The 131,863-nt window shown below is 40.3% G+C and overlaps 1 protein-coding gene across 1 annotated transcript; it reads right to left on the bottom strand.

The window, feature by feature from the left end:
* Positions 1-21,756: 21,756 nt before the first annotated feature.
* On the bottom strand, positions 21,757-69,834 carry ADAMTS5 (ADAM metallopeptidase with thrombospondin type 1 motif 5). Its single transcript, XM_061453746.1, has 8 exons — positions 68,305-69,834; positions 56,167-56,299; positions 41,909-42,076; positions 35,586-35,869; positions 34,199-34,382; positions 33,573-33,748; positions 32,551-32,726; positions 21,757-28,648 (listed from the first exon to the last, which is right to left on the bottom strand). The coding sequence occupies exons 1-8, from the start codon at positions 69,235-69,237 to the stop codon at positions 28,078-28,080; spliced, it is 2,625 nt and encodes an 874-aa protein (XP_061309730.1). The 5' UTR covers positions 69,238-69,834; the 3' UTR covers positions 21,757-28,077.
* Between the last annotated feature and the right edge of the window lie 62,029 nt (positions 69,835-131,863).

Raw genomic sequence — 131,863 nt, 5'->3', positions numbered from 1 at the left:
GACGTAAATCCAAATTTTCATGGTGAAAACAACTGCCAGTGTCAGATATACAAGAAAAAATTTCCCTGGAAAGAAGGGATCAAATAAAAGCAATCAGGCAAAACGAAATGTTGAATTATAGTATGTCTGCGAAAGTCTGTCAGAAGTTAAATATAACTGTAATGTTGGCTGCAAAGTCCCTCAGCAACTGGCAAGGAACACATTCATGCATACCCTGAACTCCACTGGCATTTTGATATTTTTATCACACTGCAATTTCAACAGATACCATGCTTTCTTCGTGTACTTTGGACAAAGGATTTCACAAGTACTGCAAGAAGTGCTACAGTTTCCGTGAACGTCCTCATAATGAAAACTCATTGCTGTACGTTTTAATAAGATTTTACCTTCGAGACATCTTTGTGATTGATGCAGGAGACAATTACCATCACTTACCAGATGTGGGGCACGCTGATTCCAAAGAGGTTTCCATCTTGCTGTATAATACTCTGCTTGTTGCTCTTCTGCTCTACGCAGAGGTGCTGGTCATTCTTTGTGATCATAACCTATGGTTATAACGCAGGTACTACTTATAAAAAGTGTGAAGAATTTTGAACATAAACAAACATTTTTGTTGGAATTAAATTCCAAGCTGGGCTGTTCCTTCACCCTGGTTTTAGCACAGCCATGAAAACAATTGTGTTGGCTTAGCAGAGGCTGTGATGCATCGCAGCAAGTAGTGGAAATGGGCAGCTCAGCCTGGCAGTCAGGGAAAGGGCAGGAAACCCTCTGAGCTGGTGATGTTGTCCTGCCATTACTGGGTCTATTAGCTCATTGCAGTAACGCTTCCAGACATAAACTGCCACGTACACATCATATTGTATTGAGCTTAACATGCTTGAGGGTGTACTAATATGAGGATCCATTTTACTAACCTTTTTTTCTTCTCACATTCTCCCTATATGACTTTAATAGCCTCATTTACATGTTTCACCTTATCCATGTTTTTGTTTCATCCCCTTGTACCCCACCCTTCCTCCCTGTTAAGCTGAATAATCACTAGTTGGCAGTAAGTGTGTTTAATAAGGGGCAAAAACCATTAAGGAACGTGATTAACCACTCTCCGCTCCCCAAACAATTTATACACATGTTTAGACTCATCTGATCCATGGTTTGCTAAAAACTGGATTAGATGGGTTTCCTCTTGGTTTGCAGGGGTGAGGCTGGCCCTCTTGAACTGAAGTTCTTGGGGCTTCTCTGTGTCTCAGTTTGCATACTTGTTCTGAGAGGGTTCCTCTTTTCCTCCCTCTCCCTTTCCAAAAAGCCTCATATTTCCTATGTGTGTCTGAAGATGACTGCTGCTGGATAATTGATGTTTGTTGTAGTATTCATGTGAAAACTTTCTTTTTGCTTCTTGAGTAACCATGACATCTAGGGAAGAAAGTTAGACACTTTCTAAATGTGGTTATGAATTCACGTAAGAGGGGTTAGCGTATTGTCTGCTGTCTGTTATAGTTGAACATGCTGCTTGAGGTTACCTAAAAACACAGTTTGAAGTACAGACTTGTATTCATTATCAGGTTCTTCATCACCTATGACAGAGATATACTAATTGCAATAATCAAGGTAGTGTTCAAAACGCTAGACTGCCGTTTTTCCAATTTTTCTTTCAACACGTGAAATGTTTTCACCTTGTGAAATGTTTGTCTGCACTTAACTATAATGAAAGGGAATTCCCCAGATACCAGTCCTGGGCGTATTTGGTATCCTTTATAAAAGTTAGAGAGTTCGCATTTTAACATCTAAATGATTTAGATCACTCTGTCACCTTTGCTGATACTAAATAATCCCCAACTTGTGACACATTGGTGTGTGACACATAGTTAAAGCGCCGCTCAGTACAGCCAAAGGTAGATTTTGCTATATGAGCAGGCCAGAAGCCCTCCACTACCTCTAGAAAGGATGAAAAAGAAGGATTTCTGTTGTTTCAAATACATGAGCCACCTCTGTGGTCCTCAATATGCTGAGGCACTGACCTTGCTACGTTTGCCTTCTGATGAAATGACGTCTTTCTGTCTCTCTGGTCTGATATCTGGATTGCTAAAACCAGAATATTTTTAGACTGTGTGGGACCAGAATACGCTACCCTTTCTGTCAGCACTGACACAAAGGTGAATATTATCAGCAGTCTTAACCTTTTTAACATATATTTTAGTACCTACTCTTATGCACCAGGTCATGGTTGGCGTTTGCCATCTTAAATCCTGCTTTGATTTTAAATAAGAGCTTATATTGGCTGGGCAGCCACTGACTTCCATGAAGCTTGCATCACAAACGGGAAACAGCATTTCTAGTCTCCTCAGCCTACTGCTGGGGTTCTTCCTCTGAAGTCTGAGGCTTCAAACCAACATGATACAGTAACTGCTTGAGAAATAAATGGGGAAACTCCTTTATTACTCAAAAAGCCCAATGAAACTTCAGGGGGAAAAAGGGCACAGAACTGAGCAGCAGTTACACATTTCTGCACAGAGTGGTTGAATATTAAGCCTCAGCAGCTCTGAGCTTTCCTCTTGTAAAGAGAGGGGATTTGATCTGTCAGTGCAACTTTTTTAAATCCAAGAGAGCTGCTAGTCCCAGTGTTTTCACAAATCTCGCACTACCTGCCAGCAGTTGTAATGGAGATCATCTGTTAGATTTTATCTTTCTGCCTAGCTGGACCTGTATCACAAGTGGAGAAAGTGCTAGCCAGCCAAGCGTGAAATACTCTTGCCTGTATATCTTTTATCCAGAACTGATGGAAATAACATGTAAGCAAGTAAACCCCTCAGCAATACATACCTTAAGAGAGAGAACCTTAAAAGGCAGCTTTACTTAACAGCAAATTTGTGGATTTGCATCAGGATCTTTATTTAGATGCTTTAATCTGGGCATTCATCAATTTGTTCTGTGACCTTAGCATACATTTCAGAAACACTACAGGTGATTATAATGCAAAGTCATGGTTTTAAGTACAGCTCATGTTTCTTTCTTCAACATTTGCCGTATACCAGAACAGGGTCAGATGTCTCTGTAGCTTTTGGGAGACCTAGCTGTGCTGCCGGCTCCTTTTGAGATGAGGAGTTTATCACCGAAGCTTAGATCCAACAACAGCCATAAATATGTAAAAATCGGTTACTGAATCCAGTAGCTGGGTCAGCTCTGTGTTTTAATATATTGTTGGCTTTCAGGAGCCCTAATCAAGTGCCTCCTTCTAAGCATTGTATTTTTTACTCCCTCACTGTGTTTATATGCTCTCAAATGAGCAGCTCACCGTCATTAAGGACTATCTCCTTGAAAGCCCCTAGCAAGGATTATCCTTATTTAAGAGGTAGAAAGTTGAAGTACAAAGAGATTCAGCAATTTATTAGAGAGAAGACAAAATACCTTTGTTACCTCAGTGCAATTCATAGGCAGTTGCAGAACCTCTAGCTCTGCCATAACTTGTTTCAGCTATTTCAGGACAGGGCTCATGATGTTGCTAAATCTGTTCTTGCTTCTTGACAGTTTTATCCACATTTTGAACAGGACCTCTTATTTTTTTCAGCTTTCAAAATCCCCTTGTTTTCTAATGTTAGGCTGAAAATTCAGGTTGCTTCTTTCCTCTTCTTTAATGGGGAGTGAAGGGTTGTGGTAAGTCTATGGCAGTTCCTCTTTTTTCCTCCTCAGATATTGTCTCTGCTCCAGCGTGGGACCTATCCGTGGACTGCTGTCCTCCAAAGCACACCTGCCTCAGCCTGGGTCCTTCCCATAGGCTGCAGAGGACTGCTGCTCAGGTGTCTGGAGCACCTCCTCCCCTCCTTCCCTTCTCCCCTGGGTGCTCTCAGGGCTGTTTCTGACTCTCGTCTCCTCACATCCAGGCAGGGTTTTTCCCTTCCTCCCCCAGGCTTTCCCCAGGCGCCGCTGTCACCATCATGTCTGCAGGGCTCAGCCGTGCCCTGAGGTGGGTCCGTTGGATCCGGCTGAAACTGGCTGTGTCTGGTACAGGGCAGCCCCGGTCGCTCCCCACAGAGGCCTATGCAGCCCCCTGGCAGAGCCTGGGCACTTGTGCCCTGTACAGGCACTCTGATTGAAAACGCTGCAGAAGGCGATGCAGAACGATATAATGTAGTTGTCACTTTCTAACCCATTGTCTTTTGCCCACCTCACAGTGTTACTATCACCATTCCTCTTTGCCTTTTCCCTCTGACAAGTCCCCTTCTAGCCCAGGGCACCAGGGGGCAGAGGGAGCAGGGAGGCAGACCACCGCAGTGGTGTCATGTTTGCTGCTGTCATGGAAATTAATATCCTCGGCTTTTCTCATCTGCCTAATCACACTGTGAGATTCTCCCAAGCCATGCAAAAAACCTTCCTGATTGGGAATTAAATGCTTGACAAAATAGATCAAACATTTTTTACTAGGCTTGGACTGAAGATACCCCAGTTTTGGCTGTCCCCTGCTGATAGTTCCTCTGCTGCTCTCTGGGGCGGGCAGGTGAGGTGAGGTGGCCTCTGGCTGCCCTCTGCTTCCCTCCGTGCATATTCACTTGCTGCTGTTAACGGGAAGAGTGTTAGCACGGGGACACAGTGAGCCCCCATTTCTTTCCTGCTCCCTCCAGGTTTTGGAAGTTTTTAAATTGCTGTCATAGTTCCCTGCAGAGTCACACTTGCTATCTCCCTAGCTGATCCGGAGCAGCTCATGTGAGCCACTTCTCTGGCACATAACCCTGCTTGCACAACCACATATTAAGTCTATTAATACACTTTGCAATCCTTGCTGCAGCGATGCAACACGTAGCTCAATCACATAATGTTAACAAAGAGAACTGAGCAGACACGTAGGCCCCAATTCTGGAAATATTTATATTAAGTTAGGCTTAACTTGCAGCATTTTGCTAACCCCCCTAGTGCTTGCAGGACTGAAAACTTAATGAAATGTTGGCTAAAATTTTCTGTTTACAAATGATATCAAGAGGAAGCATGTGCAATGTCTTGTACAAGAGACAAAGCTTTTAAAATAATACACCCTTCCATCCATCCTCTGTGTCAGTTTATTCCATAGACACTATAAGAGAGCGCAGCAAGAAATGAACAGACGCTAATAAACTAAAATCTGGATTTGTATTTTTACTTGTTACTGATAGGTCTGCTGGAAAAACATCATCCCTGCTGAAGTGCAAACACCAAAAAGCCAGTCAATAAAACTCTTAACTTCCATTTAGCATCACTAAATTTCTCCTCTTGGCTTTCCTACACGAACCCTTGTGGAAACCCTGTCATGCTGTAGACAGGCTCTTTGATTTCCAGTGGGTATATACCTAAGCATATGAACACGTTTGCAAAAGATGCTCGTGACCCCTGTTGATGTGCCGCCTTCGCTATGCCACCACCTCTTTTTTTCACTTGATAACATTATATGTTATTGTTTTGGGTGACAAAGAACTAAAGTCAGGGAGCATGGAATGTTCATGGTACCTTTTTGTTCAGTCTTATTTCCCCATGAGTGCCATTGGGAAGTCACAGAATATTTGACTGAATGGTTGAGATTGCCAGATGCATACTTTGAAGTTAAAAGCTATACTTAAGGCAAAAGTAGAGGTTTGGGTATATTATTAAGATTGACCAAGCTGAAAAATCACAGGTTTTGAAATGTTTCAATTCTTCTAGGAATATGTGGGCCTAAGAAGAGAGGGAAGGGGTAAAGTAGGCATGGTGAAGCTTTTCCCGATATTATTATATCTACCAATTAATCTCAGTATGTTGACTCATTTGCTTATTGTTGAGTTCTACCTTCTATTGATTTAGAAGATTATAAGTTTAAATTAAAAAATTCAAAGTATATTTAAATATGTGGTTAAAATATTGCAGGCAGAAAGGTGCCTCATAGTTTCACATGGATTTTTTTTTTTTTTTTTTAGCAGAATAATTAATTCTATTGCTTGCACAAACTCAGTGGTCATTTCTGATCATTAGCTGGGCCTAACGGGAAGGCAGGCATCATATACCCTTACCCATTGGCAATGCTCTCTCTTGTTGTGAAAGAGGCCTGGGTGTGATGCCTAGTTTGGCTACCCAGTTCCTAGGATCCATGGGGAGTACAGCTGAGGCAACCCCAAATTGTTTGCGTTGCAGTCGTGTCTGCATGCCTCAGCTGCACACTGAAGCCTGGGCAGAGGAACATCTGTGTGCCCTTTGCGAAATTCAAGTGGGTGAAGAGGTCCAAGAGTGTCCTCCAGCTTCTCATGGCCACTCCATGCTATTTTGGGCTCAGTAGAGCTGCTGACTGATGTGATACGGCTGCTGATGGACTGCTCTTCAGCAGTGAGTTGGCAGGAACAGGGTGGTGCTGGGCTGGTCCAGGGGCAGCCCGGGATGATCCCATGGGAGTTAATGAGGATCATGGACTGGAGGAGACTTTTGGAGCTTCTGAGGTTGACATCCTAAGGGGAAGCATAGCCTGGTTACTTATTATGTGGCTTCAAAGGCATTAGTGAAAGCAGATAGGGAAATCTCTTTGCCCAAGACCTCCAAAGTCCCATAGAAGGGCTCCCTCTGAGCTTGGACTTGTTCTGACACTTAGAAAGTAGAACAGCATGACTCCTAATTATCTGGAAGGAAGAAAATCAGTGTTATTCTGTGCTGCTTCTCTCACCAACTCTTTCTTTCATGATTGAAAATCTCACATAAATAACATTTATGTACTGGGTGTAGTATAAAAATCCTAGCTACAGTGCAAATATGCACAGCTGTCACATATAGCACACCTTTTAAAACCAAGGCATCATCAGGTATTTTAGCAAACAGAGAGGTAAAAACCCTCCACCCTATGAAACCATACATTTATATAATTCCAGTGAGGCAAACTGCACTGTCATTGCTTTATATGGTAAATACATATGCTAAAATAGGCTGTGTAAACAAAATTGCTAATAAGACAAAAAAGTGAACCCAAATTTAACTGAAAGGGCCCTGCCAGCTTAATTAATTAGGATTTCAAAGTTTTCCAAGAAAAATGTTCTTTTCTTACCTTTTCAAAAGAATTCAAATTGAAACATAGTATTGGAAACAAGCTGAAAAACTATAAACACTCAAGCTATGACATAAGACTAAAAGCTCAGAAACTGTAAGAAGTGACAACACTAACTCACACTGTTTGCTTCAGGAAGGGCAGAAGCAAAAGTCATTTACAGTGAGGATGTCCGCTGCTAAAACTGCCAGCGTTTTGTTGCTTTATGTTAATCTTTGTGGCCCCAATCCCACAGTATTTTTCACATATCGTCGGACAGCTGCGCTTGAACAGAAGCCCATTGAGTTCATGTCATTTGAGCAACTCTTTTGCATTTGAGGGCTTTGATCTGTGTGGCTGGAAGTCTCTTCTTAGCTTCTGTCTACAGCAGTGTTCCGGCACACTTCCGGCACTTTCTTAGCACAAAGCTATTCCTTTTGACTAGTGCAACTCTGCAAAGAACTATGGAAATACATTGTGCATTATTTTAACTCCCTTTAGGTCACTTGATTGTATAGTTATGATGTGGGAAGTACCGAAAGTTCTAGCTGTGAGCAGTGTAAGTGGTGATTGTTCCCAAGCCAGACATCTAACTACTAGTGTCAGTGAAAGAGACCAGATTATTGATGTAGGAGACTGCTTCGTCCATAGCCTATGTGACCTCTTATGGGTGCAGTAGGTGCACATGGGTAGACCTGCTTTCCAGGATGAGGGGTGGAGACAAAGGGCACAATGGCGATAAAATTGAACTTGATGAATTTCTAAACTTAATTACACATATTTATTTCCTACTACAGCACAGGATGGAATATACCAATGAAGGAAGTACCTTCCATACTCATAGAATCATAGAATGGTTTGGGTTGGAAGGCACCTTAAAGATCATCTTGTTCCAAACCCCTTGCCACGGGCAAGGGAAAATGTCTCTAAAATGCTACAGACCATACATGCATAAACACCCTGCTTGGGCTTATTTCAACATCCAAACAAGCTTGTGACTGGTGTTTGATTATCCAAGAGCAGAATGCAAACCTTCTGACACCTCCAAAAAGCCTCCAAAAAGCACTTGGGCTAGGAAGCAGTGCCTGGGGAACATTTCCTCACAGAGATAAGTTTACTTGCAGACATCAGCATTTTGTTGGGAAGGCTGCCTTGTCCAAAATTTTGCTGTCTGTGCATATTTCATTTCAACCCTAACAGCTAGCAAAAAAGGATCAGCTGGTGCTCTAGACTCCAAGGCCAAATGCTGTAAATATATACAATAAATGCTGTTTTACACAAGAATAATTACTTTGGCTCTGTCTATGCTGTCTCTGGGATCATAAGTCGGGGACCACAGTGTGAACCTTGACTTGCTCTTTGTGGGCCTACACTGCTGGCAAGGGAATATCCAAAGCCCAGCTACCTCCAAGCCCTGTACTCACCCACTCACATGTGAAATTAGGCTTTGCTATGGGGAGTAGCTCGTTGTCCCAGGGTAGAATGGGATAAGGGGTAGAAGAGCCTCTCATCCCATTAAGGGAAAAAGAAACCCTGCTGAAAGCATTACCTGCTTCTCCACACAGAATTTGTTCTTGCCTAAGATAAAACCAGTTGACCACCAGTTGACCTTTTCAAAGGGACATCGACATCTAATCCTATTTTAGACCATCAGTGAAAATGGCAGGTGTTTATGGCTAGATTTGGTTATTAGTTATCATGTACCAGGTACCATGGGCATAATGTTTCATGTACACTTTTAATTCTATGGCATCAGTTTAGGTGTTAAATTGGATTTTTGGATGCTTAGGGTTTTTTTTATCTTTTCTTAATTTTTAGGGCTTTGACATGTGATATGTTTTGAGAACTAGCAAGGTATATGGAATAAAGACAGAATATAAACAATTAATTATTTTACTGCTGCTCTTACTCTCTTACTTTAGGAGTCAGAAGAAAGAAATGTGGTGATACGGGGTGTGACCAGGATACACAGATAATTATCTTATAAAATATCATGAACAGTGGCCAAAGTTAGAAAAAAAGTCAGTGTTTCTAAATAGAAAAATATTTTGCTGCTGGGGATTTGGGGATTTGTGTGCTAAGAAAGTGCCAGGGGATTTCTTTATGCAGCATGGAAACACTTCCAGCAATTCATCCTTACATTGAGTTTCTTTGTCATCTGACTGCTGCCACTCAGCGTTCACTTAACTGTGGCTGTGGGGAGGGCTGGAAGCATTTTGATGCTGGGAGAAGAAAGAAATCTCACAATTAAAGGTACATACCTTTTTAAACAATTTCCCCTGAAAATTAGAATAAATAATAAAAAAAGAATATATGCAGGACAGTTGAGCTGTTCCATAGGTGTCTGCTGCCTACCAAGGGAATTTGCAGTTGTCATGAACTGAACAGGGTAAGCAAAGTGTGAAATCTGAATGATTTTATGAGGGTGCAAATATGCTCCTACACTGTAGGAGTGCCCTAAAGGAGCTTGTAGAAACTTCACTCTCTGTCCTGTGTCAAAGAGCTACTTTGGGGTGAGACTCCTCTGACCCATTTTCCCTTCAATTCTCAAAGTAGGTACAAATGAGGGTGGTACAATACTGGCACAGGCTGGCCAGAGAGGTGGTAGATGCACCATCCCTGGAGCCATTCACAGCCAGGCTAGATGTGGTTCTGGGCAAGATCTAGTTGAAGATGTCCCTGCTCATTGCAGGGGGTTTGATTAGATGAGCTTCGAAGGTCCCTTCCAACACAAACTATTCCATGTTTCTATAAAGATTGCTACAGGCACTTCCCATCCCCAGCAGCAAGCAAGTGGCCTAAGCATCTATTTTCTTAAACAGCTGTTGGGCATCAGTGTGTCTATATTGTGTAATTACAGCTGCTGTCGCCAGTTGTACCTTCTTACCTTCGATTTACTGATTCTTCCAGGTTGGTCCCATTGTGGAAAATAGTGCCCCTGCTCTTGCACCCCTGACTAGCACAACCTGAATCCAGTGCAGCCACAAACCACCACAGCCTCTTTCATCGCTGCCCATTTGTTCTTTAGAGAGCTCATGCACGATAGAAAGCAAAACCTTACAGAGAGATGAAATCAAGGATAAACCCCCCACAAACTCTCTAGAAACAAGTTTTGGGAACTAATCACATGTGGCTTCTTAGCCATGTGAATGATGGCAATTGTTTAATTGATTTGATTAAGCTGTTCTGTAGTATTAGGACAACCCAAAAGATGGCACTAAACAACCTTCAGTCGCACACATACACAACATGAAATTTGCTAATAATACTCAGAGAAATGATTCACTAGCTGAATTCTGTAATTTAGTGTGCAAAAGGAGAAGTCAACTTAGATAATTCTATGTTAGACCAACAGGAAAATTGAGGATACTTTTATATAAGCCGATAAATTTTGTACTGTAAATATTGCTTTTCTAGACCCACATGAAAGCATTCATATTTTTGTAAACATGACTGTGACATTTGGTGAGCAGTGCAAATGTGTTAAAATTATTCAGGGGTTAGGCACTGCACTTAAAATATTTGTTTCTCTAGAAGCTACTGGTGTCTTTGCTCTACATTGACCTTTGTAAATCTGTGGTGGTTATTTGGCCAAAAGTGTTTTTATATGGGTGCAATGTGGAGTGATTCCACCAGTGCCCACAGAGCTACATGGAATGACAAGCATTAGCAAAAGAAAGCTCTGGCCTGTTGTCAATTGCCTTCTTAAAAGTTAGGGCAGATTATTCTGATTTTTAGGTTAGCTTACTTGTCTGGAATGGGAAGAACAAGACATGTTTCTACTAGTCACCTTCCATTTTATGGTGGGATATTTGAAGGAGGAAAAAAAAATCCCTTTCATATTTATAAACCCTGAAAACTCAGTAAAGCATTTAAATCAACTGCATAATGTCAGAAAAGGGAGCCAAGGTTTTACATTTGGGGAGCATTTTTTTTTTCCTTTTTTTTTTTTGATAGCTCAGGTAAGGCTTTTGGCTCATATAATTATTTGGTTATAATATGGTTAAATTAGAACTGCTGTTTGATTACAATGAAAAAAATAAATTTAGATGCTGGGGTTTTCTTCAGAGAATGAGCTGGGGCATATTCAAGAGAATTTAGTGGCACCTGTGGAAAAACTGTGCACAGACATGAAAGCAGCAGCTGGCTTGATTACGTTTATTTACTATGGGGTAAAGAAGCCAAAAAAGAAATGGTAGTGGAAGTATACACACAGTGAATGGGTGAGGAGCTGGGTTCTCTTTGTGCTTGTAGCACAGCAATGAGATCTACTCACTGAGAGATTCTGCACAAGGAATATAATTCAAAGCCACCATTTATTTCAGGTTACATTTTGGATCTCATTGTCACAGCTTGTTGAACCTGAAGGCTTACCAATATACCATGTGTATAGCATGTGTAATAGAGATGCTGACTTGTCATAACTGGTAGTAATATATAATTCAATAATTTACTATAAAAGCTTGGTAGTAACCTACAATTTTAATAGTATATATCAAGGCTAAGTGAAACAAATACTTTTTCATCTCTCCAAGGCCTTCGTAATTTAACTTTAAACAACTTCGTATTAGTAAAAAAAGCTGCAAATAAGTCTTAGCATAAAAAATAGATCACTCCACAAGGATATGTTTTGGGAGGGAAGCAAAACATTTTTCTGACAGTTATTGCAGTATGTATAGCTTTCACATTCTGAGGGGTTTTGAATTCACTGCAGATATTTTCTGTACCAAAGAGAATGTACAGTTTCTTGCACACGCTTAAAGATAACTTTGCAATGAAGTAAGAGCTGGAGAATGTAAGGGGGAAGAATGGAAGGGAGGGAGAGAATCTGAACTGGAACATTGCTAATTCTCACAATGGTAGCTCAGTGAAAAAAAAATGCTACAGAACAAACCTGCCTTCATCCAGTCAATTTTTGGAAAGGATTATAGCCATTTGGAAATGAGTTTTCACTTGAAAACTCTTTGGAAACAGGATACTGCTCCCAAGCACTTTCAGCCCTTACGAGACCTGGAATGAGATTTCATCTCACTCAGCTTCAGACATCTGCACTGTAGCTGTCTACAGCTGAACCCTGTGTCCCTTTGTCACTGGAAAGAAATACACATTTGCAGTGTGCAATTCATCGAAACTATTATGGATGTCTACTGTAGGGTGACAGGAATAGTATGTGTGAAGTGCACATTTTCTCTCTTTTGAATCTAAAAGGCACCTATAAAGACTGTTTCAGATGCAGCTTGGAAAGTCCATGAGAGGAAACCCCTCCCCAGTGTCAAAATATTTCTTTTTACATTTTTGAAAGACTATGAAACAGTTGCTACAACTTTATGTATTTAGACTTAAAAAAAAAATAAGAAGAACAGCATAATATACTATTGGCAGACAACATGTCACTGGAATAATTTATGACAGCGGTTTGTCTTCATTGACCAACTCACATAGATGTCAATCTGTAAAGCAGTCTGAGGCTGGGGATGGATTTGTCTGGTCGAGAGTGGAAGCCTTCTCCATATCCAACAATGTAGACCAGCGGAGAGAAACAGGAGCCTGTGGGGCATCTCCTGACCTCATCTTGTCCTGAGATCAATGGCAAAAGCCACAAGTCTTGTACCTTTCAGGTGCCTACTTTCCTCTGTCAATTAGCAAAGGTGTCTGGGTTGTCTAATTAAAGGTGCCTGAAGTGCTCCTGAAGGCAGGACCTGTGCTCCTGTCTGCAGTGCGGAACTGCTTCTGTGGATGCAGCTGCAAGAGGGGACTTGAATGAAAAAAATTACTGAGTACATCAACCTGATGCTGAAAGCAGATGTAAAAAATCCTGGTATAAAAGAAACAGTTGTTTTATATTGCTGTTTTGGAGCCTATGAGCCATGGTACATTCCTGGCTGTACTTCTGCTCACTGTGTGACTTAAAACAGGATGATTATGACTTTTATATCTTCCAGTTGCTTCAGCTGGGAAACAGGGGTAAGGATATCTTCTGGTACCTCTTTGTTTGTCACCGCTTCATTTGACCTCTGTAAGCACAGGCAAATTCCAAAACCTTTCAGCTCAACTTTACCGTTAAGGGAAACTTGTGGATATTTGATTAGGATTATGCTTTGAATGGTGACACTTTCTTTTAGCTGGATTAGTCCTGGATCAATGCAGCATAATTTGTTTGGGAGAAAATCCAAGCAATGGATTAATCAGTGAATCCCTTGGAGATACAAACTTCATTTTATTTTGTGGCATATATATATGCTTTTCCTTTTCTTCTCATTCTTTTCATTCTCCTGTTGCTGCAGTGCATGCTGGCTCAAGTTTGGGAACTGAAGACTGAAGCAGGGAGCAGAAATCCCTGTTGGTGTACAGCCTTCTTTGTTTTTGGAACTATTCTGCAGCAAGGGCTTGTGTATCTCCACCATTAGCCAAACAACTCACTTGCACACTAAGAACATGCGTGTGGGGGGCACTAGATGACTCCTGACATTAGGCTAACCATTGGGAAGGGATTTTTAAATACACTGAAGACCTATTGCAATAGCTCTCTCTGTACAAAAGCTAAAAGGACTTACATAGCTGTATAATACATTACTTGCATGGAGGCAGTGAAAATGATTTTGAAGGCAAAATCTCATAAGGAGAAAAATGATTTTAACCAGTGAGAACTGCATTAACACCAAATACTGGGTGATGCAACCCATTGCTGAGCTTGAAAGCAAACCCATAGTAATACTGGCTTCATAATTTTGGACTGGACCTGTGTCTCTGCTGTTAGTTTTCCTTCCCCTCTATTTTTCGTAATTCCAGCCTTATTTACTGAATGTTCTTCTGCGTTCTTACACTTTATACACCACGTTTCTGCAACTTGTTTGCAAAATATCTTGTAAACTGAAGCTACTGTGGTGAAAATTATTAATGATCACAATGTGTGCAATGTCTAATTAGTACTGGAACTCAAGCATCATCTTCTTCTCACATGCAGCCAAAAATCGCAAAGTGACTTTGATGATGGTTGTGTTGCATTTTAATCAAACTTCCAAATTCAGTCTGGAAAAGAATTCCTGCTTTATAAGTGGCTATTCATCTCATTGTTATCATGATTCTTGATTCATTTGATTTTTTTACATTCTTGCACAATTGTATTCATTCACTACACAGGGGCTTGAAAGAGCAGCACATTAAACTGTTTGCTCAAGTGGTCTGTTACAATGTTTTCTCACAATAAGAGAGCATGAAATCATCCAACTATCTGCTGGAAAGTGTACTAATTATTTTCTGAGTGGGTAAAAGGTCATAGCCAACAGGGCAAGGGAAAGACAAGTGAGTTCTGCATCACTGTGCATTGGAATTACGCTTAGGGAGGGAAAATAATTTTAAATAGAGTCCATGAAAATAACTGTAAAGCTTTCCTAAAAGCTTTTCCATGTTGTTTGACAGGAAACTTACTTAAGAATTATTTTGTGTTAAGACCAGGAAGGCCTGCTTATAGAAGTAGAGGTTTTGGTACTAGCAAAGAATAGTAACATTTTATTTTCAAATTCATAAATCAAACTTTGGTCATCGTGCAGGAGATACACTAGACTTAAGAAATCCTGACACTGACCTCTATGCTAGAATAAAACTAAAAGAAAAGGGGAAAAAAACTCACAAATTTTTTAATTACTATTATGCCATGACTTTTAAGAGAGCTTGAATCCCAAATGTGCATTCTAACCAAGGAAAGCATTTTCTTTCACTGAGCAGCCCTGGGGGGTGGCTGGCTTTTTCTTCCCTCCTGCCCCAACCTGAGATTTTATATTTTTCTTTTTTCTTGCACATACGTGTAAAAATACAAAGTCATTTGTAAGAAGTTCGCTTAATTCCTCATTCTAAACTCACATTTGTTACAGATTTTGTTTGGCTTTCAGTTTGCCAGAAGGGAAAGGAAGAGTGTGCTCCAGCCAGGGAATGCTGCTGTCCACTGAAAAATGTGTTTGGATGGAGGAGCTCTTTTTCATGGAGGGATTGTGGCTTTTGGCAGCAGAGGTGGCAGGAAGCAGTTGCCATAACTACTATACCATTAAAAACAATAATAGAAAAATATATATAAAAAGGCTTGAAGTGAAGAGATACTTTGAAATTATGCTTTTATTAACAATCCTGGTAGAATCAATCAGTTCAATCTGGTGGGTGACAGGACACTGAAAGTGGTCTCTTGAGTGTATGCTAAGGATATGCTTTTAGGGCTATATTGAGGCATTGGCTTGTAAGGTACATAGTGGAGGAAAATATGTAGACAGCCAGAGAACTGAACATAATCTGCCTTGCGTGGGATTTCAGGGTTTGGCTAGAATCATACGACGGTGTTAAATGGCAGACTGAAAAATAATAATATATGTTTTTCAAAAACCTTGAGGATGGAATTTACAAATTCACTGAAATGATTTAGAAACATGAGTTACATTTTAAGTCAACACTAAGGACTCACCATTAACCATAGACAGAATTTAATATTTGTCTATACTCAAGTGACAGATATTATTCAGATAAAAAGCCCAGCTGGCTAACACTGAATATTACTGGAGTAGTCTCGGAGATGGTTTATACTGGGTCAAACCCAGCTGAAGATTTTTCATCCTCAACATTACACCACACATTATTGTCACTGGCAAATTGCTTTGGCGCTTTTTTGGTGTGCTGTTGAAATCAGAAAACATTTCACACTTCTAAAGCAATCTCTGTCTATTGCCATACAGAAACCAACATAGTTTTTTTTTTTGTCCTTTAGCTACTTTCCTGCAGTGCTTTGAGACATGTGCCAAATGACCAAGCTATTTATTTTTTATCATGGGACCCCTCACTGAAGTAGTCAGGTGAATTGGACTCATACCTTTGTGTAAACTCTGGCTCCCAGGTAGGCTTTATCCCTTGATTCTTACAAATTTCTGAGCTCAGCACCTATGAGACTGTCCCTTGATGATCCTTTGCAACCCATGATCATGTTGTGCCTTCAACTGGCACTCCTACTCTGGTCCCACAGAGATGAGAAGTGCTCTCATGTTCCTGTTTCATTCAGCCAGCAGCTTTCTCTTGTGCAACTGCACCATGAACCCTTTGGGGAATTTGTTAATGAAGCTGAAGTCTGAATCCCTTGTTTGTGAGGTATGTTTCCTATGGTATATCTTAGTAGCCTGAGCTAGGAATGACTGATTCTCTGGCCCCTCATTGTGAGTTTTAATGTATGTTACAGCTACAATTGTGTCCACGCAAGAGAAGAAACCTCCTGGCATATCTACTTAAATAAATCAACTAAGACTTTATTTCAAGTCTTGAAAAGGCTTAAAATGATAAACCCATCTGGGCTGTGATTTTCATTTTTTTAGTAACAAAATCCACATTTTCATCAATAATTGAGCTATGAAGCCTTCAACTACTACTTCTAATGGAAATCCATATTTATTGTTATAGAATCAAAATTTTTGTCCCTTACATTTATCTGATAAATTTAATCTCGCCTGAAATTATCCCAAACTGTCCAAACTCCCTTCTTGGTTACTTCTTATCCCTCACTGTATTTAACTGCAAATTAAAACATTTTTTTCTCTATTGCTACTCCATTCTCATATTTTAGCTGTTTGCTTTATATTTTAAAGCTTACCCCAATATATGGATTTCTATGAGATCTAAATTAACTATCCAAGTTTTCCGAAGTTTTTGGATATTGCCTTGTTATGGTTTACATCCAGATTCAAGACAGAAGAGATACTGTTCCTAGGTATTGTTTCTTCTTGAATCTTTCCCCCCTCTTTTTTCTTTTGTAGTTGTAAATGAGATCAACTATGTCTCCTCAATTTTTTGCCAGTGTTTTGGGTTCTCTCCCTGTCCCCCCCCAGTCTACTAGGTCTTTAACATCCTCCTTTACATATTTCTAGAAACCTGACTACTCTGAAAACAAACCAGGTGCTGATTTAAATAAGCATTATGAATGCAGCTAAAGGAAATGGCTCCTGGGGCAGAAGGTGCAGGCTCTGGGGAACAGCAGCCTAAGACAAGCCGTCCTGGAAAGGCCTTTAGCAGGCTGAGGCAGGCAGAAACCCTTTGCAGGCAAAGTTGTTCCACAGGAACCTCACAACTTGTCTTAGGTTCTGGCTCTGGCTCTGCCTTGCTTTAAGAAATTATTTTTGGAAAAAAAAAAAAAAAAAGAAGCCAAAAATACACAATTAACTCATCCCAAAATAACAATTATTCTAATGGAGAGGGAAACAAAATATCCTTTGGTTCGCTCTCCTCTGGAGGAAATGTTCTTCATATGTAATACTTCAGTTCCCCATTTCATTTAAACATGAAGACGGGCGAGAGTTTTAATGGTGATTTCCTGCATACATGAAGAGGCTGAGGTTTACACAGAGAAGTCCTGTAACTTCCCTTCTCCCTTTGAAGTGAAGCTGAAGCGCATTACAGCGTGCCTGTAAGGCCAAGAGTCTGACTGTGTATTTTGGCATTTGAGTGCCAGACTGGTTGGTAATTTCCCCCTAAATCCTCTCATAGCTCAAATTCCTGTTGAAAGAACCTATATCTCCATAGCTGCTGGTTTACCATGTGGAGTCTGTCTCCGCTGTCTGTGGCTGCTCCACCATTCAGTTTACCCCTCAGAAGCAATGCCATTTTATGTGCTCTTATTCAGTTGTGTGCAGCATATATTTAAAATGAAATATTGGCCGAAACCCCTCTGGATGGCTGTCAGATCTTTGCATGCCACATAAATATCAGTGTGAAAACATTCCTCCCAGCCCACACAGAATGCATCTAACACTGTTTGTTCTGGACAAAACCAGCCCTAATACAGCAAGGCCTTCAGCAAAGGACCACTTTCAGTGGGTAGGGCCCTGTCTTAAACTGACCACTTTAAAGTGCTCTGAAAGTTTCAAGTATAATTTTCATTACCCTTTAGTTACAGACCACCTTTACTAGGTAACTAAGCTTGTTTGCCAACCCATTGGGTAGCTTCCATCTAAGCAATTGCCTAGGTGGACTGCTGCCAGCTTTCAACTACTTCAAGATGTGAGTTACCTGATGCACTCAGGCTCTATGTGGCCGTAGCGATGTTCACTGTGCTGCTTACCAAGCAGATGTTTCTCTGTGGTACCTTCACATCTTTATGGCTGCACAGGGCTGGTTTCCAAAGGACCTCTCTGCTGGAATGCCAGTCGAGTGCTATTTGCACATATTTTTTGCAAGGGTATGCACTTTATACGCATTAAGACATGAGTGCAGCTCTTTTGTGGTTACCAATACGGCTAAAGAAGTGTTTATGTCTGCAAACCTCACCAGGGCATATGGCCTTCAACCATCACAGCAGATAGGTAACCAAAATTGTCAATGGCCATGGGAACACCCAGCTGCCATCAGCGGGGAGCCCAGGCACGCCACCTGCTACTACAGCAACTTAAAGCTTGAAAGGAGTATGTGCTTCAGTGCCTCCAGAGTGAAAACTGCAAAATCCATTTGGACTGCGCTCTCTCAAAATAACACCACAAATGTGGAAAGGGGAAAAAGGCAACTGGCAGAGCTAGAACTATAAAAAGAATTAATTTCTGATGCACACCTGTGCAAAGCACTCAGATGAGCTAGAGATAAGCATGTCATTACACATATGCAGGATCTGAAAGTTCAGACAGCTTCAGCCCTCAAGTGATGAGGGTGGTGAGGCACTGGAACAGGCTGCACAGAGAAGTTTTAGCTGCCCCATCCCTGTCAGTGTTCAAGGCCAGGTTGGATGGGCTTTGATCAACCTTGTCTAGTGGAAGGTGTCCCTGCCCATGGCAAGGGGGTTGGAACTGGATGAACTTTAAGTTCCCTTCCAACCCGAAACACTCCATGATTGTATGATTCTATGGCACTCTGAGAGCTGATGCCAGCATGGCTCACGTTTGGCAGTGCCGGGCTCTTCCCTCGACCCTCATCTTTTCCTGGAAGCTGCAAGGGCAAGGGATACTCCTACCACCCGTCTGGCAGAAGCTACTACTTACTGGGAAGTGTTGCTGCTCACGTGAGTCTGTTTAGCAGAACTCAGGCTTATGCAGTAAGAGATGTGCAGGAGGGTCTGGTTTTAATTCTACAGATTTAGGTCCTTTAGGTAAAGTCTCATGGAGACGGAGGAAGAGATGAAAGAAATAAAACAGCAGTGCTCCAGTGAACTCAATTATAGGTAGGCAAAAATACATGCATATGAGCTTCCTGTGGCAAAATGTATCAAAGCTAATAAAGATTATAGAATGCAACACCTCTTACCTTACACTTTCTGATGCACCCAACTCTCTCCCCCCATACCTTAATGCACATGTGATCTCCAGAATTTCATCTATCCTGTCTTACCGTATTTGTTTAGCAACACTCAGAGCAGTGAGACTATGAGTGACAATGGCTACAATGGCTGTTTTAATAAGCTCATCCATAGGTTGCACATGACTGCTACAACAAAGCTTTCTTGAGCAGCTGCTTAAGAAAACAGCCATGTGCTTTCACTTAGACATGCTTTCCCCAGAACAATCAAGGGAAAGCAATGAGATTGCCACCCTGGGTCCCCCGAGCATGGAAAGTAATAATTTTTCCTTGGATTTTGTAAAATTATTTTTCCCACGCATTTACTCCTCAATCCTATCCTTGGGTCAGCTGAGAATGCTGAGTGGTCTGAGTATGATGAAGTTTTTAGGCTTTGGAAAGCACAGCTTAAGGAGAGTGAGGTAACAGTATAAGCAATGTGGAAAGACTTGACGGTTTTGTAGTTTAATTACTGGATATATTTCGAGGTTTCCAAGACTTGTGTTTTTTTTTAAAAAAAGGATCAGTTTGGCTAGAGGACTGAAACTGGATCAAATCCTTCTTGCATCCCCACCTAAAACTGAGACTTGGGTCTCCAGGTTCAGAATCTTGGAAATAGAAGTCTCCCTCCTCACATGTAATTATGTATAGTTTCTGAAGAGGTGAAATGTCAACATTATGAAGAGATGGAAAATACATTAAGAGAGAATGAGTTCATCTTCCTGGTACAGAACAGTCCGTTCATAGTAATGGGATTATGACAGCATTGGACATTTGAGAAAATCTATACTGCTCTGTCTACTCTATTTGATTTGTATACAAATGGATTTCCGTTCCCAATAATGGCTTTCTCTGAGCTACTGCAAACTCTAAAATGGGAAATAAAACCAGAATTTTGGGAAGATAGGACCTGCTATATTCACTCTGTGAAATCACAGCTTGCTATGCAGTCAAAAATTTGGAGGAGGTATTGATATAGCTCTGAGATGGTAATACTTGTCGAGTTCTCTGAGACAAAAAAATCAGATTACCTAAACGCAGATGACCAAGTTGTGGCATTGTTTACATGTCTGCTATTTCTACCTGCAGGTGGGCAGGAGGAGACAAGGACCTGGTGTGGATTTTGCTCTGCTCCACAATCTTGGCTGTGGAAAGGTGCAGGGAGGAATGAAAACCTGCAGTCAGTTTTACTGAAGAGTATAGCTGATGACTCATCTTCCTAAATCCTTTAGACAGCATAAATGGTACTGCCTTCTAGCACAGGTTCTTCACCGTTTGCTGATGTTGACCACTGAATGCTTTCTCATGGGCAGTGACCGGTCTTATAAACATCTAGTGTAAATGTATAAGCAAGATTTTCTGAAACATCTTTATATATATACACTCTATGTGGTAGTAATATTACAAATATGTAATATTGTGCATATATATAGACATATACTGTAACAAGCACTAGCAGGATAGCTCTCTTGTAATGTGGTTCAAGCAGATTTGTATGTAGTGTAACAGATTATCAGGCATTTTTTTTCTGAAGATCTTGGGCCTCCCTGTAGGTACTGGCAGTTCTATAAAGCTTCGCTGCCTTTGTTTGAAAAATCTAGGAAGAAAAGCTACTCCTTGTCCTACTGAAATTGTTTCTGTATTGCAAGTTGTAAAACACAATAAAGCAAAAACACATTAATGAAAGGCAAAATCCACAATCCATGAAAATACCAGCAATTAACAGATTAGACACGCATGTGGGTTAAGATTTAGAAAGGATAAATTTGCTTTTGTGAAGAAAACATCATTTTTGGGAACAAAAAAAACTCCAATGTGATGTTGTGGAATGAGAAGGGATAAGCAAGAAATCAGCATGAAAACTGAATTATAATGCATAATAATATGGTTATATTAGAAAAGTAAATCTTGTTAATAATGCATCTTAAGAGCTACGCTTCAACTGGAGTGTTTATACAACTGTGTCACACCAGCCCAATCCCGTAATCACTGCTCCTACCTTTCCTTTGACACATACACTGTGCCACCACCTCTGCACGCATTGTACACCACCATTACCTGTTCCAGCAGGGTTTTGCTACTCTTAGATTGGTTTATATGGCTAATTACGAATCTGAGTATCTAACCCACTAACTGGAGTATGCTGCTTTTTTGGACAGATCCCATGGATTTCATGGGGGTTTGGGGAGGCTCAGGAGGTCATGGGTATATACCATCTTTCTGAACTGCAGCCTTTGTCAAAGGCTCTGGAAGGGCACCGAACGCCACCTTTTGCACTTTCCTGTTACATTTCCTGACTCAAAAAAGCCACTTTGACAGAATTCCACTTCACCACAACTGAAGTACAGTATTTACATATAGAAAGAATATTTATGCCATAATGTAGGGATTAGCTCAATCTCTATGCGCATCTATCTCTAGTGGGGCATGAACAGCAAAGAGTAGCCTGCAAATATACCATTATAGAACAAATATTTTGGACCTATGATACAGTTTATTACTTTTACTGAAATCACAGAATCAAATGAGTTAAGATTACAACTGGTAAATTATACATAAGTAGTAGCTTACAAACCAAAATATTGGCCTTCAATGTCTCGTAGTACAGTGTAGACCTTGTACAATTCAGTTCAAATTAATTTGTATTTTGCGTAACATTATTTATAATGTAAACGGGCTGACATAGTAGTGCTCTAAAGATGTTAACTCTTCCATTAGACACATATTAGGATTAAAAAAAGTTTTGTGACACATCTTGTTTTTTCAAAGGGTACTGGAACTTCAGCCAAATTATCTGTAATGCACAAAGTGACACTTCCCAGAATATACTGACACCAATAGATGGTATAAAGAGGCACATGAAATAATCTAAGCTAAACCAAATGCGTGCTTTCCTGTTAGTCTTCCCTATAGTACCTCTCTTGTTTTATCTTATCTGATACTAGGCAGATGATCTGGGAATATAAATCAAATGGATTTATTGCTAAACAGGAGTATACACTGTCTCCAACATACTTGAATTCAGTATATTATTTCCTCTATCTGATGGGATTTTAACAATTTATATATGCTTGACTGTCAGTGAATATGTTTTGTACAATAAATTATCTGAAAATTTCACAGTTCGCATGACAAATTGTGTAAACCAGTTCCTATAAGTTAAAAGACAAATTATGCTGTCACTTAGAGTGGTATAAGTCTGAAGCAGCTCCTGCAAAGCCAAATGATGTAATGAAGTTACTCTGAATTTAAGTAAATATACCTAAAACCAGTTTAACTATTTTGCCCTGTGAGTGGAAGTAATGGAGATCCAAATACTCATTTGTGCACATACATGTATCTATACACATGCACACACAAAACCCAGGGATTTGCATTTAGCCACAGTAAAGTTCTACATGTGCCCGTACGTATTTCAAATGAACGACACAAGGTTAATGTGTGTGGAAATGGTTTTAGTGTCCTTACAGTGACTGTGAGCCTCTGCAGACAATTTTCAGGGCAAATGACATTGTGAGTTTTGGTTTTGGACAGTATCAAAATGCTTGGTATAGTGTGTCTGAAGAGATCTTACACCACTCACCTGGCACACTAAGAGTATGTTTGGGGTGTTCCAAATTTTGTATTTGGAATACCCCACTATCACTGAAAACTTGCACTTGCAATAATGTCTTGTAAACCCCAAAGCTACGTTTTGTGGAGCCAGTGAGGACCTAATAATTTATCTTACATTTAGAGTCTTTACTGGTACACATGACAAATCAGGAATACCTGTATATACAACCTTATTCAGAACAAGTATGTTGAAGTAGCTCTACTATACAAGCTAGTGCCAGTGTACTCACAATAGAAAAACCTTTTGAAAATGATACAAACGACAAGTGTGAACGCAATGATGTGTTCTGGCAACTCTATAAAAACCAAGCACTTCATTAAAAAAAGACCAACCTCCTTCAAACCAGCAACTTTTTTTTTCGGAAAACTGCAGCCCATACTCAGAGAATCTAATTTTGGCTCTTGCTATAGGCTCGATTTTTCTCAGTGACAAAGAACAGCATGGTATGCATCAGAATGAGGAGGAACACTCACCTAAACATACTGCTGAAAACCCGCAATTATTAATGTTCCATCCTTACAAATCTCCTTTAAAGCCTGCCCTATAGATCATCAAAGTCAAGGCTTATAGTCATTCCCTGGGATTTTTGAGTGGGTCTTAAGTGAGGAAGTGTCACCCTCTGGCCATCACAGATTCATCTAAAGCCTTGTAGCTGTCTCTGGGTCTTTGGTAGTGCCTGCATGGCAGCAGACCCTGGGCAGAGGGCCTGAGCTGGAATTTAACTGGTGTGAATGTGGGCACTGATTAGCAAGATAACTTCCAACAGTTTGAAATAGATTGCAGTCTGTAGTACTGCTCTTACAGTGAAGTGGCTACAGAAATAATTTGTTTTGTTAAATAAATTGACTGTAGAAAAGCTGCAGGTTTGCCTACATTTTTTCCCTTACACTGGACGCACACAAGCTCTCTTGAGTTCAGCAGTAGTCGGACTGGATGAAAAGTGGAAGCAAACATACTGTTATTTTTAAGGAAACACTGGGAACACGTTTTGCTGGCTTTTCTGCATCTAACTGTGAGTGATGTGGTGCAAAGAGCTGGAATACAATGAAGTCAAACATTGCAAATCCTTCCAAATTGGGCTTTTGATTTTTTATAGCCATATATACATATTTATATACGCATACAAATAGTGAAAAGACCAGATAAGTAGCCTTCTTAATGGTTCAGTCCTCATAACCCAAATCATACATTGATTCAGCTATATTTTTAAACAGGCACACATGGGTTTCTCTGTTCACTTAAACATAAGAAGCATGAGATAAGACTCACTTACCACCCTGACAACTCAGATAAACTTCATTCACATACAGAGGATTACCATTTACTAGAAGCCTGAACTTGCTTCTGTTGAGCACCAGCTTTGGTGGGAAATCAGTGAGGCACACAGCATGAATTATATCTGCCTATGTGAAGCAAGTCTGTTGTCTGACTTCTTCAGGAGCTGGTATGGGTTTTTCTCTTGACTTGCTAGTTGAGTGAAATGTAACAAGGAGCTTTGAGCTTGAGGTGCACAAAATTACAAATCTGCAAGTTCTCTAAGAAAAAGATGGTAGCAGAAAAAAGAATATACATCTATACTGTGTGCACACATGTATACACATATACTCCTGTTCCATGCAGAAAACTAAATAAAAACATACAAAAGAATAACCAGTGCCATATATTATGTAAACTCACAAGGCGTACTTTCAACACAAATTTGTAGCATAAATTAAAAGAGAGCAAGAAAGAGAGACAGAGACGATAGCAAAATATTTTAAATATAGAATTTGCACAATTGGTATTTTTGTTAAATAAGAATAAATAAATTCATTACATCCATTCACATACCAGTTGTAAAAACAATAAATTATTTTATTTTTTTCAGTGCTGTGTTGCTTTTTTGTTTGTTTTTAAACATTTATGATTAATTCACAAGATTATTCCCTCTCCCCCTTGTGATAAAACTGTTTCCACAGGAGGGCAGCTAAATTTAATTTCTTGTATACATCTTGTCAAACCAAAGATGATAGGCTTTTTCCTAATGAGAATCTCTTATTTGAAAGCAGATACTCTAAAACTCACTAATGCTTAGAGGTCCAATTCCACCTAAGGGCACTGGAGACATGTTCCAAAGAGTCAGCAGTGAATTTAACACTGAGGATAATTTCTTTCTATGCAAAAAAAACCCACAGCAGTCTGGGTTTCAACACTCTAGATGCATTTTACATTTGGCAACACTTGGTAGTAACATAAACAATGACATAACAGTGTGAGTGACAAAGAATTTAGCTGAGAACAGAACCTGAAATTACAAGGTCACATACATACCTTGCACCTATTTTCCAATCATCAGTTATATGAGATAGCTATGACCGAGGAAAGCAAGGTTTGGAACAGGAGTCTGATTAAAAAGAACAGCTAAAAAGGGCTAATTAGAGCAGGCTGACCTGGCTTATCTTACACTTTTAGGCTTGCTTCCTCGGTCTGTCTCCTTTGCCCTCTCACCACAGAAAGGCAACTTGCTTTTTGCTCATGTTAATTTGCTTCATTACTAGGCTGGTGAAAAGGGAAAAGTCATTATAGTGGTTTATTCTCATACTTATCTATTTTTTTATAAATAAACTCTTTCTATGAAAAAGATATCCTTGATCTAAGGAAGCTTTAAATTTATACCCACGTCTGGTATTGCTCTTCTGGAGCCTGAATAACATCCAAAAGCTTTACTCATCCTGTTGAGTGTCAATTATTATTATGATGCAAACACAAATACTTGCACATTTTGTCTCTTGCACATTATAAAATACAGGAAAAAAAAATGCCACTTAATACTGCAGCTGTATGCCGAGACAAATGTTAAGTCTATGCCGAGACACGTGAAGTGTCCTTATTTCTCCTATAATGATGGTTTCTATTTGTTATAAGCCTTTTTGAGAGGTGCTAGAACACATGTAATACAGATATAAAAATTAGATTACTGGAAAGGAAAATAAGACACTTCAAAGGGAGCTTACATTAATAGATAGAGAAGGCATAAATTTTAATCATTCCATATCTCTGCAAATATCTCTGCAGAGCCTCAACCTCAGTTCTTAGGATGGGATCAGAGATTAAGTGGGGAATTTTCCTCAAGATCCACTGTTTTGCATAGGGCTACTCCAAAAAAGAAGGCCAAAGCACTTCTGAAAGCTGAAGATGACTAGTAGCATTCGCTGGTAATTCATTTTGACAGAGGAAGAGGCCCTGCCCCTATTATTGTTTATTTAGAACATGGTACAAAAATAAATGCTTCTCCAGGTTTCACACTTGTATATGTAGCAATGATGTTTCGAAATCATCACATGCTTTCTAAGAGTTCATAAAAACATGCCGCTGTTACAAAAACATGTTTGTGTCAGCCTGAGTCAGACCTGCCCTTCTTGCTACAGAGGCCAACGTTTTCTCTACTGATTTCATGACTGGGATTTTCAGAAGACCCTGGGGTATTTCAGTGCTCAAGTACCAGTGACTTACAGCTGTAAGGCTTGTCTGACAATCCTCCTGCAGTCTCATACTATCCTATGTGGATGGTCAAAGAAATGAAAGACGGAATTCTATTTTCATCAGTATATTCGAACCACTTTTGGTACCATTATTCTAGGGCTGAATTCAAAGCCTGCTGATAGAAAAGCAAGTTAATTTTAGCATGGTTGCTATCCGGCCTCCTCCTGCCACCTGCATACAGTGAAATGCCCATCTTCAGTCACAGAACTTCTACCTACAATAATGGGATTCAGAAGTTACTGCCAATGAAAACTACTACCTGCTACTGCCTGTACTGTGGAAACAGTTTTATTGATATTGGGCAAGTCCTCCACATCCTGATGTGGTTTGACTTCCTAGTGACCCCTTTTGCTCTCAAATGTGGTAGATATACAAAACATGAATGCCTTCTAGAGCTTTAAAAAAACTCCAAACACACACAAAACAATCAAAAAAGACAAATAGTTACAAACTTTTGCTGGTAAGATGAATACCAGAGTTAGACATGATGGACAAAACAGTGATAAAATATTAACTGCTTGCTGTGTTTTTTCTGACTTTTATAGCCTCTTAAAAAGATGTAGGTATATTACACATTGTTAGATCCAAGGTGGAAGCCATAGTGAAAATAACAGAGAAAGCAGTCGAACACAGCCTCAGAATATCTGAGTTAGAAGACACTTGATTATTTTACCTGTAATTTTTGGTTCTCTAACTAGTTTCTACAAAATACAGTATGCCTTTGTTTTATTGAAAGAAGAAACTAGCAGCTATTGTTCATTGACAAGGACCCCAAGCAGTGACACAGCCAGAACCAGTGCCAGGTGTACAAGCAAAGCGTACACAAATCCCCCCTAGAAGCCAAATCCTCCTCCTCTGTGTGTCTGACATACACATGGTGAGGAGTTGCTGATGGTGCTGGTATTGGAGCAATGCACATGTGGGGATCCCTGGTCTGCAAGCTGCTGCAGTGCTCCTTCTGAGAGTTGGTGGTGGAAACAGTATTTGTCACAGAATAATGATCTGCTACCAGGAAATTCCTAGCACGAAAATGTGTTTCCTTTTGTCAAAACCAAAAGGTGTAACTTTTTAAAACCAGTAGCAAGCTCTTCATTTTCCAGTAAAGCATCTGCAGCCCTTTTTGAAGAATGGACCAAGTCCTCAAGGGCTGCAGATATACTTTGGTCTATTACTTTGCTTATTGTCTTTTGATCTTTTAATAGAACCAAGTGATATAAAGTGACATACCAAATGAAAGATATTTACAAAACAGTATAAAATAAGCTACTGTGGTATCATGGGTACATGTGACATTTTCTAAAGATATCCTGTATTAGAGGTAGGTGAAAAAGGGGAGATGATTCTGTAACCTTCAAATATCCCAGGATCCTCCATTCACTAGTTTTTCTTCTTTTGCATCATTTTATTTTGGATTTTTGCAGACACAGAGGGCTTGTAACAAGTTTGATACTTAGTTTTTTGACATATTAAGATAACCCTACTATTATTTAAAGCAGTGCACATCTTCATTTGGTCCAAATAGGCAGATTCTGCCCATAATTTGAGACTGTATGTAAGTACATTGAAGCCTTTGCTTCTCTCTGTCTGGGCAGACCTAATACCAGTATGTCAACAATGGCTTAATCAAACCTCTTGTAAAGAAGTTCACAACCACAGGTTAACACTTTTTCAACAAGCACTGTTTAAATGCTGATGGTCTCTGGGAGAGAAGACATCCTTTAGCTAATTTTCCATGCCCGTCTTTGCACTGGACAGTCCTGGTGTGCCATCCTGTGTCACATGTTCGAGAACAAGAAAGCCACGGCCCCGTAACCCAGCGGGGTTGCATGAGCTGTGGAGGTACTTTGCTGCTGCTGCCACTGCTGGTGACAGAGTTAGTCATTTGCCCTTGCTTCTTTGGCACGAAGAAACTATAACGGACATCCATGTGTTGAGTTGGATCAGTTGCAAGTATCTGCACGATAAGAATCTCTTTTGTTGCAGAGTGTCCCATTGTGTGCAAGAAATCATCTTTGTGACTCCAGCCACTGTAGTTCATGACAGTCCCGTTGATGTCAATGATTGTTTCTGAAGTGGAGATCATGTATTTTCCATTGACAAGGTACTCACCATTTTTCTTTTTCAAGGCCAGGTAGGCAGTGAACCTGCTCTGGTCCTTAGTCTTGAACTGCCGAACTTTGATGTGGGTTGCCCCTTCCGGGATTTTCACTACATCTGTGTAGCCCTTGCTGAGTGAGGGGAAAAAAAGAGTATTCAGTAGCTATCATGAAATAAGCCTCAAGTCTTACTGCAACACCTAATTAAGTCACTGGCATGACACATCTTTCTTCATTTTAGTTCATGTCCTGAACCCATCTGGCTTGAGGCTCATCTAACATTAATTTAACCAGGTTCCACTGTTTGTCTATTGTATTGCTGTTTATGTTCTTGAAGAAATTTCTACTGCACTTATTTCAAATTGCTTAATCTTTAGCTTTAGCAACAATTTTACTTGAGTCAGATACAAGAGGAATGAAAAATAACAGATAGCTTATATATTTCAGCAAAGGGTGGGAGATATGAAATACGAGGCATGCTTTGCCTGCCAAGGAAAAGATAATGAGATATGCATTGGTTACAGCTGTTTCTTGCTGTCTTTGCTATAATGATGATTAAGGAAAGTATGAGCAGAGTAACAGCTGGGTAGAGGTACCTTGGGAACTTTTAAAAATAATCTTGATCAGCAAGAAAAAATTTGTTTACTTTGAAATACATAAAGCCAAAGACTAACTGTCACATGCCTAATATGAGGTGCACCCAAATGGTTCATTTGTACCATCACAGAGTTCTCTCTGTTGCTACTTATGGAAAATCTTAATTCAGATTTGCAAAAAGATACTTAACTCTTCTACCAAAAGTGACAAGCAACCAAAACGTTCAAATGTGCTGGAACTTAATGCTATCTCAAGTATATTATTTAACTTTACTGCTATATAGAAAAAATCTAAAGACTATACCTAGCCATAAGCTACCAGATGGACTTTGGAGACATGTATTATCACTTCTAAACCTGGGACAAAACCATTTTGCAAGTATTTCCAATTTGAAAAGTTTAGTGCTGAAACTTATAAGAAAAAAGGAATGATAAATTATACTAAAATGATATAAAAGTGAAGGGGTCTCCTTTGGGAATGGTTAAAGAACAGACTGCTAATTTTGAGAATTTTTGGCTGCACAAGTAAAGACTGCACAGATTAAACGCTTGTGCTATTCCCCCGCTATTTCCAGCAGTTATGGGTGAACGACTAAAACTCCATTGATTTAGCACCTCCATACAGCTGAAGGAATATGGTGTAAAAAAAAAAAAGGCTGGGGGTACTCTGTTCTACAGCGTTGTGCTAATATTTTTGCACAACAGTTGCCAAGATAACTGTTAAAACATATATTAAAATTACAGAATCATTTGTTCAAAACCTAAAAGCAATGATGTAGTATTCAAGTAATCTGCACAAAGAACTGTAACACTCCATGTGCACAAAGAAGCACATACAGCTTTAATTATCACTTTCCCAACTTCTGTCAATTTGGCTTTACAACCTTTTAAAAAAAGTTCTTAGGAAGCAGTTTTCCAGAAGATTATGTCTTGACTGCTTTAAAAGAAAAAAAGTACAAATGTTGTTATGACAATTGTCTGCAATGGGAAATACTAGTTTCCCCTTGTACATTTAATAGTTTCTCTGTACACTGAATGTACAGATTGCTATAGTTTGGTTTATAAAAAGCCCCATTCAGCCTGGCCTTAAATACTTCTATACTCGCATAAGGGAATTGTCTCAAAAAGTATTTGCAGCAAAAACTAAATCCTTGTCATTCCAAAATTCAATCAAAATCGAGTTAGAATATACTTGACACTTACAGGGTGACTATTACTTTCTAAGTGGGGCAACTTCTTTAATGCATTGAGGTTGAATGAATATTTCACTCTCTGACCACTCTAATTTCATTAAAGGCATGATTTGAGGAGGAAGATAACAATTTCATATGAATAATTATAATATAATTTCTCCAGGTATATCAATGCTACAAATCTGGCCTCACTGAAATTCATGGAGTCCATTTAACATTTTTGCTGGAGCTTGGATTCCAGCACAAGAATCATTACTGAATCCCATGAAGTATATTTCACACTGTCTTCTTCATTTATACATCCCAGACATTTCAATATTTACAAAATGGAAAAGAATTGGTTTACATAATTACAAATTCGGATGGAAAGTTATTCTTTTTGGCAGAGATGTTTTGGCATTCTTAGGTGAGTAATCATTGGTTTACCATGAGGAAGGTTAGGTATGTTTATTTTTAGATTAAATTGACTCCCAAAGCCATTTTTGACAGTTATTAATCAGTATGTCAAAATGTATAGAAATAAAAAGCAATTTCTGGGTCAGATTTCAACTTTTCATAGCTTTTGATATGCTGTGTAAGAATTTGGAAGATATAAACCAAAATCAAGTTTATGAACATTATACAAGACTTTAATGCAGTCACAGATGCTGAGTAGAAATTGTCAAGTACAAGTTGCTAAGAGTAGATCACTACAGCAGTCCTTTGAGACCTTGGAATCTATATAAATGATAATTAAAAATCCTTATGTTTCTATGCATCTTAAGACTTGAAGAGGGAGGGAAACAAGAGTTCAGAGAGAAAGCAGACTTCCTTGACATTGGTATCTCAGTACAAAGCTTCCTGCTGCCTTCAGTGTGGTCATGGAAAACCATGGGGGCAGTTCCTTTTCTTTTACTTGTATTAAGCTTTCTTACAGTTAAAAGCTAAACTCTGACAGGACAGTGTCTTATGGATAACTGCTATAAATATTTTGACTTGAAGTCTATCTGGAGACTGATATCCCAATGGACATGAAGGGATATAACTAATACCGTGCTTGAGCCTGTTTGCTTCTGACATTTAATCTAGTCATCTAAGCTCCATATATACTCAACAGTGTGAAAAGGTATTTTTAGGGTATAATTCCTCTCAGCTTCCCAGCAATTAAGGAACAACTGTGCCCTAATGCTGTCTGCTCCTCTCCACTAGCTATACAAGGAATCTGTGTCACTAGATCAGGTAGGATATTCTCATTGTCATTCAAAGTTAGAGGAGATAAAACACATTCTCAGCATGTAACTTGATGCCCTGGGTTCAGCAGTAGCAGTCATTTTTTCTCCTTCTTAGTAGCTGGTGCAGTGCTGTGTTTTTGACTTTCGGCCTGGGAACAGTGCTGATAACACCGATGTTTTTAGTTGCTGCTCAGTAATGTTTATTCTGACCAAGGACTTTGTGAGTCTCATGCTCTGCCAGGGAGGAGGGGAAGCCGGAAGGAAGCAGAGACAGGACACCTGACCCAAACTGACCAAAGAGGTATTCCATACCATGGCACATCATGCCCAGTGTATAAACTGGGGGCAGTTACCCAGAAGGGTTAAATCACCACCGGGGTCGGGCTGGGTATCAGTCAGCGTGTGGTGAGCTGCTGTATTCTCTTCCCTTGTTATTTCCCTTATCATTATTATCATTGGTGGTAGCAGTAGTGATTTGTGTTATACCTTAGTTACTGGACTGTTCTTATCTCAACCCTTGGGAGTTACATTCTTTTGATTCTTCTCCCCATCCCTCCAGGAGCGGGAGAGAGGAAAGGTGGGGGGAGTGAGAGAACGGCTGTGTGGTTCTGAGTTATGGATGGGCTTAAAGCCTGACACTTGATAACCCAGCATCATATGAGAAATGAAGAGTTTCAGAGATACCCAGATTATTCTGACCCCAACTTCCTGATTCACAAGCCATCTAATGCAGTGAGATTATCATGTCTTATTCCACGCAAACTTCCTATTAATGGTGTGCTCACCTCTATCATTGTCACTTTGTGTCAGAAATGAACTGGGTGCAGTGTTTTGCCAGTTGATTATTTGCCACTTTCAGGGTAATGTTAAGATGCCACCTGTAAATAACTGGAAAGTGCAATAAAGCACAGGCAAGGTACTTTTTTTGCTTAATCTTCATTTGAAAGTAAATTGCATTTAGAGGCAGAAAGAAATACATAGCAGAGTTACTATTTGCATATCAAAATACATTTACTAACACTCAAGATCAATACCTCTTTTTGGTAAAGGTTCCCATGATTTTTGTGCAGCTGGAATTGTCTCCTCCACACACACCACATTTGTCATACTGGAGCTTTGAACCGATGATGCCATCACAACCAGTTCGGATGCATTTTCCCCGAACGCAGATTGAATTACTGTACGGTCGACATTCAGTACCATCAGTTACCTAGGCAATCAAATGACAGTTAGTTAAAACTGCCATGGAAAAGATTTGCTTTTGTGAATCTGGCTGGCAAAACCCACTTACTTATTTCTGTCACCTACTCAGAGTGCCCATCCTGACAGTCCAGACTGAGTTTCTCTAACATCCCCAGCACAAAAGCAGATAAAATTTAGCAAAGGGCTGAAAGCAATGACAGATAACTCCACTGTAAGATGCTAATATGACCTTGGCTTTCATGATGATCTCACAGCTTACTAATAATAACATTACTTATAGACAGCCTTGCATTTGGGCTATCTACATCTAAATGTTAGTGTCATAATATTTAGAGGCATAGAACTGCAAGTGTGGGAGATATTTCAGTTCAAAATAACAAACTGACCACAAGTTCACATCTACATTAATTGGATAATTATTCTATATTAATTGGATAATTATTCTATATTAATTGGCTCTGTAGAGTTACTCTGAACTCTGTTAACATAATTCAGGGTAAAACTTACTGTTTTACTGTTAGTACACTTTCTCCCCCAGAAAATCCCATAATGACAGATGACTCTCCAGGCAGAAACCTCTTTATCCACTACTGAAAACAAACTACTGCAGAGCGCACAAAGAGGCCCATATTTTTCATGTATCCACATACTAAGAAGTGGAAAAACTTACCTCATTTTAGAGGCCAGTTCTAGTCCTAAAGTATAACCAGTGCATCAAACAATTACATCTAATCACACAGTTATATCTTTGAATCATATGATTAACTTCTTTTCCCTTGTTGTAGGGAAAGATTTTTAAGACACAGGATACTTCTAAACTGGAGCATGAAATCATGACTGGAGATGCCATTACCTTCTGAGAAAATACCACATAATATCCAGTTCCCTTGGCTCGGCAGGTGAGCTTGCAAACATCTCCGGGAAGTACTCCAGCGTACTTGGGGACCCATTCAACAAATGTCTTGACTCCCTTTGCATCAGACTGATAGCCATTCCTTGCTTCACACTGCTCTTGTCGAAAAGATTTAGCTGTAGAATTATTCACATCATTAGTGACTATTTCAGACCGCATTGCAAATATCATTATGCCCATCTATTATTCTAATTTCATTTTCACATGATTTTTAAGTTACATTACTTCATCTCTTTACTTAGAACTGGCCTTCAAATTCTTCAACTGTTTTAGCTTAGAAATCTTCCCATGACTTAATAAGCATTAAAGAACTAAAGTTTTCATTACAGTTCATTTTCCAGGACTGAAATTTCTTTCACTCAAGTGTTCTTTCTGTATGGCGTCAGGGTGGGGATGGGGGAAGAATTACAGCATTGTATTAATGATGAATGTGTTGCCTTGGTAAATGTATTTTGGAGAAACTACAATGGACCTTTGTTGTTGCCTTTCGCAGTAGACATTCAACGTTTACTATCTATGAGCACAGAAGCTGGGGCATGAAGACACTTTGGCACGAAGGCACTTACCATTTGCTGGGCAGGGTGTGACGTTGCAGGAGCGGTAGATGGCCCTCTTGCCAGTGCAGTACCGGCCGTTGTTTCTAGGAGCTGGATTATTGCAGTGACGATAAGCAAACTGAACTCCTCCACCACAGGTACGAGAGCACTGTCCCCAAGGTCCCCAGGACCCCCAGTTACCATGGCTTGAAGCCTGAAACATGTGGAACAGTGGGAGGTAAGGATATCATCCAAGTGTGAATAAAGGTGCTACATCTCAAAGTCACTGCTAATGTTCTGAATTGAAGGCAATCCCTTGATCATTTTAATCGGACTTGAGACATCTTAGGAGCTTTCTTTCTCCCAGCAGAGGAAATTTCTGTCTTGTAGCTGCACATTGATGACATCTCATTTGGCACTATGCATGCAAATGCAAAAGTAGGTTTTACTCTCCACAGTCACCTTCAGCCTGTTTCATAGAAGACACACATGCACCAGAAATAGCACCCAGTCTCAGGTGCTGCTCTCTTATTTTTTTCTCTTCCTACCAGCAGGGCCCCTTAAACTATCTCCAAAGGATTCTGCTTGCAGAATGTGTTCATAAGGCTAATCTATGATTAATTAAATGCAATTATTGGGATGTGTAGGTATTACTCTGAATTACTGGCAAGAGATGGGAGTTGTCAAATATTGTTTGCAACTCTGCTAAAATTGGCTACCTAGAAAGAGTATTGCAACACCAGGTAGAAGTATATAATTCGTTAAAAAAGGGTATTGTAAAGGCTATAGCTTTATATGAATGACTCTCATAGTTTGCAAATATCTTCATAAATCTCTAGAAGTCCATACCTCTTCTATGTGTATAACAGAAGGCGCAGTGTTACTGTCTACCCTGTAAATTGTGCACCTATCAGTTCTCAAGAGCCTCAGGACTCTTCAGATGTATAAAGTTAACAGAACTCTTGTCACTGGAGGTACAAACTTTTCTGCACCAGAAATTATATTCTGAATGAATGTCATCCACCTTTCTCTTCACTAGTTTAGAGCCCTGAAGCCTTTCAGCTAAGGACTGTAAATTGAATTTATAGATTTAATTTATCTTACAGCCTGTTGCCAAGAAGGCAGGAAGCTAAGAACAGGTCCTTGACAATCTTTCTGTATGTCCTGAGACTTGACTTACTGAATGGGCAAATCCTCTACTCTGAAGGGATTCACCCAGTTTTCCAGGAATGAAGGCTTTTAGACTTCACGAAGAAAACATGCAGTGTTTTTCCTATAATTCTCACCAATAACACTCCAATTACATGCAAAAAAATAAGGCAACTTTCAATCTGACTTCCATAAAGTCCTTTTCACTAACACAAAAATCGGCACCTTTGAGGATTATCCCTTCTAGGGGTCACAGCTGGTAACTTACTGAGTAGTATTTCTTCTTGGTTTTGTCAACACATTTTCCCTGTAGGCAGATCCTCCCTTTTCCACATGGTGTTCCCTCCACAGCAGGCAGCTTCTTGGTCAGACAAACCATCTGACCTTGGCGCACAACTGCACACCAGAGGCGAGAGCAGACATCCATACCGGGACACACTGTGTATTCGGGTCCAAACGCCAGTTTGCACTGACGAATGGCATCGTAGGTTTGTCCCGGCAGCTCCTCAGGGCCCACAATGTGCTTTCTTGGTTGGTCCAGCAAACAGTTACCTAAAAGAGCAAACCAACCTATCATTACTCATTTCCTAGTCATACTATTGCAACTGTGGTGTCACTCAGCAGCACACCAGGTGTCAGGCTGCCTATTTCCAGTCTGAGGGTGTAAATGAGAATTACTCATGTTCCTCTGGCTTTTCATTCTGGTTTCCTTTATTTGAGTTGACTCTGAAAACATTCCATTCTATCTACCTGTTTGTGATTTAAAGAATGATCAAGACTCAGGACAAAATAAGTAAAGTTGTAATTTGAATTTTGAGACAGAACATTAGAAATGGTAAAGCTTCTAAAGCAATGTCAGAAAAATCACAAGAAATAGACCTGTAGACAATGACCAATGAGGTACTAGACAGTTTAAAACAAAGCAAAGCAAAGCAAACTAATGAAAGGCAAAGCAAAGGAAAAAGGAAGGGAGGAAAGGGAAAGGGAAAGGGAAGGGAAGGGAAGGAAAGGAAAGGAAAGGAAAGGAAAGGAAAGGAAAGGAAAGGAAAGGAAAGGAAAGGAAAGGAAAGGAAAGGAAAGGAAAGGAAAGGAAAGGAAAGGAAAGGAAAGGACTTCAATGGATCAAAGGAAAAATATAAGCTGCTTATCAAAACTAATGGTGGTAAATCTGGACTGGGCTGTTCTTGTAAGGAAGGGTACTTGACTGCTTCTGTGAATAGGTTGAAGAAGACTATCCATTTTATACAAAAATACATAAATAAGAGAAAAAAGAAGAAAAAATAGCATAAACAAAGAATCGTATACTTGTTTTGAGGTACTGCAGAGGTCAAGATTTGTCTGGCACACTCTAAAAATGAGAATTTACATTTGTGTTCTAGAGGATCACTGATAGATTTTTATTGGTTGTTTTTTCTATTGAAAAGCTCACTTGTTGACATGCAGAACTATTTATTCAGTGTAACCTCTTTTACACTTCATGAAAGGGATATGTGGTCTGGACAAGCTTCACTTATCCTTGGCTAAAATGACTTACCACAATTTACTTCACTTTGGAACCTATACCAGTATTTTTCAGTTAGATCAAGGGTGATAAAAAGGCCATAACCCCCTCAGTATTTACAGGAAAAGGAATAGAATATCAAGCTATGTAAGTGAATTTAAACAAATCAAATGCCCCACCTCTCAGTGGCTTAGGTTTTTTCCCTCTAGAATACACTGCAATTGTTCTTTTTCAGCTCTAAAGACTAAGGCCAATTAGCCAAATCAGCCAAAAATTCTTTTTGCATCAACACTTACTACCAAAAAACTCTCTGTCCTGTTAAACCTGTTTTATTTGAGCTTTGCTGACCCTGATTTACCCTAACCTTACCTTTAATTTGGATTATGATGATTTTTTAATGCAGACAAGGTGTGCCAATGCTAACTGATAAGCTGAGTGCAATCAGATAAAGATAATTAAAAGTACCCTAGCATTCAAAGTATGTTGTAGCACAAGTATTAGAGACATAGTGAGGAGTGAGGAAACACAGATTTTCTTCCTGGAGTTTCTAAAAAGGATTTAATTGCAAAAGTTGCTGTCAAAAATACACTTTGTAAAAGTAAGTAACAGTGGAAGTCCCACTTCATATATCTTGTGATGAGGGAGGAAGTTAGTACAGTGCTACAGAAAACACTAGGATGTACCATTCAGTAGTATACACTACTATTGTATATATACTACAGTTTGTCAAGCTCCCAACTGGAACTGTTGTTCAGTATTTTGAAACATTGTAATAACACCTAATTTCACCATGACAACACTTCTGCCCATCACTGAGGTCTACCACAACTGACAGGAATAGACATATAAGTTTAGAGAAGAAAGAAAAAAAGGAATCATATCCTTACACATACTTGATCTGTCGATCGTTTTAGTTAACAGCCATTTGAATGCCTTTCACATGTGAATAACAAACAGAACACAGGGAATAAGATCCAAACTTCTCCTTAACCAACCAATACTTCTCTGAGGAAATGTGCAATTTCTACCAAGCCAGGTGCTCCAGCTGAACTCACATGATAAATTCAAAACTGAAGATAACAACAGTCCTTAAGGGTTCCCCACAGCGAAAAAAAACCCGCCAAACAGGTCTTTACATTTATAGATCATAGATAGCAGCAGTGTCTATGTTTATACGGTTTGCAATGAAGTGCAGGTGTTTTTTACCACCAACTCGTCCAACCTCCTACTTGCAATGCTAAGAAAAGACAAAGTTAAGAAGTTAGAGAATGGTTTACCCTGCCCCGCCCCGGGCTGAGAGGGCAGAAAGGGCTTCAATTCACCATGTTAAATTGCAACATACAGAACACGTATAGACTACTATTCCCATTTTTTGTCCTGAGTATGAAAGAACATCTGTGTGCCCTGCAATTGAGCAACATTGTTGGCTGATGAGTGTTAATTAAGCCATCTCATTATCTCTCCTCAATGTTATGTGTAACGTATCTTGGGGGGGGAAAAAAAGGAGCCTAAGATCTGTGCAAAGCAGATAACCAGGGTATAAATTAATTAGAATAGAAATAGTCCTTGCACAGAGGTTGCACAGAGCACTGAGCACTCTGAATAAACACAATAAATCACAGCAATCATACCACAGCACAGTGGTCGGCATGGCAATAAAGGCAATTAGTACCTTAGGAGAGGGCTGGCTAAAAGCAGATGGAAATAAATGTCACTGTCTTCTGAGCCTTTTCTCCTTAAATGTCAAACTGCTGTCTGGGATCATCTCATGAGCGTAAAACAAATGGTGATATCATGACAACAATGCTTCTAGTTCTCAAAGTGAGCCTCAAGAGACAGGGAATCAGGCACCTTGATTATCCCCAGGCCTCCTGGTTGACCTTGGAGTACACATTTATATTGGGATTTATTTAGCTGACTTTAACTGTATGTAATGCTGGTATGTGCAACTCAGCCAGCTGTCAGATGTTTAACTACTCAGGCAAACTAGTTTATGGTGTAATTCAGCACCACTAATGCAGATGATGAGACCAGTCAAACCACTGATGCCACTGATCAAGATCCCTACGGACTAAGGTGGTAACTTCTATGCCCAGTTTAGGAGTAGCTATATACACAGTAAATACATTCTAGAAGATGAGTCCACTCCCCACCATTCCAAATTTAGAAAATAGGAACATCAGTACTTGATAAAATGATGTTAAGGAATTTGAGAGTCAAAAATATTTTCTGCTACAGCAGTCCACAGTGAAAAATCTATCTGGGAAACTTCCTTACAGCTTTGATAAGACATCGACTGTTCTTTTGTAATAGAATACTGCTCACAGATCCAAACTTCTGGACTTCATCCACATTTTAGTATGCTTACCCATAAGGAGAAGCAGATAAAGCATTTTGTTTATTTCCTCACACAAATGCTGCCATGGCCTTTTTGTCAGGAAACACAATTCAAAAGATCAAGCCAATTCAGACCAAAAGCCCAGTGCAAACTGCTTACACTGCCTACCAAAGAATGGGAGTCTTCTCTTGTTCAGGATTTCCCACATAAGGTTCCTATGACTATGCAAAATTCACTCACAAACATCCTAAAAGAAAGCCCGGTATCCTTTTGTTGCAACTGCTTTTTTCTGCCTTCCTTACCTACACTGCACCTGCAGTACTGCTCAAAATTACACCTGAATGGTCAAGGTTTTTTTTCCTCTACCTACCGGCACTTGAGAGAGATAGGATTTTCTTCTTTCTATGAGAAGACTGCAGGGGAGCTCCTTCTTGAAAACAAAAAGGGAAGGAAAACACTGAACTTTATGACAGTACACCTGCCCCAGGTAAGGAAAAAGATGAGCAACCCAAAAAGCAGAGACATTGCTTATTCTGAAGGAAACATGGAAATACAACACATTTGCGCTTTTTTTCTTATCAGGCCAAAGCAGTCTAAAAGGCAGCGTCATGCTCTGCTAGGATTCTGTGGTTTCTGGTGTGCTCAGCGTACATTACAACTGGGAATTATGGAGCTATGGCTCATTCACTGTCTGGAAGAAGAAAATAAAACCAGAAATTCCCTTCCTAAAATAGCGCATGTCTTTTCAGCACAATAATTTGAAGAAACTGGAATTTAAACCACTGATTTCCATTTTTACTTCACAGATAGCGTTTGTATTCTGTTAAGACAAATCTTTGATATAAAATAATACTTGAAATATTATAAACGTTAACAGAAAAGGAAGACTATTAATTGGAAAAGGTCCCTGAAGGCTTGATTCATCAAGTGAAGAGATTCCCTGACCGTTGTATACTTGAAATCACACCAATAGCATCAGTAATAAAATTAATTCCCAGAGGACTATGGACCTCTATTTGACAAGAGGTTCTATGAATTATTTCATCTATGAATTATTTCATCATATCAATAACTCTTTCTGACTACATGCCCGAGTGAAAACTACTCGTGAGTAGAAAGGGCAATGTACCCTAACCCGTCCGTTAAGAGACTGACAGAACCTAAGCCCTTTACGTGCAGCAAAGAATATGTGAGTTTGTGAAGTGTCAGCAGCTGAGGACTGCCCAACTTCTTGTACAGGAGGAAGTCAGCACTCACGATGAACCATAATGCAGCTTTGAAGGATGTGAAGCTCCTATCTACTTTTACTGAAAAAAAATGGCAGAGACGTGTAGGACTGTTTGCTACAGCCCTCCCCCCGGCCCTTTTACACTGAGGCTGGGTCCAGCTCATGGACAAGGGTCGAAATTAAAAGCATCCACTCAGCTTTAAACAAGCCAAAGGTGAGGACGCTGGAAAAATGCTCTCTGTTTTCTTGTTTGTTGGAGAAAGTAACTATCTGGATGCATAGTAAAGAGAAGAATCAGGTCACATATAAAAGCCAAAAAAATGAGAACAACCTTTCTGCTCACCTGCAGCAGGAGAGGAACAGAAGAGGAAATACAGTTTAGAGTTCTTTGTGCTAAGAGGGCATTCATGGATGGCAAGGGAGGTCCCCATTTTTTACCCCATTGAACTGAGCTGTACCTCAGTAACTAACTTCAAAAAAGAAAGTTTTCTTCATATGTGAAAACTGACTTGGTAATATTAAGTCAATGCCAAAGCAATATGGACCATAAACCAGGACAGTACAGATTAATGGACCTAATAAAATTGTGAGAAAAAATGAAGTCATTCTCTAATAGAGGAAAATGGGAGGAAATATTTCAGAGAGCACTGAAATTAGGCGACAAAATGCTTAAAAGCAAGAAAACTTTTACATTCAACAGACATACCATACTTTTTATCCATAAGCATTTTGGTTACTATAACAACTTGATCCATTCACTCAATTATGTCATTTTTATCTCAGCATTTTGGAATTTGAATGGTTTGTTTAAGAACTGCAGTTGCTTTGGGAGCACAATGAAGACTTTAAAAATCATTAAAAAGTGAAGATTATGCTTTCTATTACTACCTTTGGAAAATGAAAATTTTGCACTTACTCTCCAAAAGGTAAATGACATATTTAACATATTAGTTACATGACTTGGAAGCTAAGCTCCTGGAGCAGAAGTAATCTTTTACCATATACAGCACAGAGGAGTCTTAATTCTTGCTTACACGCCTTCTACATAAACATAATAAATACAATGGCATTATAAACGTAATAAATGTCCTTAATAGCAACAAGAACACATATACTCTGCTCATATCTGTAGTCTAACACTAAGTAGACCATATCCCCCAATTTAACCTCTGTGAGGAAAAAGCTTGTATCCTCTGTTTAAAATACTCTCTGAGCTCATATCTGCGGCATCTGGGGGGACAAAACTAATTTCATACTTTTAAAAAAACCTCTCCATGTTCCAAACCAAATTATTGCCAATACGCATTCCATCAACTCTTTCTTTTCTCTTGCATTTGAACCATGCAAAGGGAGGGTGAGACTTTGTCAGCCTTTTAGACCTTTGCCTTGTTTTGCAAGCACTTCCAAGACAGTCCTGAGAATGAGCAAGGAATGAACAAGCTGGTATAAAATATTCTTATTAAAAAAAAAAGAAACCACAATAAAAAATAACATGTAGCTGACATATGGTGTGGTAATACATACCATGACCATCATCAAAAAACTCTGTTATAGTTGCTGAAGTGCATTTCGACCAGGGTTTTGAGGCATCGATGCTAGTCAGAATGGAGGACATCAGACGCTTATCTTCCATGGAGCCAAAGTTCTCCTCACAAAATTTGGAATCATCATGGGAAAGCCCAAGCAAGTGCCCTGCAGAAATGAAACAAATAAATACAATGATATGACTACCCATAAAAGAGTTTACCAGCTGAAGCTCACAGTCAAGGTCAAGTGAACTGTATAATTAATTCTCAAATTCTGAGCAGCAACCCAAAGCAGGTCACTTGAAACTAATAATTCACTATAAAGATGCTCTGCAACTGTACAAAAAGGTGCTACAGCATCTTTCTAAAGGGTCAAAAATGTTAATATTTATGGAGCAACTAAACAAACTGTATGTAAACTGTTGAAGTAAACTCCTTGCTGAAGTCTGAGTACCCTCTGCAATACACCAAACAGTCTGAATAATGATTTCAAATTGTCGCTTCCACGTAGAGTCTTGTTTTGTAAGAAGGTGCTTTCTAGTATTGCTTAGGTTAGGTTTTTAGTTTTGTTCAGTTTTATTTTTAAATGTATACGGTATTTGGTATTTATACTCCAGAACACAAAATAATTTGCATGCAAAGCAGCACATGATAGAACATGTAAAACCCCTTAATGCTCATGGGATCTCAAACCAGGGCTAGATCAGCTTTTCTAAGTGTGACTGCAACTTCAGTGATCTCCCCCTTCTCTAGTCTCTGGGTGACTATAGATTGCAGGCAACACATCGTTCCCTCTCTAAAAATCAGGCTTAACTTTAATTTCTATGCTCACACTGCATTATTTCACAGCCAAGTTACTCTCCAAGAGGTAGAAGACTGAATGGGAACCAAAGCTGCAGGGAGCTCAAGCCTGAACTTAACATTCACAGTCTTCAACCTAGGCCGGGAGATGATTAATAAGACATCCAGGGCTAAACTAAAAGTGCTTTAATAATAAGGACAAAGACCACTCATCAAAGCCACTACAGAGAAATAAATATGAGGCCCTTAAATAGCAGCTGAAGAGATGCATTATTCTGCAGTAACTAAAAGCCTTCTACATATTATTGGCTCCATGTTTTTTTTTAACTGTTGTAGACTAGCTGTAAGGTGACATAAGTAGAGACACTGATGGCAGGACATCATAGTCTGATATCCATAGTAACAGGCATGACAATAGTAATAACAATAATATTATCTACAATATGGGCTGAGAAAGAAAAAAAAACAGCCAATTTTACTTATTTGCCTTACATAAACTTGCTGTTTTGTTTTTTTCACATGCTTTGGGGGAGCAGCCAAGAGGAAAGAGATGAAAGCAGCACTCACTGCTGAGCAGTATTTGGGATTAGGAAAGCAGCTATCTGACCAGAAGTCTGTGAGAAAAGCCAAGGTATCATCTGGCAGCCTTACTCACATGCTGGGTTCCTGACCTAATGATGGAGTTACTGGAAAAGTGACAAGAGGACACTGATCTACCAGTGATGACAAAACAGCCAGTCTGTTCTCTGCAGCTGTTGCCTCCCCACTGGAGGTGAGGTGGGAAGGAAAATGAAGGGGACATTTATCTTTTATTCTCTCTTCCCCTAATGGGCACACATTTACCAAATCAATTCAAATAGTTACTATTTGAATAAAAAGCCCTGTAGTATTATAAATGCTAGTAAGAATTTATTCAAGGAACCTGGGTTAATAATAATGAGAGTCAGTACTCTCTTCCCTGTTACTTCTGTTGCTGATTGCTACGGCAATCAAGTACATTGCTGCAAAAACATATGAATCAAACTGTCATACTGAATGCATACCTAATTAGTGGTGGGTTTTACATGCAAGATTTGAGCTTATTTTTTCTGATGGGTAAAAAAACCTTTCCTTTGAAAATACTTATAATAATGCAGGACAGATAATGCTATTTCTATTCTGCACTGAGGCATGGCTGAGTATCAGTAGGTACACGTAAAGTTTCAATCTGATATAGCACTATATAAATACTTGCTTTGAAGAGAGGACATCTTTGTTTTATTTAAATCAAATGCTAGTGTTGAGCAAAAAAATATGATTTCAAACAGATGCATTTCTCTGACAGAGTAACCAAATAATCAGTGCATCACTGCTAAGCTATAGAGCAAATTCTTTGGAAGTGTCACAGGCTAAGCGTTTAATGAATCAACAGCTACTGTGCCAATGAGGACTACCTCTGACTTTGCCAAAGTCCCAGACACCAACAATGTGCGTTGTCAGGAAATGCAAAGATGATGTTATTTTTGGCTGCTGTTCTATATAGTGTTATCACTAGGTTTGTATTTACAGAAATGCACTAAATGGCATCAGGTCACAACTCATGTCTGACAACTATGAGCAGAGCTGACAGGTTAATGAACCACAACACATGCTTAGTAGTAATATAACTAGAACCATTTTCTGCTGACATTAAGTAACTCCTTGTAGCATATTTCACCAGTGTTCTGTTAACTTAAGCAGACATTTACTAGAGAAGGCTTTAGGCCTATCCTCTAGCTTTTGCTGACAGACCCCTAAATACAGGGCACAGCTCGTCATTTAAATCAGGACCACACACACTGTGCTTTGCAGAGCTGGTCAGGAGTTTGAGCCAGCTTCTTCTATTTTACTTGAGTCTATGCACTTGAATATGCATGCACTACCAATCAATTAAACACACAAATATTTGCAAATAAATAGACCAGCAATCAAGAAAACACTATGTTGGTTAGATGTAAGCCCTGCTACAGCAATCTTCTCTAACTTGTATGCTTAAAGGTTGCAGAGAGAATGATTTTGTATTTAATGCCCCAAGAGTGCTCATAGTTGTAGAAATTACTTCACTGCAGCATGCTTGTGAAATAAGGTAATGAGGTTCTGTCAGCTGAAAAGTAGTTTCATTCCTAAGTCATTGGACTCTGTACTAAACAGCTCTGGGTGAATAAGAAAAGCTGGAGAAGTGTTCTAAAAAGTTCTGCTGAATAACACCACATGGCACACAATGCATATTCAGTGTAGGGTATGAATAACAGTTGGGTGCAAACCACCAACTTGAGAACTTAGTTTCAGAGTGCTCAACATTTTATAACACCATTCAGAACTACCCAAAACTCTGTGATATGAAGGGCTCAGTCTGTAGAGGGAAATTCAAGTTACTTAATCTTAACAATCTCTGATAACACTCTGCAATGCTCCACCCATTTGAGACACAACTTTGCTCTCTATACAAATACTTTCTTGCGTAACTGTACTTCACCTTTCGTAACTTTTGCTCTCTTGTGACAGACATCCCCCATGAGCATACAACAAAAGACTTAATACAGTGCAGATATGCACTTTAGATATGCAGATATGCAGATAACAGCCCCATTAACGCTGATGATTTTGAATGTGCAATTCGGACATCTCTGAGTTTGTCTGCTACCCATGACATTCTTCTAACATTGTTTTGTGTGTGTTAAGTTCCTCCTTGCACCAACTTCATCAGACCTGGCTTTGGAAAGACCTCTCTCTCTTTCTTACATGAATTTTTCAGCCCTAGCTCCTTCTGCAGTGCAATTTGTAAGCAACCCCATCTTAGATTACCTACTGTCAGAGCAATGTGGTCACACTACATTAAACTATGCAAATCCTACAGCCAAGCAATGTGAATACCCCTGGAGAAGGCCAGGAACTATACTGCGCTTGCTCCTGGCTTCTGTGCCTGAAGATGGTATAGTTTCCTTCCCTGTTTGAGAGATGTGCTGACTCTGCAGAGAATAACCGCTGAACTGTGAACTGAAGTTGTTCTTCCTTTCTTTTTCCTCCTTCATACAGACCAAAAAAGTATCCTTCAGATATGAGAAACCTTGCAGCCCAATTTTAAGCTCCTTCCATGAAGTGACTGCAGATTAGTCTCTGTGGAGAAGTTCAGAGTAAATAACTAAAATGAAATGAAATGAAATGCTTCTCAGGCGACTATTCAGCACAGAACATTTCATCCCAAATATTCTGGCAAAAACACAGGAAACTGAAACAGGATCATCTTCTGGAAAGTGTTAAGCTACTGGCTTCACCTTTAATTAGAGTGCAGCATAACATATGTATTTAACAGTGATAAATGGGGTGAACTGAGGACATACCTCATTAACAGTGCCCACTGTTTTGAAGGCATTTTGAGCAGATTTAAACCAGATTAAAGCATATGACAAACTTCCAGTGACTCTTAAAATTGGTTTTGCATTTCATTAAAAAGAACCAAAATTCAAAATCTCACAGCGATCTGCAATCTCTACATACTGCTTAGCTAAGTATGCTCTCTTGAGCACAGAATTGAGAACAACATCAAGTACTTCTGCACCTGCGTCCTTCATCCTTTTGCATCCAAGAATTAAAGAAGGGACACTTCCCTTCCTCCTTGAAAAGTCTCTCCCATCCCTCCCCTTACATGCATGAATACACTGGCATTATCACACATTTCTCAGGACATTAGGGTGGTTTCTGGCATTTTCTGGTGGGAAGAACCAAAATGAAAAGGTTACAGGTGACCTTTCAAGTGACCCTGCACGTAAGCATAATTTCAGAGAAAGCTTTGGGCAAAAGTGAAGACTTAAGACAAATCATACAAAGACTTTTAAAAACAATGCCAATTTTAGCACCACACCATTCTGTACTACCATGAACTTCAAACCAGGCTATTGAAAAAAGAAAAAATAGGCTTCCAGCAGCTGTGTAAAAATGATGACTGATTGAGAATGGGTTAGTAGATCATCAGATGTTTTCTACTTAATGAAGCATCTTACTGGTGTTGACAGTTCCTGCTGAGTGAAAATGACATAATATAATTTTACCAGCAGGATGGTGTTTAGTTAAGTTATGCTGTAGGAATGCAGAAAATGGTAAAAGAAACAGATGGCGACAAGGCAGGATTTACCCTCATGCAAGTGAAGAGGAGCCAGCCTTCTTGTAAATTTGTTCCTTCCCATACAGCAAAAAGACCAGCCACCTAAATGGACTGACAGCCTTTCCACACAGCCTTCTTTCTCCCTTGAAGCGAGACAGTGTGACTACATCAGTCAACTGTTGAAAGCAGTATGAAAGCAACCTGCAGGCTTTGGACCCTAGTATATTTTGGAACATCATGGGCAAGGGGCTCTTGGCATAGCCCAGTCTGTTTACATCCTGAAGCAAGAAATGAAGGAGTCAGCAGCAGTCAGCAGCACCTGGATCCCAGTTCACCTGCACTGTCTGCATTCCTGATAGTGGACCTTGAGCTGCACAAATTTCCTTACAACTATTGAAGGCAAACACCCATTGTAGCCCAACAGGAAATAATACCCCCAGTGGATTAAAAAGAATTCCTACACCTTGTAGAAATGGGGTGTAACATAAGGTGGGAACACTCCAACACAATTATGGCAAGTCAGCTAAAACTTTCATCCTCTCTAAATATCAGGACACAAAGAGCTGTGCGGGTAAATGAGGGGTGCATCACAGCTATGTTGGATGTGTGGTGAAGCACATTACACTGCAGCTATCTTCTTCCCAAGAGTGCTGTGAAGCAAAACATAAGTCTGGACATTTCTGAATTTTCTTAAACCAGACTATCTGTAGAGATCCTCTGAGTGAACAGCACACAAAAATTACATGCAAAAATTACAGTAATCTCATTTATTTTCCATTGGTATCTCAAGCACAGAAATAAAGAGAATAAAACAGTCCCCAATGTACAGCAAGCAAAACCCAGCTTTTGCTAAAACACAAATTGCAGTGGCTCATCTGGAAAAAAAACCAATAAACTTGTTTATAGACATATAAAGATCTCTAGTGCTTGAACTGAACAGCATGGTGAAGTACAGCTCTTGCACTTCAATTCCACTTGTCTTGTGCAATTTGAAAACAGAACACATGCAAAGTGACACAGCGTGCTAAAAATGCTGCAGGCACTGTAATTTGTTTTCTTAGAGAAGCTCAGCTCTGATGAAGCATGTGTTTTTCAGTGAGGTCACACCCTTCACCTAATTTTCAGTGGGGTTGTCTGGGGTACAAAAGAAGGTCAAGTGATTTGCCCAAGGTTACCCAGTGAGTCACTGGCCTTCATGGGATCAGGATTCAGGAAGCTCCTGACTCAACATTCCTTAGTCTAATCACCAGTCCATACCTTCTGCACAAGACAGCTGCCTGCTCTCTCCTTTGGTAAACAAAGATTGTACGAGGTAACTCTTTTAAAATAAAACCATTTCTTTCAGCATGCACTGTTTTTCTAACATGTGAAAGTACTTGCCTCCTCATTAAGAACTGCGCACTGATATTAGTCAGAACTCCTCCTGAAGTAATGGGAATTTTGCATAAAAAATTACGCACATTAGCAATAACAATAAAATTGGGATTTTTTTTTCATAAAACAGAAGTATGTTGAATTACACAAGATTGCAAAAAACATGCACAGAATAGAAAACTGGCTATTCCTCTTTCCTTGAATTTGCCTTCAATTTTTCTTTTATTTGGCTGCTATCCATCATTTATGAAAGAAAAATTAAAAAAATCACTCTCCCTTTTACATCTCCAGCCCAGAGGTAGTTTCTAATATTTCCTGTTTAAAAGAGTTCTTCAGACTGAGTGAAACAATAGTCTGAAATGCAGCTTCTTTTCAGGACCAGACAAAGTGCCACAATCAGACATTCATAGACCAGGCCTGCAGACTTTACACAAAACAAACTTCTGCTGAAATGGCTTGTTATAACAGACTTCTGTTATACAGAAGATAAAGATACATCACCACCCTCAGACAGACAATTTGCAGGCAAGATTCTGTCTACGCAAGGCAGACTATGCAATCAGAAACCACTATAATCCACATAGACTCAAATAATCATTAAAAAGATGTGGTCTTGGAGGTCCATGCTACATCTACTGTGCTAATTAACAGGGCACGTGGAAGATAAATATTAATTTTAATGAAAAAGTGGGAGATGGTGACATCCATTGAACATCTGTCCAACTAGCAAATAATATAAATCATGGCAGCTCATGGTAAATGAATGAATTAATGGGAGAGCAGATAGCACAAGAATCTAAAAAATGGCATTGCTTGCTGCCTGTTTATTTGGTAAATCTGCCTTCCTTTCTGTACTGGAAGTACTTTCCACACAAAAAGTACATAATCAGTTCAAGAAGGACAGGGAGCTGCTGGAGAGTGTCCAGCGCAGGGCAACTAAGATGATTAAGGGAGTGGAGCATCTCCCTTATGAGGAAAGACTGAGGGAGCTGGGTCTCTATAGTTTGGAGGAGAGGAGACTGAGGGGTGACCTTATTAGTGTATATAAATATATAAAGGGGGAGTGTCACGAGGATGGAGCCAGGCTCTACTCAGTGGCAAACTGATAGGACAAGGGGTAATGGGTACAAACTGGAACACAAGAGGTTCCACTTAAACTTGAGAAGAAACTTCTTCTCGGTGAGGGTGACGGAACACTGGAACAGGCTGCCCAGGGAGGTTGTGGAGTCTCCTTCCCTGGAGACATTCAAAACCTGCCTGGACACATTCCTGTGTAACATTATCTAGGTGTTCCTGCTCCGGCAGGGGGACTGGACTAGATGATCTTTTGAGGTCCCTTCCAATCTCTAGCATACTGTGAAACTGTAATACTGTGATATCTATAGTACGTGTCAAGCAGGAAAGTGATCCTTACTTTCCCCTGTATTGTGGAAGACTGGGGGTGCAGGCAAACACAGGTGAAGTGGACTTCTTTTAGAATAATTTAAGTTGGAAAATATCCTTAAGATCAAGTCCAACCATAAACCTAACACTGCCAAGTCCACCACTAAGCCATGACCCTAAAATTTTTGATATTGACTGTTCTGAAACATTAGGCAAAATACAGTTTAATTTTCAATTTCCCTATGATTGCAAAAATACTGTCATTTCATTCGATGTACCTGGCTTTGAGTTATGATATTTCAGGATCCATGTCAGCTTTTAAAAGCACAGCACCCGTTTCATCTAATTCTTCATGAGGTTGTACGTACACAGAGAACAGCACAACTACAGAAAACCTCTGGAAACTTGGGCAATGCTAGTGCTGTGTCTGAGTCAGTTCCTGAAGTCTCTGGTTGAGAACTTGCCCCCCATCTCCTCACTGCTCTGACAAAATGACTTCACAGACATTAAGAAGACAAGGATCCCCAACCTACTCAGACTTAAAAGTATGTGGTAAATAAAGAAAAGCTCAAGCATATTCAGAACCCTAGAATTCATTTTTCTTACATCATACCAATTTTCCCTTTCCATCTCTCCGCTTTTCCATACAAACTCTCTCAGTTTCACTAAAAAAGGTTCGTTTTAAGCACCATGTGTGCTGCAGGTGGAACAATTATATATTCCATATAACAGCATAAGTTAATCAAAATATTGTTGAGCAAGCCAAGAAATTTTACCCCAAATATTAACTAGAAAGCTTTTATACAGCTGATGTTTGCATTTTGAAGCATCAGTTAAATTTTCTGTTCCAATCTTCACCTCTTGTGATGGCTTAGCTTTGACTGCCCATCTTTTCTCTTAACCAAAGGGGATTATGTTTGTGAGGACTTAATTCAAGAGTTTTTGCAAGTAGAATTTTAGATGGAACTTTGAAAAACTTTCAAAGAAAGAGAAGGAATCAGCAATTTTCCTGATGTATGTCATCAGAGAAGAACTGGATGAATGTACTCTCTTTTTTGTCATGTTAAGAAAGCAAGTCTGCCTAATTATGATTACCTGGATACTTGCCTAACTTCACTTCTCATGAAGGAAACATAATACAAAAGTTAGACAACCTTCACCATTTTTTCATGTGCCTGTGAGATTCTGTGCCCTTGGCAATCTATCCCCCTTGAAAGGCTACAAAAGATTTGTACCTGTCAAGTCTGAAATTTACCTTTATCAGCTCTATCTTGACAGCCCTGAAATCAAACGGCTACGTGTTCAGCAGTAGAAAAGATTACTCTGTTTAGTTACTTTTGAGTGTGTCCAAAATGAGCATGAAGTAAAATATGGAATAAGAGCATTTTTTGACTCTTCTAGGGACATCAAAATCAAGACTACCATTTAAATATCACATAGATTGTTCTTGGCTTATTTTTTTTTCTGAAGAAGGGTCAGAATCATGGAGTTTGCTATAAAGGTTATGTTGGTTAGACATGGTAGACATGGCCCTCCTTCTACAGAGGCCTACAACTCAAATACACACTAAGGCTCTGAATAAATACTTTTAATCCACTCAGAATTCAGCAAAATGGTACTTCGGTGCATTTCAGTGAACCACCTGAGTGAGGACCCCAGGAGTGATACCTCACTTCTAAAATGGCTTCTTTACATAATAATAAAGCACTACACTTTGTTGACAGAGCTTGTGATCTCCTCAGTGGTGGCAGATGCCACAGAATGACAGCGCGCTCAAAAAAATCTGGTATTAAGCACATCATTTTCTGGTTTTAGTTTCTGTACTTGATTTTAGGTGTTACACAGTACAGCTGTGGAATAAGTTGTGATAACTTCACGTAACCATATAAAATGAGGTTGAGAGGAGAACTTGAAAAGCCATCTTGTGCATCCCTCCACTGCAGGGTAGGATCGGTGTCCCCTAAGCTACAGCTGTTTTAGCCATCCGGCTCCTGTGAACCTCCAGTAATGGAGATTTCACAGCCTCCCCCAGCAATTTATTCCTGTCCTTAACTGTCTTACTGGTTAGATGATTTTGGCTAACGCTTAAAGTAAATTTCCCTTGTTGCAATTTAAGGCCATTACCCCTTGTTCTGTCCCAGGTGGACAGGGAGAATGATCTATGATGCAAATTTTCGCAATTATTTCTTCAATATATTTTAACGTTGCTTTTATGCCCCTTTTGGCCTTCCCTTCTTTAAAGTCACAAGTCAAAGAAAACTAATGAACACAGGTTTAATTAGTTCCACGCAGGAATTTCAAAGCTATATCCTAAAAATAAAATACTTGGAAAGAACATCAGTAAACCATATTACTCAGGAGAATAGAAGGAGTAATTGCATGTCAGTGTGGTTGCTTAATAGAGAAATAGGAACTCTGTAAAAGGTCAAATGAACATTACCACTGAGCAAAAAGGCAGGGGCTTTCTCTGTATCTCCTCTAAAAAACTGAAAAAAATGTTCTTCAAGATTGATGGAAAGAATAAAGATACATATAATTTAATAGACCCATGTAACTCTTCCTGAACTAAAATGGAGCTTTGACTGCTTAAAGAATGCAGGAAGGATGTTTTTGTATTTAAGGACTAGATCAAAACTCAAGAGACAACTTTAATCCTTGGCTTTTCTTGAAACTTCCTTGTGATTTTGGGAAACTACCTATTGATAAAATGAGCAGTAGCTCCACTCATTTTCTCTTGAACTCCTCTTATTCTGTTTTAGTAGATAACAAACCCATTAGGATGGTGGGCTGTCTGTACTGAAGCACAGGGGACTCCAGCATAAGAGGAGCCAAAGTCACCTGAAACTTCTGACCATGACTGTATTACAAAATGCAACACCAGACTACTAAACAAGGCATTGTCATGCACTAGATATATCCCATCACAAGAGATGTTAAACGTAACTTCAAATTGACTGCGTCTGTTGGTGATGTTGGATCCTGCTTATCTTCATGGGATGCATGGGTTGGCTTATAATTCACCAGTAAATGCAACGAATCTTCAACCCAAAATTCCAGAGCCTTAGAGTAAAAATCTAGTTATTTTTGTTTCCTGATGGTTATTTTAGCATGGGATATATGGAGAAGCAAAATACTAGTGCTGACCTATGAAAACCTTTAAATAAATGTTGAGATTATGTGCAGTCACAGGTTAACGCTTTTCTCCAGATGTCTCTATGAAGCAGGGAAGTGCATAAAATAAGGAAACATAATTTTTTTACAGACAACAACAAAGACCTGGAAAATATCTACATACTGCTCCTAAGCTAGCTCAGATATCCCTGGAAAGCTATGGAGGCATAGCTAAAGGAGATGCTTAAAGTCAAAAAAAAAAAAAAAAAAAATCGGTATGCCACATCATGGATCTCAAATTATTTCATGCACAAATCCAGAAGACTGTTTTTGTGACTGCAAAGCTGCTACTGTCCAAATTACAGCAGCATGTCCCCTGCTAGAAAATAACCATATATGGATTTACTAGTAGTGGCTGGATGTCTTGACAGGCTACGATTTAAAAGTAACATTTATGCTATTAGCACTGCTTCCTTTTATTTGGAGGAGAAACTGGATTATCGCATTCAAAGTTATAAGCTTTCCTCCTGTTTTTCTGTTGCATTATCCTCATTTTCTACATTTGACATCAAAGACAAATTATTCCTGATTTTCCTACATATAAGTAGGACAAGATTCATGTCCAGCCTTGTTAGTCTTTGTATATGGATATCCACCTCTTACTGTCAGCTAATCAGTTGTACTAAGAATTTGGTTGCACCTATTTCTTTCTGTGTTCTTGTTTATAGCTCTTTGGAGATTTTGCCTGTTACTGCTACTCATTCATACTCTTCCCCTCAAAAACCACTGGTCAAAACTCTTGGATTTTATCTGAAAGAAACAAACATCTAAGTAGTAGAAACCCTGGCAACTTTTTGCTTCCTATGCATGTATCCAACCTCAGTCCAACCTCAGCTGTGCACCTCCCTGTTCAAGCTGCAGTTCCGTTTACTTTGGTTGCCTTCCGGAGAAAGAATCTGATCCTGAAAAATGCTCCTGGATCCCTCAGAGAGAAAACAAGAGCATTCAGATCCCTGTGGAAGTTAGTGAGGACACACAGCCATTCTGCAGATCAAATCTGTGTTAATAATGATGCATCTGCTACACATGCACATGTAGCATGGTTACTTAAAATACTGCAGATGGTGACTCTGATTCACTTAGCAGCTCACCTTGCTATTCCTACTGACAGAAAGTAGCGTCTTACGCTTAGAGCCCTTAGCATCCCCTTAGTCTCGCAGGGCATCTCTTATGTAGCCAGGTGAATTCCACTGAATAACTAAGCCACTGTAAACTTAAAGCTACACCCTACCCACAGGGTAGGGGGAAGTTTAAGACGCCTGAATCACAGGAAGAAACTTGGTCTCCAAATAAAATAAAGCAAGGTTTTCCCCAAAGTGCTTAACTAAAGGGTATCCATGCCACACTTCTATTTTTCTTCATTCTTCACCTTTAATTTAATACAAGTACTCAAGCAATTTTAGCTGTGTTTTCCTCTCAACTTCTCCCACTTCAGGCCACACATACAAAGATCATTCTGCGACTTGACACCCCTCCTTTCTTAAAATCTTACATTAAGGACTAAAAAAAAGATGGTATTTTAAACAGCCTCAAAACTAGAGGTTTTTTTTTTGTCCATCAGGGTACTTATTTATTAATTTCAATTCATGCCTTTTTTACACTGAAAATTACAGCTTCTACCGATTCCTGTAAATGTCTAGGTATGAAAATGTCTTTTTTTTTTTTTTTTTTCAGAAATGTGCTTTGAGGTCACTAAAAATATTTAATTTTGTTTACATTTTCTTTGTGTGAAATTCAAGGCAGTAATATGCATATTTATGCTCACCCCTATCTTTACTGATGTATGTTCTGTCATTTTTAATCTATATCTAGTCATGTATTTATTGCTGATAAATTGGTAGTCGAGACACATTAGTCACCTCTTCACACACCAGGTATATCAACACTGGTTGACATTGAAAGAAGGTCCCTCATCTGACCTTGCCAATGCCTGCCAACCTTCACCAGTGAGCATTCTTCTGGATGCAAAAATACACAAGCACTCTCTAGCAGACTGGCCTTTGAGTGATAGGTGAAGTTTGCCAATCTACTTGTCCCAGTTCTAGACAAGGCTTGTGAAACGTCCTCGGTTTCACAGCATCCAGGTTTGATGCCACTAAATTCTTCTGATGCGAAGCTGTATTTGATGTATTGCTGCACTTACCTCCAAATACTCTGAATTAGTAATTTAAAAGGGCTTTTTCTTTCAGAATTATATTCTCATTTATTAAAACAAGATTTCTGTTTTGGGGACCAATTCTGCCACAAATATTTTATATTTTCATGCAACACATGATCACACTGCAGCCACTACTGATATCACTTCTCTGTAGCACCACAAGAGCAGTAGGGTTAGATTCCCTAAACATTGAAGGGTCAGGTCAGCGGCATGCCAGCTGCTTTTTCGTATTTGGTGACCTCTGGTTGCTGAGCCAGTTGTATATATAAGGCCCACAACTCTTGGGTTCTACCTGCTAGCTACTTGAAAACTGAACTACTGCAATGATACTCTCAAAGCAAACTTTACTTTGGTTTGGCATAAGGTACAAGGCAATTCAGCAATTGGCTCTCTCTGCAAGTTCTCCTTTCCTTGCTATTTCCTTCCAAGAATGTTAAAAAATATGTTCTCCACTTTTAAATTGTTGTTCACTCACCAAGGCGAACAGCCCTCATACTAAATGGATTTCCAGTGAACACAGCTCACAAAGCATTAGTAAATTAAAAATAACCAAAACGGCAGCAGTCTCTCTGAAGGAATATATCACAACAGATGGAATATTACAGAAGATGAACTTTCTTCTGTCACTAATTCTATCTTAAATCTTTACATTGTGTTGCTATCCAGAGGTGGAAACTGAAACAAACCTAAACAGTTTTTTTCTGACTAAATCTTTACCACCTAAATAATAATTAACTTATTTCAAGATTCACAGTAGTACCATATTTTACCATAAAGGTGGAATTTTCATACACTTAGAAAAAGATTAGAATTCTGTTTTTTCCACAGTGCAGTTAACGCACTGTCCCAGAATAATGTTTCATGACAGTAGAGCATGCATGGACTTTAAAAAGGTGAGCTATTTTCCACTGTGTGTGCACCAAATGTATATGAATTACAATAGACGGGCCAAATGCTTTCTCAGGAGACACATGTATTGACATCTTTGGACAGTAGCAGCAGACTTTGAATTTTCACTTCAACTACTGCTTAGAAATGACACTGTCAGAAAGGAAACACCTACTGTGCGCCTTCACTTGCCTTCTGATCCCTTATTAGTTAACCCTGAAGTGCATATGTATACAGCCTTAATCCCCAAGTGAGTATCTGGACCAGGGGAAATCTGGAATTAATTGCAAAGTATTTTGGTTACTAATGCAGCTGTTACAAGTGTTTGATTTGGCAGGTGAACAGAAAAGGCACTGCATACCAATTTCGTGAGCCACTGTAAAAGCTGCATGGAGGCCGTCATCTTCAATCACTGCACAGCTGCGCTCAGGAGAGCATATGGTCCCAACGTCTGCCATTCCCAGAGTATCACATGAATGATGTCCACATAAATCCTGCCCAGGAAGGAAAAAACAAAAAAAAAATCATTAAAATAAATGTTTACATCCACAGGTAACAACAGGCTAAAGTCACCAACCCTTTGCAAACAGCAGAAACTGGATAAAAACATCAATAAAAGCTTCCACCTAATACAGTTTAAAAGTATGATACAATGATCCAATCCCACCCCTGGTAAAGTCAGTGGCAATGTTTCCATTGAATTTAACAGCATTTGGATACCTTCTGTAACTAATTCTTGTTAGTTAAACTTGTATTTCTGCAATGTATAGAAGAGGCCCAGACTTGCAGGGAGGTGCTCTAAATACACACCACAGAACCATTTCTTCATTGACAATAAAAATAGAATATTCTCTTTATTTACAGAAAGTAAACCAAGGCACAGAGAGAAAGCTTCAGATTCCTCACCAGTCCTTGAATCAGAGATCGCCCTTCTTTTCCAAAAGTCTTGCATTTGCACTTAAAGAAATTAGATTGTGATATATTAAACCTCATGTCACATCTATCACGTAGTACAATGATCAATAATGTATTACCCAATATACCAAGTATTTAAGCAATTCTCAGAGGTTGCTTAAAGAGTCAGTTATATGACAGTGTAAAACCCCTCGATTACTAGTCTTACTAATGCAACAATTAGATCATGTTTCCTACTTGTAGATATGGGATGTCTCCAAAAACCACGCAGGTAGCATTAGGTTTTTAGTTTCTGTTCCAAAATGGTAATAATAATGAAGGCAGCTTTGGTCAGACAGTGTTTTAATCATCAGCAGTAACTTCTGAGTGCTGCTTCTGAAGCAAAGGGAGGAACATTAGTCTGAATGCACATATATATGCTCTTTTGGCTGAGAAAGAAAAGTAGATGTCATGGTACCACACCATTTTGTAACTTCAGCAGCTCACTGTGGTTGAATGGAATTGTCGTTTTCAAGGTATGACAGGATTATCAGATATTATCAAAATTATCAAAGAGTAGCTTTTCCCCCTTCATTTTTAAGACTTTTTCCCTTCAGATCTCCTTTTGTAATGACTTTCTTTCATGAAGCCTTTCATAATTAATCCATCTGAATAACAGATACCCTATATAAAGCTTCAGGTCAACAATGTCCACTGGTAAGTTTCAAATTTAGGCAAACTTGAGAATGCACAGGATTCAAATCCCACTGAAGTCAAAACCAAAGTTCACAGATACTGTGACAAAGCATCTCTTTACCAAAAAAAGTGTTTTTTTTTTTCTCACCAAGATGAAATAAAGAGATTTTCAAGGTAAAATTACATAGCAGTATTGCATATATGGAGCTAGAATTTTGGGATCAGTTCTGACTTCCAGGTGTCTGGGAACTCTTTTTGGGAAGTTCACTCTTGGTGCTACTTAACATCAAGATTTAAATGCCACAGCATCACAAGAAGAGAAGAAATAAAGTTCAAAAGTATTCCAATTCACAAATTTTCAGAGGTATAACCTATGGTTTAGAAAAAAACTTCCATTCTGTAGCAATGCAGATAATATGCAGGCAATTTTCTCTTGAACCCCACTGGCTCCCACCCTTGATATCCAGTCAGCTCCCCAGAGTTTGCTCCTGGCTCTGCATGGCTTACGGGAAGGCACAGAATAAGGATGCCCATTTTCAAATACTTTAAATGAAATACAATTTTTTCCAGTTTTATTTTGGCAAATAAACTTCATATGATTTTCAGCATCTCTGGACCAAAGTTGGAAGAGGCCCTAAGTGAGGTCATGTTGTTATAGCCTCAAACATCCAGGTCATATTCAACAAGGAAGACAGAGACAATCTTTAAACTCCTATTACTTTTGCTTGGGTTCATATCCATTTAGCCCTTTATGTAACACTTCTGAATCTGGCCTTTTCAATCTAAGGGTATATTTTACATAAAGTAAAGTAAGCTACATATCAAGTTTACATAGAGTAAACTCTGTGTAAACATATCTGTAAGTGGCTTACCTCCAGCAGCATGAGTAACAAGACTCAGAAAAATGCATGTGCATAGTACCAATAAAAATACCTTTTCATGGTGATATAATCAGTCTAAATAATGAGTATAAGCTGTATAGGAAGTAAGGTACCTTTATACTAGTGTAATTCAAACTGAATCTATACAAGCAGTTTAATGGAAATTCTTACACAAGTATCAAAAAGAACATAAATCAGACAGAAAGCAGCTTACTGGAGGAGGTCTAAATTACTTTTGGGTTGACAGTGCCAATAATAGTATAAAATACATTAATTCAGGCCTTGTCTCTGCATGCAGATTCTGTGTCATATGGTCTTTTCTTGTATTTGGGTGTCATTATTACGTAGATACTTACATCAGCACTGCTCCCAGTGTGGGCACAATTATATCAGCACACAGATGTCTTATGCCAGCACATGCTGTATTTCCATTTGCATACAAAAAAGAAGCTATGCCACTGATATGACTATGAAGCTATACCAGTAAATGCAACCAGACCTCTGGATTTGATGACACAAGTCTAATTGAAAGAATACAGTCTTTCTAAGCAGGCAATCTCATAAACTAATTCCTTAGAGTCACTTCTGATGGGATGTGTAAAGTATGAAAAATCACAACGGGGATGTTAACTGTAAGCAGCCCTTCTGACTCTTGGCTGGTTAGTAATCCCTCCCTCAAAATTTTGAAAGCTATTCACAGGATTGCATTACACCACCTTCATTAGATATACATAAATAGCTAAGCATATATGCAAGCACTTGCAGACCTAGCAATGTTTGGTTCTTTTTCATATGCTATGTGTTACTGACATTGCACCACCTGCCTGCCTAGGTTTTCCTTAGAAATCCAGTCACTTCATCAAACCACTGTTCCTCCACCATTTCCATCTCTTCCCAAGCATGACACATATCCACACATCTCAGCATCCCACTGATAACTTTCAAGGCATTGCATAATAGCTGTCTAGACAAAACAGAACAGGCTTTATTCATTATTTATGAAATACTTTAACTTTGGGTCAGATAAAATGAATTTCTTGAAGGGCTGTATTAGTTAAAGGCTGCTGCTAGGAAATACCACAGCAGCAAATAAATGATTCTGAGAATTGCTTGTTTAAAATTACCTAGCTCCTCCAACACCTCAGAGGCAGCTGCAATACAGCTGTCCTCAGATGGTGTGGGACCAACGATCCCCGCAAAGGAGAAGAGAAGAGAGACCACTTTGTGGTCAGAAAGCAGTGGACAGTGATATAGTAAAGCCACATTTCCTTTAGCCAGCTCCCTGATCACATCCGCTCTGCCTCCCCAGCAGTCTGAGCAAGGCTGCATGGGGAGCCCTACAGCCATCTACTGAATTCCAGCTGGGAAGTGGTAGATGAGGCCTATAAAGGATCTTGGAAACAAGGACAGGAAATATTTCCTGTTGTTAACTTCTTTGTATGAAGCTGTTATTGGATAGGGATGTCTATGGGTTGCCCTTAGAGAAGGGCATGCATTGGCTATGCTTTGAATAGGAAGCATGTCCTGAGTCTTCCAGTTTTCCTTGAAGGCTTTAGTCCTCAGTGATTGCATGAAGATGATTTTTTTTAAGCTAATGTTGATATTGTCAATTGACACTTAAGCAGACTACTGAAGACTACATTATGTTTGTAACTCATAGTCTCATTTTTCATATCTCTTGCTGCTGCACTTTTTGAACTATGTATTTCTATTCATAGCATCACATAGCATATACTATATATGTAATTGAAGCCTATTCAGTTGTGTCTCTGAGGCAAATATTCCAAAAAGTTTGATATTGGTTCAAGTCACCATTCCCTAGCTACATGGTCCTTGCCAACAGCATGATTTTGAGTGATGTTATTAAAAATCATGCCTGCTTACACTTCCACAGATTGAAACTTTACGGCAAAATTTCTTTTGACTTAAGCCTCGTGTAGCTATGCTTGCCATGCACTTTTTGTTACCAGCATCAATTGTTATACTTTTAGTTTCCCTGTGCAGCCTTAGAAAGCAGTCTCAGACTTCAATGAAGTAAAATATTTTATTTCCCTTGAAAATCTTCTTTTTTGGTGGTTGTTGTTACAACAGGCTTTGATGTAATGATGCAATCTAACAAAATCTGTGTAGGTCTCCTCAACTTGTCATATTCCAGCTAAAGCACTAAGAAAACAGGGACTCACATGATACTTAAAACCAGTTTCCAATGATTATTTCACTGTGGTGTGTGGCTTCTATTAAAAAAGTTAATCACTTACTCAGATCTGTATACTCATGTAATTGCCTCCACATAGTGGAAGAAGTTTCGAAGAATAAGTGTTTCTTGATACTTCTAAAGAAGAAATGCAGAGTCTGGCCCTTGATCTGCATTACAGATCTGCATTAGAGTAGTTTCAAAATAGAAGAATGCATTTGCTACCCAGGCAGCAATAGAAGTTAAGACTTAAGCTTTGGCAAAGAAATGACTTAGGAAAACTGAGCTGTACATCATAAGACTAATAGTTAATTAGATGGCTTATTAAAGGCCAGGTTTTCTTGGCATTCATAAGTACATCAAGAGCCACTGGCTGTTTGCCATGTATACGTGGCATTGTTCTGAATGAAGATAACTGTCACGGCACCCTGCTGGAGCAGCTTATTTATTTTACCTGAAACCCTTTGATTTGTGCAGTAGGCTTAAAACCAAGAATAAACTGGTTACTGAAACCTGATACCAGGCCAGAGCCCATGGACTTGATCCAAAATAGGATTTAAGCACCAACATGGACAGTTTGGTGGAATGTAAGAACAAAATTGACTCACATGCCCTCTGGTCTTTGAGTTACCTGCCTTTCACAGGGTGTTCATTTTGTGACCTTATGGGCCCCAAAGTGTCACAGTTTTACATCCTGAGTAGTTTAGCACCTAGCTTTTACTAAAGCTTGATTGGCGTTGAGATGATTAATGTTTCTCCATCTTTGCCCCTGGGGAAGCTAAGACTACAGATGTTCTTAGATAAGATGTATGAGAAGCCAACAGGATTAGGCCACACAGCTGCACATCACTTTCTTTTAAAGCATAGCAAACAGCTTTCATATCTCTGTGTGTTTCTTTGCTTGCTGTCTGGTTTCTTTACAATGGCTCACCAGTTAAAGCCTTTGCCCAATACGAAGGTGATACAGCTTCAAATTCCTTTCCAAGATAAGTGTACTTAGGAGCCTTCTTCTTAGGAGACTGCCCTATGGTATACACCAGACTGAGGCCTACAGTGAAGGTCTGCACATGTCAATGCATGCAGGGAGTTGTGGCTCCGTGTGCCAAAAGTTTCCCTAGCCCAAGCTGCAGTTAGTGCTTACTTTGTGAAGCGACCTGATTTTTGGTCCCTATTCCTCAGCCTGCTTCTGTATTTTTACACTGAACAGTCCTGCAGTAAATTACAGAAACAGCCTGGGAACCCAGACCGCCTTGCTTTTAGTGGTGCACTCCAGTCAGTGGCTTCAGGTCACGATTTCTCTCCTTCTCACCATATGAATCTTGAATTACTTGCTAAACAGTGACATAGCTTTGGTCAGAGGGGTGGAAAGTTTTCTTAACACCTGGAACAGCTTACAACCTATCGGTTAAAGACCTCTCCTGGGAGGTGGGCAATACAGACCTAAAATCCCTCAAGCAGAGGAAGGAATTAAATACGACTTTCCGACTTCCTGCAGCAGTGCTCTCACCACAGCCCTGTAAAGGCAGGGTGGGATCAGGCAGTATTCAAGACCCACGCATTCCCCCTCCTGCATGCCCTTCTGCAAAGTGGGTGAAAGTTTACTAATGTCATAGCAATGCTGAATGGCACATGTGGAGGAAAGTAAAGTTCACCCAAACAGAAAGGATTGTGGGCATCACCCAAGGAGTGCACGGTGCCTGGAAGGCAAAAGGAGCATGACACTGAAGTTGACAGACAGCAAAAGGTACACTGGAAATAAGAGCTAACTGTTGAAAAAAGTAGTTAGGGCATGGTCTATTTTACCCCTCAGGCAATATTATGACACTTAACAGAGAAGCTTTATAAGCCAAAATTGTGGAATGCTGCCCTGGAGGAAGCCATGAGGTGGATGGCTTCACTTTCATCCCTGGTGAAAAGCTATCCTCCTGAGACACTGGTGTGTCTTGCTTATGGGGATGTCCACGTAAGGGCACAAGACGGCCTGGCCACCACTGCGAAGAAAGGAAGGACTCCTGCCAGATTCACTGGGACAATGCTTTGTCCTTCTCCTGTGGCCGTATTTTGAGACGATGACTGAAGCCTGGTTACCTTTTGAGGAAAATGAGAATGGTGATACCTTTCGTATCTACTAAAACAAAAATCACGTATTTTCCTCGTAGTTTAACTTAAAAATTGATTGAGGCCAACTTGATGCTAGGTTTGCAGCAGGAAGATTGAAACTTACCCCAGAAGAAACTATGTGGGTATCTGTGAAGGTTTAGAAGAACTGTCTTGTTTTCGGTAGATAATGTCTGGCTGAATGAAGGCCAAGGGGCCCCAGAGGAGGAGGAGAACATCCTCAGATGAAGGACATATAACTCATTAGTGAGAAGCTGGCAATGAAACTAACTTTTAAGGTGTGCAGAAGGGAACTGCCTTCATTATAATACTAAAAATCACATCCCCCTAAGGTAAGAGACCCTTGCCCACAGAGACCCTTACTCACAGAACATTTGTAGTGAAATAAATCTATACTGTGTCTTTCAACAGAGATGAGAGAATGTAAGAGCCAATGGTTGCATATTACTGACCAATCATTGTAACTGGGAGTGCACTACCTTGGAACTTTTGTGTACAAATGTAAGGAACAATCCGCATGGGGTGTGCTTGATTTGTGGAAATGCACCACCAAGCACCGTGCAGAATAAGCAGTGTTTCCTCCCACACCACAGTGTGTTTCAAGAGCTCTCTTTCAGACAGGCAACAACCTTCCTTTCAGGTCCTTCCTTTCAGGTTAATATGATAAATACAGACCTCAGTTTGGGGCATTTGAATATCAAATGTACAGAGCACGCTTTCTGAATTCTAAGGAAGGTGACATTCAAGGAAACACAATGTATGCGTGATGCCTTGTTGGGCTCAGTTTAGCATATGCATGCTATGCTACACTTGCTGGTTTCAGAAACTATCTCCTTACCAAACTGGATGTTCTTATTCTTCCCTTATATGGTACAGGGGACCCCAGGCACTCCTCATCCAAGAACAGTGCAACAAAGTACTAGAAATAGAGCCTAAACTGGATTACTGGATTAAGTTTTTATGCTTCGAAGAGAGATTTATGAAGCTCCCCCCCCCCCCCCCCCCCCCCAAGCATAGAAAGAAAACACAGCAGCACAATGCAAACCACAGATTATTTAAAACTACAGACAAAATGCACGTAAAGCATTTGGACTCTATCAGGAGGAGAAGGGCAAACAAAGTTTCAGTAGTGAAACTGGTAGCTGGTGAACAACTTAAAATGTGCAACTTAACATGCCCAACCCATTGCTCCTCTGTGGGAAAAATCCAGAGCATCGCTGTAGGTTAATGTGAACCATGTTACTTCTGCACAAATTAGGTCCTACTTTATTTTCCCAAGGGACATTATCTAAATATTAGATTTGCAACAAAATTGGTGAAAATGCTATTAAACTGGTAAACACATCAGACTATTATTTCTTCAGAGTAATAAACATTTGTGAAATATATGATTCTATTGACGGCTCGTGCAGTGACCTGTTTTACTAATATGGGATAATAATTGTGGGAAGATGATAATATAAAAAAGACAAAAAAAAAAGGAAGAACTAGAGCCAAGGAAAGCATGTGCTCCATGCAATGACAGTATCATCTGTAGAGCTGAGATAATCAAAAGCTTGCTGTTAAATTTCAACAGCATTGTCAGATTGACAGTTAAACTAAATCATACACACAAGACCCATATAATTACTGTGTAGAAAAAAGCGGGACAGAAGCCTTTGGCTTGAGCATGAAGTTTTTGTTAGAGCCAGGCATGATGGCGCTATCACGGATGATGCTAACAAGCACTTCAGAAAGTATTTTTTTCTTGCTCTTGTTGCCTGTATCTACTGTGAGAAATATCCGTTTTAATTTTCACATGATTCAGAATTGGGGGAAAAGGAAAGCAAGAGAACTGGATTATGTCCAAATGCATTCAATAGTTCACTTGAAATTTAACTAAGGGTCACTAATGAAATAGACTGGATGAATTCTAGAGGATAATTACAGAGCAGGCTAGACCTTGGAAAAGAACAGTCTGAGTTCAAGTGCAGTTTGCAAGTCATGTCCAACATGTTTTTCTACTGTGACAAATAATCTACCAAGTATTTTGTTGCACCCATAAAAACCTGAAGACTCTAGATAACCTGTTTCCAGCTTCCAAGAACTGTTCACAAACAAAAAGCCTGAAAAGGACTAAATTCTAAATTTGCTGTTGACTTCACTGCCATTGGGAACAAAGCAGGGGAAGAAGACTTTACAAGCTCTTCCTCCTCCCCACCAAACAGATGCTTCTCCACTGCCTCACAGTGCAAAGGACTCACCTGGCCATCAGATGATCACCATATTCCATGGAAGATTCTCTGAGGATGCATGAGGCCCAAAAATTTACAGCTGCTGTCAAGGACTCAGCCAGAAAGTAGTCAAACAGCAGGCGACCTATGTATTCTCTACGGTTGCAAAGGCCAAGCCACCTTAGAGAGCTCTCTCTGGTTGTATTAGAAAATCATCACCTGTTGGTACTGACAAGTCAGACCTCTGTCAAGATTGATGCTGGCCATCATGGGTAAAAATGAGATTTTGAGACCACTGGGAAAATACACTTCTTATTAGATTTTGGGAACTTAACCAATCACTGTGGAACCTGAATAAGTTTCTGTGATACTTAGTGATAGATAATTTCTGTGCCCATTGAAGGCTTTCCCAACCTCCTACCCAGGTGATAATAACAACCAGACACATTACTGTAGATTTCCTTGCAGCTACAGAGCAAATATAGGATTTGGTGCAGCTAATGGATAGCTACATGGCCCTTGCCACTATTGATACGCAATACAGAACCTTAAAATAGCTTTAACGTGCTGTGTATATCACCCAAAACTGAACTCATGCTCATATTTATTTACTATTTACTATGCTCTGCAGCACTATTGCTTTAAAGCCCTTATCAAATTAAGTACAGATTATGACTGAAAGTGAGTGGATGTTTTAATGCAGAATCACTAAATCTCCTTCTAAAAATCTTTCAGTATAGGAAGTACTTCCTACTATGAATGATGATGTTGATTATAATTTGAACTACCAGTACTAATTTTGTAATGAGGGAAAGCTGCCAGCACACTCTTAATCTGTCAGTGGTTATTATTTTATCTTTAAACAAGCAATGACAACAGAAGAGGAGGAAGTGATGGTGCTGAATTCTGATGGAATTTTTCCTTTATAAGGACCTCAGTAAAGCTGGTATCTTTTCAGAGCCTCTTTTGGTGTCAGAAATAGCATCCAAGTAAATGTCACTCCAGAATGAAGATAATTAGTATATTAGAGACTTGTATGACAACAAGCATTTAGATTCTAACTACATGTAAACAGTTACATACAGCTGAGGACATGCGTTCAGCTGACAAATGATTTGCAAATATTATTCTGTTGACAGAGACATGAAGTTCATGGTGGCCTCAGTCAGTAAACAAAGACGGAAAATGCACCTCACACATTTACCCCATGCCTAAAAAACAAGCCATTTAGAAGAAGACATCTGGATGCTCAAAAATTAGCATGACGGTATTCAGAGCCCATCAAAACATGCAGCCATGGCTTGGCGTCTAGTAGCTAAGCAACGTACTTCATACATTCAAAACATAGTTGTAAAAGTTGGATCCTCCTGCCAATTGCTGCCACTCTCATTGAAAAGCTAGACTGGAAAAAATCTCTCTTTAGTTCAAAGTGGGGTTGTTTTCTCCGGGAAACACCTCTACTGCTTTTTCATCCTTTAACCCTTTTTGTATTTACATGCCAGGAGGAGCAAATAGATTCATGTTGACATTTCAAGTGTAAGCATATAAAAATCCTGTGGACTCATGCATACTCCTTGCAAATAACATCGTGAACACATGTAGCAAGAAACTATGCTCTTGTTCTTATTGAGTCTGGCACTGAAACATAATGCCAAACAACATGTGTGTGCACACAGAAAATCGTTAAAGTAGATTAAGTTATATTGAACTGCACTGAGGAGCTAATCCCATAGTTAAACCTGTTAAAATGTGAACCAAGAAAACAGTAGCCTGTGCTTTTTCTTTGCAAATCATTTACATCCCTAAGTAACAGTACAAGCAATATTTGCATCTTAAGAGATCACAAGAACTGTGACATTTTGTTTAGTTTAGATACTACTTACATCCAAACGAGTTAACTCTAGGCATGGAAGATGCTTTGCTCAGCCGTCTTTGCAAGTGGATTACTGATCAGCAGCACACCCTTACTCTGGCAGCAGGGCATCCATACAAAGAATTACACATAAGCATCTGTAAAGCAAGTGCTCTTTTCATTCCCATCCTATCTCAATCCAAATTAACTTGGCAATTGATGTTAAGATTCACAGTCTGCCACCCTAAAAGTTTCTGAATTGTAATAAATCCCAGAGAAATAAATGAGAATACTGTCAGAGAAAAACAGTTTGGTGAAGTGATGGATTCTGACACAGGGTTAATTAATAAGCCATTAGAAAGGATGTTTACAGCAAAAAGTGAGAGCATTCTGACCCAGCCTAGGTAGCCTGTTTTCATTCAGATTATAACGATAAAAAAATGAAAGCTTGCAAATTGGACCAATGGGACTTAAACTGCTAAAAAAGGCTCCCCCTTTACAAGTGATGCCTGACTGACACAGAACCTAATGTTTCAACTATTTACAGCTATAAAAGCAAGCCAGGCACTTTTTTTTTCCCTTCTGGAGCAACTCCTTCCACAAACCATCCAAAGCATCCTTTTTGGCAGGCTCCTCTGATGCAGAAAAGCAGGAGAACTCAAATGAACGGAAAGTCATGCAGTTATTTTTTTCACACTTGGGGAAAGGAAGAAAACACCAAACCCAAACCGCTGAAGGGATATTCTTACAGAACTTCATTGCATAAACTCAGCCACAAGTCTACTGGAGCAATGTCCCTTAACGACCTCTGGCAATGCAATTAATTAACAGCTGGGCACTGAGCAAGGTTCAACTCTGCATGGGTAATTCCAGCCAGATCCGACCCACAGTTGATCAGGACACCCATTTTTCACTTTGAGAAAAAGACTTCATCCCCTTGCTACCAGCCAACTCACTCAACTTCTGCAGCTCTGTTTACCTGTGGTTTGCGTTTACGTCCTACCCTTGAACCACAAGTGCTGCTGCCTTCCAGTGCGGTGGAGCTATTCTTGCTGGAAATAGCATCTCAATGCACTCAACAAAGAAGCTGCATGCACTTTTAAGGTGTTCTCCCCCATTTTCACTAGCAGGTTTGTTTAGGGACTAATTTAGGCTAGGGAGTGTTATCAGCCCTTTTTGCCCAGACCACCTTCCCAAGAGAGAGAGGGGCTGTGTGTGAAACATCTCACTGAGGAAGATGGAACAACATCATCTCTCAAGCAGAGATAAGTTAGGTGGCCTCAGCCAAATTTCCCACTCTGGCAAATTACCACCTCTCCACCCTGGCAGGAGTCCCTGCGCTGCACTGGCATGAATGGGTGCGTACCCACACTGGGGATGACCTTGCTGGGGAGAAGGTCACACAAATGCAGACACAGTTTACTGGCTTTTCAACCCCTCTTCCATCCCTAGCAGCTGTGCACATGGGTATCGATCCCCAAGACACATTACAACCCACTGGAAATGTTGAAGATGCAAACAGAGAAGCAACCACTGAGCAGAGCTGGTCAACATGGCTGAGTGCCACCAGGCTGGTCTTGCTGTGTCCCAGCTACCCTACAACACATGGTTCAAGGGACACCAAGTAGCTCTCAGTTGGGGTGATGCCTACCTCGCGGGTGAAGAAGATGGCTGCATCATAGTGCTCATCATGGTCATCATCGAGGCGGTTGTGCTGGTGCTGCCACTTGCAGAAGTTCTTAAGAGTGGTGGCAGCGTTCCTGTTGACCTCCAGCCCCTTCTCCTTCTCGCCGAGGGCCACCACCTTCACCACTGCCAGGCGGACGTGGTTCTCCAGGCTGGCATGAGCGTAGAGCCGAGAGGCGATGGAGGCCAAGGTGAGCAGGTAGTGCTGCAGCCCTTTCCCGTACTTGCGGACCATGGAGGCGTCGGCCACCAGCAGCAGCTCCACCTGCCGGGCCCGGGAGACGGAGCGACGCCTCCTCCGCCGCCGTCGCCCGTTCTCCGACAGCGCCGTCCCGGCCGGGTCTTGGGTCTCGCAGCTGGTGCGGGCCGGCACCGTCTCGAAGCTGAAGCGCTCCCTGCGGAAGAGATGCGGGGCTCGGGCCGGGCCCTCCCCGTAGATGTGCGGGCCGGCCGCCTCCCGGCCGCGCCGAGCCGGCTTCACGGTGTAGCGGGAGCTGCCCACGGCGAAGAAGCCGTCGAGCCCGCCGCAGAGGTTGAAGACGGCCAGGGAGCGCGGGCTGCCGTCCACCGTGCCGCGGTAGTAGCAGCGCGGAGGCGGGCCGTCCCGCGGCCCCACCGCCCCGTCGCGCTCCAGGTCGAGGAGGAAGCGCTGACCCCCCGCGTAGAGGACGTATCCCGCCTTGCCGCCCCCCGCGTAGGTCGGGTCGAGGCGCTGCACGACGCCGCTGGCCCCGTGGGGCGGCCTGGGGGGAGGGCCGGGCCGGGGCCGGGGCCGGGGCGGCGGGTGCGGGGAGGCGGCGGGGGGCGGTGGCGCTACGGCGGCGGCAGGTGCCGGCGGCTGGGCCAGAGCGCGGTGCAGCTCGGCGGCCAGCAGCAGGGAGAGCAGCCTCAGGAGCATGCTTGCCTGGCCGTCAGGAGCGGCCGCAGTGGTAATGGTAATTAATAGTAGTAATAATAACAACAGGAATTGGGGAGAGGGGTGGAAAAGAGCCGGTCCGCGGAGCGCGGGAGCGTCGTCAAGGGAGGTAGGGAAGCGGATAGGAAAGGGGGGGGGGGGGAGGAAAAAAGAAAAAAAAAGAAAAAAGTTCTCCCTCCCAAACTCGAGTCAAGTGTGAGTGAGAGAGAAAAAAATGTCAACAAAAGCCGCTCGCTTGTGAACTTTGTGTTTCTCTGCAAGGAAGAGCCGGGAGCGCATGGAAGAAGAGAGGCAAAAAAAATCCAAATCACTGCTGCTGGGGGGGCAAGGCAGGGAGAGAGAAAAAGGAGGAGAGGAGGCTCGGAGCCGGCAAGTAGAGAAGTTTGAGCATTTCCCACTCCTCTTCCACTTCTCTGCCGTAGTCACCGTATCATCGCCAGCAGCAGCAGCAGGGGCGGGGGGCAGGTCTGCTGCGACTCGGCACTTTCTCGGGCTCCGGTGGGCTCCCTTTCCTTCTTTTGCCCCCTTTTGTTTTGCAGAGGAGGAGAAGGGGAGAGAAGAAATTCAGGCTGTACAAATCGCCTCGTTCGTCTCCGGTGAGATGGTTAAAAAAAGAAAAGAAAAAAAAAAAAAAGGAAAAACCCAGAAGCGGAAACCGTCCCGGATTTTTGTAAAAACCCCCTCCCTGTATCTTTTCTGTTGTTGTTGTTGTTATCCCCAGTCTGTCGATGTGAACAAGAGGAGAAGGGAGAGAAATGTGAAGATGAGAGGAGGTGGAACAATGAATTTATAGCGGAATGCCATCCTGCAATGGCAATTTCAACAATTCGTCACTCAGGCTGCCTCTTAAAGGGAGAGCTTCAAAACCACCACTCCCACACTTCCTTCTCATTTAATCAGAGGGAGAAACTTGAGGGGAGGGAGAAAAGGGGGGGGGGGGAAGGGGGGGCGGCTGCGAGGGGAGGAGAGAGGGAGCGGGAGAGAGGGCGGCAGGAGAGGGGAAGAGCGGGAGGAAACCGGGGAGGGGAGAGAGACCGGCAGGGGAAAGAAATGTGTGTGAAAGACGCGAGGTTTCCCTCGAATCGCTTAAAGCCACAGTCACCCGGGGCTGGACGTGTTCCCGCCGGCCGCGGACGGCGGAGCTGCGCTTACCTCGCGTCCTGCCCGCTCCCCGTCTCTCCTGCCTGAGGCTGCCGTTCATTTTGCACTGCTTGGCGAAGGAGGCAGGTTTACGGCGGGATCTCGGGAGGGAAGCGGTAGAGGGCTCTTCCGAGCGTGCCGGTGATGCGGAGTCCCGTGGGGCGGCCGGGGGGAGCGGAGCGGCTGCCGCTGACCTCCTGTCTGGGCTCGGCCCCTGCCCTTGCCCGTGCCCCTTTTTGGGTCAGTGGCAGCACCGCATTTCCTCCTTTTGTCTGGGCGGCCGCGACTCGTCTGCCTCGAGCCTATCATTAAGTCGAAGCAAGCTGTCATCTAGTTTGGGCCGACTGTGATTTCCCCCGAGCCCCCGAAGAGGAGGGAGGGCGGGGAAGAGTTAATGCTTGCTTTGACCTTTCGAATGACTTCAGATACTTAGATCATCCCCCCGCTGACTGACACACACTTCAATTCACCCTGTCCCCACATCTTCCTTCCCCCGCTTCGTGATCGGACAGGGACACCACAAAGAGCAGATGCCTGCATTTACTTCCTCATCTGCACTTTCCACCTTAACATTGCCCACAGAGCGAGAGAAGACTGGCAAACGGCTCGCTCTTTGCCGGGAAGTCAGCCTGGGTTTAGGGAAGGTGAGGGGAGCAAGACACCAGAGGAGTCAGAGTCCACCGGCTTTCCTCCTGTTGAGGACCCAGCATCACCAGGTGCCTTGTTTTCCACAGAGTCACACACACATGGATGGGAAACGGAAGTGCTTATTAGCTCATGTTTCCTCTCCACATCCCAAGGTGGGTGCCAGGAGCAGGTGCTCTCTAGCTGTGGGACTCCAACGGGAATACAGCTCTCCAGTCTCGTCCTAGCCTGCAGACAGCATCTCAGCCTGAGCACTCTGGTCTGTGAGGGAATAGCATGTACATCTGTAACACTTTGCAGAATTGGGCGTGGTGTTGAGGTGGGCCGAGAATGGCAGGCCAGCACCTGCCTCTGTAGCTTGCAGAGGCTGCTTCAAGAGTCTAACACTTCTGTAAAGAACAGGTTAACTAGTGCCACAAACGTTGCAAAAAATAATATACCCACGTAAATGATTACATTAACATTACCCTGAGGTTATGCTTATGAAATATGTAACACACCAAAGTTTTGCAGGTGCTCGCTCTTCTTTTTCCGTTTTTCCAGAAATGGCGATACCTGCAAACAAAAGTTCACTTCTCAGCCTCCTGGTATTTCTTTTTCTACGTGTCAGTATTTTATCATCACCAAAAATTCTTGACTGGAGTCAGTAACTTCCAAAATTAAGAGTTATATATCAGGAAGGTCAAATGACATTTTTAGGGCATTGGTCTAGGACTATTCATCATTTTTAAATTTAAACATTTTCTCAATTACTTTAAACTACTTATAAAGTTAAGACTGTTAAAAAAAAAGTGACTGAAGGGTGGAAGCGAGAGAGAAAAAGGTGGCCTATTTTGATTTTTGAAAAAGCCTGTATTTTGTCTCCCACTTTACCTTGGATGGCTTTTACTTTTCATTTGAGCCTAGTAGGTATCCGTTCAGCACCAACAATATTTTTAGTGACTTCACTGGGACCTGGTCAAGGCCTGGATTCACATATATGTCTGGATCCAAACTCCCAGATACCTCTGGGAGAGGTACTAAAGATGAGATCCAGGATAAGGAATGTAGTTTGGGTAACAACTTCAGAAACTCTCATTAAAAAAGTGTTAGTTTGTCAATGAAAAGGCTTATGGTGCACAAGAGGCCATTGTAATGTTCTCCCATGCTACAGCATAATTCCAACTGTCCAGCTACATAGACTAAGAAAACCAAGAATGCTTAGAAGGGTTAGTGGTAATTAAATGGTCTCTCTCTCTGCTTGTCTGTTGTGTTGTCTTTGATTTCCCAAATGACAGGAAAACTTGTCTAAGATTCCATAATGCCCTGTTTCACTGAGCAAGGATGTAGGCTTTCCAGGAAGGTACAAATTAGCCTGTGCAGATTACCCCATAGGTTATAAAGTCTTTCCTGTTTACATTTCAAAACTGTAATAACTCAGCAGTGCAATAATGGAAAGACAGGTCAGTCATGCCTCATGCAACAAGAGGAACTCTCCTAGTCTGAGAGTCTTGAAGTGTGAGGATAAATCACTTGAGCGAATCATCTTTTTCCTCCCAGTTTTACCCTTGTAGCCTCTTTTTACAGTTACAGCCTTGCCTTTAAACAAGAAAGCCTGTTAGCATGTCCCACGTTGTGGATGACACTAAATCCTTGTCAAACACTTCTGACCTGGAAACCTCAAAGCTCGCCTTTCCAAACTATGAAATAGCCACAAATCCTCAGCTAGCTGTAAGGCACAACACAAATTTTGTACAGTTTGGACAATATTAAATCCTGATGTAAAAAGATGCAGTCTTTTTTGAGTGTCTCGGAGCTGCAAGCTTCTTTCATTCAGAGATTGTCCATGAAACCCTTTAGGATTCTCCAAGTGGCAGCCTCAGTAGCTGGGGATTCCTGATTCTATGGTCTTTAAGCCACATAAGAAATACTGCTCTAAACATTGTAAAAACCTGTATGAAGGAATAGCTTGAGAGACATTACATTACATACCGACAAAGCTGCCAATAATTTTATCCACATGTCCTTCAAACAGTCTTATAGAAGGGTCCCCTTTTACATCGTGTCTTTTTCAGTTTTCGGTCACATTGCCAGGGGTAGAAAACCACAAACCCAGGGTGTCAACAGGTTAGTCCTGTGCTGCCTACAGTCTCCTGATAGTCAAGGCCTAGCAGAGATGCCCAACCCAACACCGCCTGTCTTTCACCATTAACTTAACTCTTCCTCCTTGGAGATAAAACAAAAATCTGTTCAGCTTTTATTGTTCTATTGTTAGGAGTGCTTGATCTTGCTATGTAATTGCACAGGGGATACAGCAATTTGCTACTGGATATAATTGGATAAAATTATAGGAAGATCCAATCAAACCCAAGAAAATTGCCTGTTCAGCATATTCAAAGTAATATCAACCAAACAATATTTGATAGACTTTTGATCAACACAGGCCTATAACTGTGAACTGGACCCAGTTTTAGGTATGTTTCTATCCAAGAACCTACCTGTAGCAACATGGTTCTTAATATGGGACAGCTTTATTCCTCCTGAGAACTGAAAGCCTCTGTTAACTTTATGGGACATTTTTAATAAGCATATCACCAAGATCACTCTTGCCTGCAACAGGAGGCTTTTTGACACTTCATCCCACAGAAATATATCAGCGATACTCTGCTTAAATCCACCAGTGGTACCTCTCAAATCCACCGTGGTTTATTAGTCTTGTCAGCAGTTTTAACAGTCCAAACATTATGATTATAATGTTCAAGTCTATTAACTTTAAAGCTTTCCTATGGTGATGCATTAAAACCACTGAAGAAATTTCTAAAGGGCTCATTATTAAATAAAATACTCATTATGAGTAATTTTGCTAAGAACTCTTAAAGATTAATATTTTTGGTTAACGTTCTAGAAAGGGCTGGGTATACTGACATTTGGAATAAATTATGCAGCCTTTGACCCCCACCCTAGGACAGCAGCATAGTTAACATTGTCCCTTATTTGGACTATGTATCTTTACATCTTTGAATGCTATGGAAACCCATTCAGATGGAGCCTCCTGGCCGTTGTTATGACTTCTTGATATTGAAATGGGTTTGTGGTTGATAAATAAGGCAACATCACCATTTTTGGTTTATCTTTCCTGCCAGTCTTACCAGATGTGCTGGGAACTGAGTGCTTCTGGAGACTGAGCTAACTTCTTCATCCTTCTCATATTGCATGTGGCAAAGGCAGTAGTGGGAAGTTTGCTGTGGGCTACACGTTTTCTCATTTCCATGGGTGGCATTTCCTCTACACACAGCTGGCATTTCTAAGCAGTACAGTACAAAGTTTTTGTAGGCCCTAAATTATTTATTTAAAGGTCAAATAATGTCTGCCTCAGGAAAACAACTAAACAGTATTTTCACAATGAAGACACAAGCTGATGTTCCTCAGTATGTGTTCCCAAAGGGCATTAGGTTGTAACTTTGTGCCCATCACAAGCCACCATTGCATATGACCACCACCTGTAGTTGTTGTAATTGGCCAGGTTTAGAATAAAAATGTCTTCAGTTACAACAACTTAAAGCAGTCATATTTGGTAAGAAATGTAAAGCTTTTTGGCGTGAAGCACTGTAGCTTTAAGGCAAAATGTTTTACTTGCTTCTTTATGGTCAATGACATCTTCTTCAACTACAGCCATGTGCGAGCAAAGGAGACGCCTTTGGCTTGGGGTTTATGTTTTTATAAGTGGCATGTGTAAGTAATGTATCAAGTATATAACAGTTCCAGCAGGCTGAAAATTTTACATCAGCTTCATGTTTCTGTAAGAGCTGAGGAGGCAGTTGTAAGTGGTATAGTGTTAAAAATTGGGTTGGGCACCATTTAAATAGCTGTATTGTTTTAGTGTAACAAGACAAGAATATTATGAATTGGTAGGTATCAAATTAAAATAGAAAACTTTCTGAGGCCTGGCTAGCAATCAAATTGTTAGGGTGTCCACTTGTGGAGGAGGAAGAGATTTCTGAAAGATTGATCATATAGAAAAATACATCACATAATAAAAGTATATCTTTTGCCTGCATAGCAGGATCCAGAGGAGGGGTGAGTTTGCTGATCAGAAGAATCTATGACATTGTCCAGTCAGGAGGAAAAGGAGGCACAAATGAAAAATTATATTTCCTAGGTATTGATCTGGACAGTAGACCAGAATGGGGTCCTCACCTTCCTACAACTGTTGCAAGAAATGAACTCATGGAAACCGTAAGATAAGTGAATAATTGTGACCATTGAAACTACTATGAGTTTTATTTAAAAACACATGTTGGGTGGATGCAGTGCTCTGCAGGAAGTATCAGATGTTAGTATAGCAAGTATCAGACCCCCTTTTTTTTTATTTCTTCTGAACAGAGGCACGATAATCAGAGGAAGGGTAAGATGTTAAACTTTGCTTATAAAAAATGACACTTGTTATAAAAATACATTTTGAGAGTGCAAGATATGCACATGATGTATTCTACAGCTGTTCTTTCAGAAGACTTGAAAGCCTGAAATACTCTCGAGTCTAGTTTGCATGAGGAGCAACAGACATTTAATTAGTCTCAGTCCTAGAATTTTACAGCCAAGATGTGGTCTCTGAACGTCTTTGCTCTAGTTAGGAGAACATCTGTAGTAGAAAACCAGAACTTGAATAAATCCGAGTATTCTTGTACCCCTCCAAACCTTACTGCTTTTTATCATTATTTCTTTAATTTTTTTTCCCAAAGATTTGTACGTTCAGCTTGTCCCCGTCCTCTCAGCACCATTCGTGAATCTACCCTTTCAACCAGCTATGTGCGTTAGAATTTTTAATGAGCCATGTCTAAACAAAATCTATTTCAATAATGATTTAGCAGGCCCACTTCTACCCAGATCTTGTTCTTTCTTTTTTGTACGCAGGCTAGATATATGTTCTTGCATATATTCTGAAATAGCTGGATCTGAAATACAGGGGAAATTATAATAAAAGAAATGTCTCTTTTTTTCAGGAAAGTTCTGAGTTGATGCAAATTGGGATAGTTCCATGTGGGCAAACTGTTAGAGGCATAGCTTTATGAATTTACACATCTATAAATGATATTCCAGTACTGTAGGTGGAATATCTTTTTCCATGTCATCTGAGGCATAAACCAGAATATGTACTTCCCTAGACTTCAAAGTTAAAACTGTATGAGTGATTAAAGAGAAATTTAAAACAAACAGTCCCTTGCCAGATCTCACCTGGCATTAATACACACACTGCACCACTTCAGATACCAAATTCTGATTGCTGTGTGCAGTCAGATTTTTCCATCTGAATCCTGGTTGCCCTGAAACTCAGGGAGAGAGAACTTTGCAGGTCCTCTGAAGCAGGACCCCGGAGTGGGGGGACTGCAGTCCATGCAGTCCTAGACACGGCAGGTGCAAGAGACAGGATTGCTATCCTTGAGGGGGACACTCTGTCAGGTAGTACCACTGCCTGGCACAAAGCTTCATCTGGCTTATCCTCACTTGAAATAAAAATCTTTGCTATGAAACATAGAGACCATGCAACTTGCTCTCCCCACAGATACTTCTGTAACATTAATCCACAAGTAGGATCATTTTGGAAGTGCTTCTTTGTCTTGTAAGTTGTCTAAGAAGGCACATTGGTGTGCATTTTGCATTGGATCATGAATGTGCTTTTGGAGTGACTCTCCTATCCCTATCAGCTTGCTGTGCTTTGGTTTGCACCAGGTATGGGTCATGGAACACACAAACAGGATTCCTTTGGGGTGAAACTTAATCAGAAGATACGTTCCCATGGGCACAGGACTAGACTAGACTAAATAAATCCACTTAAAGGTATACTGTGTGTATGCCACATCCTTAACACCAACTGCTGTTCTTTCCAGGTCTCCTCCTATTGAGCTGCACTACTTCTTACCACTACTAAACACCAGAAGGACACAAAGAGGCTGCAGTGTCAGTTGAGGGCTACACAGTATTCCTTTTCAGATGCAAATGTTTTAGACACTTTTGCAGGCTAGGATGCTATATGAAGAAATGGTAAGAGAATGCAAATGTAAGATAGGGAGGTATTTTTCTGAATATAATTTACTGTCTTTAACAGTGGATAGCATACCTTGTAATAATTATCATGTATCTTGTAATGCATATACTTCCGTCAAAAGGGACAGGAGGTCCATGTAACGTTTAAATGCTATGTTAGTTCTATTTTAAGGGCTTAAATGGGTCTCAAATGGTGCATAGGCTTATGCTGGCCTTGGGAGTAAGGGCACAATTCACCCTGGAAGGAGAAACCAAGAATAAGTCTCATCACAGCTGCAATATTCATTTTTGCAATTCACCCAGCAGGTCTTATCCAAGCCACTACAGACAGGCAGTTTGAGTTTTTCCAGTTCCTAATGATTATACAGTATCCTGGAGTCGGTTGGACAATTTCCACCAAGAGTGAAGCTCTTTGTATTTAATATCCCCCTAAAATAAAAGTGGTATAAGAGAAGAGCCTCAGTCTTTTTCTTCTTTTATTGCTGTTGTTGAAAAGGTTTAGCCCACAGGGATCGGAGCACTGGGCAAAACTACAAAATATGCAGTACATCCTGTTACACCAAAGTAGGCAGATCCTCTCCCATAACAACCAGACTGGTACAATGGAAGACTTTGTCTAGTTTTCCTGACTATACAGTACTATAGCGTGCATGGCATTTCATTATGGTTTTCATTTCAGGAAGTTAAGTGGTGGAAATCTTTAAGTATCATGACTCCATTTTCACCATTGTTCTGGGACGAGGTGTGTTAGAAAGGAATGGGTAAATTTCCCTGGAGCTCTATTATATGACACTGCAGTGTGCCACAGGAAATTATTTCCCTCTTTACTGGACACCCAGAATATTGTCAAATATGAGTCTTGAAAATCCTCAGCAACCATGTTGCAAAGAAATTTGCAAAGCAATAAACGAAGGGCCTAGAAGACATAACATATGGACATAACAGAGACTATCTTGATCTTAAGTTGATCTGAACAACTGGTCCTTTCAAAATCCATTTATCATGATCTTCAGCAGGAGAAAAAAACAGAGCAGGTCCACTAGACAACACCACCACCACCACTATAAATCATGCTGCAAAATGGCATTCCTGCATCTTGTGATCTTCAATAGATTTACAAAGCCGTATACAAAACATACACACCTATGGAGGCAGCCTGCCTTGCAAGGCAGGAGAACAGGGCAAGAAATCTCTAAATCAGCCCAAGCTTTTGCTCTCCTATGTGGTCTAAGTTGAAGAGATTTCATCATAGCCTCAAGGCTGTTTTCCAAATTACCTACTCTCTCTCAGAACCTTTCCGCTTCTATGCTCCCTTGTCTGCAAAGTTTTCAGTTTTTTTCTCCCAAAAGGACATTCTGAAATGTGCATGTCATGGTCCAGATCATAACCACACCAGGCAGCCTTCTTTCCTCCCTAATGTTTACTGAGTTTTATGTTCTCCAATATGAACTGAAAAATGTGTGTACTCAAGCCCTTGCCAATGAACAGCATGACTTTCCATGGTTCATAAAAACTCACCCATCCCCTGTGTAGGAAAACCATTCTCCTCTGCACAGAGCAGGGGTTCACTACTTCAAAACACGGAAACCACATGGTGACATGTTTTAAAAGAAAAACACAACAAAACAATGTCCCACGCATGACCCTTCCCAACAAAACCCCACCCTTTTCATCCTGGAAAACTGACCAGTGCAATCACCTGGTCTACCACAAGGTTCCAGCTCCCGTTGTGAGGAAGGATGAATGTTAGCACTGTTTTTGTGTTTGGTAGCTGTAAGTCAGCCCATTGTCAGCCTTGCAACCTTCTTCGGTCACTGAAAAAGCAGGGGGAAGGCAGACAACATTAAGGGGTAGTTTGTGCTGGAGCCTCTTCCCCTGTGGCAGCTGGGAAGCTCCCAAACCTGAGCTTCCAGGTGTATGTGTGGGAGCATGCACATAAAATTTGGAGTCCATGTATGTTTGGGCATGAGAAGGGCCATGTGTTCACATCCAAAATACTCAGCTTGTCCCACTAAGGTTTTTAATATTTCCAAGAAGAAATGACAGCCTTTGTTAAGGTGTTCCAATACTTATTAACCTTAACTGTTAAAAAGTTGTGTCCAGCTTCTAATCTGAATTCATTTAACCACACTGCCTAGCCAGCAAAACCATGTGAAACTTTTGTTTACTAGTGTGAAGAATCTGCTACTTGTTTTTCCTGATTAGTAAAATTATGGGTAATAGCCATGACACTCTAACATTTTCTTTGGGAGGCTAAAATGCAAAAAGGACCTTGTGCCTATGCAAAGATCTATTTTTTAATATTCCAGTCATTCTCAGGGTCTTTGACTTATCCTCCATCAATTTATTGGAATTCTCTCTGAACTGTGGATATAACAGCTGGACAAAGCAATCCTGCTCAGTGCTGCTCATGCCTGTGTGAGTGTCTGAGATCAGGCTCGATGGGGCTTTGTGCAACCTGGCCTAGTGGAAGGTGTCCCTGTCCATGGCAGAGGGGTTGGAATTGGATGATCTTTAAGGTCCCTTCCCACACAAACCATTCTATGATTCTATGTACTTGAGCTGCCATAACTCTGTTGGACAGACCACCACACCAGGAACTTACATTACTTGATAAACAGCAGGAGCTTCTCCTTTTGCTTTTCTAAACTCCCTGTTTCTCTGGAGAAAATGTTCCACTTCCAAGGTCGTGGCTTACAGTCTTTGCTTCCAGATGTACTGCTCAGCTCAATATTTATTCAGGATCCTAAATTCTTCATGTCAGTGTCCAGCCCATTTTAAAGCTTAGACTGCCTCCCAAACTTATTTTGTGATTTTATGTCTATTTCCAGGTCACTGATAAAAATACTAAATTGTGTTGTGCCAAGAATTGTGTTCTTTGGTATGCAGCAGAAATCTTGGTTGATAATACACGCATCTTTACAATCACATATTGAGGTCTATCAGTTTCCAATACAATGTTTGCTTCATATTTTCTATGCCTAGGCAAATCCACATGAACCACACTAAGCAACTACAATGTAATAAGGCTGAATAATAGTTCTGTGTTGTATAGTCTCTTCCTTCTTATCCTCTGTCTGCTGGAGCATTCATCATTCAGGCCCAGGGCTGCTGTCTAGAACATTGCTGTTGGGGTCCCACAGAGTGAAGTCAGGCTTCCTGAGTGGCGCTGTCAAAGATGTGACCTCACTCCAGCTCTGTTTTGTCTGCTGATACACTTTCCTACTTACAGCACTCAGATAGCATCTCCCTCCTGTACTTCACAGAGACATAAACCCCTCTGTCCTTTCCTCTTTGCATCTTCTGAAGAACTCTTCACAGAGACATAAACCCCTCTGTCCTTTCCTCTTTGCATCTTCTGAAGAACTCTTCTTGGTAAATTCTCACTGCAGGTTTTTTGTCTTACTTAGAACATCTGTCTACACTTTCTTGTGATCTTTAACTGATGACTCAACTCATTGTCCCATTTCAGACCAATTTCCAGTGAAAAGCGATGCAGCAGTCTCACTGTTGGGTTTTAAGTATTCAGGTGAAGATATTTAGTGGGTGCAGAAAATCTGCATATCCTTGACAAAAAGTCTTAATGCATATCATTGTGCATAAACTGTACTTTTCCTTGGAAGTAAACGCTGAGTGAGTCCCCATATTCTGTTGTGTTGTTTGGTTGGTTGTTTGGTTTTTAATCTGTATGCTCATTTACGGGGATGTGGAGTAGTTCCCATTATAACTAGCCAAGGAATTATGATGCAGCAGAGTCTATGATACAGCAGAGTCTCCCAGTTTGCACATGTGGAAATTAATGACTGCAAAAATGTAAGGCAGTGGCATATCAGACTGTCTGTTCCCTGCAGTATAACCCTTGTGGATCTTTCTCCTTTCTCATTTGGCTAAACCTGTTTTAACAAGCACCTGGAATGGTTCAGCTCAGAAGTTCCTGCTGGTCCTGCTCTGTAAACCCAGAGTGACTCCTTTACATATTTCTCTCAAAGCAGTGACTTGCATGGGGCAGAGGCAAAATTCCAAAACAAAGCAAGCAGATGCTGTGGGTCTGTGAAAGCCACATGAAGTTGGAGCTCTGATGGCTTTCATTATGTTGTGGTGTGAATACCCTGCGTTCACATAGTCTGATGAATTTTGGTAAGCTTTGCCATTATTTTGAGTTTCAGACTCTTTCTGCAGATCTGAGGGCACTCTGTGTTCATGTGTATTTGCCTGCACAAGGTGGGGATTTTACTTTATTTTTTAATGTTGGAAAGCTAAGCACTCATGCTGTCCAGCTTCTTTACTTGTACTTTGTTGGGCTACCAGGGAAACACAGAAGACTTATTGGTCAATAGCTTTTATAGTAAAAGTTAGTAATGTTTCCCAGTAGTAAATGTTGTGGGAAGGACATGAATTCCTTTCAAGTTCTGAAACAGACTCTTTTTTTTTCTTCAACTGGTTCCTCAGATCTGGGGAATTCCAAAAAGAAGGGGTTTCATACTGAAACCCAACCCATCTATATTGTTAATGGAACTGTCAAACTGCTGTTTTTACAATGTGTGATTCAGAGAACTCAGCCACCCACACGCTAACTGTAACCACAAGAGGCAACACTTCAGAGCATCCTATCTGAGAATCCATCTATACGGACATTTCAGACAGACCTGAGGCTCCTTTGCTTACGCTTCGAACTACCTGGACCTGAGCCAGCTCTAATTTAGAATGCTGCAGACATGTTAGCTCAGTTCTGTGTCTGAGCTAGTATCAAAGCCCTTGCAATCTCTTGGGTTGAGATGATGCCTTGTGGGTAAACCTCAGTCCTCAGGTGATTGAGAGTTGTGTTGCCTCTGTGGATATCAGAGGAATTTTGCCTCAGCAGAAAAACATGTAAGAGAGTACATGTTTTTCTGCTTTTTGTTATTCATGTGTCATTACCATTGCTCTTGCCCAACAGATTTTTCTACTGAACTGATGCTTAGTCTACAGCCAGTTTCAGGGAGGCTTCTTGCACCATACAGCCTCCCTTTTGAACATGAAGCAGCTCCGTAATAACGCCCCAACCCTGGCGCATCTTTCTTTCCCTCCCTTTGTACCCACTCAGGCCTGGCCAAAATCCAGTCCTCAGCTGAAGCCTGTAGGACTCTTTTTGTAGTACACATACTTTACAGATAAAAAAGTGAGCGTTGCATCAGAACTAAAACAACCAGACCCCCCCTGCCTGCGTTCACGTGTCACACCCAGAAGCAATATCAAGGGCTCTTGGCTCTCAGTCTCGGCAGACAACAAGTTTGCACCCGAATCCTTTGGAAGCAAAATCTTTTCAGGAAAAAGGCATCCGGTCCAAAATATAGTATCAATCCCTTTGTTTAGTTTAGCTGAATCCATGGTTTTGCATTTTCATCCCTCAATCCTCCCTACCAGAGAAACAGATCTCCGGTAATTTGAACATATGTATGTTCTTCACTAACTCCAACACTGGTAACTTGTTCCATATTCTCAGTACCATTTGCATTAAATAGTTCTGCCACGTTTCCTCTGTGCTCCAAATGTAGAGAAACAGATGGGTAAACAAAGCAAAGAATGGCTATGTCTCACTGCACTTGAGTTTTTGTTTGAAATCTATGCAAACTTTGGGACTAATTAGGTCATTTTAAAATAAGGGAAATTCCTGTAAAATCTTTTTTCACTTCTTCAAACAAAATGAAACATGGAAGCATTCTGGATTACAGCATGTACATTGATGTGGAGATAAGATAGGCTCCATTTTGCTCAGATACTTTAGGTATCTGAGTTCCTTGTGGTTGGCAGCCTACTTACCTTACTGAAGTGCAATTTGAAGTTATCATTTACCAGCATTTTTTCACACCGCTTTAACCGAAGTAGAAGCAAAGTGGTAGTGGGAAGTCTTTCTAAGGCAGGTTTGCTGAATAATGAAGAAAATTTTATTACACTTAAAAAACAGTGCAAAATAACAGTTCTGCTTTTGTTGGGTTTTTTAAAAGTCAGACTGAAGGATGACTGTGTCTTTCACCTGATGTTGATACTGTCTGTATTGTTGAAAAACACACCCCAAAATGAAAGCAGAAATTATGAAACTTCTCTTGTATAGAAGGGTGTACTCCAAAAGGTTGTTAGGTAGTGTTTTAATCTGGGGCTGAGACAACTGGCATTTTACTGACTCAGGCAGCAGAGCTTAATGATTGTTAGCAGTATCTAGTGACTGTGAATGTTCAACCTGTTTTGTCTCTGTCTGCCTCCACTAAAGAAGGCAGGGAAACCCTTCTGAAAGGGAGACAGAACTTTTTGCAAAACCTTTGCAAAAAGGGTGGGAGATCTTTGCGACCCTTCAGTCTGTTCATTTACACTCTGCCTTTCCAGCTCTCCTACCTCCACCTGGCAGCTGTTTTCTTCAAATGTCACTAACAGGTGCTGTCTCTGGATTCTTGTTTCTCCCGTTGTAGGCAGAGTGTCATCTGCTCAGGCAGCACAGGTAACGTGGCCTCCTGCTGCCCTGGCTGTGTAGGCCAGCTTTTCCAGCTCTTCTTGGTGCCTAAAAGGATGGTTGCCTTCAGCAGCATCCCTCAGGGAAGGACGTGTTTGTCTTGTTGCTCTACCTGGAAACTCTTCACTGCCACGGATTTGTGGAGGGAGTAGGATAAGATAGGACCTACTATGTTGGAAAGCAGACCAATTGCTGAAAAATAACTTCACAAAATAAAGAAGCTGTCTTCATCTTAACGGCTACAGGTTATTTGTTTGGGTTTTTTTTTGAAGGGCTGGGACCTCTTCTTGTTGTTTAGCAAGCCAACAATAAAAGTTCCTAATTAAAAATAAATACAGATATGGTACTTGCAAAGGCTGATTTCTGCTTTCATGGATTTAGGAGATTACAACTTTTGATCTGTGGTTTTCTGGAAACCAGACAACTCTCCAAGCCAGGGGCCCACAGCAAAGTGATATTGAAATATCTAGTGCCTCTTGTATATGCCTAAAAATCTGTAACATTCTGGTTCTAGTGGTATGCTTGGGAAACAAGCACTTTCAAAGCTAGTTTTTCATACCCTGCCACTGCTATGTTTTTTTATTGCAAATTTCTCTGCTCCTCTGGCCACCAAGTAGTCACAGCAGGAAGCTGTGCAGATTCAGTAGGTAAATGTGCAATCAGGCTACTAACAGTTGAAATTCTTCATAAAGGGACTTAAACCAGGCAAGGAGCATTTACACCATCTATTTCTCCAAGGTCCTCTGTGTCAGAGGATCTGAGACTCACAGCCATTTGTTGCATGGCACCACAGCACAGAGAAGTTTGTCTTACTCTTCTTCTTAAGTCAAACAGCTGAAAAAAGCTGATAGGGTAACAACATCAGGTGTTGTGGCCACAGTCACATGGAGAGCTTGAGCTGGAGGAACAAAGCCCAAGAGCCCAGGCAAGCCCAGTAACGAAGCTGTTTTCATTTCAACAGGGATAGAAAGTCACCTCCATGGTGACGGATTTATTAGATGACCTGGGAACATAGTGACCCTCATTATAATAAATTGTTTCCTCTGAGATGCAAAGATGGCCTGTAAAACAGGAGAAGACTGGGCTGCAGTCCTCGATATAGCAGGTGCAAGAGCCAGGAATGATATCCCTGAGGCTGCGGCTGCCAGGGAGCTGCCTTGGCCTCACCACTGCCTCCAGTCAGTCACCTTGCTCACTACACAGTCCCTGCCTTTGTTCTGGCCCCCTCATTACCACTGGTTGAATCCCCCCCTCAGTACTTTATACTTCTCAGAGCTTAGTCCTTCTCGTTTTTCACTGTGTTTGGAGTCTCATTTTCAGCCCTTCGGCTTGAAGATTCACAGGTGACCAAAGCACACACAAGGAAGTGAACAGGCAGACTGATGTCATGGCAGCTGGACATCCTGGTTGAACCACGGCACTCTGAGGGACCTCAAAACTGACAGAAATGAGGAATCTTTCAGAACCCAGACTTTCTTTTCTTTTGTTTTAGTTCTTGGGCTTATCCAGGGTGTGTCAAATATGGCAGACCCTTATCTGAATTCCATAAGCGTCCAAACTTGCAATGACTTGGATTTGGACTACTACAAATTACCAAACTGAGAGCTTTTGGGAAACAGCAGCAAAACCTTTTCCACAGGTTCTTACACTCACAGTCCAGATAAGTGCCTGAGGCCTTTCTGGAAATCCTAGATGCCATTGAAAGTCACTAAGAAATTACTATGGAGTTATCTAAACACCCAAATAATCTAGGAATACTTACAGTAATCCCTTGTAATGGTATGCTTTGGAAAATCCCAGCAATGTGGATTTATCATTCCAAATCAGAGATGATTATGGAAAACCTATGAAAAGGCGAGTCTTTTTAGTTGTCCTAGAAGACCTCAGCTAGCATTTTCTATCTTCTTCGTGCGCATCTCTACCTGAATTTGTTCTCAAATCTTGGAACAAAATAACTATTTGGTACCCAGCCAATACAAGAGCAGTTTTCTTACATATGAAAGTACATGTCTGAAATCATGTGCCTCTTGAATCTACTAATATTATTGGTATGATGCGGAAAAGGTTCATGCATTTGATATTAGGACTATGCTGACAGATCCAGAGTGTTGCGTAACAACAGTACTTGACAAAGTAAGATGTCACTAAGCATTAATTTTACAGGACACAATTTTATTTCTGTCATTCTGTTTGCGTAAACAAAAGCAAACTTGCCTTGAATAATTTTTCCTTTACTGATGCTAGTTGTACAAATATTTACTGGCTCACCTATGCCAAGGTTTCAACTAAAACAGTTTTTATCCAGATAAATAAAGTAATTTAAAGAGCCATATACCATTAAAAAGAAGAATTTTTCACATACTTCAGGTGAAAGGGAGGGTAATTTGCTATATTCACTCTTTGAACTAAGCTCTATTTTGTAATGCAATAAATAAACTCATTTTGCTTCCTATCAGCTCAAACCCAAACCCAATGAAAATGGCATTGGTGTATGATCAGCCTGTTCAGAACCTCATTCTGCTGGTTTTGTTCAGAGTAAAAGGATGAATAAAATGTCTCTAAAGGGTTTTTATCTAGGCTGACATTGCAAAATGAGCTTTGTGGTTTTTTTTTAATGTTTATTTGTTTTGCTGGAGGTGTGAACTTGTATCCAGGTTCCCAAATAATGCAAAAATACAAGCTCAACAGGGAAAACATGCACACTGAACATGTTTTGCACAGCAGCCTTTGTTTTAACAACAAGCAACCAGGGAAACTGGAGATCCATCCTGTGGGAGAAAGGGCTAAGGGAGGCACCCCTTGTGCAGGCTTCCTGAGAGGCCATGAGCATAATGTAAGCTCTATTTGCAAGGATTGTTTTTCCTCCTCTTGCCTCACTTTAGCTTCAGTTTAAAAAATTAAAATAAAAAGGTATAATGCCATTATACCTTTCATACAGCTGTTAGTCATGTCTTTGTTAGAAGGAAGCCAGCACTAGATCTTTCTTCTTCCTAGGCCCTGCTTTATATTTTGTTGATGTGAAAAATGGGATCTGAATGCAAATGAGACCATCTTTCTTTTCTAGTTTTCTCTAAATTTTTAGTTTAAACGTAACACTGATTGTCTGTTTCTAAGGCCATGATAAATGAAAGCAGCCCACATCCTTAGCAATACCAGGAATGCTTCCTTGACATTTTCCAAGTCTATACCAGATACAATATTCCCTGAACTGCAGAGCAGTCATCCAGTTGACCTCAGTGGTTTCGAGCTCAGACCCAAGGTGTGTGGTGGAATGTGCGGAAGACAGGATCTGAATCAAATTCCTCTTTAGTGTCTATTTTATAGAGGAAGGAACTGGTTAGTGAGCCTTCCCACACCAGGTCTCAGTGCTCAACCATTTAATCATTCAAGAAACAGAGGGGAGTTATGAGGAGTCTGTAACTGCTCTTTTCAAAACAAATGCCTTTCTAATACCTCTGCATCAGAAGCATCTGTTCTTGTTTCTGAAGTTTTCCATATACAAGAGGATATCACACATTTTCATTCTGTAGAGCTTATTCCTGCTTGAAAAAACCCAAACAACAAAACAAATGAAAGGGGAAAAAAACCCCAAACTCACACCATGGAAATATCTCCAAAGAAAGTGAGAGTGGGTGTCTGGCCCCTTGGTGGGGTATTGTCACCAATCCTGGCCCCTGTTCAGCAAAGCACTCAAATGCATCCATAAGCCCTGTTCACTCCAGTGGGCTACTAAGCCTGGGCTTAGATTGGGCCTTTTGTAACAGCCACTGAACAAAATCATAGTACTGCCTCCCCCACAATGATGCAAGGAGAAACCTGATTAAAGCTGATGTAAGAGACTGCTAGCGAAAGCCAACTACTCTGTACAACAACAAGTTTTATGGACCTCGTAAAACTTAGGAACTCTTCTGTTAGCCAGCCACCTATTTTTGACTACCATTTAAAACAACTAATCTACTATCACATACCTAAAGACATAGAGCACTCTTGCAGTAAGTCCCAGCATTTAAAGTGCTCCATAAAAGAAACATCAGGATTCTCTCCAGTTGTGCAGCTACATGAACTTTGTGTGCTATTTGCATATGTCTAAGAGGACTTAGGCTGCCAAAGGTTACTCTGTCTGGTGAGTGCCTGCACTGCTACACCACGCAGCAGAAGTAACAAGTTGGAGAGTCTCTGCAAGTGGTTACAGTGTTCACTGCAACCATGGACCTCCAGGATAAGCTGTCCTCGCCCTTGGCTACTCTTACATAGCTCCCTAATAGTTGAGCAGCGAATGAACCAATTCAAGTTTTAAAGCGGTGTTGCTTTTTGGGGAGTATACAGGAATGTGAGTTTCCAAGTTGGCTGCATGGACAAAACCAATGCTGTAGTGGAAAGTGACTTAGGATGGTGAAGAGATAAGGGATGAAATAGGGAAATCCCGTTCTTGTGTGTCACCCATGTAATCCACTATTGTTATCTGTATAGTTATATTTATTCATTTACAGAACTGAGATCTGTTTCATTGTTCTTGTCCTGTTTGTGGAGTTCCTTGCTAGCTAGTTCTTTGTACTGACAGGTTTCAACTTCAGCTGAAATCAGATACTAGAGGAAATGAATTGGATTTACGTGTGTGTAGAAGGTTTGCTCAGGCAGTATCTATGTTTATTAAAGCACTGTCTGGCAATTCTCATAGGACATCTTTATAACTTGTAAACCTTTAATACAAAAGGAAATTCAAAATGCAATCAAGAATACAATGTAGTTTACAGGTTCATACAGTTATCCATCTCCAATCCTATAATCCATTCTTATGTGGTGACTTGCATGTTTCTGACCTGATTCTACAACCCTGTTCATATGAAAATATTTTCATATGAATAACTGTTTAAAATCATGTTTTATTACACCGTTTGTACATTTCAGAATCAGACCTTCTGAGAAAAAAGCAATATTGCTTTGCAGACAAAATAATCAAGGCAGCAAAGCATTACTTATGCTCAAATGACTGAATATGAGACTACGTATGAATTTCTCTCATATGAGGAAAACAGTATAAATACAGTATTTCTAAGGTGAGCGGAGAATACTTTAGAAAATTGTTCACTTTAATTTAGAGGCAAAAAATAAGCCTTGGAGAGGTGTGAACTGATCATCTAGTCCATGTGTCTGTGGAGGACTGGCTTGTAATGACAAAGAGCAAGTCAGAATGGTTTTAAAGTGAAAGAGGTAGATTTAGATGAGATATTACTAAGAAATTCTTCTGTTCACTATGAGAATGGTGAGACACTGGAACAGGTTTCTCAGAGAAGTTGTGGATGCCCCTGGAAGTGTTCAAGTCCAGGTTGGATGGGTGTTTGAGCAACTTGGTCTAGTGGAAAATGTCCCTGATCATGTCATGGGAGTTGAAACTATATTATCTTTTAGGTCCCTTCCAACCCAAACCGTGCTATGATTCTATGAAAAATTAAATAAAAAGTTTGTTTTTTCTTTTGTTTTTGTTAAGTTTGTTAATATAAAATAAACTTTTACTAGTTGGCGATTAGCTCTCACATTTTTGGAAGACAGCTGTGTTACTAGATGGTTAATAAGGAATGTCATAAGCACTTGATTTCTTTGAATACTTGGGTTTTTTTTTAATGTATACAATGGTTTTCCATTCTAAACCAAAAGTAATTTTTGTTGACTGTGTATCCTAGTATGGAAAACTTATAGGGGGTAGGCAATTATATTTTCATTTGTATTTAATTTCTACTACTTATTCTATTAAAAAAGTTAGACTCACTCAGCAATGCCATCAGTTATTCAGAGCAGATAATCTATGAGCAAGCACAGACTACATTTGGGATGAGATAGCTTTAAATTCTTAGTATCTAATAATATGTCTTTGCTGAAGAAAAAGTAATTTGGGATTAGTAACCTTAAATGCAAATTTGTCTCTGATACCAGTAAAACCTTTTCCCTAGGAAGACCTTATTCTATGGCAATTTGCTTCTCTTCTGAGCCTGGAAAGAAAAAGAGTTTCCCACTCCCACTAAACTGAATACTGAAACACAGAATCTTCACCATCTCACCATTGCTTATCCAGTCTCTGGAATAAATTAAACTGTAGAAGCTTCTACTTAAAGCTCGCATTGTCAAAGCCTTTTAGTGAATTGCTTGAAATTACAGATTCTTTGCACCAAAAATTTTTTTACATGTCCTTTCCATTGTATAAAAAAGGTTATTAGTAACCAAATATTGTTAATTTCTTCAGAATACTTAAAGGGTGGAAACAGTGTGTAGATGAGGTAGAACCCTTCGCTATTCAAACCCCTGGTGGGTACCCATAGTTTTTGAAATGTCTGCTTTTAATTATGCATGTTGCCTTTCTGCCAGATAGATAGCAGGTGGAAGAGCTTTCAGTTCAAGTGGGAACTAATGTAAACTCCTCTCAGCAAAGTCTCTTCAAGAGGATTCTCTTTCAAGGCTGCCTGTGTCGAGCTGAGACTCTAGGTATGTGCAAGAAAATATTCTTTCAGTTAATTGCACAAGAAGTAGGGTCTCCTGTATACTGGTAAAATTCAGCAAAACTTGAATTTCCCCTCCTCCTCTGTTACCTGTCTACTAGCCAGCTATGTGGCTGTGCTATACTTTGCTGAAATAACACTATCTCTTTGTATCCAGCCTGGCATAGAATCATAAAATATCTCAAGTTGGAAGGGACCCATAAGGATCATCAAGTCCAACTGCCTGCTCCTCGCAGGACTACCTAAAACTAAACCATATGACTATCAAAAGAAACTGAAAAAAAAAAATTAGCTAGGAATGCCATGTGAAAAATGTCACACTAGTTTTCTTCTTGTAACCAAAACTCATAAGTTATATACACCTGTATACTTCACATAGAAGTGCAAACAATGCATTAAGGAAAAATATTGACATCAAGTTTGGCCAAGTACCCAGAAGTCAATATTATCTCTACCATATCTTTTTTTCACTTTGTGTTTTAAATTATTATAATAGCAAGGATACCTACTGCATAACTAATGTAGAGTTGCCATTTGTTCTCATTCATTCTCACCTTAAATTGAATCTGTCAGGGAAACTTTTTCCCCTTTTATGATGATTTTTTCCAGGTTTTTCGTGCATTGTCTATAGACATAATGAACACAGCTGCATACACAGGCGTGACTGAAAGTCAGGCATTCAAACTCCCTATTTCTTTACAAGTTTGCATGTGCCAAAGGGCTTTTGTGCACAAGCTACTTGCTGACAGACATAAAGAGGTAGGGGTTTGGAAATTCTTGGAGATATTATTACACTATACCAAGACTATCTGTCAACAATCAAGAGAAATCCTACAGATCCAGGGTCTGATCCTCCAAAATTACTCACAGAACTTTGGTAAAGTTCAGTTAAAGAAGACACAGTTAATTACAGATCAAAGGAACATTATGTTTTTAAAGTTCTGATTCAGGAAAAGGCTGGCCTTAAGCATGTGTCTGCTTTTCTGAGTAACTGTAAATGGAAATAAAAACCCAGCCAAATGGAAAGAACCTGATAGCCCCCACCTACCCTATACCTCTCATCTTCTTGGTTTCAGCTACAACTAGGTGCCCCATTGTAGATGGGAGAGAAGAGCTTGTGAAAAGCCAGCATGTGCTTAGCACAGCTACAACTTTAAAGAGTGTTAATATTTGTCTTGAAAATGAAAAATATAGCGCACTGTCACTCATTCAATGGATTTTACTATGAAAACTATAATCACCAATCTTGTGTCATGTTGACTCTTTTGCTGAGTACAGCACAGAAATTTTGACAGTTCAGGACTTGGTTTTGCAAACAAATCTATAGGGTTGTTCTATAAAAGCAGCAGATACTCCACACCACAGACTCATTTGTTATTCAAGAAAAAGCTTTTCCCGGAAAAAATGAGTCTTCTCGTGGTATGAATTGGCAATTACAGAAATGCAGTCAGGAAATTCCTATCACTGGCAGAGGTCAAATATAAGCAGGAGAACAGCAAATGTAAGTGGAGGGGGGACTAGCAAAAATAAGAGGGAATGAAATTATCTGCATTTGTTCAGTAAAGCTGCTGTGAAAAAAACACCTATAATAACAACAGTTCTTAATTTCAGTGTCCCAGAAGTTGTTACATTTCTTTCCCAACCTCTTAAAAAGTCCATTTTTTATACAGGTATTAGCATTTCTCAGATCAAGTGGCCAGCTCCTCAGATATTGTAGAAGTGTCATTGTCTATTTTCCCTAGTTGGAGATCTAGGCAAAAAAAATCAAAGTAGGGCTTAAGTGGGGTTTAAGATGGGTATAAGCTCTTTGCAAAGCCTGAGGAACAGCTGGCATGCAATATATGCATTTTTCAACCAGCATATAACAATCCTGTGTCTGCTTCCCTTACAGAAACACCCTCCTGAAGAGCCTGTTAATCCCTGTGGTGACTCTGAGAACCGTGAACAGCATGAGCACCATAAACAGGGTAATTGAAGACTAAAGAAATACTTACAGATAGTCAAACCTAGCAAATGCAAAAAAAAAGCTCCACTGAAAATGTGTGAGGTGGAATAGTAGGAGTGATCTCATTGCTCTTAAAGACCCTCTCTAGCTTCAACAGTATGACTGCAAGACTGCTGCAAAGGCAGGCTTGACTCTTTAATGCATTTTGTGCACAAGGCGCTTCATACAGAGACTGTTCATTTAGGTAGTTATTAAAAACTATGTATAGCTGTTGAAGAAAAATATCTGTTAGATGTATGAAAAGAAAATCAGACCAGGTATATGCAGCAGTTATGATGATGTGTAGTATTCCCTGAGCACAGTGTTTTACTGCCATTTCAGAAATCATCTATTACTATGGTACCTGAGCACTTAATATAGGATACTGCTGTAAACAGCTAAGGAAAAGAACTGTATGGCCAGATTGTTCCAAAGAGGTTCCGATGCAGAGCTTTTACATGTGCATCTGTTGCATACTTTTAATAACAAGAGAAAATAGATTCTTTGACATTCAAAATGAAGTTGAAATTAACTCATACATTTAAAGGAATTATTTACACTTGAAACAGCCTTCAACCAACCCCACAAACTGCTCCCATCTCTCATCCTTTTTTACTGAAGTTATGGTGTGTTAAGAGTCATCCCATGGTCTAAGAATAGATAAGGCCCCATATAGTGATATGTGCTGCTTCCCTTAAATACTATTCTAGTCCTACTAAAATGAAGCAGAGGTAAAGTTTTAACATAATAAGCTTCAAATATATTTTTTTTCTGTTTTGGTTTAAGTTAAAACTGTGATGGTATTTGAGCTTTTTTTCACCGACATGTAATTGCCCAGATGATAAAGCTGGACGCTGTGGCAAAAGGCATAATGGAAGGAATGTGCTTCATTTCTCATCTGTCTTTCCCAAAATGTGATGGCAGCCAAGTATGACATTTGAGATAGTTTCAAAAGGATGCTTCTCTTCTCAAATAAAAGGAAGCTTTATTCAGATACTCTTTTTAATTCCAAAGTCCAAAAGAAGCCACACTCCTAACATCCTCAGAAACTGGGCTGGATTGAAATGGAAATATTGGAGCCAGCACATAGCACATATGTTGCTACTTCTTTTGGCTTTATAATTAAACAAAATCAAACCAAACCAAACCAAACAAACAAAAAAAGAGGATCATTAATAAATCTTCTGAAGGGTTCAGTTTTGCATGGTCCTCAGTGACCTGAAACTGCTAGAAGGCAATAAAGTTGAGAGTGCTCAGCCCCTTCTGGGAGTGTCCATATGGTACCCAACAAGCACACAGCTTCCTGACATCTGCTGGAGCAGCAGTGCTGTGAAACCATGACGCTGCTTGAAGTTCTGGGAGAGCACTGGAATCCAACTCTTTAAAGGTGAATATCACAAATATCCCAATACATCAAATAACTCCAGACATCTGTAAACAGGAGAACCACTTAAATTTACAGTATTGGTTAAGAACAAGCACAGAAATATGTCTTTAAATGGAAACAGACATAAGCATGTATCTTGCTCAAATTTACCCTCCAAATTTCCAGTCATTGCAGTGGGTTGCAAACAAACCTGTTGTCTTTGAAAGAGGCTGCTCAAGACCAAAGAATAAGTCCCAACACTTAATCTGACTTGGAAATTACTTCCTCATGTATTTTTGGGGAAAAAAAATGTAGCAAAAGCATCTAATGGAGTCACAAATCTGCATAAGATAACATTTACATAGGTCACTGAGAAATTTCTTAAGATTTACCAGCACATCTTTTTGGTTTTGGTTTCCCATACCTTCATCCCTACAGAAAGTTGGGAGTTTTCACAGAACACACCCAGACTCTGTGAACATGAACTTTCCTTCTAAAAGGATAACAAAAACTTACTTGAAAAAAAAACAAGGACTTCAGCTGAGAACTCATTTTTTCCCATGGTTCAACAGATTTAAACTGCTGATGTTTTCTCTACGGCTGCCAGCATCTTGCTTTTATTTCTTTTTCAAAGCTTAAATTTGATTTTATAATGAAAAATTAATATTTGCAATTTATTTTTTCTTGTAAACATCAGTAGCTTTCAGCAGAGGGTGAAAGTTTTCTTTCCTGCCCTGGTCACATTTATTGTTCTCTCTCCCAGTGGAAAGAGAAAGGGAAAATTAAGGATAAATACATGAGAACCAGAATCAGTCCATCAAGAATGGCTTTGCCACATCCCAGCTTCTCATCCAGCCCCTCTGAAGAAATTTATGCCACCTCATGGCTTTCCTGTCTTTTTGATTACTATCACACCTTTATTTCCACACACCCCTTTATTTGCACCCACAACCAGTGGAAGAGCAGAGCTCCATCACGTCCTGCCCCTTCCGCAAGGCGAAAAAACAGAAGTATTATCCTGAATACCTTATGCTATTATACTATTCTAAACGGTCATGATTTGCATGGCTCTTTCCCCAGATCATTTGTAATCTAAAGTGGGTCACACTCAGACTTTGAGATTATCAGCAAAGAAAAGGAGCAAAGGGTTTTCCGCAGCTCTGTTTTGCTCCAGACTAGTAGTACGGCTTCAAAGCAAACTCCCCTGGTTATCCCCACTTTCTGCACTTGATTTCTGTTCCCAGGGTCATTTCAGTACCTGTGAATAGGTTTCATTCCAGAGGCACTTAAGGTCTGTTTCAGTTGCACACCAAATACATTCCAGCATAACAGTCAGTCTCACTACTGTGCCTGGCAAAATCTTGGAGCAGATTCTCCTGGAAGGCATGCTAAGGCACATGAAAAACAACAAGGTGCTTGGTGACAGCCAGCATGGCTTCACTAAGGCGAAATCCTTCCTGACCAATTTGGTGGCCTTCTATAATGGGGCTACGGAACTGATGGACAGGGGTAGAGCAGCTGATGTCATCTACCTGGACTTGTGTAAAGCGTTTGACACTGTCCCACATGACATCCTTCCCTCTAAATTGGAGTGACATTAATTTGATGGATGGACCACTCAGTGGATAAAGAACTGTCTGGATGACCGCATACAAAGAGTTGTGGTCAGTGGCTCAGTGTCTGGCTGGAGACCAGTAACGAGTGGTGTCCCTCAGGGATCGGTGTTGGGACCAGTCTTGTTCAACATCTTTGTCGCTGACATGGACGGTGGGATTGAGTGCACCCTCAGCAAGTTTGCCGATGACACCAAGCTGTGTGGTTCAGTTGATACCCTGGAGGGAAGGAATGCCATCCAGAGGGACCTTGACATGCTTGTGAGGTGGGCTGATGCCAACCTCATGAAGTTTAACCATGCCAAGTGCAAGGTCCTACACCTGGGTCAGAGCAATCCCAGGCACAGCTACAGGTTGGGCAGAGAAGAGATTCAGAGCAGCCCTGCAGAAGAAGGACTTGGGGTGCTGGTCAATGAGAAAATGAACATGAGCCAGCTTCAGTGTGTGCTCACAGCCCAGAAAGCCAAAGGTATCCTGGGCTGCATCAAAAGGAGTGTGACCAGCAGGTAGAAGGAGGTGATCCTGCCCCTCTACTCTGCTCTTCTGAGACCTCAGCTGGAATATTGTGTGCAGTTTTGGTGTCCTCAACATAAAAAGGACATGGAACTGTTGGAACAAGTCCAGAGAAGGGCCACGAGGATGATCAGGGGACTGGAGCACCTCCTGTATGAGCATAGGCTGAGAAAGCTGGGGCTGTTCAGCCTGGAGAAGAGAAGGCTGCGTGGAGACCTCATAGCAGCCTTCCAGTATCTGAAGGGGGCCTACAAGGATGCTGAGAAGGGACTCTTCATTAGAGACTGTAGTGATAGGACAAAGGGTAATGGGTTAAAACTTAAATAGGGGAAGTTTAGATTAGAAAAAAGGAGGAAGTTCTTTACTTGAGGGTGGTGAGGCACTGGAATGGGTTGCCCAGGGAAGTTGTGAATGCTCCATCCCTGGCTTTGTTCAAGGCCAGGTTGGATGAAGCCTTGGGTGACATGGTTTAGTGTGAGGTGTCCCTGCCCATGGCAGGGGAGTTGAAACTTGATGATCTTAAGGTCCTTTCCAACCCTAAATATTCTATGAGTCTATGAACAATAACAATAATCCAGAGCAACAAAGTGTCCTTTCAGCAGATTTGGATATCATGAGGGTGGTCTTTCCAGTGACCCCGACTAAATTTAGTCCAAGGGAAAACCACAGTGTTGCATACAGTGGACATGTTGAGGACTGAGCCCCATCTTCCCTTACAGTTACAAACTAATATAAAATAGCCAGCACACATATTTGCAGAATTGGCCAAACAATTTTTTCTCTGCTGGGGAGCTTAAGCTTTCATTTTAGAACATGCTAAACCCTTTAATAACAGGGACATGATTGCTATTATTAAACGTCCTTTATTTTTAAGTTTGTTGCATAACTGTTATTACCCTATAAAGCACTTTCAGTCATAACGAAAGTACATGTCAACAGATGCATATTAGTGTGTATTAACCTTGCTTCCTTTCACTGCATTAAATTCATTAGCATATTTTCTCGACTCAGTTGTGTGGCACCAGGTATTTAATGACTGAGAGGGAAGCTTTGCTCTGCTTTATGCCTTCCAGACCAGCCTAAGGGTTATTTATTCCAACTTTACCTCTCTATCTTCTGGAAGCTTTTCCTTTCACCACCCTTTGCAGCTCCAAATGTTCTTGTCTTGTTATTCCTTGTTTTTTCCCTCTTTTTCCTCTATGGATTTCTACATAGTTACACCTTCCAATAGTGAAGTAAAAAGTCTATAATGTCATTGTAGACTTCCTTGTGATGGAGAGTGACTAACATTAGCCACTGTCCCAGTGACATTTATTGGCTTAGTGAAACAAGGTCATATATAACTCCTTCCAAGGTTTTGTTTCCCACAGAAGTAGATGTTCCCCAGAAAAAACATGTAAGCTTGGAGAATAAACATCTGGAAGTTATATGCACATCACTATTTTAATTCGTACACCAGTCAAGGACATTCAAAATAACAAACAAACCCCAACCCCATTTAGGAAGGAGTACCTGCCTCAGTTCCTGAGTGCATGCAGTCACTCTGCAAAGCTTCTGCTTCTATGTTTTCTAGAGAAGTTAATGAAAAACTCTCAGAAATGTCAATAAAATGGAGCTGGTTTTCTTTTTTAAGACAGATCAGCCTTGTTCTTCTGACTTTAATTTAAGGGTGGGGAGTCAAGCATCTTAAACAGCTTCCTTCCGTACCAATACCAAAATATTTGTATTCTTTTTCCTCATGCGTAACTTCATGAATGAAGTTGTATGCAGCATGTATCACACTTTAAGGATCTTTTGTTGGCTTGCACATTTCTTCATTTTAAAGATTTTGTCTCAATTATTTTTCGCCATTCAAGGTCACTGTGACGTTTTTATTTGTTGCTGAACAGGCAGGTGATCTACATAAAGAAAACCTCCAGGCTCAAAAGGAAGAAATGCTAAAAGTGACCCCACTCTAACTTGATAATTACAGCAGCAACTAGGAAGGCTTTGTGCTGTGCAGAGGCAGTATAGAACAGCAGGATCCAGTTGCCTAAGCGCAAGCATGCTGTGTCTCTGGAAATGCCTTGGAGTAGCTGTGACATCCACGCAAGGTTGGCAGCACTGGCAAAGGTCCTAGGGGAAATTTGTGTCCTTCTGGATCAGCAGTTAGAGCCCAGGAGGGATCCTGAGGGCCTCTCAAATGTCCCTGAACACCTGTGTTTTGGCAACTGAATCAGTACTGAAATGCAGCACTCCCATTCCAGGAGGCATGATTCTGATTAAACTTACACTGATACCACTCCTGATAGAGTTAATGAGATAAGAACCAGTTTTTCAAGTCCACAGGCTGAAAAGAATTACTTTAAAAAATGAATAGGTAAACCATGTATGTGTCTCACCAGATTTTTGAACACATAAATCAAATTCCTTTCTTCTGTGAAATCTTTATACTTTGTAAAAGCCATTCACTGTCTTGTTCTAATTTTGTTGCTAATCATTTAAGACATTCTTACTGTGTTTTCAGTTTCCCTCTCTCTCTCTATATATATATACTCAAAAGTCTGGAAACTATTCTTTTTTCAGTTTTGATGTTCCAAGACATACATGGATTTAGGAGATACAAGTTTAAAAAAGAATTCCAAACGTGCAATATAAAACATAAAAAACCCCTCTAAGTCTTTGCAATACTGAATCTACTAGTGCTATACTGATTAAATGTGACTTTGTATAGCTCAAGACTCGGAAGAACCAATGTGTTAGAATATGGTTTTCTAGAAAGCTTGCATGTTTTATGGAAGCTTTCACAAAAACTTTATGTCCTGTGTACATTGCAGGTTTTATTGCAATTTTTATATTTATTAAAATAAATATTTTATTTATTCACTGTTAGTGAAAATAAGTGACTAGTGCAGTGAAAGTAGGTCTAATTAAGCATGACTTCTGATTGTGATTTGATTATTTCAAGAAGGTGCAGAATAATATGCAGAAGTCTTGGATTGGTAACATCCACTTTTGGCTTTGAATTTACTACCTCTGTGACAGAAGTATGAAGGATATTTATGAAGCTGCTAAGTGAGAAAACCAGAATGTCATTGTAAAAATCTGAAAGAGTGTTTTTTTTTTCCAGTGAGGAAAAGTATTAAAAAGCTATTAATGATTGTTTGTTACTAAAACCTTCATCATTCCCTCTACTTTCTTGTCCTATTTCAATTCATTGAAAGAAACAGAGTAAATGAACAAGCTTAAACTTGTGTATCTTTTGTGGCAATAAAAGGTATTTCCTAGATGCAGCTAATCTGGCTCTCAAAAGGAGTCACTTCGGTTTTTAAGTTTCAGAACCCCTGCTGTTTGGTTAGATATTGGATTAATGCCTTTTGGAGGACAGGAAGAGCAATCAGAATTAGTAACCATGAAAACTGAATGACTTACAGGCTGTATGGAAACTGCAGAGGCTTAGGCAATGAGGTCCAGTAACTCCCTTGCTTTATAACTTCTGACTTGCTACCAGTGCTTGTAGCAAGAAACCATTTTACCAGGCAGGTCGCCCTGACAAAGGGTCACTTGTTGGTAATCTAATCTCTGAAAGAGTGATTTCAGTTGCAGGGAAGATGAGAATTATTCATAAAATGTTTCACTGAGAAAATTAAATAGGCACCAAAAAATCTATTTAATCGCAAAACAGACTAAATAATGATCAGAATCTATCTTCTGTTAAAATATTTTGTGTTTAAAATATGACTTTCATTAAAATTAATTTCTCAGGTTGCCAACCTGAGTACCTGGTTAGGTACTGTCTGAGTCCAAGAAGAGATAAATTTATCAGAGTTGCCTTACTTTTCAGTGAACCATTGTCAGCTTTTCTATTGCAAAAGATATTTTTCGTTTTGATTGTGCTGCTTTCCACAGATGGCTTGGGAACACTAGCAAAGAGAAATATGACAGTGTACAGTGTGGGATCTCATAAACACAGTGGGTTGAGGAAGGCAGTAATATTACTATCTTATTGCTCTTGCTACTGCTGAATCACATTTCTGACTACTATAAAAAAAGATAGATCTTTGTATCTGCATGGTCTTGCTCTTTACACATGGTTCACTTGCCTTCAGCATAGACAGAGGCTTAGGAGCATTCTTCTAAAGATAACATATAAGAAATTTGTTAAAGGTAGGGGAGGCCCTACTTCATATGCTATTTTAAAGCTCCATTACTCACATTTTGCAGGGTATTGTCCCATCTTGCTGTTGCATCTCTGAGTTATTTTACACACACTTCATGTAGCACAGCACGGTTAAAAGAAAAATATTACTGTCTACATATTGGCTATGGCAGACAAGCCTAACTCTGATGCTAAGTAATTGTGAAAACAGTGATACCCTGTTGGCTAGAAGAATAGTTCAGAGTTGATGTATGCCTTTTCCTTGATTTTAATACAGCTCTGCTTAGAATAGATACTTTGATTCAGTCAGGTACAAACTTTGTCTGTTTCTCAAAGTTGAAGCTTTATGCTTTCCACATGTAATTAACAATAACAGTCTAGCACTGACTAAGGCACATGTTCAAAGCAGAAATCTGGGAGACTGGTAGTTGGTAAGGCAGTCAGCTCAGTTAAAGTGGAAAGCCAGAAAATGTCTGGAAGCGTGCTTTAGCTGTCTTGATTTTCTTCTTTTCCCTGCAAGTGTCATATTTACAGATGCTTTCACTGAAAATTCAAGTTAAAGTGTCCAGCAGACCCCACAGTGCAGAGGTAGCCAGTCTGGCAGGGCTAGTCACTGATCACAGCTCTCTTCTCTGCAGAAGGACATCTGCCTCCCAGCAGCAAGGTAACTGCATCAAGGTTTTCTGAGAAGGGTCCCATTTCATTTTTAGCTTTTCTTGATACAGTTCTCAGCTTTTTTGGTAAGGAACAACACTGTCATCTGAGGAAAAAAATGCACTGTAATTCATTCCTGGCAACTATTAATGACTACTGCTCTTTATGAGAATACATGTAATTGTTATATTTGGTGGTTTTCTGGTAGATTGCAGGTGCATTTGAAGAAAACACAGATTATTAGGCATTAAAGCATGTAACTCCCTCTCACAGTGACTCCCTGGACCTTTTGTGAAATTTATCAAAGAATAAGACTAAAGATAACCTAAAAATATTTTCCCTATCTTTCAATTAGACCAATATTGCATGTAACTCTTAAGAATCTATCCTTTGTTTTTAAAATAATGCTTTATTTTTAAATAAAGTTACCTTCTAGTATGTTCAGAATATTCAAGATCATTTACATCCTGTTTTACATCATCTTCTAATGCTGTAAGATGAGAAGAAAATAGTATCTGGCATCACTGCCACACAGAGGTCTATCTAAAAGCCTTTGCATTTGTTCTTCTATAATGGTAATTGTAAAATGATATCTCTGCCCATGGCTGGGAAGATTAAGCAGTCTTCATCTAGCAGAATGCAAAGCCCAATTTTCCTCCTTCTGAAGGCCTCCTGCACTGCAGTTGCTACAAAATCCAACTTGCAATGATGTTGCTTTGTAAAAATATAATGAAAGGATTCAGAATAGCCCTTTTAAGTAAATTGCTTTGCATGCTTTACTGTAGTTTGTTGGAAGGCACTTCTCATTGTACTGTGTTTTATCATAGCTTTTAACATTATCAGTTGGTACTTGATACAAAGATTACCCTTGTATAATGAGCATGATGAAAGACCTGTTTGTGTCTCATATCAAGCACACTGGAGATCTCTCTCAAACTAATTACCTTTATGAGAGCAGCTTGCAAATACAAAGCACTCTAGAAACCTAGGCTCATATTTCTCGGTTCATATGGAAATACAATCAAACCTTAGCCTTAAGTGAACTAAGCTTTAATTTACACCTAAATATATACCAAGAATAACTTCTCCCCCTCCAGTGCAACTCTGTACAATCCTAGGGATCTTCCCAAACAGATGTAATTGAAAGGCTGCGAGCTTTATTTGTCAACTTAGCATTGTCAACATGCTAGTGAGTCATCTGTTGACTGTTATAGATTTAAATTAACATAACTAGGGCTACTTTTGTTGCTCATCCTGATCCTATACTAATATGATGTGATGGATTCTGATTTAAAGGAAGAGCAGTTTTAGACCAGAAATGTCATGACAGCGTTTAGCCAAGACCTTTCTTATGCTAAGGCATAATGTACAATGAACAGCTGACATTATTTGTTCTCTGAAGTAAGTCCAAAGCAATTTAACACAAGTCTGTAAGCATAAATTATGGTAAAGTAACACCGTTGCACGGGTTGAAAAATCCTTGTATCACATCAAAGCTTGTAGTCTTTCAGGGATTTTGGATTTACAAAATAAACTCCAAAGGAAATAAATCTGTACCTATCCTAAAGTCAATTAACTGATGGAACTTTCCTGTCCAAGCTGTGCTAGTTCTAGAGCTGTGGTTTTCTCTCAGAAATGTCATCTTTCTTCTTTGTCTCAATCTACCCTACCCGTAGCTGATACTGCACAATAACTACAACAGCAAAGTGAAAGGAAAGAATTCTCAAGATTGAGATGCCAAATATACAGCAACAGCAGAGAGGAGGACTGGAAAAGGTCCATGAGTGAAGTAATGGTGTTAAAGTGAATTAGTAGGTTCACTTTCTGAATTATTTGATTATGCTGTCATAAAAGTAGTGTACTCTTCAAACTGTAGCAAATTATTTAAATAATAGACCAGATACTGGCAGTACTCATCAAGCCACTATTTATCCCCTTTAGAGAAGGACAAGAACATGGCTCTTGTACAATAGTATAAAAACATTATCCCTCGTGTAGGAGCACAGCGTTAATGGCAACCAGTGAGCCGGTACAAGAGGTAGCTAGAAGGGCAGTTTGCACGGCTGGCAAGGGGACAATCTGTGGGAGCAGGTCAGGAAGGCAGAGCTGAGAGGACTTCCTGGCTTTCAGTAAGAGCTTGAGCAGGTTAGGTTGTGAAGGGAAAGGCAATGAAGGGCCTGAGGAGGCAGATTAGACATACAGAATGAGCAGCTATGAAGACGATTTTGGCAGAAAGTGCATGTGCACTCGTGCATTTAAGAAGAAGAGAGAAAGCTGTGATGGGGAGAGATGAGGGAAGAGAGGCTGTTTGAGCAGTGGAACGAGGTCTTGGAAATAGCTTGAGAGGAGAACAGGGAAGAGCTGGATGTGTGGGGTGATGGAGAAAGCAGTCACAGATGTCAGCTTTTTTCCTAATTCAGAGGGATAGAAAGGCAGTAATATTTCTAGCAGTGGTAGAAGTGTAGAAACACAAAGCTGGCTAGGATCTTGGCCATGATATATGTAGGATAAACTCTTCAGGAAAAATGTCAGAAATAGTGATGTAGAAAATGATGAAGAGAGGCAGCCCGAGTTAAAAAAAAATAAAAAAAATATCAGGGCTGAGGTTGACCTTGTCTGTTCTTGCATCTCTCTTTGCTTCAGCACAAAGTAATGAATTTTTCCACATTAGACCATAAAATCACTATCTTCCCCTTCATTAGTTTTAGGAAGGAGAAGAAAGAATGAGCAGGTTTGTGACAGGAACTTACTTAGCCTTCAATCAGTAGGGTTAGTATACCTGTCCAGTGTATCCTGTACTGCACATCTTCATATTTTATGTTCAGCCAGGCGGGATTTTATGCTCATTTTCACATTTTGGACCACACTTCAGGTCTGCAGAGATACTCAACATGCTTCAGCATCAGAATTTCCTTCTTAATGTCAACTAACAGCACACAGAGCGGTTCACATAACTTGTGTCAAAGCAAGTCAGAACTCATTACAAATTAAAGGGTGGCCATATACTGTTTTCTTTAGGCACTCAATTAAAGGCAGGTGTCTAGCCCCTCATCACTTGTAGGTGGTCTTTTCCTCTTGAGTTGTTTTTCTTTTCTTGGTGGTGACTCAAGTGTTTTCTTCACTTCTGAAATCTGTAAAACAACCCATGATTGTTTTGTAATATTGTCTCTGGTTACGTTTGCAAAAGTTTCCAAGTAACAGTCAGGACTTGGTAACTCATTTTTCTTATTTCTTTGCTTAGGTACACGTTTATTCCATATTCCTAATGGTGGTTAGTGATCTCAAAAGAAATGGAATAACAGATGCACAAGGGTACATGGCAGACATGCCAATTTTCCATTGATGAGTTCAGAGGACACTGTAAATTATGCCTGCTGCCAGAAGACCCCAGAAATCGAACACAGTCAATCAGAGGATTCCTGCGTTGTTTATCCTACAATTTTGAGATTTGAAATTTAACCCCTCTCTCTGTCTCTTCCTCGCAACAGAAAAGCCGAGAAGGCAACACATGTTAGGATTTAGCCACTTTTGGATATAATTGCACAAAATTCACATTGACTCTGGGATCTTTGCCAGAGTACATGCTGACAGAAGACAACATAGACCTTGGTTTGATAATGAACCTTTCTTCAGTCATCAATATTTTACACTAAATGGTATAATCATAGAGTAACTGTTAGCTTGAGGGTCAAGGACTATAAAGATCCAAGCTTGATCTTTGCTTAGTGCAAAAAGATCAGAAAATGTTCACAAGACTATGTGACTAGGACCATTTGCTGTAAGGAAAACATTCATTTAAAATGGACTGTTTACCCATACCAGTTTACTAGTGATAAGCTCCCATCTTCGGGAAAACACTGCTCTTCAAGAAACAGTCATCTGCTTACAGTTGAACCACATCACACTTACCTTTAAAAAACAACACCTGCTCTAGCAGCCTACTGCTTATTTTAAGTGGTGGTGCAGAAGTAAGTTTTGCCCAGCCTTTATACAGCTGTTCCTTGCAGGAAATGGTGTATGGAACTGTTTCCTTAACCTTGCCCAGCTCCTGTGTGTGCCAAGATCATGGGCTCTTCATGCTCTGGAATTGAAGAGCTCACCCCTCCAGAGTTCTTCAGTGCACAGCTAAGCAAAAGAGGGTGAGCAGGAAAGGAGTAGGGACATAGGGAAAATAGGGAAAAGAGTCTGGCTGCGTGTCAGGGGCTATCCAGATGGCAGGCAGGCCAGCTGGGGCAATAGCTGAACCAGGCTGCCTGACACCAAGAAGTGCAGGACAAATGGCTGCTGCATGTGCACAGTACACTCAGAATACATTAGATTTGTCATGCATGTGCAGGCCATCTGTGAAACAAATGCTCAGTAGTCCCAGTGAGCTGAGATGGAAACATGAGGGCCCCTGCAGAGCACAACTGTCACTGGAAAGCGGTTCCCTCCTGAACTGGGTGAGGAAGGACCCTGACCCTCTGTGGTAGCCATACTGCATTTCAGACTGCCAACATTAAAGGTTTTTTCAGTGACAGCGTGACCATGAGAATATTACACACAGCCGTGGAATAAGATGAATGTTAAATTGTGCCCACAAAATACATCTGTTTTTAAAAGTGAGCAATTGCATGCGCCAAAAGCTTATTTAGGCAAGCTAATGTAACCATTCACTTTCACCATTTTTTATACAATGCCAGCTGCTGGCAGTGAAATACTAACCTTCCTTACCCTCCCTCCATTACATGGCACTGTTGGAGTGTGAGGAAAGCACAGTTTTGAATTTAACTTGTAACTACTGCTATTTTGAATTCTTCAGGAACTGATTTTAGTGAGATATTCCAGAATCATGAAAACATAGAAAAATTAGGTTGGAAGTGACCTCTGGAGGCTCTATAGCCCAAACTCCAGACAAAGTAAGGCTAATTGCAGGTTTAAACAGGGCTTTGTCCAGTTGAATTATTAAAATCTCTGAGGATGGAGACCCCACAGCCTCCCTGGAATCCTGTGCCGGTCATTTTCATAGTGAAGCAGTCTTTTCTTATGTCCACCTAGAAGTTATTTCATTGCAAGTCATGACTAACCCTTTCACTGTGAACCTTGAGAAGTTTAATTCTGTCTTCTCTGTAAGTCCCTTTTAAAGAGATGGGGACGAATTTTGAATGATATTTCTATCCTGCTAGTGTTTCTCCACTTAAAATCTTATACTCTATTTGTTCATTTGTTCATAATCAGAGAAAGGATGGTGGATGGTTGCATTTAGCATTTCCTACATAGGCCCATTTCTTCTCCATACTAGAATAAGCTTATTATCAGGAAATTTAAATAGAGAACTATGCCTAAGTATGAGAACAAAAGGCAGGTTTTAAACTTTTAAGCAATGACTTTCTTTGGGGATAATACTCTGAGCAAACCATTGCACGAACATCTAATTTTTTCTCTCTTTGCATGACATTGCATAGATGTATTTTTTACTCTGGATTTATAGACAGTGAAACAGCATTTTTTTCTACATAGGGTTTTTCCTACTTCACAAGGACATCAGGAGTATAAATGCAAAAATTATTCTATGCATACCTCAGAGAAAAATGTGCTTAAAAAAAGCATTTGTATATTCTTTTAGAAGAACAGTATCTTTCCAGAATCCAGTCAGGAACATTTTTGAAGGCACAAAATGATTAATGAAATGCACTAGAATTTATTAGCCGTTTCTCTTTTTGGAAATCTTATTTCCCTGGTTAAGATCCTCTTTGAGTGGTTCTGAGTCCATCACTAGCGGTAGAGTGGCCTTTGAATCTTTCTATAATTCTTACAAAAATTTTCTAACTCTTGAATTCAAATTAGCCTCCTGAATTGTGTTTTAGGTTTCATGACATGGCAATTCTGCATCATGATGCAAAGACACGTGGTACAAAGGTTTTGTCCTCTGGTCAATTGTTATGTCAGTACCATACGATCTTAACTTGAAATAAAAAGCCGGATATGATGCCAAATTAAACATACTTTTATCCTGTTAATCAATTGCAAAAAATGCCCTGCATCTTGCCTTAAGCAAACACTTGGTTTTCTTCCTATGTGTAGAACCTTAATGGGTATACGATGTGTATGGAAAATGCAGATCCCATGAAGATCCTCACAGTTGTCTTCTGGTAGTATATTCCTGTAGTTTCTCTCTTCTTGAAATACTCAGCTACCATTTACTTTGTCTTTTAATGAATTTCTACAATTTTAGTTATTTTATAATTTGATTTTTTTTTCCTAAAAGGAATCTTCAAATTTATGCATGACTTGCTAAATGCAAAGATGCATGCTATAGGCAATACTCAGTAAACAGTCTCTCACTGAAAAATGTAACAGTTCTTTCTGTCTCTGTCATGTATTCAGGACAAACATTCTGTCTCATCTCAGAAGGATAGCAATGAGGGAATTGCTCACAAAGCACCACCAAAAGATGAGACAGAAGTTACTCTTTTTATGTGGTCTTTCATTAGTAATCTTTATAACACAATGAAAGGCAGACATCCCTCAGGTTACTGGAAATGTTTAAGTAAGAACAAAAGTAGAACTTGGTAAACAGAGACTATTTATACTCTTCTGGAGACAAGTCATACGGCTGTAATGGACAGCTATAGGCAGGCAATAACATAGTACCTAATGAAAAGAAATAGGAAAAAGCAATTGGAAAATTTTCTTCCCTATTCCTTCTATGAAAAATAAGTAGGAAAAACACCATGTTAACTGGAAAAAATGCAAATCTTGAAGGTGTCTGATATCCTTCCTGTTACATTAAAAAAAATGGGGTTCTGGAAGCAAGCAAGAGGAAGAAAAAAAAACAAACTCTAACCCAAAACAAATAATCAGCTTGTTTATGAGGAAGATCACAGCAGCTAGATGAGCAGCAGGAATGGAATGGGATGAGACGGGATGGTCTGGCCCAAGGCCGCATGCACAGCCTCCTTGCAGGAGTGACAATATTCCCAGCCAATAGCCTCTTGCACAAAAATATAGCTCCAGCACTCCTCCCACAGACCAATGAGTAACGCTAAGCAAGGGCCCACGCAGCTTCTGAGACTGAATTAACTGTCTTGTGGGTTTCCTTTTCTGCTTTCCTTTTTGTTTTCATTTTCCTTCTTCTGATCATATATTTAGATCCTTCCCATGCAATCGATACTTGCTGGTTCCTAAAGCAGCTGCTGTTGAGCCAGTTCCAGCACAAAGACACACCTAACCTGTGATCATGGCTGGAACTGCACCTCTGGAGGAGTATCAGAGCCAGTGAGGGTGCTGCTAACAGTGTTGTTAGAAAAACCTTGTAAGCAGCCTGAAACCCTTTCAGTCATTTTGTCTACTCCAAAGAAAAGGTGCAGGGTGATTTCTTTCTCTCATTTTATATCAATTTTCCCTTGTTTTTTTCTTCACTTGTTTTCCTTCATTGTATCCTTTTTTCCTTTTTCCTTTCTCTTCCCAGTATCTGTCTTACTTGCTCACTGTAGAGCTTCTGTCCCTCTGCACTTTCCTCTCTTCCCCTCATACCTTTTCCAGCATTCTCTTTTTACTTCCCTTCTGCTTTATTCATTCACCTCTTCTGCAATTCCTCCTATTCCCTCTTTCCAGTTATCTTCACTTCATTCCTGTCAGGTGGTGCTTTTTTTTTTCCCCAAGTGGCCCTGTAGTAGCTCCATTTGTTTTAAAATTCACTTTTCATGGCTACACACAACAACATACTAGCAAAACTACTTGCATGCTACATAGAGTCAGAGGACTTAAACCAGCTGAATCTCTGTTCTTACTGAGAAGGTCCTGGCTCACATCAGCCCTGGGATAACTACTGAGGAGATGAAAATGATGGACAGTTGGGCACAGTGGCCTCCATCACTGCAGTCCCTCCCATGTACATTGTCCTCTCCTGCTGGCTGTGCTGGTATTCTAAGATGGTCAAAGCATGAAACCAGTGAATTTGGCTCATAGAGTAAATGTGTCCAAGCTACTGATGGCACCAGGGGAGTTCAGTGCTCAGACACTCAGCAGCTGAGTCAGGGAGACAAAAGTTCAAAGAAGGGCAGCATCTACAATCAGAAACATGCTTTGGGCCTGAGGAAAATAGGAGTTAAAAATAGGAACATATGGGCCTAATTACAGAACAAAGGAAAAAGGGTCTAGAAAAAGGAACAGTTTTGGGAAATTGGGAACAGTTGATCAACCAGAGTACTGCAAACAATGTCAGACACTGTGCCTGCTTTCCTTAAAGAAGAGATCTGAATCATGTAACACATGACCCACACTGAGCATGGGAATTAAATTCATGGGGGCTAAAAACATGAGATGAACACTTGACAAGATGATCCTTACACGGACAGAGTAGGAGTTAACTTTATCCTTGTAGAAAACACACAGGCACAAAGGCTGTACAAAAGCTGTAACAGCCTTCAAAGCCCACAACATAAAAAACCTGCTGGGGGAGACCTACCTCATCTATCTCTTTGAGAAAGCTACTTCCAGCCCTCTTTCTCAGGCCCTTGCAACCCTGCTCCCCTGTAAAGTGTAGATTATAGAATTGGATGGATTCTCCTTATCTTACTTCAACTTCTTCTGCTTTAATGAAATATATATTTCAGTAGTACTAAGACTCCGAAGATTGGCAAGTTCAGCTGTATTGTTTTTTTTTAGAATAGGATGCTTCATCTGGTATTTCTGTATGTATACAACTGTTTCTAGACATTAAAACTCCAATCAATACAATAATAAATTTGTGACATGGTTTAGTGTGTGGTGTCCCTGGGTTGGAACTAGGTGATCTTAAAGTTCTTTCCAGCTCTAAATATTCTATCATTCTATGATTGTATGACAGTTGTGCTACAATTTGAAAAGGCAATGGCCTTATGATGGCAGACTGAAGCCAAACTTCCTTTTGACTTGGGCCTAAATCCTGTGTTAGGGCTTAGATTTCTTGACCCAATTATATTTGCCTGTTTTGAATGGCCTCTATGTTTGTACAGATGGCAGAAAATTGTCTCAGCTATGAGGCAAAAAAGAAACCAGAGCTGTTTATGTCTGGTTAGTTTGGCTTGGACAAGGTAATCTCACACCTGACTGTATATGTTTACAACTCTGTGAGTTACTAATAAATAAGAATGTCCTGGGCTTCACTCAGTTTCCTACAGGTGAGTACCCAGTACCAGAGGATATCCTTCATGTCATCCTTTTGTGCTTGAGGACAGATGTCTCCTGCAAACCCTGTATGTCATCTGCTTGCCCAGTGCTGATGGATGCTGTACAGCATCTCAAATGGCACTGGATGACTGAATCAAGCCCCTGAATTAAATATTCTAGATAGCTAAAATAATGTTTCTGACAAATAACTTTGAGATCTGACAAAGTCTGGGATTCTTCAGGTACTGGATATATGCTTGTGCCAGTTCCCCAAGTAGCAGAGGACTTCCAATCTGAGTTTCAATGAACCTTATTAAGTGGAATAATAAACTGTAAATCTGAGAGGATTTTTTTGGGAGGAGGACAAAAAAATACTCCAAGAATGGAAATGTATTACTGTTTCTGTATTTTTTACTTTTTATTTTACCCCTGAGTGATTCCAGCAGAGTAACAGTATTCCATGATAAACACCAGGATGCTGCTAAATACACAGTGTGTTTCTAAGAGTTTACACCTTAGCTGAATTGCTATACAATCACTGGGTCATCTGTATGTTATTGACATCTAGAAAGGGTGGAAGGTAAATAACCCCCCATATATTTGAACTAATTGAACAATGATCATTTTTCCTCTAAACACAGGTGTTCCTTATTTGCTTCAAAGAAACAAGGATATGAGAAGACATTCTTTTGGGTCCAAAGGATCTCCATGGACAATGTGACTTCCTTTTACATCCACCTGTATCTCGTATGGGGCATGCCATCCATGCCTATAAGAAAATGGTCATCTCCACCATGATGCTTTAATGGAGAATTCTGGCATGTTGATGCTACAGGAATTATTTCTAGACACCAAAAAAAGGGAAAACAGTTTTAGAGTACAGCATATAAGTTGTCACCTACGGTTATTAGAGAACAGGAAAAAACAGGTTAAAAATAGCGTTTTCTAATTTCCAAAGAAATATTTGAAAGAAACTTTCCTCTTCCCTCCCTGAGGTATTACTGAAATGACAATTTCTTTCCATTTCCAAACAAAGAAAATTTCCAGAAATATTTTCTTGCTTAACCCCAGTATGGTGCTAAGACATAAAGTTTAAACACTTCTTTTCTGCAGCTCCCAGAGCTTTATTTCTCTTTCCTTTATGTAGGGCTGTTTTGCAAATTTTGATCTCCAGCACCTACATGGGGAAAAACTGATAAGTTACAGTGGAAGTAGCACTTGGGGAACTTGTCTATCGGGAGAGCTGATTTGAAAAGAAATGGTAAAAAATACACTAAAGAAGAAAATTAACTGCCAAAATTAGACTGGCACACTTAAACACCGGGCTTACCGCACAATGGACTGATGAGCTGTGTCTAAATTCGCTACTGAAGTGCATTAATGCTTGTGTTCTTCAAAACTATGCAAAGATAAAAAGTGCAGCAAACACTTGAATACATAGACTAGCTTTAGGGTATTCTTTTAGAATATATAGTGTGCTCTGTATTATAAGGTACTGGGCATGTTCAGACAGCATTTTACCAGGAAGGTGGCTGAATATTCTCTTCAGTTTGACCTAAGGGCACTGTTCTTGGTTTTAGCTTTCCTCTTCCCTAGTGGCTGTGGAGCTCAACTTTGCTTTAGTGGGAACATATTTACTAGCAAGCTGAGATTTTTCTTTCCTTGTTCCTCTAACAGAATTTTGAATTTCAGTTTAGCCATTGACAATAGGGTTTCCAAGTACCACAAAGAAGTTTGTTGTGCAAACACTTCAAACAAAATGCTGCTTCAGTTACTGCTTTGGTAAGCTGGATGGGGATTTATAACAGAGGAACAAAAAGCTCAAGAACCCACCCTGAATTCAGCAACTCAAAATACTGTAAGAGGTTAAGGCCTTCTGCTTCTCCTGATACCTGCCCACTACCTCTATCTGAAAACCCATCTTTACCACTGCTGAAAATGAATATCCTAGACTGTAAACTGGGTATGTGTAGGTATGTGCAAAGAGGAGTACAGTCATATATTTTTCCTCTGATGTCTCTGCAACAATGAAGGATCTGTGGGATAAGTCCATGCACAGCTGAGATTAGACTGACCACCTAACAGAAGGGCAAAAAGGTGCGCCCTGGTCTTGCAGTACAGATTCCCAGTTTCTTCCTACATGGTTCCCCTACTGCCAGCTCTCACAGGCCACTCTTCAAACAAGGAGACAGTTGCATGTGCTAAAGACCAGCTTATCCAGTTTGCACATGGATTCTCTATTTGATCTTTAATCACAAAAATTCATTCACAAAAGTGCTCATGGGAGAAAATCCAGAACATACAGTTTCAGCTTTCTCTTGCACTGTGTGTGGGTCAATTTCTGGTGGAGCTGGAAAAAAAACACCATTTGAGTTAAAGGGGGCAGTAATAGAAATTCCATGTTTACACATACTGGAGTTTCATTTCAGTGACATCATTTGTCAGTTTAACTTTGCCAAGGGGAAGAAATTCACATTATAGGATTCAGAAACAGTACCTAAAATGAAGCTGGTTAGAAAGACCTCAGTTTTCAAAAGGCCATGCTGTACGTGGACCTTTACTCTGCTCACTTCAGTTCATTTCTTGAGATTTGCATTTGTAACCAAAATTTTCTTAGTTAATGAATTGCAAGCTTGAAAAAGCACTTAGAGAAAGAAAACACATTCCAGGCAATAAAAAAGACCGTGTTAAAAAGCTCATATTATTTTTTGGAAAGGCATAAAGAGAATTTCAAGAGATTTAACGTAGTTTTAATAGTGAAAAGGCATGCCAGATAAAAAGCTTAATCATGTTAACTCTCTAGAAGACAAAAGGACAAACACTCGTAATGTTTGTCAACTTACAGAAATCCTGTAACTTCATGGAAGTGTTCTTGTAACTTAATACATGCTATAGCCTATTTTTAGTGCCTGGAATATGCTTAGTAATATTAATTTTGTTTTTTTCATCTTGCTATGTAAAACCTAAATAAAAGCTGTAAACAAGATAATGAATCACACAAACACAGGTGACTAATCTAGCTAAGTGTTGCAAACGACTGCAATTAACTGTGTGAATAATATATTAAATGATTGAACTAATTTAGGAATGAATTAAAGGGAATATCCAACAGAGGTGAATTTTGTTCCTGTTTTAAGCATTGGCAATAGACACTATGAATGAAAGAGAGAAAAAAAACCCTCCTGAATTTCAAGACCCTCTACCATTGCCTTCTCTCCTGAGCTTATAGTACATTTCTCTCTGGTTATGTCACTTGTGTTTTTATACCCCATTGTGATCTCTTGCACTCACTTAGACAGCTTTCTTATGGGCATTTGACTGCGACAGGAACAAGTGACAAACTAAACTGTGAGAAGGAAAGCTGGTCAGAGTAGCAGATGGCACAGTTCTGCCTGGTGCTAGTATCCCTAAAAGGCTCATTCAAATACCAACTTAGAAACAAGGAATCACATGCGATTTTCAGTTCATCGCCTCTGTTACAAAAAGAGCTGTTTGTCACTTTAAAGGAACTGTGTTAGGAAATTAAACATTGCGAAATTAACCAATTATAAAATGTAGTAGAGGATAGGAAAGCAGTCAATTTACTTGGTTTAGACATTTTTCCTTCATGCAAATTTTCACTGTTTGGTGAAGTTCTCTTGCATAATAATTGCCTTCCTAGATGTCAGCAAATCATTGTCCAAAATTCTTCTGTTTGTTATGACCAGTGTCTAGTAAAGAGCATAAGAAGAGATGTGTAGTGATATTTCTTCCCTTCAGGACTCTCTTTCAGCCTCTGGCAATTTGCAACTGAGAGATCGCCTAACACTTCACTGTGCTTCTTATGCTTAATGGCTTTCAGTGGGTTTTTTATTCTAGGGCTTTTCTCAATTGCTCTCTGAACACATATAAATACGTAAGATCCACAGAAAATTCCACAGCTCAGGTAGCTAATATGTTAAGAAATATAATAGGTTTTCTGTTTTGTTTTGTTTCATTTGGTTTCATTTTGTTTTGCTTTGTTTTGCTATGGTTTGTTTTGTTTGTATTTGAATCTGCCACCTGTTAATTTAGGTTAATTCTCCTACAACAGGTGCCTAAACTTAAGCAATCAGAATTTTCTACTTAATGTCTTCGAAAGGCAACTCTGTTGATGGTTTAATGAATTTAATTCAGAACGTCTGCTTTGCTTCATGGCCAAAACTGAGATACAAGCTAGATGCTTATGTCAGGGAGCCAGTGTAAAAGCCAGAATAATTTACCACTTGTGTGTAATATTGTGTATTCTAAGGGCTGGGAGAGTGATTCTTATGCCCTATGAATTTTCTGTGCCTGTCAAAGTGAAAAGAAATGCCTATGTGGATTTGTGCTGTGTCCGAGCAGCCAAGGTACCATAAGAAGTAACAGTTTACTGAAGAACATGTATGCTGAATTCAGTGTGTTGTGCTCAGTGTTAATGTAGTTGAAGCATGAAGACTGGTTCTGTGAGGCAACACATACTGTAATTGCTGGGAATCTAAGTCACCGTTAAATTTAATCTTTCATTCCATCTCTGGCTTCCATAAAACCGGCTGAAGGGACTTTCTCAAAGCAAGCACCTCTTTGCACTCCAGTGAATAAAGAATTTGCATGAACCGGGACTTAGATGATACTTTACCAGGATTAATGAGCAGTAAGAAAATACATGATAGTCACAGCTAGAGATGTTTAGGGAAAAACATCAGAAAGACATATGTTTCTATTGTAATTTTGACTTGAGTGGGGTGGAGAGCGTGGAAGATTCATGTCTATTCCTTACCTCTCCTTTTTTTACTGCTTTGAATTTTTGGCAAATATTCTGGGTTTGGACTCCAAACAGAGAAAAGGAGTCTTTTCCATACTGATGAAAACATACAAGGGAAAATAATTGGTATAGTTCTTCAGGATTGATGGGAAAATGAAGATTAAGAATGTTGTTAAATTATAATATAGACTTAGTAGAAAGTAGAGGATGATGGAAAATACTCACAGTCTAGCTGGCCTTTAATGAAGGATAACATTTTCCATCACAGGAAACATAAAGCACTGGAAAACATTTTGAAGAACTATCATTTAAAGTTTTGGCTTTAGTGGGAAATATCCCTGCTCAAATTGTAATCATGATACAATCTCATAAATATGGGAACATAAGTTCCCTTTAAAGTTTTGGCCTTTCTTCTGCATATTTTTTTTATTCCTTTATATTGTATTAACTTCTTGTTTGCTCTGAGGAGAAACACACATTCCTCTCTGTGTTTCCATTCCCCTTCCAATATTCTTCTTTTAATCAGATGTTTGCCTCAAACATCATTCTGTATTTTACCCTCCTAAATTTTTTTGCTCTCTCTGTGCTTGTTTTTGGCAACATCAGAGTCTGCTTTCTCACTTCATATAGCCAAATGGCTTTCTTAAGCCCAACAATTCTCAAATCAGCACCTAAACTGTCATTTTTGTTGCCTTTAAATCTCTTGAATATGTATTCTTTTTCATTTCCATTTCCTTAATTTTCATCTTTCCTTTCCTTATTGGCCAATTTAATTTAGTGTATTCTTCTGCTGATTACCTCCATAGATGCAATGATTATAGTATCTGAATATCATTACGAAATATATGTGATCAGCCTATAAGTGCTGATTGAATAAGTATGTTTCTTTCTCACAGGCAGAGTCACCCAAACCCCTTTTTCAGAGATACCTCATGCTATATTCCAACCCAAATCATAATATGATTCTGTGATTGTATATTTAGTCTTACTTAGGTAACTATCTAGGCAGCCAATTTCAATGTTCCTTGTATCTGACATATACAGAATTCAGGCTTTTAAATGTGGGCACATCTCATTTCAAGGTCTAAATTCTGTCATTGCCCCTGTTGGGTCCATTTTCTGTTCCTGAAGTTAGTTTCCTTCTACAACCTGAAGGCTACATTCAGCTATGGCAGATTTATTTCTTTGGGCTTCCCAGAGTGAACAGATACTGACTTCTGTACATCATCTTCTAATGATGTATGTAAAATATGAGCCATATTTTAGCCTGCTATAAAAACAGGTTTCCTGTTAGAGCTACAACCTTTTGATAGGAAAGCTCAGTTTATGAGGAAACATGCTTTTCAAATAATTGTTCTTTAAAGAAAATGGGAAAGATTGTAATTTGTCCAAAGTAGAGGTAGATAGTTCAGATATTCTGATTTAATTCCAACTCAGCTACTATATGTATAATTTTTTTGTGAGCATACACCTTGCTAAATAAGATTCTTTGTGATGAAATTAAACTCTTCTAATGCATTACTTCTCAAATTAAAAGGGAATTTTTGTGTACTATTGAAGATGCATTTTGGCCTGAATATTAACTAGAAAGAGGACAGGAACCACCCAAATTACAACACTGGCAGCAGCAGTTTCTAATTCAAATTCCTTAGTTTCTTGTCTAAGTAAAACTTGTGGTAGGAGGAAGATAAGGCAAAGATGAAGAAAACAGATTACCAAAACAACTCTAAGTTCTGTGATTATCGATAAGATTAAATGTACAGATCTCACAAATAGTGACTCTTAGGTCCTCTTGAGAAGGTGTAATTTAGTTACATTATTTAGATCAAATTATTACTATCAAAACATGTGAAGGTGCTTTTAATGTGGATGTAAGGTTCACACTGCATACTACATAGTCTAGTCATGAAAAATAAGGAACTCTTTAATTTTTTTTGTATAGCTGAAAGCTCTGTGGCTGTACCAACAAACTGGTTTTCTATTCCCACCTCTAACCAGTAATATACACGAGATTATGGAAAACTCCTAGTTCTGTTTTTCTAGGATTTCATTACTTGGGAAGGGAGAGGGGGAATGTTTACTGTTTTACTGCAAAAAATAGAAGTACCTACACAGAACAGCAGACAACTGTGCAAAGATCCTTCAGCTGGGGGAAATCTGAGCTACCAATTCTGTGTGATCTACTGAATAGCCCTGTGTGACTGGAGCAGTCTAACCACTATTAAATGGCAATTTGCCAGAGGCTGGGTCTGGACCTTCTCACAATAGTGATGATTATTTTAGATTAAGCCTTTTGGTCATGTAGACATTGTATTGCCCCAGCATACATGGGCTATACAAGCCCACCTCTGTGCTGTAAATTTGGTCTTGGTCTGTTACAGGAGAGCTCCAAAGCTTACACAAAGTCTGTAGTTATAGCATGTATATCTGACCCTCCTTTCCCACCTGCTCCAGCTGAAACATGATATATATTATCCTTGTTGCTCCTAATATTGTTAATATTATCATAATTTCTTTTAAAAGACAAAACCTACATAACCTCAATGGTACAGAACCTACACAGGCTCAGTGAGACCAAAAGTTTGTTCTCTCAGATCAGAATTACCTGTACATGTTTCACAAGGCAAAAACCAAACTTTTAGTTGCCTGTCAGACTCAGAAGTATTCCAGGTAAGACTCCAAGTTGCCTGAAATTTGCTCACTAAAGAAAAAGGAATGTTGTCACTCCACTGAGAGCACAGTTAAATCCTGGCAAAAAGTCATTGTTAATAGCTTAACAATTACTGCATTCTATTTGTAAGGAAGGCTGGTTTTGCAGAAGCATGAGTTTAGTGGGAGCTAAAAATTAATTCTAAAAGAGGAACAAAATTTCAAATCTACAAAGTCAAATTCTGTAGAGAGTACTTGCTTCTTTTTCTTAGCAGTCACAGAAGTGCACAAGTGTTTCAAGCAGCTTGACATCTGTATTACATAAGCAGAGAGCAATTCAGCTGCTTGGAGAATATAAAAAACAACTTTGACCTTACACTGGAGTCATGCTTCAAAAGACTGATTATTCATATGAGGAAAATTGCTCAAAAACAACTGCTTGAAAATATTCTCAGAAAGAAAATAGATAGATTGTTCCAAGGCTATAATATAATTATAACAAACTGGATCTTTTTTTTTTTTTTTAATTCCTAAGGTTTTTTCTTTTTTTCACAATAAGTGTTTCATCTGCTAGTATTTGAAATATTTTATCTTTCAAAATGTTTCCCTTGTTTGTTCACTGTATTTGTTAGCTTGCTTGAATGTAGTTTTTTAAGAAGATTGAAATTTGCAAGCCATTGCTCCCTAGCCACTAATGAAAGATTTTCAAGCAATATTGCCTCTTGTTATGTTAGGTCAGAAACCACACAACTCTATGGTTAAAGAAGTGTTCTGTTGGTGGAAAGTAGTGTAGAAGTGTCCATAAGAAAGAAATTTGGTTCAACAAATTTTTGAAATATTCTTGATAAGATTAAATGACATAAATTCTGGATCTGTTTTAAAGTAACATTTTATCTTTGAAGGAGAATGCCTAGTTGTCTGGTTGAGGGGCTGAGTGGAAGTTCAGGAAATCTGGGTTCAATTCACAACACTGCTACCGATTTCCTCCGTGATGCTGGGTAGATAGCTCAGGCCCCATTCCTGAAGTCACTTACGTAAATCTTTGACTCCACTGCTGTGAGCAGTCCCAAGATGTCAACAGTTCAGATTGTAAGCTAGAAAAATGTGAAAGCCTAGGCTGTGTTTTCTCAGCTCTCCTCTGTTCGCTGTGGATACAACTTGCTCATTTTGTCCCACCCATTTCCATCTTGTCCCGTTAGTTTGCTAAGCCTGTAGAGTCAAGACTGGGCTTGGGCTTCTCTATACAAGCAAATTGAGCTGTCTTAACCTTACCAATGCACTTGAAACAGCACATCTCCAAAAGTATTTTTGGCTGTTACAGCACATAAAAATGAAGTGGGCTCCAGCCTTCTCTCCATTTTCTGAAACAAACTGTGGTGAAAAGCCACATAACCCAAAACATATGTTTCCAAATAGATCTTTTGGGGACTTTCAGTAAGTGTTTATGCAGCTCCTAGAATGGCAGAACATGAGACATTGTACGAGCTGCCTGGGTCTCTGTGTACTAACACATATAAATGCTGTTTTTTCGTGTAATCAGTATATTAATAAAACCAAGCTTATTTTTCTTTTATGTCTGCTGATACAAGTACCTTGACAACAATGTAAATATGATCAGTTCTTTCATTTTACTTCCACCCCAGCAGACATGTAACAATTGACATGTATGTGCTGATTTCCTGCATCTGTTTTGATCTGGATTACTTTATGCGATAGTCTGTACATATATATATATATGTTACATTAACTGCTTTTTTTCAGCGTGCTGCTTCAGTAGCAGAATACAGCTCTGTAGTTTGAGAGTTGCAAGACCCAAAGACTGTCCAAGTGGAGGGCCCATTAACAGGCAGAAAACTTGAGGCCAAGGAATGAATGGACAGTAACACTTCTCAAGTTCATATTTATCTTAACTGTTCTGTCTTGTGTTAGTGAACTCCTGTAATTCAGTTGAAAATCATTTCTGTGACATTATCTGATAAAAGGAAACAACAAAATATGTCTATCACTTTGCCGTTCATTTTAACATCTTTTCAGTAGCTTTTCTATTTTCAGAACTTCAACATAATGCCTGTTTTTGCCGTTTTGCAAGTGCCTGCTGAAGTCCTCGTATACAGAGAGGAACATCTTGTTTTTTTTAGAGGGGGAGTCCCAGGAGCTTGCTGAATCATGAAGCTAGCCTCAGTCCATAAGAAAATCCTGTAACTTGAGTTACAGGATCTGGTTCATACCCAAGTATCAGGCTTCATTTTTTCTTTAAATCCTCTATCATGGTTCTATACAGGGGTCATAATTCCTTCCTAGCAGGATTAGTTGTATATGTTTAGTAACCAAGTCAAAATAAAAAGTTATCCTATATTCCACAGAAGAGTTTTCTGGAGTTTTTACTATTCCTTGTGAAGGAAGACAGAGATTTTAATTGAAATGGAGGGGTTTAAAAGAAAAAAAACAAAAAAAAAAACCCAAACAAAAAAACAAACCAAAAACCACAAACCACACCAGATCATTTTCTCCAAGCTATCTGTAATTCACCTTAGTGAAAACATTTCAAACAAGGGTTTTCTCTCAGACCCCAGTGATCTGGTCATGTAGCTCAGGACAGTGACAATTTCTCACACATTAAATGGATTTTAAAAGGTAATTCACTTGGTGCTTTTGATGTGTATCCAATTTTATCAGTACAGAATCACAGTTCAATGGGCTTCTTCTTGTCGAACTTGAGCTATTCTTTCTCTACTCTACATTTTTTGAATACTTTTAAACCCAGGGAAGGAATTTCATACCTCCAATCAAAATAAGCCAGTCAGCAGAACTGTTTCAATTTCCAGCTCTTATTAAATCACAGAGAGTTAAATCAGATTCATGAATTCTGGAGTAGCTATGCATTGATGTTCTCAATTTTCATAACAGAAGTTCAATAGGAAAATCTGAACTCTAATAGTCACCTGCTGAATTTCATTTCAGGCAGAGCTCATTTGTTTAGGTCTACTATTCTCCCAGCGGAAAAAAGCTAATGTGAATATAACAACAACATAATCTTATTCCCTCATTCACTCCCCTTTGTTTTTAGCTAAACAAACACAAATGAATCCCCCCCCTTCTAAATTTAACCACTCTCTATTTATTACACAACATATCTCCCTATTAACAGAGGACAAGCAAGGAACATAAAAAATATCACACCTATTGACTTATGAAAGCAATGTATAGGACTGTAAATCTCCTTGAAAGCTTCTCTTCATTAAGATACACATTGTTTCTTTGTATGTAACATAGCATAACCACTTGCTTGCGCCAGTGATCATCTCCCTGTTTAGTTCTGCTTCTCATTAGCTTGATTATTTAACTTCTGCATTTTGATGAGCACTGCTCCTCTTCTCTGAAGGCTGACAGTGCTAGGGCCTTTTCCCAAGAGCCAAAAGGAAGGCTGCTCCAGGAGCTCTTTGCCAGGGATGCTGAAAGTGAAGCAATGGAGGTCCCACCCTTCCCCACTGCTGAGTAGGGGGCTGAAGAATGCAGATTGATTCATTCCACAGCTGAGGTCTCCAAGTTCACGGCATAATGTGCTGCAGTCATGTCCCTAAACTGGCTTCCTATCAGACTTTAAAATGAAACATTATGTTTTTTCTCTTCAATACTAGCTTGGACAGAATGGATTTTTTCATTTTAAAACAAAAAGTGTGTAAAGGAGTAGAAATACTGGAAAAAAATAAGATCTGTGACCTGAAACCTGTGTGTCAGGAATGATCGGTTTCACTGAAGGTGCATAAACATATGTAGCAATTAATTCAGTTCCTTCCTGGTTACAACCATTGCATTTTCTTCTGTTGATTACACATGTTGCGTGATTACTTTTAATCCAAAAGCAATAAATTTGTACTGACTGCTTAATCTGATCTGTAAACCAAGCTTTTTGGTTTCATCAGTCACTGATTTATTGCATTTTTGAGAAAAAACAGCCAGTGTTTGATACTGCTTGGTTTTAATGTACTGCATCTTTTTCAATTCTTACTTTTGCTACGTTTCTGTTTATTTAATTCCATCTGCAGACAAATTAAAACCAGTAATGATCATCTTCGAAGTTCCAAATTTATTTCTTCAAAATTTCTACTCCCTCCTCAATCCCCCATTTTTCTACTTGTGATGCATATATATTACCAAAGACATTTCAGACTGTGTAGCATTCTTGGAGTCTCAGAACATGTTTAAGCTCTCTGTGTGCATTTCTTATATTGGCCAACTTCAACATTTTGCTCTGCCAGAAAATGCCAGGTGGTAACAGAGAATAATTTTAGGTACTTTTTTAACTGTACACCAGATGGTGATAACACAAATGATAATATCAAACAAGTATTAACTTGTCTTTAACCCCTGCTTCCATATGCTATACATTCAAAAGGCCATTCATAAGAAGTGCTTGCCATGAATTGTGTAATACAGAATAGACATTTTGGCAAAACCTGGTCCCTGGAATATCCAGGAAGCACCCTAGCTGAAATTCCCCAGTGACAATGGAAAAAAAACCCACAACCCACCATTACCAATGTTTTTGGTTATGATTTAAAGTGAACCATGCCAAGAACTTCATAGTTTTCTTTCCCTCAGTAGCCTTAACAGAGCCTCTTTGTTCTCATGTACGCTATATTCTCAGCTGTATTCTGCATTTCCAGATACTAAACCACACTGACCACATCAGATCACAATACTTTGAAATCTCCTTGGCTGATTTGCTAGTTTGCCATGAAACTGGTGTAAGGACGACTATAGAGAACTGAAAAGAGTGCTGACAATGTTTTAGTCATATTTGATGGCTGGTTTCTTATCTGATTAGCATCTTGATGCTAATGTAGTGTGCACTACATTAGTTGTGTTAGTTTAGGTCAGCTCGGCGTATGGTCCAGTATCTCTCTCCAAGTGTCTCCTGTCTAAGGTACTGTTTCTGTGAAAGAAATTAAAGCAATGAATTACCTTTGAGGGGATTGTGCATTACTCTTTCGTATTAATGTGCCATATAATAATGTTGTGTCATGTTCATATTGCAATTAAAGGCTACATCTTTATTCAAGACTTACCTGGCTAGAGGGGTGTTTGTAAATTACTTAGCTGTGAAACATTACAGGAAACCATTAAAAACAAAACATGAAAATAATAAAAAAATAAAGAAAACCAAATCCTTCCCCCCTTCACCCTCCAGTAAAAGGAATGGTTGGAGTGTTCTACTTCCTATAGAAATGGATAAAACATAGGTGCCTTCTGTTTTAATTTTCCTTGCACATTTCTATTCCTGACATTTTTTTTTTTTTTCAGCAAACTAAAATCTGAAATTATAGCCTCTCCATGCTGTATCACATGTCTTAAGAAAGAATACCAGAGTATCTCAGTAACTGTATTGGAATAAACTTGTCCAAATTGCAATGTCAAAATCATTTGCTAATAGTTTGACTATAAGAGTGATCTATTCCAAATGCTCTGGAGAAATATTTCATTCAGCCCCCTCTTCTTTTCCCCTTGGCTCCTCCTCCAGGCTTCCTTAGGTTATTTCTACTGCGTTTTTAATGAAAATTCCTTCTGACCCCAATCTGGTGCTTGATGAATTCAATCTTTTGACTGTATCAATCATACTAGCCTTTAATCCAGTTTATGGAGGGCTGGGGAGAACAGAAAGAAATTTATGGAGATCAGTAGAATCACAACAGCATGATCAAAATCCAGCCCCAAATGGGAGTAATTAAACAGTCTTCTGTCTCTGGTAACTGGCAGGCCTTTTAATATCTTCCTCCTTCTTACCTGAGTTGGAGCCAATGCTTAGGATCTTCTAGACTCATCAAATTATGGGTTATAGTTCTCCTTCCAAAGTCTACCTGGCAATTTCTCCTCTTTGCTCATGTAGTCTCATAGGTATTAAAGGCCTCTGGCTGATCTCTTGATTATGCATAGTTTGCATGCCTGACTCCATAAGAAGTCCTCATGTCTGATCTCCCTCATAGCCAAACAACATGTCCAGACAACCAGCCATCAGCACCATCTTGTGGTGCTGGCATCTCCAAATCTTTTAATGCTGTCATGGCACAAAAGCTGTAACATGAGTCCTTGAAAGACCAAACAGGTAACAACTAAATATCCCACTCTGAATTTGAAACTGGGTCTAACCTACACCCTTATTAATGCTATATCTCATGGTTTCTATACATAAAAGCTCTAACATATTTTAAAATAATAAAAGGTTTATTATACCTATTAAAAAAATATGTTTGTATTTTTTCCCTCAGTCATCTGAGCCCTCGTTCCATTTATTTATGCTATCATGCATTCATCTTTTATTTATGAATAATTCTGCTATGCTGTTCAGAGGATGCGTGTGCTACTTGTCATTGGTTTGCAGTTAGAAGTCAAAAGCATTAGCCTCATGTCAGCTTAAGCATGGGATTTGTGAAATCTTACGTGGGTTCAATTCTGTAGCGTAAGTGTCCTCTAAGCTTAATGGTTTTGTCAGTAAACAATATTATGCCATTTATGAGGCTTATTACAATCTTTTGGATCAGCCTTAGGACATGGAATGGTGAAAATAATGTAAAAAAGATAGTTTGTTCTCATACTCATAAAAGAAATCAGAAGTTGCTAAGGGATCAAGACTTCATAGAGGACTTCCCTCCCTAGAGCTATTTGTAAAGATTGCTCTCTGGACCAACAGTTCACCTGGTCAATTAATTTCCTCAGTCTTGCACTTGATCTGTCATAAGATGATATTTATTGAGAAAAGAAAAATAATCTTCAACTTCATGACTGATGCAAACTCATAACTCCCACTTTTATGAGATGTAACTCATGAAATTGCTGGACATTTTGTTAAATTGGAGAACACCCATTTCACCCTCTTCACCTGCTCATAATTAATTTCTTCTCAAAAAGGATGGGGTAAAGGATTTGTTTCCAAAGCAAGTAAAGTTAGATAGGAAAACTAAATAGAGTCTGTAGCAGTATTTTTCAGTAATAACTTCACTATACCCCTGGGAACATTATATCATAGAATGGATATTAGTTTATTCCAAAATAGTAAGTGTACTTTCAAAGCAAAGTAGTTCTTCTTGTAGGAATAAGGGAGGGAGCGCAAGCCACTTTTATTCTGGGTAGGAATTCTTCAGCAGCTGTTCTGTGTTGCTGAACAAAGAGAAATTTGGACAAAAATGTGCTTTCTGGGGGGAATTGGATTGGACTAAGCCTTATTGTTGAAGAAGCTGGGTAAGAAACAGTTAAAAGAGCTGCAACAAACCCCCAAACCCTTCCAACTTCATCTTACATTGCCCTTATAAAAAGACTTCCTATCAACATAGTCCAGCATCAGCTGTTACACAAAAAAAGTGATATTCCTTTATCAATAATCCCAGCAGTAAGACCAACTCAAAACCCCTTTGGAAAAGAAACACATGTATTAAGTAAGGCTCAGATAACGTAGCAGTACTTAAGCCAACGCAAGCTCCTGAAGTGTGCACAGAACTAGAGACGCTAGTGAAATATGCTAAAAAACTTTTCTGTCTGTAGGTTTTAAACTGAATACATTGCCACAGATACTTCTGGATGCTACCGTTTAATTTTAGTTAAAAATTATACTCAGAAGTGTTAATAAATATGATATTAATAAAAATTTTGTGAAAAGTTTTGAGGCAAATTTATTCTCCCTTTTTTTTTCCTGATAAAGGTTGCATTCAACAAACCCCCAATCTATAAATGCATGAAAAATTCTTCTGTGACAAGCTTTGATTAATTTTATGAAGGGAGTAAAGTTTGCAGATAAATTGTAAGAAACCTAATTTCTGTGCAAGAATGAGGCTTGAAGGAAATGGTGCCTCAAATGTGTTTTCTCACTCTTCTTGATTCATTGGTAACTTTGAAACTCAAAACTGATTTCAGTTTCATCCCACCATAGAAACTAATTTTTCTGGTCTCTCACAGGAGTAGATTATTAACTACAGGTTAAATTTTAAGGAATGGTAAAACAATCTTTCTCATGAAAGTCTGTCCCCTTCAGGAGTAAGGAGCCTGCACAGACACCAAGATATTAAGAGAATCACGATAATTAATCACTGGAGATAGGGGATTAATCAGATTATCTTGTCTGATCCCATTTTCTAATCACAAGAAATTATGATGGAAAGAAAACTAGACCACATTTTCTAATCTTTACTTGCAGAAGTTGCTGTGGGAGGCACTGAAACAGGAGAAAATGTGCCAAGGTACAAAATAATGAAGAATTAAAGGGTTTCCTTGAAGTACAAGAAATATATAGAGTATCTATAGTGGAAACACCTTAAACAGTTTATTCCCCAGCACTCTTGTTTTCTTTGGATGGAAAAATGTGATGGTTGTCGTGGTTTAAACCCAGTCAGGTAACTTGTTCACTCACTCCCAGTGAGTGGTGCCAAGCTGACAACAATCAAGGTCCGTGTTCGTCTCCCCCCCCCTCCCTGCACCGGGGCTCTCCCTTTCCCCGCTCCCGGAGGAACGGGGAGGAGGATCGAGAGAGTGCAACTCCTACGGGTTGAGACAAGAACAGTCCAGCAACAAATCACCACCGCTACTATCAGCTAAAACAATGATAAGGGAAAATAACAAGGGAAGAGAATACGATACCACCGGCCAAGAAAACGAGTTCCACCCGGAAGCTCCTGTCCTTCCGGGTCACTCCCAGTTACCCCCCACCCCGGGCATGACGTGCTGTGGTATGGAATACCTCCCCGGCTAGCCCGGGTCAGGCGCCCCGTCTCTGCTTCCTCACAGCTTCCCCTCCTCCCTGGCAGAGCATGAGCCTCACAGAGTCCTTGGTCAGGGTAAACATCACTTAGCAACAACCGAAAACATCGGCTTCACCAACGCTGTTCTCAAAACTAGAAGTCAAAACACAGCACTGCACCAGTTAACACAAAGGAAAAAACATGACTGCTACTGCTGAACCCAGGACATTATCCACCCCTTATTCCATACCATTCACGTCGTGCTCAGATCCCACATTTTCAATACACCATCGCTCTCCCACATATATACATCCATATACATACAGACCAAGAGGAAAAAAAATCATTTTCTTAGTGCATGGACCAATCCCTATAATGCTGCCGAGTCCATTCGGTCCATGATGTTCCAAGTTCATTCTCTGTTGGGATGATGGCTGGAGGGAAGTCAGGGCCAGTCGCTGGTGACCTGGAGACATCTAGTTGATGGGCTATAAAAGCATTACACAGCAGGCAACAGCATACAATTGAGTTCACTGGCTGTTTTCCCCTAAAATCAAATCCCCTTGAGGTATACATCGGACTTCCCCATCTTCCCGCATTACCCACCAAGTATATCCAGGTCCCTGAGCAAAAGCAATCCCACGAGTGGGTTTGCCTTTACCTGAAGCAGGAATAACCCAGACTGTCTTCCCCAGCAAATTCTTCATATGCACCACGGGAACTTTGTCCCCCTCTACAATATGTAAAAGTTCTGACTGGGCTGGGCCAGCCCTGTTGGCAGATCCTCTGGTGTTGACCAACCAGGTGGCCTTTGGTAAATGTGTATCCCAATGCTTGAAAGTTCCCCCACCCATCGCTCTCAGTGTAGTTTTTAACAGCCCATTGTACCGTTCGATTTTCCCAGAGGGTGGTGCATGGTAGGGGATGTGATATACCCACTCAATGCCATGCTCTTTGGCCCAAATATCTATAAGGTTATTCCGGAAATGAGTCCCATTGTCTGACTCAATTCTCTCTGGGGTGCCGTGTCGCCACAAAATCTGTTTCTCAAGGCCCAGGATGGTGTTCCGGGCAGTGGCATGGGGCACAGCGTATGTTTCCAGCCACCCGGTGGTTGCTTCCACCATGGTAAGCACATGGCGCTTGCCTTGGCGGGTTGGTGGCAGTGTGATATAGTCAATCTGCCAGGCCTCCCCATATTTATACTTCAACCATCGTCCTCCATACCAAAGAGGCTTTAACCGCTTGGCTTGTTTAATTGCAGCACATGTTTCACACTCATGAATAACCTGGGCAATAGTGTCCATTGTTAAGTCCACCCCTCGGTCACGGGCCCATCTATATGTTGCATCTCTGCCCTGATGGCCTGAAGTGTCATGGGCCCACCGGGCCAAAAATAATTCACCTTTATGTTGCCAATCTAAGTCCATCTGAGCCACTTCAATCTTAGCCGCTTTATCCACTTGTTGGTTGTTCTGGTGTTCCTCAGTGGCCCGACTCTTGGGTACATGGGCATCTACATGACGTACCTTCACCACCAGGTTCTGCACCCGGGCAGCAATATCTTTCCACAGTGCAGCAGCCCAGATGGGTTTACCTCTGCGTTGCCAGTTGCTCTGCTTCCATTGCTTCAACCACCCCCACAGGGCATTTGCCACCATCCATGAGTCAGTATAGAGATAAAGTACTGGCCACTTTTCTCGTTCAGCAATGTCCAGGGCCAGCTGGATGGCTTTCACCTCGGCAAATTGACTCGATTCACCCTCTCCTTCAGCAGTTTCTGCAACTTGTCGTCCAGGACTCCATACAGCTGCCTTCCATCTCCGATGCTTTCCCACAATACGGCAAGAGCCATCAGTAAACAAGGCATACTGCTTTTCACTTTCTGACAGTTTATTATATGGTGGGGCCTCTTCAGCACGCACCACCTCCTCCTCTGGTGACATTCCGAAATCTTTGCCCTCTGGCCAGTCCATGATGACTTCTAGAATGCCTGGACGACTGGGATTTCCTATTCGAGTTCGTTGTGTAATTAGTGCAGCCCATTTACTCCATGTAGCATCAGTTGCATGATGTGTAGAGGAGACCCTGCCTTTGAACATCCAGCCCAGCACGGGCAGCCGGGGTGCCAGGAGGAGCTGTGCTTCAGTGCCAATCACTTCCGAAGCAGCTCGAACCCCTTCATACGCTGCCAGTATCTCTTTCTCAGTTGGGGTATAGCTGGCCTCAGATCCTTTGTATCCCCGACTCCAAAAGCCGAGGGGTCGACCTCGAGTCTCCCCTGGAGCTTTCTGCCAGAGGCTCCAGGTAGGACCGTTCTCCCCAGCTGCAGTGTACAGCACATTTTTTACATCTGGTCCGGTTCGGACTGGTCCAAGGGCTACTGCATGAACTATCTCGCGTTTAATTTGCTCAAAGGCTTGTTGCTGCTCAGGGCCCCATTTAAAATCATTCTTCTTCCGGGTCACATGATAGAGAGGGCTTACAATCGAACTGTAATTTGGGATGTGCATTCTCCAGAACCCCACTGCACCCAAGAAAGCTTGCGTTTCTTTCTTATTAGTTGGTGGAGACATTGCTGTTATCTTGTTGATCACATCTGTGGGGATCTGTCTACGTCCATCTTGCCATTTTATTCCCAAAAATTGAATCTCCTGTGCAGGTCCCTTGACCTTACTCCGTTTTATGGCAAAACCGGCTTTCAGCAGGATTTGGATTATTTTCCTCCCTTTCTCAAAGACTTCTTCCGCTGTATCGCCCCACACAATAATGTCATCAATGTATTGCAGGTGTTCTGGAGCTTGCCCCTGTTCCAGTGCAGTCTGGATCAGTCCATGGCAAATGGTAGGGCTGTGTTTCCACCCCTGCGGCAGTCGGTTCCAAGTGAACTGGACACCCCTCCAAGTAAAAGCAAACTGTGGCCTGCACTCTGCTGCCAAAGGAATAGAGAAAAATGCATTGGCAATATCAATCGTGGCATACCACTTGGCTGCTTTTGACTCTAGTTCATACTGAAGTTCTAGCATGTCCGGTACGGCAGCACTCAATGGTGGTGTGACTTCATTCAGGCCACGATAGTCTACTGTTAGTCTCCATTCTCCATTAGACTTTCGCACTGGCCATATGGGGCTATTGAAGGGTGAGCGGGTCCTGCTGATCACTCCCTGACTCTCCAGTCTACGGATCAGCTGATGGATGGGAATCAGGGAGTCTCGGTTGGTGCGATATTGCCGCCGGTGCACTGTTGTGGTCGCAATTGGCACTTGTTGTTCTTCAACTTTCAGCAACCCCACAGCAGAGGGATCTTCTGAGAGACCAGGCAAGGTGGACAGCTGCTCAATTTCCTCAGTCTCCAAAGCAGCAATACCAAAAGCCCACCGGTACCCTTTTGGGTCTTTGAAGTACCCTCTCTTGAGGTAGTCTATGCCGAGGATGCATGGAGCCTCTGGACCAGTCACAATAGGGTGCTTTTGCCACTCCCTCCCAGTCAGGCTGATTTCAGCCTCCAGCACAGTCAACTCTTGGGATCCTCCTGTTACTCCAGAAATATAGATGGGTTCCACCCCTTGACAGCTTGATGGCATCAGGGTACACTGTGCACCGGTATCTACTAGAGCCTTATACTTCTGTGGGACTGATGTGCCAGGCCATCTGATCCACACAGTCCAGTAAATCCGATTGTCCCCTACCTCCACCTGGCTGGAGGCAGGGCCCCTCTAATGGTCGTCACAGCATTGGACACTTAAGTCGTGTTGAAAGGGATTATTCTTCGTTATCACAGGAGCTGGAGTAAAATCAGCTCTTCCACTCCATCTGGGAAACTGCTCACCAGAAACTGAAGCCGTAGCTCTCATGGGACGATCAGTCTTGGCCCTTGCTCCCCTCTTCAGTTCACTCACCCGTTCCTCCAAAGCTGAAGTAGGTTTTCCATCCCACTTTGTCATGTCTTCTCCGTGATCCAGCAGGTAAAACCATAGGGTACCCCGTGGCGTATACCTTCTGTATCTCCTCTCTTGAACAATAGGACGTCTTTTGTTAATAGCTGAGACGCGTGTTGGTACACGTGAGGAGCTGGATAAATCAGATACATCGTCCCTCAATTTGTCGAGGTCCTGGGACAGTTTTTTCACAGCTGAGATGATGGAAGGAGTGAGATTGTCTTCGAACTCTCGGAGTTTATGAACCATTTCATCCACTGTTAGTGGTACTATGTCATTCCAGGTCACTGTTGCCAATGAATGGGCATATGATGACGGTGCATTCCGTGTAAGTTTTCGCCACATGGGTCGTGTACATTCAACTTCATCTGGATCTATAGGTGTATCCCCGTTATTCGGCTTGATGTGATAGATCATCTCTACGATGGCCGATTCCCTCAGAGACTGGATGCCTTTGTCTATAGTAGTCCACTTGGCCGAACGACTCGTAACATCGTCCTTGTACGGAAACCTTTCTTTCACAGCTGCCAAGAGCCTCCTCCAAAGGCTGAGGGACTTTTTCTCTCTTGCAATTGCTTTGTCAATTCCCCCTTCTCTAGCAAGTGAACCCAGCTGCTTGGCTTCTGTACCTTCTAGTTCGTGACCATCGGCCCCATTGTCCCAGCATCGGAGTAACCAGGTGATGATGTGCTCCCCTGGTTGACGGGTAAAATCTTTTCGCATATTCCGCAGCTCGGTTGAGGTCCGAGGTTGAGAAGTTACCTCTTCTTCTTCTTCTTCGTCATGTGAGGATGACTCCTGATCAGATTCTGGACCGGGTGGTGAATTCATTGGTTCTTCATCTCGCTTCACCCTTTTTGCCTCCTTTTTGCTTGTTCTCTTGCGTACAGGGGCAACTGATATTGGTACGAATTGGTCCTCTGGTTTGGCTGCAGTGATTATCACTGTGGTTTGAGTAGCGACTGTACTTGTTGCTGGGGGTGGTGTAGCTACCGTGCTTGGAGCTGGGGTAACCGCGCTGTCTGTTGCAGTTGAAGTTTGAGCAGCTGCTGTACTTGCCACTGGGGTAGCTGCGCAGTTCATTGCAGCCAAAGTTTGAGTAGCGACTGTCACTTTGCCCTCAAATCCGCCGACATTCTTTTCCTTTTGAAGGTGCTGGATAGTGTTGAACAAGGCCCTGTAAGCATAGGCCAAGCCCCAGCACGTTGCCGTGATTTGTCCATCTCTGGTATGGCCAGAATGACCACACACCTCATTTAAGTGTTTTACTAATTCTTCTGGATTTTGCAGTTGTTCGGTAGTGAAATTCCAAAATACTGGGGGGGCCCACTGACCTAGATACTTGCCCATACTATCCCACACACCCTGCCACTCATGGCTGTCCAGCCTCTGGGAAAATCTCTCGGTCCTCCTACATCGTCGTTTGACCCCAGACAAGACCCAAACCTGAATCTGCTTAACTCTTGAAATCAGTAGTGGGCAAAACACACTCTGTATGCGTGTTAGCATGGTGATTCCCATCACCATCAGCAAACAAGTCTCAAGAGCATTAAAAGGCCATTTAAAAAATTCGAAACTCTCAAATGTAAATGGTCTGGGGGGACGACTAGGAGGGTAAAAGGATGTCTCCTTCACAGGTTGAGCACCTGAGAAGGAGAAAAAAGATGTGTAATTGCTAAGCACCTCCATCATATACCTCCCAAAGTATAAAGGTGGTGACCACACTGGGAACATAAGCCAGATCAGTTTCATGATCAATGATTCTATTGTATTACAAGTCATTACCATAAAGTACAATGGGATAAAAACCTTAGCCCAAGCCCCACACTTGAAAAACACTAATACAGCCAATACCGGATGGACGTAAGATATGGTATACTGAAACTGTGAGATCAAGAGGAAAAACCTTGAGAGCCAATAAATCAGCATTGTGACGAGTGACTATCAATCCAGTCAGATCTGTTCTTATCTCAACCCCTCGTGCCCCACGTTGGGCGCCAAAAAGAACTGTCGTGGTTTAAACCCAGTCAGGTAACTTGTTCACTCACTCCCAGTGAGTGGTGCCAAGCTGACAACAATCAAGGTCCGTGTTCGTCTCCCCCCCCCTCCCTGCACCGGGGCTCTCCCTTTCCCCGCTCCCGGAGGAACGGGGAGGAGGATCGAGAGAGTGCAACTCCTACGGGTTGAGACAAGAACAGTCCAGCAACAAATCACCACCGCTACTATCAGCTAAAACAATGATAAGGGAAAATAACAAGGGAAGAGAATACGATACCACCGGCCAAGAAAACGAGTTCCACCCGGAAGCTCCTGTCCTTCCGGGTCACTCCCAGTTACCCCCCACCCCGGGCA

This window comes from Pezoporus flaviventris, unplaced genomic scaffold (genome assembly GCF_033815535.1).
Source record: "Pezoporus flaviventris isolate CSIRO_AGI_PZ_B2104156 unplaced genomic scaffold, CSIRO_AGI_Pfla_v1 ptg000015l, whole genome shotgun sequence".
In the NCBI taxonomy this organism is placed as follows: Eukaryota; Metazoa; Chordata; class Aves; order Psittaciformes; family Psittacidae; genus Pezoporus; species Pezoporus flaviventris.
Note: the sequence above shows the minus strand (reverse complement) of the source record. Positions and strands in the feature narration are given on the sequence as shown.

What these genes read in the sequence shown, in the direction of transcription:
- ADAMTS5 (XM_061453746.1), bottom strand. Translation starts at nt 69,237, where the DNA reads ATGCTCCTGAGGCTGCTCTCCCTGCTGCTGGCCGCCGAGCTGCACCGC. An exon ending in CCAAGAAGAAATACTACTCA is followed by an intron (nt 34,383 to 35,585) that starts GTAAGTTACCAG and finishes CACATGTTTCAG; the next exon opens with GCTTCAAGCCATGGTAACTG. An exon ending in GGAACCTTTACCAAAAAGAG is followed by an intron (nt 28,649 to 32,550) that starts GTATTGATCTTG and finishes CCCCTCACTCAG; the next exon opens with CAAGGGCTACACAGATGTAG.